Source organism: Schistocerca serialis, chromosome 5, assembly GCF_023864345.2.
Source record: "Schistocerca serialis cubense isolate TAMUIC-IGC-003099 chromosome 5, iqSchSeri2.2, whole genome shotgun sequence".
In the NCBI taxonomy this organism is placed as follows: domain Eukaryota; kingdom Metazoa; phylum Arthropoda; class Insecta; order Orthoptera; family Acrididae; genus Schistocerca; species Schistocerca serialis.
This window is the reverse complement of record NC_064642.1, coordinates 110,936,085-111,080,263: the sequence shown is the minus strand read 5'-3', so window position 1 is coordinate 111,080,263 and position 144,179 is coordinate 110,936,085.

The window sequence follows — 144,179 nt, the reverse complement described above, 5'->3', positions numbered from 1 at the left end:
GAAGCCATGGATTACTCGAGGAATAGGGGTATCTTGCAAAACAAAAAGAAAACTGTATCTGTCAATCCGAAACATTTCCAATGTTGATGCTATAGCACATTATAAGAAATACTGCAAAATATTAAAGACTGTAATACGGATGTCAAAGCAAATATATTACAAGGTAAAGATAGTCATACCAGATAACGTAATAAAGACAATATGGGATATAGTGAAGGAGGAGACCGGTAGGACCAGACATGAAGAGGAACAAATAGCATTAAGAGTAAATGATACATTGGTGACAGATGTGTATAGTGTTGCAGAACTTTTTAATAAACATTTTATAACTGTTACTGAAAAGATGGGGTTGTCAGGTTCGGTAGATGCTGCTATGGAATACCTAAGACCAGAAATTTCAAGCAACTTCCATAATATGAATTTGACCCTCACTAACCCAACAGAAATAATGTCCTTCATAAAATCTTTAAAATCAAAAACATCTAGTGGGTATGATGAAATATCAACAAAGTTAATTAAAGAATGTGATTCTGAGCTAAGTAACATATTAAGCTATCTGTGTAACCAGTCATTTATCGGTGGAATATTTCCTGAATGGCTGAAATATGCTGAAGTTAAGCCACTGTTTAAGAAGGGAGCTAAAGAAATAGCATCAAATTTCCGTCCAATTTCACTGTTGCCAGCATTCTCAAAAATTTTCGAAAAAGTAATGTACAGTCGGCTTTATGACCATCTTATCTCAAATAACATTCTGTCAAAGTCACAGTTTGGATTTCTAAAAGGTTCTGATAATGAGAAGGCTATCTACACTTACAGTGAAAATGTACTTAATTCATTAGACAAAAAATTGCAGGCAACTGGTATATTTTGTGATCTGTCAAAGGCATTTGACTGCGTAAATCACAGCCGGCCGAAGTGGCCGTGTGGTTAAAGGCGCTGCAGTCTGGAACCGCGTGACCGCTACGGTCGCAGGTTCGAATCCTGCCTCGGGTATGGATGTTTGTGATGTCCTTAGGTTAGTTAGGTTTAACTAGTTCTAAGTTCTAGGGGACTAATGACCTCAGCAGTTGAGTCCCATAGTGCTCAGAGCCATTTGAACCATTTTGCGTAAATCACAAGATCCTTTTAAGTAAATTAGAATATTATAGTGTAACAGGAAATGCTGCAAAATGGTTCAAATCTTATATCTCTGGCAGGAAACAAATGGTGTTATTAGGAAAGAGACATGTATCAAGCTATCAGGCATCATCCAGCTGGGAACTAATTCCATGTGGGGTCCCACAAGGTTCCATTTTGGGGCCCTTACTTTTTCTTGTGTATATCAATGACCGTTCATCAGTAACATTACCAGATGCCAAGTTCGTTTTGTTTGCCGATGATACAAACATTGCAATAAATAGCAAATCAAGTGTAGTCTTAGAAAGATCAGCCAATGAAATATTTGTGGACATTAATCACTGGTTTCTAGCCAATTCTTTGTCACTAAACTTTGAAAAAACACACTACATGCAGTTCAGAACTTCTAAGGGGTGTCCCACGAGTATATGTCTAACATACGATGACAAGAAGATAGAAGAAGTGGACAATGTTAAATTCTTGGGATTACAGCTAGATAATAAATTCAACTGGGAGGAGCGCACCACAGAACTTCTGAAGTGTCTTAACAAATCTCTGTTTGCAATGCCAATTTTGTCTGACATAGGGGATATAAAAATGAAAAAGTTGGCATACTATGCTTACTTTCATTCCATAATGTCATATGGGATTATTTTTTGGGGTAATTCATCAAGCCAAGCTAAAGTTTTCCAGGTACAAAAATGTGCAGTAAGAGTTATATGTGGTGTGAACTCAAGAACATCCTACAGAAGCCTGTTTAGGGAACTAGTGATACTAACTACTGCTTCCCAATATATTTATTCCTTGATGAAATTTGTCATTAAAAATAAATCACTTTTTCAAACCAACAGCTCAATTCATGGGATCAGTACTAGAAATAAGAATAATCTTCACAAGGATTTAAAGTCACTTAGTCTTGTACAAAAAGGTGTGCATTATTCAGGAACACACATTTTCAATAACTTGCCAGCAGCCATAAAAAGCTTAACAACCAATGAAATACAGTTTAAGAGAAGCCTAAAGGATTTTTTGGTGGCCAACTCCTTCTACTCCATTGATGAATTTCTCAGTAAAACCAACTGATTTGTGTATAAGTACAATATAACTTCTGCACAATTTCAGTGCAGTAATGTGTTCACTGTAAATAAGTATTATAGTAGTTGTATTACATGTTTATTACATTGTAAATAAATAAAAAACTTTTTTATTTTAAATTCAGTGCATTAGTATTTGTAAAATGACTCTTTCATATAGTGTTCATTAAAAAATGACGATCATTCCACTTGGGACCTGTGGGACGGTACATTAGCTTATTTGTTTTAGTTGTAAATATTTGTCATGTATTGTTGTTTTTCTGACATGTTCCACATCCTAGAGGACCTCCTCACTACGGATCAATTGGAATGAAAGTAAACCTAATCTAATATAATCTAATCTCCCACCCATTAGGTTGCACGATATCGCTCCTCTTTTCTGCAGCCGTGTAATGGTAGGCCGACATCTACATTAAGAACTCTGTGCATTTTATTGAAAAACTGAACGAGACTAACGTCAGCCCTTGTCAGCTATGACGTACTGTCCCACTTTTTTATGGTTTCTGGTGAACAAATCGACGGCGTAGCTATGGGTTGTCCTCTTAGTCCAGCTGTTGCCAATTTATTTATGGAGTTCTCCGAACAGTGGGCGCTGCAGACGACCAGTAATAGACTAAATGAGTGGCGCCACTTTGTGGACGATGTCTTTGTAGTATGGACTCACCGTGAAGAGAAATCGGATGTCTTCTTGCTGCATCTCAATGGTATTAACCCAAAGATACAGTTTCCGATAGAGAAAGAGAGCAATGGTCAACATGATTTTCCGGATGTAACCCTAATCAAAAGGGTAGACGTGATTCCGGGCCGTGAGCTGTACAGGAAGGACAGAGCCAATAATAATACAACCACGAAAAGAAGTGTCAACACCCGCAGAGCCGAACACAAAAGGAACTGTCGTCTGGGACATACTGAAAACTCCGCCATAGCAAAACATGCTTCTCGCCCCAATCTTTCTCCATCTCCTCCTCCCCCTCTCTCTGTCCGTCTGCTCCACCTTCCTCACCTCCTCTTTCCTTTCTCTTTCTATCTGCTTCACCCCGCCTCTCTCTGTCCATTTCCCCTCCTCTCTGTGCATCTACTCCTTCCGCCTCCCTGTGTGTCCCCCTCATCCACTTCTGCCTCTCTCGCTGCACGTTATCATGCTCACCACAATAGGAGGCTGGTGGTTCATGTTCCCATATTATTTCTTTCCCGATCGTAATTAAAACGCCTATTAAATCTGGTTGAAATCGTTCCATGGGTTTAAGGTGAGCTTTTTATCTGTGGCTTTGCCCTCGCAAGCAAATGTAAAATAGGTTTCACGTATATTTAATATATTTCACACATGTTTGTACACATTTCACTTCTAACTCTAGCGAATTTCATTTTCATTCGGCTGAATGTTTATCACGTATCTCCTGAACTGTGTACTGTACAATGATATAAATTTGTAGGTACCTCAGGTGGTATACGTGACTACCATCTGAGGCAAGTGTTGAGAATAGACTTAGTAATAACGAAGTAATAAATTGAAGTGTCAAGCATTATACTGCAGTTTTTCATATATCTCAGTGTTTATGACGTCATATCTCCTGAAATAGGGATCGTGCAAGGACATATTTTTCTAGGTACATTCAGTGGCATATCTGGATACATTCTGCGAAATGTACTGTGAACAGAGCTAGGAGTAAAGAAGCAGAACATTAAAATGTCAGGCATGATGCGCCAGTTTGTCACGCATTGACGTCATTTTTTTCTGAACTATATGTTGTACAGCATCTGCTGAACTACACGTTGTGCCATATATATATATATATATATATATATATATATATATGTTTATGGGTACATTCAGTAGCATATATGGGTACTGTCTGCGACGCTGTTGAGAACAGAGTTACTAACAACGAAGTAATAACTTTAAACGTTTTGCATGATGAGGCACTTTCACGTAACTATGTATTTATGACGTCATATGTCGTGACTTGTGAGTTGTATACTGATATAATCTCACGAGAACTTTCAGCGAAACGTGTTACAAGTATCTACATCTACATCTACATCCATACTCCGCAAGCCACCTGAGGGTGCGTGGCGGAGGGCACATTGAGTACCTCTATCGGTTCTCCCTTCTATTCCAGTCACGTATTGTTCGTGGAAAGAGAGATTGTCGGTATGCCTCCGTGTGGGCTCTAATCTCTCTGATTTTATCCTCATGGTCTCTTCACGAGATATACGTAGGAGGGAGCAATATACTGCTTGACCCCTCGGTGAAGGAATGTTCTCGAAACTTCAACAAAAGCCCGTACCGAGCTACTGAGCGTCTCTCCTGCAGAGTCTTCCACTGGAGTTTATCTATCATTTCCGTAACGCTTTCGCGATTACTAAATGATCCTATAACGAAGCGCGCTGCTCTCCGTTGGATCTTGTGTATCTCTTCTATCAACCCTATCTGGTACGGATCCCACACTGGTGAGCACTATTCAAGCAGATGGCTAACAAGCGTACTGTAACCTACTTCCTTCGTTTTCGGATTGCACTACCTTAGGATTCTTCCAATGAATCTCAGTCTGGCATCTGCTTTACCGACCATCAACTTTATATGATCATTCCATTTTAGATCACTCCTAATGCCTACTCCCAGATAACTTATGGAATTAACTACTTCCAGTTGTTGACCTGATATATTGTAGCTAAATGATAAAGGATCTTTCTTCCTATGTATTCGCAGAATATTACACTTGTCTACATTGAGATTCAACCGCCATTCCCTGCACTATGCGTCAATTCGCTGCAGATCCTCCTGCATTTCAGTACAATTTTACATTGTTACAACATCTCGATACACTACAGTATCATACGCAAAAAGCCTCAGTGAACTTCCGATGTTATCCACAAGGTCATTTATGTATATTGTGAATAGCAACGGTCCTACGACACTCCCCTGCGGCACATCTGAAATCACTCTTACTTCGGAAGACTTCTCTCCATTGAAAATGACATCCTGCGTTCTGTTATCTAGGAACTCTTCAATCCAGTCACACAATTGGTCTGATAGCCCATATACTCTTACTTTGTTCATTAAACGACTTCCTGGGAACCCGTGTCTATGGCCCTCTGAGTCTTTTGGACGAATAGTGCGAGCTGGGTTTCACACGATCGTCTTCTTCGAAACCCATGCTGATTCCTACAGAGTAGATTTCTAGTCTCCAGGCGCTACAGTCTGGAACCGCGCGACTGCTACGGTCGCAGGTTCGAATCCTGCCTCGGGCATGGATGTGTATGATGTCCTTAGGTTAGTTAGGTTTAAGCAGTTCTAAGTTCTAGGGGACTGATGACCTTAGAAGTTAAGTCCCATAGTGCTCCGAGCCATTTGAACCATTTTTTCTAGTCTCCAGAAAAGTCATTATACTCGAACATAATACGTGTTCCAAAACTCTACAACTGATCGACGTTAGAGATATAGGTCTATAGTTCTGCACATCTGTTCGACGTCCCTTCTTGAAAACGGGGATGACCTGTGCCGTTTTCCAATCCTTTGGAATTCTACGCTCTTCTAAAGACCTACGGTACACCGCTGCAAGAAGGGGGGAAAGTTCCTTCGCGTACTCTGTGTAAAATTGAACTGGTATCCCATCAGGTCCAGCGGTCTTTCCTCTTTTGAGCGATTTTAATTGTTTCTCTATCACTCTGTCGTCTATTTCGATCTATACCATTTTGTCATCTTTGCGACAATCTAAAGAAGGAACTACAGTGCAGTCTACCTCTGTGAAACAGCTTTGGAAAAAGACATTTAGTATTTCGGCCTTTAGTCTGTCAGCCTCTGTTTCAGTACTATTCTGGTCACAGAGTGTCTGGACATTTTATTTTGATCCACCTACCGCTTTGACATAAGACCAAAATTTCTTAGGATTTTCTGCCAAGTCAGTACATAGTACTTTACTTTCGAATTCATTGAACGCCTCTCGCATAGCCCTCCTCACACTACATTTCGCTTCGCGTAATTTTTGTTTGTCTGCAAGGCTTTGGCTATATGTATGTTTGCTGTGACGTTCCCTTTGCTTCCGCAGCAGTTTTCTAACTCGGTTGTTGTACCGCGGTGGCTCTTTTCCATCTCTTACGTTCTTGCTTGGCACATACTCATCTAATGCATATCGTAGATGGTTTTGAACTTTGTCCACTGATTCTCAACACTATCTGTACTTGAGACAAAACTTTTGTGTTGACCCGTCAAGTACTCTGAAATCTGCTTTTTGTCACTTTTGCTAAATAGAAAAATCTTCCTACCTTTTTTAATAGTTCTGTTTACGGCTGAAATCATCGATGCAGTAACCGTTTTATGATCGCTGATTCCCTGTTTTGCGTTAACTGTTTCAAATAGTTCGGGTCTATTTGTCACCAGAAGGTCTAATATGTTATCGCCGTGAGTCGGTTCTCCGTTTAACTGCTCAAGGTAGTTTTCAGATAATGCACTTAAAAAAATTTCACTGGATTCTTTGTCCCAGATACCCATTATAAACGTTTCCGAGTCTCCCAGTCTATATCCGGTAAATTAAAATCTCCAACCAGAACTATAACATGGTGGGGAAATCTACTCGAAATATTTTCCAAATTATCCTTCAGGTGCTCTGCCACAACAGCTGCTGAGCCACGGGGCCTATTGAGACATCCAATTACCATGTTTGATCCTGCTTTAACCATGAACTTCACCCAAATTATTTCACATTTCGGATCTCCGTCTATTTCCTTCGATACTACTGCACTTTTTACCGCCACAAACGCGCCTCCCCCTTCACTGTCCAGCCTGTCTCTGCGGTATACATTCCAATCCGAGTTTAGAATTTCATTACTGTTTACATCTGGTTAGCAGCAAAGAATTAAGAAATTAAAACGTCATGCTTCAAGCGGTGGTTTTACTGCACTAACACCGCAAACGGTGTGAGCAATACACTTTTATTCTTTCATCATTTTGTGAGAGTTATTAGCAAGAAAACATTTCGCAAAGGTTGGAAGTTATGTGTAAAGTTTGTTGTAAACCACTAAGTCTCATTCTCAAATACTGGATGACTAAATTATGGATATTTGGCGCGTCACGGGCTATGTTGTTTCTTCAACCTCACCCCCTCCCCTTATATAGGTATGTGGTTTTCAGCCAAGGTGGCTATTACCTCCACAGTGATTCTTTTTAGACAGTAGGTGATGTTTGTAGCAAATTTGGTTCAAATCGTTCAGTAGTTTAGGAGGCGATGTGGAACATACATACACTTTCTGATCAGAAGTATGCGGACACCTTACTGACAATGACTTACAAGTTCGTGGCGCCCTCCATCAGTACTGCTGGAAATCAATATTGTGTTTGCCCACCCTTAGACGTAATGACAGCTTTCAATCTCGCAGGCATATGTCCAGTCACGTGCTGGAAGGTTTCTTCGCGAATGGCAGCCCATTCTTCACGGAGTGCTGCACTGAGGAGAGGTATCTATGTCGATCGGTGAGAGGCATGGCATGAAGTTAGAGTTCCAAAACATGCCAAATGTGTTCTATAGGAATCAGGTTAGGACCCTGTGCAGGCCAGTCCATTACACGGATGTTATTTTCGTGTAACCACTCCGCCACAGGCCTTGCATTATGAACAGATGCACGATTTGTTGGAACATGCAACCGCCATCCCCGAATTGCTCTTCAACAGTGGGAAGCAAGAAGGTGCTTGAAACATCAATGTAGGCCTGTGCTGTGATAGTGCCACGCAAAACAACAAAGCGTGTAAGCCCCGTCCATGAAGAACACGACCACACCATAACACCACCGCCTCCTAATTTTACTGTTGGCACTACACACGCTGGCAGATGACGTTCACCGGGCATTCGCCTTACCCACACCCTGCCACCGGATCGCCACATTATGTACCGTGATTCGTCACTCCACACAAGGTTTTTCCAATGTACAATTCTCCAATGTTTACACTCCTTACACCAAGCGAGGCGTCGTTTGGCATTTACCGGCGTGATGTGTGGCTTATGAGCAGCCGCTCGACCATGGAATCCAAGTTTTCTCACTTCCCGCTGTAGTGCAACGACGCGTATGACTCACTGATTTTTGTTTGAAATATGACCAAGTGCAGACTTCGTCACCTATGTCGTTTACAGAACACTTCAAAAAATTATTTAAATACTTTTAAAGTTCTCTATAAAGGTTCTTGAATGAAACTGTAATTAAAACACCTTCAGTTGAGTGGTTTGTACAAAATTACGTCACTCAGTCCAACTGGTTTGCGCAATCTTTTGAAATTTAGATGTAGTTTGTTTCTTTTTGGGAATTATATTCTTGCAAGTTATCTTATATTTCCCATATTAAAACCAGACTGTATAACCTTTAAGATCCAAAAAATCGAAATCAAACTCTTCTGGAAATTAATATCTTGGAAAAATTCAGTAATAATTCTTCCTCAATATAACTCTTCATAAATAATTCTCGAACATGTATTTAAGCTTTAGAGCTTATATGCTTATATGCTACATACAGATGCGAACATCAGACTCGACAAAACAGAACTGAATAAAATACAACATGAACTAAACATTCTGTGACATCATTACAGTGGAACATTACAAATTTTTATTTATTTGAATGTTGGAGGTTCGATGCAACAACCCGGTCACAGGATCTTCTGCTGCTCTTTGGCCGCTGACCCGTGACGTCTAGTGGCCAGCAATTTTCTTCCTGGTTCCGGCAGTGAAGATGCTGTTTCCGCGAGTAGCGCTGCTCTCTCCAAACATGAAAAATACAAAACAAAAATACAAAACTTTAAATATTTTACAAACATAACAAAATATTACAAATACATAAACAAAACACTAAATTAAACTTATATTTACCTGCAAAATGAGCTGATCCTCGTGGATGGGTGATGCTTTAATTTCGCGACCCATTACACTGCCTAACTGTCATAGTACGAGTACTAGCAGTGGGTCCTGATCTCTCTCTCTTCTCAGCGATGACAGGCCCTGTAGACCACGCGCTGCGTCAACGAACTGCTTCCACGGCCTTCTATCTCTCTCTGCCTTTCTCCACCCTGTGGAAATTCCTAATGCTGCGATTTCCTTCTCCATGTCACCTTTCCACCTTGCACGGGGTTTGGCCCAATGTTCTTGTTGCCTGGAGAGTTCCTTCAAATGCTTTCTTGGAGATTCTGTTGTTTTCCATTCTAGCCACATGTCCAGTCCATTACAGTCTCCTACTTTTTAATTTCTGAATGTTAGTGGGTTGCTTCATTAACTGATAAATTTCATTGTTCTTTCGAATTCTCCATACATCATTCTACAACACAGGTCCCCAGATTTTTCTCATTACTTTTCTTTCGAAAACATTCAGCTTTTCTCTTTCATTCTTTGTAAGTGTCCAGATTTCTGAACCGTACAGTACTATGGGGCAGATGATAGTGTTATATATCTTCATCTTTGTGCTGATTGACAAAGCTTTACTTTTGAGTGGGTTGCTTAGTGAGTACAGACATCTTGACCCTGAGGCTATTCTTTTATTTATATCCATTGTTATGATATTTTTACTTTTGAATCGTGATCCGAGGTATTTAAACTGGAGAACTTTTCTGAATTTAGAATGCTGGTCAATTTCAAAGTAAGGATTTGGGTTTATGTCTCGACCTATTTCCATATATTCGGTTTTCTCTTGGTTAATCAAAAGCCCCGTTTTGCTGGCACTATGCCTGGGAGATCTGTACATGTCTTTCAGTTCTTCTTCAGTTTCACCCAGCAACACTATATCACTTGCATAAGCCAGTAGTCTTACTTCACTGTGTTCGAATCGGAGACCATTGTATAGATGTAAATTACTCTCCCGAACAGCTTTATCTGATGCAAGGTGAAGAGGACACATGAAAGAGCGTCTCCCTATCGTAAGCCTGTTTTAATTGGAAAGGTGAGGGATATGGATCCTCTGAACTTCACTGATACCTGGGAGCCATCCATGCACATTGTATCATCCTAATGATTTTACTGGGTATACTAAATTCTCGTAATTTGTTGTAGAGGCTACTTCTGTGGATGCTGTCGTAGGCTCGCTGGAAGTCAATGTGGAGACAGTGATGTTTTTGTTAAATTCCCAGTATTTCTCAAAGATGTGTCGTGTAGTAAACAAATTATCAGTTGTGCAACGGTTTGTTCGAAATCCAGCCTGGTAATCTTGAATAATGTTTTCTGTGTAACGTTTACGTTTTTCCAGAATGATCATTGAGAGGATTTTGTATGTTATGTTCAGCAGACTGATTCCTCTGTAATTTCCACATTCCATTCTGTTTCCTTTCTTGTGTTTTGGACAAATTATTGCAGTTTTCCAACCTTCCGGCAGTGTTTCAGTTTTCCAGATCGTTGTGGCAAGGTTATAAATTTCTTTGTGTAGTTTGCTTCTGCCCTCTTTTAGCATATCTGCTGATATCTGCTCCTCGCCTGCTGGCTTGTTGTTTTCGAGCTTTTGAATGGTGTGCATCACTTCCTGTTCTGTGATTCTACATTCGTCATTATTAATGCTGTCACTCTCAGACATTGCGTAATTGAAGGATATGTGCGGATCAGTGCAATGTAACACTTCTGAGAAATACTCTTTCCATCTTTCTAGGATATCTTCCAGCTGCGTTAGCATATTTTGATTTTTATCTTTAATGAATATGTTTTCACTTTGATAACCTCTCTTAGTTTCCTTTGTATACGGAAACAACTTCTTTGAGTTTCCATTCCTGCTTTCCACTTCTATAGATTCGAGTACTCCAGTTAGATATTTTCTTTTCTCTGTTCGTAAAACTCTTGCTGTTTCTCTTCTAACCGCCTTGAAGGTCTCTCTCCTGTCCTCACTCTCCTTATTATGCAGCCACAGCATCCTGGCTTCTTTCCTCCTTTCTACTGCTCTTTGACACTTTTCGTTGAACCATTTCTGTTTCTTTGTTTTCTTTTCCAATGTTTTTCCTGCTGCATTAGTTACTACAGTCTTTATTCTCTCCCAAGCCTTCTCAACACTATTTTCCTCCTCAGCTTCTTGCAATGCTGTAAATCGTTTATTTATTTCAATCGCATAGACTTCTTTAACAGACAGTTCTTTCAGTCGTTCGATGTCTAAATTAGGTTTTGGTGTGGCTTTTGGTTGCTGAATCCAAATCATCTTGTTTTTCATCTTTCCTACCACTAGGAAATGATCTGAGCCAATTTCAGCTCCTCTGTACGTTCTGAAATCTCTTCCAAGTGAAGTGAAACGTTGATCTGTGATAACATGGTCAATCTGATTTACTATTTTGCCACCTGGAGAGCACCATGTACCTTTGCGTATATCTTTGCGAGGGAACATCGTCGAGCAAATTCTCATATTCTCTGACAGTGCAAAGTTGATCATTTTTAATCCAGTTTCGTTTGTGGTCGAGTGCTTGGTATGTTTTCCTATTGTGGGGATGGACATATCCTCTTTACCTATTTTTCCACTAAAGTCCCCTAAGATAATTCTCATACTACTTGTTGGAATACTTTCAACTACTCTCTCTAATTCTTCAAAGTACTCATGTTTCTCATCCTCAGCTCAATCTTCAGTCGTTGCATGGACATTTATGAATGTTATATCTTACCACTGGTGTTTCATTGTTATTTAAGACATTCTTTTGCTAATGGAATGGAATTCCTTAACCCGCTTAACAATCCTGTTCTTAACAGCAAAACCAATACCAAATTTATCGGAACCGTGCGACTGCTACGGTCGCAGGTTCGAATCCTGCCCCGGGCGTGGATGTGTGTGATGTCCTTAGGTTAGTTCGGTTTAAGTAGTTCTAAGTTCTAGGGGACTGATGACCACAGTAGTTAAGTCCCATAGTGCTCAAAGCCATTTGAACCATTTTTGAACCAAATTTATGATGTTTTTCATCTCCCCCATAAAAAATGACACAATTATCCTCCGTGTGTATCCGTCTCCAAGCCACCTAACTTCCTGTAGAGCTACAATGTCTGTCTTGTATGTTTTTAGTTCAGATATCAAAGTCGCTGCCGGAGCTGACTCGATCTTCGTCATTCCTTTGTAAGGTGTCAGGCAAATCCAACACCTTCCATGAAAACCCTGACATGATAAGCAAATCCAGAAGTATGTCACATAGCTCCGAATAAATCGTGACATTAAATTAACCAAAGTAATACGAGTAACGAGTGAGCAAATGGAATACCACAGACTAACACAAGAATGCCTAAATGCACGTCATACCTTCCCACCGTGAGACAGACGCAGTTCCGAGGGGAGAAACGAGAACAGAAGCCGAGAGCAGAACCGTGTTAAGCTGGAAGGCCCTACGATAAGGGACGGACACCCACGTCGCCAGCTAACCGCTAGGACCACCCCCCAGCCCATGTTAAAAGCTAGAGCCCTCCAGGAGAACAGTATAGATCTTACGATAACACAAAAAGGGCCACCCCAGCCGCAAGTTTTTGCGTGAGACTTTTTCGCGTCTCTGTTACGTCAGGACCACCCCCCAGCCCATGTTAAAAGATAGAGCCCTCCAGAAGAACAGTATAGATCTTACGATAACACTAAAAGGACCACACCAGCTGCAAGTTTTAGCGTGAGACTTTTTCGCGTCTCTGTTACGTTGCAAACTTTAAAAACATTGCCCCACCACGAAAAGTATAACGTTTCTCATTGGATAGACAGAATTTTTGTAGGCAGAGCTTAAGGTTAACATTGAGACCGTGATTGGTCAGATGAAAACACAGCCAGATAGTTTTTTTAAACCAACTACAGTAAATTGTAGTAAGGAGAAGTTAGGTGAGAGTTGCTTCGGAGACGGCGAGCTGGATGGAGCTGCGCTGGCCGCCGCCCCCTGACGAACACTGACAAGGTAATGAACGCACGAGATGCCGCATTTTTGAGCGCATAAGGCTTCACTCAGAACTGCAGAAGTCTCATCTGTTACATCCCCTTTTTACGTAATACTAATGCTGATAGTCAATTGAAGCTCATGGTATTCACATTTGCTACGTAAGTTAATATCTGAAACGCGATGATTTTTCTGTTATATAATTATTGAGAAGCCACATCAGCCACTGTAATTTACGTCAGGTTAGATAAGTAATTAAAGATGATTGAGGGTCACTGTAGACCATTTTGATAGTTTTCTCTTTTGTGAAACTTAATTTAAACCTATATTATAGATGTGATATGACATAGGTCATCCTTCGATCCATTGTAGAACTTGGAAACCTATTCAGAGAATATTCGTTCACATTTTTGTTGAACGCAGTTGGTTTTTATCATCCTGTATTAAAACATTTCCTTTTATCAATAGTGCGATTTATAAACAATGTTTTGTGAGTAGAATAAAATTTCCAATGGTAAACTTAACTGCTTTTTCGACGTTATTTTACCAGCTAACTAAAAATAGGAAAGCCTTGAACCCCTTCCACTAAATTTAGTTAGTATTAAGATTCTTTTACAGGGAGTGCAGTGGAGCTGACGCTGAAATCATTAAGTATTTGGTTATATCATCGCTAGTCTCACTGAACTCTTCTGAACTCTACATGTCATATGTGGTCTGGCGTCTCCTTACCAGCAACAGGTCCCAAGTTCAAACTAGTCAATTCCCTAAAAAACACGCTCAGAGCGTCGTTGCGCGAAAGTGGTAGGGAGACACGACTTAGAACAAACAGACACCACGCAGAATGTTAGACCTTTATAGGCTGCACAGTGACAGATGGAATTTGTAACTAAATACTCGTAACTAATAAAGTAACAAATAATGTAACTGTATGAAAACATGTATATCTAATACAGCAGTTTTGCAGCATACCACTTCCAACAATATGGTCTTTCTGATAGTTTGTATGTATGTATACATTGGAAAATGGTTTCAGAGCCGAATCTGCACAGTGGTGGGAGACAAAATGTAGGGGGCTAATTTTGCTTCATTCAGTGACAGACATTGTGGGAAAATGCTTTTACTCAACCCGTTTGTGGTTTCGATCAAAATTATTTTGATACTATGAACATTTTATTAAATATAGGGATGGGGAGACGGAATGGAGATGGAGCGGGGAGGCAACAGATTCCATATTATGTGCATCGGTGTTGACTGGTCTGAAATAGCTCCCCATTTATTTCTACTCCGCACCGGTCTCCGCCTCCATTAGTAAAATACTTTTTCTCTGCGCTGTTCCTCTTAAATGTACCAGTTTCTGTCTCATTTTGATGGCGCCTCTTGTCGGTTTCCATTGTAATTTGTGTTACGCTGCACAGTGACATTTACTTGACAACTTCGAGCTGTTAAGTGCCCTTAGAAAGGATGAAAGAGTAATGTGTCGACGACGATATCATTAGAGACGGAGCTAGTATCTGCTCATGACAGATTTATTTGAAGCTAAGTGAAACGCACTAACGAAAATTATCGATTGTTGTATTCTGCAAGTACAGTCATTACTTGACATATTTATCACTCTCCTCTTTGTCATTAGGAGTGAAAAGAAACTTGCAGACAACTTTGAAATAGATTTACAGTTCGCTGGAGCACGGAGGCAGATTCGGTCTGTGAACAGGTCCACATGGAGAGGTGCACCATTTGACGTACACATTGCCCTTTGGCTAACAGGCGGGTCCCTATTCACCTTGCATCAAAGGGAACGCTCAAATACGGTGGAAGCGAGACACACTCTGATAAAAGCAACTCGCAAGCCATTTGACAACCTGTTTCGAACTGGACGATAGACAGAATATCTTTAGGGATTGTATTACGAAATTCGTATTTGTTGCACTTTCAGTTCATATTGCTCTAAGCGCTTTAGCTTTGATATTTCGTATGAATAACGTGTAGAGTTACGTGTACAAGCTTCCGTTTTTACCAGCTACTTAGAACGCTTACTATGTATTCTCAAAGACCAATGATGGAAGTATAAAACGCCACGAGAAAACGCTGAAGCAGAATAACGAAGTTAATAGTGAAATGGATGAGCGCTGAACGTCATGTCGGACACAATAGTTTTTTCTTATTTATTTGTACGTTCTGGGTTCGTACACTCTGTACTGTTTAAAAATGGGGAAATGTTTTTGTCAGTAATCTAATTTAATAATCTAAATGAGTGTAGAAAGCTTTCTTTTGACTTTGCGATTGCTGTCAACATCATTATCTTATAAACCACTGTCATGTGCTTTTTACCAGTTATTAGAACTTCTTGCCCTTCCATGTGCGTACACAGCGCCGGAAGAATTATTGCTTATGTGTTTCTGTGTTCGTCGTAATTGGTTGCATTTTTTTTCAAGTACCTGCCTTTTCGCATTCTTCAGCAATTCCTTCACGCTCTCTCACGTGTCAGACAAACCTGTTACTATTTGTGCTGCCCTCCTCTGTATACGGTGAGTGTCCCTAGCTGGAATGAATCCCACACACTTGTGAAGTACTGAAGCATGACTCATTTTTAACCTAATTCCATTATCCTAGTATTAAATGAAACGACGGTATCCACCTGCCTCACTTACGACTGAGCCAACACGATCATTCAGTTACATGTACCTTGTAGGATATTGGCGTGAGCTAATTGATTCGAAACGTAACTCTGATGTTAATACTGTAGTAAGTTTTAATCTATCATGAAGTTTAAACTTAGTCCATACTTTCAGTCTGGAATAATGATAGTGATTGTAAAAGCAATAATAGCCAAACCAGGAAAACCCAGTTTACTTTTGTTTGTGTAAAGCTGAATAATAAATGTCTTTTATAAGAAGATGGAAGTTTTATATATATTGTCCGTGTGTGTATGGGTGGGGGGATTGGGTGAGAGAGAGAGGGAGAGAGAGAGGGTGGGGCAGAGGGATGGAACGTGAGGTGGGTGTGGAATGCAGTTAATGAAAGAATGAAAATAAGAAAGATTATGCGATTGTAAAAGGAAGAAATAAGGGGAAAAGAAGTAAGTATTTGTTTGATACTCTGACAGCGAGAAATTGCCCTACATGTTAATCATTGATGGAAAATTGATTAGTTTTGCTGGAAACGACATGGCGAAATGAATGGTTGGGGGGAATTCTCTTTCTCCCAAACATAATTAAAAGTGTCAATTACCGCGTCACGTCTACGTCTACATGATACTTTTCACTTTTCGCTGTGTGGCGGAGGGTACTTGTAGTACGATCTAGCCCTTCCCCAGTTTCCTGCAGCCGGCCGGAGTCGCCGAGCGGTTAAAGCCGCTACAGTCTGGAACCGCACGACCGCTACGGTCGCAGGTTCGAATCCTGCCTCGGGCATGGATGTGTGTGATGTCCGTAGGTTGGTTAGGTTTAATTAGCTCTAAGTTCTAGGGGACTGATGACCACAGCAGTTGAGTCCCATAGTGCTCAGAGCCATTTGAACCATTTTTGAACCAGTTTCCTGCGTCATTTGCGAATGCTGTGTAGGGAGAGCAACCCTCGGTAAGTCCCTGCCACTGACTTTGGCGACCATATTTCGCTCTTGATGAGGAAACACCTGATGAAATACTACCTACTTTTTTAGATGTTCTCTGTATCTTCTACCACTAGTACTCAGGATGGGTACCAAAATGACGAGAAAATACTAAGCATGTGTGGAATGAGGATATTGTAAGCTGCTTCTCTCGTTCTTTCAGTGAATCGCAGTTGGATGACCGATTCTTCTACACATAGATTTACGTGGCCGTTAGTTAAGCTCAGTTCCTGCCTAAATCGCTGCGGATAGATACCCATACACATTTCTGGTTGCCACTGTTCCCACTGAATAACAGCGAAAAATGTAGTAGAGGAGAATAGGTCTCTATGTCTATATGAGGACTATTTATTTACGTTGTGTGTCAGCTGCAAGTCGTTAATCCAGCCTCTGATCCTCTCCACTTCTTTCATTTCCTAGAATTTATCTGGCGTTGAATCTTTCGCATCTACAACAGCATTTTTCGCGAATCGTCTTACGGAGATCCCTATTTAATCCTTCGTATAATACGTAAATAGTAATGCCCCTCTAACACTCCTTTGCAGTGTACTTTAAATTTTGACGAGCAAGACTCAAGAAGTAGTCCAACTAGGCTTTTGTAACCCAAGATAACAAGAATATACAGGGTTATTACAAATGATTGAAGCGATTTCACAGCTCTACAATAACTTTATTATTTGAGATATTTTCACGATGCTTTGCACACACATACAAAAACTCAAAAAGTGTTTTTAGGCATTCACAAATGTTCGATATGTGCCCCTTTAGTGATTCGGCAGACATCAAGCCGATAATCAAGTTCCTCCCGCACTCAGCGCAGCATGTCCCCATCAATGAGTTCGAAAGCATCGTTGATGCGAGCTCGCAGTTCTGGCACGTTTCTTGGTAGAGGAGGTTTAAACACTGAATCTTTCACATAACTCCACAGAAAGAAATCGCATGGGGTTAAGTCTGGAGAGCGTGGAGGCCATGACGTGAATTGCTGATCATGATCTCCACCACGACCGATCCGTCGGTTTTCCAATCTCCTGTTTAAGAAATGCCGAACATCATGATGGAATTGCGGTGGAGCACCATCCTGTTGAAAGATGAAGTCGGCGCTGTCGGTCTCCAGTTGTGGCATGAGCCAATTTTCCAGCATGTCCAGATACACGTGGCCTGTAACGTTTTTTTCGCAGAAGACAAAGGGGCCGTAAACTTTAAACCGTGAGATTGCACAAAACACGTTAACTTTTGGTGAATTGCGAATTTGCTGCACGAATGCGTGAGGATTCTCTACCACCCAGATTCACACATTGTGTCTGTTCACTTCACCATGAAGAAAAATGTTGCTTCATCACTGAAAACAAGTTTCGCACTGAACGCATCCTCTTCCACGAGCTGTTGCAAACGCGCCAAAAATTCAAAGCGTTTGACTTTGTCATCGGGTGACAGGGCTTGTAGCAATTGTAAACGGTAGGGCTTCTGCTTTAGCCTTTTCCGTAAGATTTTCCAAACCGTCGGCTGTGGTACGTTTAGCTCCCCGCTTGCTTTATTCGTCGACTTCTGCGGGCTACGCGTGAAACTTGCCCGCACGTGTTCAACCGTTTCTTCGCTCACTGCAGGCCGACCCGTTGATTTCCCCTTACAGAGGCATCCAGCAGCTTTAAACTGCGCATACCATCGCCGAATGGAGTTAGCAGTGGGTGGATCTTTGTTGAACTTCGTCCTGAAGTGTCGTTGCACTGTTATGACTGACTGATGTGAGTGCATTTCAAGCACGACATACGCTTTCTCGGCTCCTGTCGCCATTTTGTCTCACTGCGCTCTCGAGCGCTCTGGCGGCAGAAACCTGAAGTGCGGCTTCAGCCGAACAAAACTTTATGAGTTTTTCTACGTATCTGTAGTGTGTCGTGACCATATGTCAATGAATTTGTAATAGCCCTGTACTAATGAAGATAGTAAAGGGTGATGTGAACTATTGTGAACTATTGAAGAGTCAGCTCAGCAGCTGATGCGTCCCAGTTTCTAACAAGAATAATATGCCAATTGGAGGAAAAAATAAGTTAGGATCTGTTACATGTCGGTCAGTTTTGTTTTCGGAAAGGTAACGCGACCAAAGAGGCATTTATCATATTGCAACCGATAATAGAAACAAGACTTAAAAAACATCAAGACGGGTTCATGGGATTTACCAACCTAGACAAAGTATACGACAGTGTTCGAAATTCTGTGAAAAATAGGAGAAAGCTGGAGGGAAAGATGGGTAATATACAGTATGTACAAGAAGCAAGAGGGAACTTCGAGATTAGAAAGCGAAGAACTAAGTGCTCCGATTACAAATGGTATAAGGCAAGGATGTAATCTATCGTCTCTGTTGTTCAGTTTGTATAGTGAAGAAGCAATGACAAAAATCAAAGTTCAAGAGTGGGATTAAAATTCGGAGGAAAGGATATCGATGATAAGATTCGTTGATGACATCGATGTCCTCAGTGAAAGTGCAAAGAATTACAGGAAGTATTGAATGGAATGGTCTAACGAGTAAAAGGCGTGAATTGAGAGGAAACAGATGACGAATGTAATGAGGAAGGAAGGAAGGAAGATTGGGTTGAATGTCCCGTTGACATCGAGGTCATTAGAGAAGGAGCTCAAGCTCGCATTGGGTCAAGAATGGGGAAGGAAATCGGCTGTGACCATTCAAAGGGACCTTCCCAGCATTTGCCTACAACGATTTAATCAGGATGGCCGGATGCGGGTTTGAACCGTCGTTCTCATGCATGCGAGTCCAGTGTGCTAACCATTGCGCCACCTCGCTCGATGACTGTAAAGAAAGTAGCACAAATAATATTAGCAATAAACTTAAATTAAAGATCAAGAAAAAGATGAAGTAAAGGAATTCTGCTACCCGGGAAGCAAAATAACACGTGGCGGACGAAGCAAGGAAAACATGGAAAGCAGATTAACATAGGCAAGGACTGTATTCCTGGCCAAGAGTAATCTACTAGTATCAAACATAGGCCTTAATCTGAATAAGAAATTTTTGAGGATGTATGTTTGGAGCGTAGCACTGCATGATGGTGGAAAATGGACTGTGGGAACACCGTAAAAGAATAAAACTGAAGTAGTTGAGATGTGGTGCTACAGAAGAATGTTGAAATTAGATGGAATGATAAGATAAGGGATGGAGATGCTCTCTACAGATTCGATGAAGAAAGGAACATACGGGAAACACTGATAAGAAGAATGTAAACGATGATGAGACATGTGTTAAGACATCGAGAAGTAACTACTTCATTTCATTTTTCATAATCAATGTTTTTGGAAAAAAGAAATAACACAGCACCAGTTACGTATAGCACGACGAACTTGGAGAATTTGCTCTCATTATCAACTGCAAATATTTTTCTTGGTATTTTACGTGAAGTTCGCGTGTGTTTTCTTCTCCCTCATTGTGACTCCTTTGTAGTGCAGAAATCAACATATATCACTTACAGGGTGTGTTTCATAAACGCATGGAAAAAGGTAACTTGTGTAGTTCCTCATTTTTTCATTATCAATGAATATCTTCCATGGTATCAGAGCGCTTGGAAACAGTAGAGGAAGACAGAGAGTGCAACAAATAATTGAGGACGTATTAGAAGAGCTACTCTGAGATGAAGAGGTTGGCGCAAGAGAGGAATTCGTGGCGGGCATCATAAAATCAATCAGAAACTTATTATTCAGCTAATGTTTTGTTAATGATTCTTCCGACGAATGTAAGCCTGACAACTGCTGTTCGTGATACTTTTACTTTAGATCACTTCGGATATTGTTCTTAGATGTAGCGATAATTTACCGCTGTCATTGTTTTAAGTGGCACTCACTGTTTCCAGTGACTGATCGCCTTTAAATGTTTAGTATATAGGAAGAGTATTGACAAAGAAACGACACAAAATTGACCTCATATTTCAAGCAGAAAAAAAGAACACTTGCAAGGCTCCAGCAACCGACCCCGCACGAAAATTTGGGCCGTTATGACCTCCTGAAGGCAAGGTTTTAAACTTCCGCGTGCACTGGTTTTTTGTCGCTCGGTCCTCCATATTGATGCCGCCTAATACCCGATCGCAAACCTCTGTACAGTGGATACAGCCTACATTAGACTTGTCCGTCTGCTGGAATACTGCTGCGCGGTATGGGATGCTTACCAGGTAGGATTGACGGAGGACATCGAAAAAGAGCGTGTTATCGCGCAATAGGGGTGAGAGTGTCACTGATATGATACGCGAGTTGGGGTGGCAGTCACTGAAACAAAGGCGGTTTTCTTTGCGACGAAATCTACCTGCGAAATTTCAATCACCAACTTTGTCTTCCGAATGCGAAAATATTTTGTTGATACCCACCTACGTAGGGAGATATGATCATCATAATAAAATAAGAGAAATCAGAGCTCGAAAAGATAGATGTAAGTGTTCCTTTTTCCCAAGTGCCATTCGAGAGTGGAATGGTAGAGTAGTATGAAAATGGTTCGATGATCCCTCTGCCAGGCACTTAAGTGTGAATTGCAGAGTAACCATGTCGATGTAGAGTGACACACACAGCCCTCCTATTCACGAGATATTGAAAGCAAGGAAAGACGAGGGTGGTGGTGGTGGTGGTGGTGGGGTGGGGGTGAGTGGGGATATCTGGACATACGTAGCCAACAAGTTTTGAAATTTTGTTGGAGAACAAAGCTATTCCATGCGAAAAAGAGTGGGGAACATGAGTATGTAATACGTAAAATTCACAGACAAACACATTCAATGTTATTATAGCAATGTCTCGTATTGATATACTGCGGTTATATGTAGCGTCGAAATCAAAATGAAGTTAATGATTTTCTATTTACAGTTTAATCATATCACTTACGTTGAAGAACAGAGCATCTTCTGCAAATGTACTTCACTTCAACACTGTTAGCTTTAAAATACAGCCGACCGGAGTGGCCGTGCGGTTCTGGGCGCTACAGTCTGGAACCGCGGGACCGCTACGGTCGCAGGTTCGAATCCTGCCTCGGGCATGGATGTGTGTGATGTCCCTAGGTTAGTTAGGTTTAAGTAGTTCTAGGTTCTGGGGGACGACCTCAGAAGTTGAGTCCCTTAGTGCTCAGAGCCATTTGAACCATTTTTAAAAAACAAAGAAAAGAAAACCACACAACAGCGACGTTAATAATCAAACAGCGTTACGCTACTTACTTAATGACACATTAACGTATTTCATTCACACCACATTTGTGATCACGAAATAAAAATCTTCAAAGCAAATGAATCTCTGGCACCCGCTAAGGCAGAAATAAAACACACTGATGTTGTGTACGAGTACGTGGTTGGGCTATAGAGTGATTTGGCAACTGTCGTTTTAGGAAAGCTGGACCGGAGCAGAAATGATTAGCGAACAGATTAACATAGTAAACAGAACATTTACTAAACTTATATTTGTCCGGGCGAATGAAGAGTCAATACAAATAATGCAGCCAAAAACAGAGACCAGCCATCTCATTGTCAACCAGGATGAAGCACGAATGAATGCGTCATAGCGTAATGCCTCCAAGCATAACTGGGGCTGAGTTGCTGCCGCCGGCCATCCTATATTGCAATGGTAGAGGGCGCCCGTTTTACGGAGCTTCTGCAGGCGTGGCTGAGTGAGTGCATACCACTGGTCAGCCACATTCCGTTGCGACTACTGTAGGCGTGAGACGGAAACATGCCATTCTGTTAGCAACCTTGATACGCCGTTGGGTGGTGTCGACACGTGATATCACAACTGACAAAAAAGATCAAAGCGTGTTACCAATGTCAAACCATCAATCCGCAGACCTCTTACACACTCCACTATACAGCACTTCGAGATCGGGAGTTAGGTGGCTCTAATGGGGCAGAGCGAAGGACACACAATTGATGTACGTGAAAGTTTTAAAGCAGGCCACAACTCGAGAATGATATTTTCACTCTGCAGCGGAGTGTGCGCTGATATGAAACTTCCTGCCAGATTAAAACTGTGTGCCGGACCGAGACTCGAACTCGGGGGCTTTGCCTTTCGTGGGCAAGTGCTTTACCAACTGAGCTTCCCAACACGACTCACGCACCGTCCTCACAGCCTTACTTCTGCCAGTACCTCGTCTCCTACCTTCCAAACTTTACAGAAGCTCTCCTGCGAACCTTGCAGGACTATCACTCCTGAAAGAAAGGATATTGCGGAGACATGGCTTAGCCACAGCCTGGGGGATGTTTCCAGAATGAGAATTTCACTCTGCAGCGGAGTGTGCGCTGGTATGAAACTTCCTGGCAGATTAAAACTGTGTGCCGGACCGGGACTCGGTCCGGCACGCAGTTTTAATCTGCCAGGAAGTTTCAGGCCACAACTCCATATTCTCAGAATTACGGCCCAAATTTTCGCGAGGGATGGACTGCTGTGTCTGATATCTTTCTCTCCTTATGAGGTGAAGTTGTTGAGTATCTTCGCCGTCTCAGGAGATGTATGCAGGGTGCCCAAAAACAAGTATCGAATTCTTTGAGAAGTGGTCGTACTCATAGAAACAAGAAAAATAAGTCCAAAAAACATGGAGCCGGAAACGTATATTTTACGAGATAAACATATGTTTATACAGGGTGTTTCAAAAATGACCGGTATATTTGAAACGGCAATAAAAACTAAACGAGCAGCGATAGAAATACACCGTTTGTTGCAATATGCTTGGGACAACAGTACATTTTCAGGCAGACAAACTTTCGAAATTACAGTAGTTACAATTTTCAACAACAGATGGCGCTGCAAGTGATGTGAAAGATATAGAAGACAACGCAGTCTGTGGGTGCGCCATTCTGTACGTCGTCTTTCTGCTGTAAGCGTGTGCTGTTCACAACGTGCAAGTGTGCTGTAGACAACATGGTTTATTCCTTAGAACAGAGGATTTTTCTGGTGTTGGAATTCCACCGCCTAGAACACAGTGTTGTTGCAACAAGACGAAGTTTTCAACGGAGGTTTAATGTAACCAAAGGACCGAAAAGCGATACAATAAAGGATCTGTTTGAAAAATTTCAACGGACTGGGAATGTGACAGATGAACGTGCTGGAAAGGTAGGGCGACCGCGTACGGCAACCACAGAGGCCAACGCGCAGCTAGTGCAGCAGGTGATCCAACAGCGGCCTCGGGTTTCCGTTCGCCGTGTTGCAGCTGCGGTCCAAATGACGCCAACGTCCACGTATCGTCTCATGCGAAAAAGTTTACACCTCTAACCATACAAAATTCAAACGCGGCAACCCCTCAGCGCCGCTACCATTGCTGCACGAGAGACATTCACTAACGATATAGTGCACAGGATTGATGACGGCGGTATGCATGTGGGCAGCATTTGGTTTACTGACGAAGCTTATTTTTACCTGGACGGCTTCGTCAATAAACAGAACTGGCGCATATGGGGAACCGAAAAGCCCCATGTTGCAGTCCCATCGTCCCTGCATTCTCAAAAAGTACTGGTCTGGGCCGCCATTTCTTCCAAAGGAATCATTGGCCCATTTTTCAGATCCGAAACGATTACTGCATCACGCTATCTGGACATTCTTCGTAAATTTGTGGCGGTACAAACTGCCTTAGACGACACTGCGAACACCTCGTGGTTTATGCAAGATGGTGCCCGGCCACATCGTACGGCCGACGTCTTTAATTTCCTGAATGAATATTTCGATGATCGTGTGATTGCTTTGGGCTATCCGAAACATACAGGAGGCGGCGTGGATTGGCCTCCCTATTCGCCAGACATGAACCCCTGTGACTTCTTTCTATGGGGACACTTGAAAGACCAGGTGTACCGCCAGAATCCAGAAACAATTGAACAGCTGAAGCAGTACATCTCATCTGCATGTGAAGCCATTCCGCCAGACACGTTGTCAAAGGTTTCGGGTAATTTCATTCAGAGACTACGCCATATTATTGCTACGCATGGTGGATATGTGGAAAATATCGTACTATAGAGTTTCCCAGACCGCAGCGCCATCTGTTGTTGAAAATTGTAACTACTGTAATTTCGAAAGTTTGTCTGCCTGAAAATGCACTGTTGTCCCAAGCATATTGCAACAAACGGTGTATTTCTATCGCTGCTCGTTTAGTTTTTATTGCCGTTTCAAATATACTGGTCATTTTTGAAACACCCTGTAGGAAGGGTTGCGTGACGGTTGGTTGCAGATATTAGCACAGTCGTTGCACTGAAGTTCCGTAAAATGTGTCGACAGGGTATTATATGATGTCTTACTCACAGTACTCTACCTACTATTAGGTGGTCTGCAGTCAGTTGTGTGTGTGAGTCATGACGTAAGCTACGTTAGTTTCGTCGTGTTTGTCTGCCTTACTGTATTGTACTGCAATCCTGGGTACGTATCGTGCTGTTTTACCTTCTTCCAAACGCGGACTCGCCTATGTGTTTACTGTCACTGCGCCTTTTTTACGTACAGATGGCGTAGTACATTTAAATTTTTTCTGTTCCACCTATTTTTAGCAATAGAAGCCTACTACTCGACAAGTGAAATGGCGGATATGATATTCTGCTACGGTTTAGCAAATGGACTTACCTGCGATTTCAAGTCCTGTATACCTAAAAATTTCCACAGCGCAGAGTGTCCTCTGATAAGCTGTGCGGGAGGCTTTTGCAGCATCTGCGGGACATGGGTACCCTTGCACTTTAGAAGACTGACAATGGAAGGCCCCACACAGTCCGCACGCGTGACATGAAGGAGCGTGAGCTACGCTTGGTGCAAGAAACCTCTGGGACCCGTGTGCGACGATTAGCAGCAGTAGAAGGCATGTCTCACTCTCTTATCCGGGGAGCACTTCATCGCTACGGTCGCAGGTTCTAATCCTGCCTCGGGCATGGAGTTGTTAGGTTTAATTAGTTCTAAGTTTTAGGCGACTGATGACCCCAGAAGTTAAGTCGCATAGTGCTCAGAGCCATTTGAACCATTTTTGAGCACTTCATCAACAAGTGCTGTACACATATCGCCTACAGCACGTTCAGGTCCTAAGGCCACAGTGTCAGCGTCGCAGACGGCGGTTCTGTCAATGGCTGTTCCAGAAGTGTGTTCCAGCTCCACTGTTAACATTTACCAATGAGGTAGGGTTCACAACAGATGGTGTCGTGAATTTCCATAACCAGGCATGTATAGGCGCATGTAGATCCCCAAGCAATTCAGGAAACAGGGTACCAACACCGATTCTCCGTCATCGTTTGGACAGGCGTACTTGGCGACAGATTAATAGGCCCATACGTGCTACACAAAGGTTAAACGGGGTGCATTATCTGGACTCTCTCATTAATGTGTTGCCTACCTTTCTGGAGGGTGTGCCGTTGCAGCAACGAATACAAATGTGGTTCATACATGATGGTGCTCCAGCAAACTTTCGTCACAATTTGCGCGAACATCTGACGCAGACATTTCAGGACCGCTAGATTGGTCAGGAGGGGGGGGAGGGGGGGGGAGGGGTGCGCATATCTTGGCCTGCTCATTCCCCACACCTCAATTCCTTAGACTTTCGGTTATGGGGACACTTGAAGAAATTGGTCTACGCCACGCTAATCAACGATGTGTGGACAGTACAGGGTCGCGTCTTCAGTATGTGCCAGCAGGTACAACATCAACCGGGTGTACTTCAAAGGGTGCGCCATTCCTTACGCGTGAGGGCAGAGCGGTGCAGTGTTATGAATGGACGCCATGTTGAACACCTCCTGTAAACATGTGTTTATAGCAGAAAGTATACATTTCCGGACCCATGCTTATTTGAATTATCTCAGAAAGTATTCATTTTAAAGACCAATGTTTACTGGACTTATTTTTCTGGATTCGTTGAGTCCTATCACCTCTCAAAGTATTCGAAACTTTTTTTGATTCGCCTTGTATGTTATTTCCATCTGCATACGGCTGTAACATACAGCAAAAAATAAATACGTTTCCAGTACATTAAACATTATCATTTAAATAGCCTGCTACTTGCGTCTGAAAACAATTAAAGTTCACAAGAAAGTCAACGAAGCAGCAGGAAGTCACAAATTCACAAAAGTTCTACATCCATTGTAGGACGGAATGACACTTGAAAATAAAGTGAGCAAGTTTTCAGTGCTTCACACGACATAGGTCACATGAGCACAGATATCCACAGGAAGTATTTCGAGTCTATTACCTGTAGTCGAGGACTGCTGACGAAGTGCCATGGCAGTACTGCAATCTACGGAACATAGTAACGTAATCAGCGGCGGCGTGTGGCGGGACCTCTGTACCTATGACGATCATGGCCTGTCACCGAGGCGCCCTCGTCTATCAGTGGTAAGGCACGAGACATTTATATTCCACAAGTTACTGTACATCACGTGGTGGAGGGTACATTGTACCACTATCACCAATTTTCTGTCCTTTCAGTTCGATTCTAGTGCCAGGAAAAATGACTGTCCATATCTCTCTACGTGCCCTAATCTGCCACTTCTTATTATCCTGACCACTGCGTGAGAATGACAATGGCAGATCTTCTTCGAACACATACTGTCAAGATTTATCTGTCAGGGTTGCAAGAGTCGTAGGTTATATTATATTTATTCAAGGGATTCCGATTTAAGTACCTTGAGCATTTCTGTTTCATTTTCGTGAGGGCTGTACTGAACAGTTGTGTTTAACGCCTCTCTAAATTAATTTGGTTGATTTATTTGGGGGAGGGAAACAAACAGCGATGTCATCGGTCCCATCAGATTAGGGAAGGATGGGGAAGGAAGTAGGCCGTGCCATTTCAAAGGAATCATCCCGGATTTTGCCTGAAGCGATTTAGGAATATCACGGAAAACCTAAATCAGGATGACCGGCCGCGGGTTTGAACCGTCGTCCTCCCGATTACGAGAGCAGTGTGTCACCCACTACGCCACCTCGCTTGGTACTAAATTAGTTTGCGTTTTGTCACAACATACTGATACCTGGACAACATGGTTGTGGAGATAAAGCAGCGATTAGTATGATTAATCAATTATTCAAAAACAGTCTTAATCGCATTTATTATTATCATAACGCCAACCGGTTTCAACCCGACGTAGGAATCATCTTCTGGGCGTTTACACCATTGGTCGACTGCTGGTGGTGTCACTCCTGTCTACATAACAGCAGGAAACTATAGTTTCCTGCTGTTATGTAGCTATTCTTGTCAGTGGAACAACAGAGCGAACCGCATTAGCATCTCGTATGCAATTTCCCTCAAATGTACATCGCATTTCCCATTACCCTGTGTAATGGATCTGGGAGATGTGTTATTTTCTACCGGATTTGTCGATACTAAATTGTAAATGTTTTCTTATATTTTTTGTCAGATTTTTTTTATTATAATTTGCCTTATTATATGTTAATTTACTTATATTTTTGAGAGTGAAAGCGTATTGATTACTATTAGTAAATGTGTCGAAGAATAGCAAAGAGACTGATTACAAGTGGAAGCTTGTGTGTTGTGTAAAATGTCTTTGACGCTGGAGTCGTCTTTGACTATAGTCAGTCGGCAGTTAGCTCTTGGTGTGTGTTGATGGTAGAACAGTGTGCAGGTCGCCATCATAAATAATTTTGAATTATGTTACTATTTTTTTATTTAAACTTTAAGAAGAAACTACATTCGAAGAAATGGTATTTGAAGCACCAAAAATGAGGGAAACACATTGAACCAGGTCGTTTCTGCAGCTGACAAAGATGCATTGTGGAATCATACTTCCACTAGACAAATGAAGCCAAGACCAATATCGCCTTGTAAACATCTAACGGAAAAGGTACTGTCACGAAATATGCCAAATTTAAGTAAATAAAAAATAGTGAGCATATTTCAACTTTGTGTCTCAGCCAGGGGACCATATTGCAACTTTGTGTCTCAGCTGGGATACCATATTTCAACTGGGGACTGTAGCCAGGATATTGTGTTCACAAGATCTTCAACAGTGCTACGAGGAAGAAAATTGTTGTGTGTTAATACCAGTTTTTTCAGAATGTTTGTTACAGTATTTGTGTTCATTGGAAAGTAAAAGTTTTGGAGAAGAAATGTTTCGGCAAAAAAATATAATTTTCGACAGAAGAAAATACTTCAAGAATTTTGGTCAACAATCACGTGGATGGAAAACGTGGATTTGCAACAGTAGAAGAGTGTTCCAGATAAGTCACGAAACCCTCGTATTTTGTTAAAACAATCTTTTTATCTTGTTTTGTATTGTTGTGTATACATGTTTTTTCTTCACAATGACTTATGAGATTCTCGAGAGTATTGTGCCTAAAGTAGAAAGTAGTAATTTAATAGACTTCGAAAATCAGGACAGGTCAAATGAAACAGAAAGAACCGATCAATTTGATTTAAAAAGTTTTCTTGTAAATTTCATGAAAGAAATTAAACAATCTGTTGACGACAATAAGACTTACTGGGATGAAAAAATTGATAACATTTTGTTGCAAGTCCAAGCAGTCAATACCCAAGTGGGTGATCTTTCGAACAGAGTTGGCAGTGTTGAGAAAATAATTGAATCTGTGGAAGCAAAAGTAAATGAAATTGATGCTAAATTGAGTGATGAAATTAATACTGTAAAAAATGAGTTACTGGCAGGTAGGGAAAGAAATTTAATTGATTTTAATGAGATAAAAGGGGAAATTAAAAATTTGGATGAGAACACAAAAGTTTCAGTAAAAAATGTACAACAAGAAACTGACAATCGTTTGGTTACTCTAGAAAAAAAAGTAGAGTGCAATGATTTAGAAAACAAAAAATCTGTCAAAGAACTTAGCAAAAAAATTGAAAGTTTTGACATTGAATTTCAAAGTAAAAATCACAATGTCCACACATGCAATCTTGTATCTAATATTCCAGTGAAGCACTTTTCGGTAGATGGACCCCTACATCCTGTTGATTTTATACAGTATTGTAAGGATTGTTTTTTGCCTCACTCACCAGATGATATGAAAATTAAATTTGTGAAAAAATTCTTGGGAGGTGAAGCTTTCACTTGGGCAAACCAGATTGTAACTTTGGGGATGACCTTTTCAGAATTTGAATCAAAATTTCTGGAAAGTTTTTGGGATGATCTTAAACAAACTAGAGTCAAAAGTGAATTTTTGAATGGGAGAAGCTATAGAGAATCAAATGGGAACATGAAACAATTTTGCAAAAGTTAACTTCAAAAACTTATTCATTTAACAAAACCTTTGGATGACTTGATCAATATTGATACCTTAAGGAGAAGATTGCCATCAGCAATGCAGTTGAGTTTAGTTCATTGTCCTGATAGTAATGTAGAGCAGTTTCTCAATTATATTGAAAAGTTGGATAGGGTAACAACAAGAGCACACAGTGGGTTTACTCAGAAAGGTAATGGTCAAAATTGGGGAAATGACAACTTTCAAAAAAGGGAACAAAACAATTATCATGGTGTCAGTCAAAATTCACGGGGATATAACAATTTTCAAAAGAAGGACCATAATTTTTATCCAAAACAAGAACAACATTTTCGCGGAAATAATCAACAAAATAGAGAACACTTTAGGGATCAAAATCACAGAAATTTTGATAGAGGTCAGTACAACAGAAACCACCAACAATCAGGTAATGTTTGGCATAGGAATGGGAACAGAAATGTTGATCAGAGACATTGGCAGAACCACAATCAACAGTTCAAGCAGGAACAGGTTGTAACTCAGGAAATAAAAAACGAGTAGATGCCCCATTGAAGGTCTGCAAGGTTGAGGCAGAAGGTGAGCATGATGAAAGGACCAATGGATGTGACTATCATAAACCCAAGTATAACAGTTCCAAACCTAAACCATCACATGAGGTCATTAGTTGTTACTTATTGAAGAAATTTCAAGAGGAAAATAATGATGATATTGATAAAGATAAAATTTTCAGTACACAAGAACATACAGTAGATATAAGTAATTGTGATTCATTTAATTTAACAGAGTTTTACACTTGGGCTGAAAAGAGCAACACTTTGTCAGATGATGTAATTTGTAGTAGTTCAGAGACATGTGTGAATGAAAGAGAGAATGCATGCTGTGTGAATGAAAATATTGGTGAAAGGGATCTGGTAACTTTAGAAAGGGGAAATTATATTTTGGGGAATAATTTGAATGTGTATGACCTGAATATGTATAATGATAATAATGTTGATGATAAAGTTGATTATGATAGTAATGGTATTGGTGATGATGTTGAGGAAAGGTATTTCATTAGTTTAAATAGGGAGTTGGGTATACACATGGTTGAAAATTGATTAAATAGTGAAAATGTTATAGAAATTCCCAGGGATGTTACCAGGATGAATAAGGCTCACAAGCTGGGTGTATGTAAAAGTGTGAATTTTGATGTTGTTGGTAAAGAATCTGACTACACAATTAATGATGACACATGTATAGCTTCTAGCCTAAGTGAAACTTTTACAGATACTAATGACACACACACATTTCTTATGAATCTATGGCTGAAAGTGAAACTATTTCTTTTGACAAGAACTTTAGAAAGATGCTTATTAATGTATGTGAAACTGTATGCCCTGAGTGGTGGAAAAAGATGAGATATTTTATTTTTGAAAAGCTGAAGGATAAGTACTTCAATAGTATACAATGTAATTTGGATGAAAATTCTTGCCTATTTGAGATAATAGATGGTACTAATGACAATTTTGTATCTTGGGCAAATTTTATATCTGTGACAAATAATACATATAATGATATACCATATGATTCTGATAAGTATAGGTTTGGGGAAATTGAAAGTGATTTACTACATGAGGATACAGGTTCTGAGAAAAGTGATCAATTTTAAAGTCCTTATATAAAAGTTCAAATTGGGTCATGGATTGGTAAATGTTTAATTGATACAGGAAGTGAGATCTCAGGAATATCTGAAAGGTTAAGCAAGAAATTGAAAGTAGGGAAAGATTTTGTTGAAATGCCAGTTGTTGGGGTAAAGATAAAAGGTGCTACTGGGAAGAGCAGTAAATTGGTAAAAAGCCAGGCTTTAGTGACGTTTTTATTTGAAGGCAAGTTGTTCACACATAGATGTTTTGTAATTCAGGAATTTAATGAGGATTTTCTTTTAGGTATGAATTGGATAGTAAAAGTAAATACAGCATTTGATTGGGTTGGAAGAAAACTTTTGATAGATACTAGTGAAAGGGAATACATTCAGACAAATTTTGTGAACACACTTGGTGATCAGAGTAATGGAAATTTTGGCAGTATCAATGTACTAAAAGAAAATATATTGAAGAATATTGAAACTCATAGATTTGATACTGATGAAGTTGAATTTGAGAATTTTGTAAATTTGAAAATTTCAGAAACACAAAATTTATCTGGGGAGCAAAAACAACAGTTAGAAAATCTGCTGTGGAAATACAGTGATGTTTTCAGTGACATACATGGTAGAGTAAAGGGTTATCAGTGTGAGCTTCAGGTAAAACCTCATGAACCATTTTTCATAAAACCATGCAGTATTGCCATATCAAAAAGACCTGCTGTTGAGAAAGAGCTGAAAAAGATGGAAGGATGTAATATAATAGAAAGGAGTATCAGTGCATATAATAGTCCTCTAGTAGTAGTCTCGAAAAAAGATGGTGGAGTAAGATTGGTTTTGGACTCTAGACACTTAAACAAAATTTTGTTCAGACAGACAGACCATCCTGAAAATATTGATGAGTTACTCTATAAATTTACAGATATAAAATATATTTCAAGTTTGGATCTAACTTCGGGTTTTCATCAGCTACCACTTTCGGTTAATTCTAGGAAATATACTGCTTTCTTGTACAATGGTAAGAGTCACCAATAATGTTTTGTGCAATTTGGGTTAAATTCTTCTGTTTCTGAATTTATAAGAGCTTTAGATCATGTACTGGGGCAAGTACTTGCGTCTAAAGTGATAATGTATCTAGATGACATTTTGGTTACAGGGCAAAATTGGGAGGAACATTTTTCGATTTTGAAGTCAGTTTGTGAAAAATTTAGAAAAGGGGGGGATGACATTGAAATTAGAGAAATGTAAATTTGCAGTTTCTGAATTAAAATTTTTGGGTCATCTTGTCACAGACAAGGGAATTTTGGCAGATCCAGAAAAATTAAAGCAATTTCAGAAATTCCTATTCCTAAGACTAAAAAACAATTAAAGTCGTTATTTGGGTTATGCAGTTATTATCGTAAACATAAGTGATCAGGGTCTGAATGCACAATGTTTAAGTCAGTTACTTAAGAAAAACACTGTTTGGGTTTGGGATAAAAGTTGTCAGGAAGAGTTTGATAAAATTAAGCAAGAGTTGAGGAAGCAACACTTATTACACAGACCTGATTTTAATTTACCATTTTGTTTGAACACTGATAGCAGTAATTATGGGCTTGGAGCAGAGTTATTTCAAGAAAGAGTAGAGAATGGAGTTAAGATACATTGTACCATAGCATTTGCAAGCAGAATGTTGCTGAAGCGTGAAAAAAATTATACAGTCACAGAGAAGGAACTTTTGGCAATTCATTGGGCTTCTACAAAATTTGGAATTTACCTTATTGGACATAAAACCATAGTATTTTCGGTTCACAAAGCTTTGAGTTACTCACAAGAGAGCAAATTATACCACAGTAGATTGACCAGATGGGCAATATTTCTGCAACAGTTTGACTTTGAAATCAAACACATAAAAGGTTATGAGAATGTAGCTGATTCACTTTCAAGGTTACCAATTGGGGGAGAAAAGGAGATTTTTGAACAAGAGGAGGAAAAGCAATTTAAAATTAGATACTTGAAAGGGGTGGAAAATGAGAAACAATTAGAGCTATGTGTAACAAAATTAGAAAAAATCAAAATTTGCATCAGAGTTGGAAATTAATCAAAGAATATTTAGGCAAGAAGGGGTATGAGAAACTTGATAAATTTTACAAATTACATAAGGGGATTTTATTTCAGAGAACAGATGTAGATTCTGATAATTGGAAACTGTGTTGGGCAGAGGCAGATGCTGATAAGCTGATCATTTGCATACATGAAAGTTTTGGTCATTGTGGGATACAGAAGTGCATTCAAAAGATACAAGAAAATGTTTATTTTTACAATATTGGAAAGAAGGTAAGAAAAGAATTGGCAACCTGTGACAAATATCAGAGAGTTAAAGTGAGCAATCAAAGATGTGGTGGAGAGATGCAAAACATTATTCTGGAAAAGCCTTTAGATCTAATTGCAGTGTACTTATATGGAATGTTACCAAAGAGTAAAGGTAGTCACTGTTACATATTTGTTATGGTAGATGTATTTTCAAAATTAATTAAACTATATCCAGTGAAAAAAGCTACTAGCCATGAAATTATACGAAACATTGAAAGAGATTATTTCACACAGGTGGGTAAACCAAAAGCTATATTATCAGATAATGGTTCACAGTTCACCTCTAAAATTTGGAAAAAGTTTATTGAAAGATCAAAATTGAAGCATGTACTTATATCTGTTTATTCTCCATCCACCAATCCTGCAGGAAGATATATGAGAGAAATTGGGAGACTTTGTAGAACCTATTGTAGCTATAAACATCCAACCTGGTTTGAGCACATTCGAAATTTTGAAGATATTACGAATAGCCTACAACATAATTCCACAGGATTTTCACCGTATGAGATTATGTTTAATATTAGGCATCCAAATCTTATATCAGAACTTATTGAATTTCCTAAATGTGCACCTTTAACTATGCAAGAGGAGAAGATATTGTCAGGGAAACTATGAGGAAACAAGTGGAAAAGAGGAATAAAAGACATAAAAATAGGGTAAAATTAACCAATTTCAAAATTGTGGATCTTGTTCTGGTCAAATCTCATGTAAAATCAAAAATGTTAACTTCAGAAATTAAAAAATTCTTTGATATCTATATTGGGCCTTTTGAAGTCATAGAAAATCCAAACCCTAATGCTTATCGTTTGGTGTATCCTAAGTCAAAGAAATTATTTGGTCTCAGGAATGTTGTCTCTTTGAAACTATATAAACAGAAATCATAATTTCAAAATTTAAATAACCTATTATCATCTAAAACAAAAGTCCTCCACTGGAATATGCTTGTTAGAACAATACAACCAAGTACGTATATTTGCATGTATAAATCAATAATTTGAAGTCACATGTTAATTGAAACTGATGAAAAAACACTATTGTAACAAAGAATGAGAGAAAGATTTATTTTTACTTTTTTACAAAAAAAAAATCTCCCTAGTGAGCATTTCTGAATTTTCCTAATTTTTGGAAGCTAAGTCTTCCCTGTGGGTGAAGGCATGCATGTGAGGACATGCATGCAAAGGTATAAGTTTCAAAAACAATTTTAGATAAAGCCTCATGATATATGAGCAATTTAGTGTTGTTAATACTGATATTGTGGGGAGCGAAAGTACTCTTCACAAGAATGTGACTTGTAGTAATACTGTAGTAGAGAGGCAAGTGTTCATAAATAATTGCAAAAAATTTAGATAATACTGATGTATCTTTAGCTGTACTAAAAGAAGAAAATCATAAGCAAAAAAAAAAAATGAGTAAAAAATAAAATAAATTTAAGAAAGAAAATCATAAGTAAAAAAATACAAAACAAAAAACATGAGTAAAAAAAAATAAAAAATTTTAAAAAGATAATCATAAGGAAAAAAATTATACAAAAAACATGAGCAAAAAAAATTAAAAAAAGAAAATCAGAAGTAAAAATATATAAATGGCAAATATATAGAAAAAACACTACACTATATATGTCCAGTATCATTTTTACTGTACAATATGTAAGCATAATGAAATTAACATTAATATAAAAAAATTTTATATCTTATTCTAGGAAATGAGTTTTACCTTTCTATTGTTTTCAATCTGTATGCTGTATGTTAGAATATTTCTCATGTATGTTTTATACCATGTATATTTGTCATTTCTTTACTTGAATTTTTTGTGTATGAGATTGATGGGGAAGAATCATTGCAACAACATCCAGTAACAAATCCACAGATTCAAAGAGCCAAAATTTGGAAGAGGTTATCAGACTGCATCATTAATATACTAATTGTGTAATACAGATCCATTACTGAGAGTGGTCAGGATTTTGTTGTATATGTCCATAACAACAAAAGCCCTGGGGAGCAGTTGTAATGGATCTGGGAGATGTGTTATTTTCTACCAGATTTGTAGACACCAAATTGTAAAAGTTTTCTTATATTTTTTGTCAGAATTTTTTTTATTATAATTTGCCTTATTATATGTTAATTTACTAATATTTTTGAGAGCGAAAGCATATCGATTACTATTAGTAAATGTGTCGAAGAATAGCAAAGAGACTGATTACAAATGGAAGCTTGTGTGTTGTGTAAAATGTCTTTGACGCTGGAGTCGTTTTTGGCTATAGTCAGTCGGCAGTTAACTCTTGGTGTGTGTTGACGGTAGAACAGTGTGCAGGTCGCCGTCATAAATAATTTTGAATTATGTTACTATTTCTTTATTTAAACTTTAAGAAGAAACTACATTCGAAGAAATGGTATTTGAAGCACCAAAAATGAGGCAAACACATTGAACCAGGTCATTTCTGCAGCCAACAAAGATGCATTGTGGAATCATACTTCCACTAGACAACTGAGGCCAAGACCAATATCGCCTTGTAAACATCTAACAGAAAAGGTACCGTCACGAAATATGCCAAATTTAAGTAAATAAAAAATAGTGAGCATATTTCAACTTTGTGTCTCAGACGGGAGACCATATTTCACCTGGCAACAAACGTGTCTTCCAGTCGCCGAGGTGTTGAGATGTTCACTACCAGCCTTGTAACCGGCTACTAAGGGGTTTCAGGCACTACCTTGCGTTTATCCTCATTTAAGAAGTGTTACTATCCACTTGTTGTATACATGGAAGAATCCTGGAGATACTAGAAGGTATCAGATAGATTATATAATGGTAAGACAAAGATTTAGGAACCACATTTTAAATCGTAAGACATTTCCAGGGGCAGATGTGGACTCTGACCACAATCTATTGGTTATGAACTGTAGGTTAAAACTGAAGAAACTGCAAAAAGGTGGGATTTAAGGAGATGGAACCTGGATAAACTGAAAGAACCAGAGGTTGTACAGAGTTTCAGGGAGAGCATAAGGGAACAGTTGACAGGAATGGGGGAACGAAGTACAGTAGAAGAAGAATGGGTGGCTCTGAGGGATGAAGTAGTGAAGGCATCATAGGATCAAGTAGGTACAAAGACGAGGGCTAGTAGAAATCCTTGGGTAACAGAAGAAATATTGAATTTAATTGTTGAAAAGAGAAAATATAAAAATGCAATAAAAGAAGCAGTCAAAAATGAGATCGACAGGAAGTGCAAAATGGCTAAGCAGGGATGGCTAGAAGACAAATGTAAGGATGTAGAGGCTTATCTCACTAGGGGTAAGATAGATACTGCCTACAGGAAAATTAAAGAGACCTTTGGAGAAAAGAGAGTAACGTGTATGAATATCAAGAGCTCAGATGGAAACCCAGTTCTAAGCAAAGAAGGGAAAGCAGCAAGGTGGAAGGAGTATATAGAGGGTCTATACAAGGGCGATGTACTTGAGGACAATATTATGGAAATGGAAGAAGATGTATGTGAAGATGAAATGGGAGATACGACACTGCGTGAAGACTTTGACAGAGCACTGAAAGACCTGAGTCGAAACAAGGTCCCAGGAGTAGACAACATTCCATTAGAACTACTGACGGCCTTGGGAGAGCCAGTCCTGACAAAACTCTACCATCTGGTGAGCAAGATATATGAGACAGGCGAAATACCCTCAGACTTCAAGAAGAATGTAATAATTCCAATCCCAAGAGAAAGCAGGTATTGACAGATGTGAAAATTACCGAACTATCAGTTTAATAAGTCACAGCTGCAATACACTAACGCGAATTCTTTACAAACGTATGGAAAAACTAGTTGAAGCCGACCTCAGGGAAGATCAGTTTGGATTCCGTAGAAATGTTGGAACACGTGAAGCAATACTGACCTTGCGACTTATCTTAGAAGAAAGATTAAGGAAAGGCAAACCTACGTTTCTAGCATTTGTAGACTTAGAGAAAGCTTTTGACAATGTTGACTGGAATACCCTTTTTCAAATTCTAAAGGTAACAGAGTTAAAATACAGGGAGCGAAAGGCTATTTACAATTTGTACAGAAACCAGATGGCAGTTATAAGAGTCGAGGGGAATGAAAGGGAAGCAGTGGTTAGGAAGGGAGTGAGACGGGGTTGTAGCCTCTCCCCGGTGTTATTCAATCTGTATATTGAGCAAGCAGTAAAGGAAACAAAAGAAAAATTCGGAGTAGGTATTAAAATCCATGGAGAAGAAATACAAAGTTTGAGGTTCGCCGATGACATTGTAATTCTGTCAGAGGTAGCAAAGGACTTGGAAGAGCAGTTGAACGGAATGGACAGTGTCTTGAAAGGAGGATATAAGATGAACATCAACAAAAGCAAAACGAGGATAATGGAATGTAGTCAAATTAAGTCTGGTGATACTGAGGGAATTAGATTAGGAAATGAGACACTTAAAGTAGTAAAGGAGTTTTGCTATTTGTGGAGCAAAATAACTGATGATGGTCGAAGTAGAAAGGATATAAAATGTAGACTGGCAATGGCAAGGAAAGCGTTTCTGAAGAAGAGCAATTTGTTAACATCGAGTATAGATTTAAGTGTCAGGAAATCGGTTCTGAAAGTATTTATATGCAGTGTAGCCATGGATGGAAGTGAAACATGGACGATAACTAGTTTGGACAAGAAGAGAATAGAAGCTTTCGAAATGTGGTGTTACAGAAGAATGCTGAAGATTAGATGGGTAGATCACATAACTAATGAGGAGGTATTGAATAGAATTTGGGAGGAGTTTGTGGCACAACTTGACAAGAAGAAGTGATCGGTTGGTAGGACATGTTCTGAGGCATCAAGGGATGACAAATTTAGCATTGGAGGGCAGCGTGGAGGGTAAAAATCGTAGAGGGAGACCAAGAGATGAGTACAATAAGCAGATTCAGAAGGATGTAGGTTGCAGTAAGTACTGGGAGATGAAGAAGCTTGCACAGGATAGAGTAGCATGGAGAGCTGCATCAAACCAGTTTCAGGACTGAAGACCACAACAACAACAATACTACCCACAACACTAAGTGGAAATTTTGTGAAAGTCTCTATTTCGAGACGATCATCCTACGACGATACTTTTATGTATGCAACAGTACCGTTTGAAAACAAATTTATGGTTCTGTTAATCCAGGCGTGGCAAAACAGCGCTCCGTGTGTGCAAGCGCTCGGGATGCGCCCCTGCCAAGTACTCCGAGCGCAGCGGCGAGTAGGGTTCAGGGGTGAAGAGGAGGGGGAAAATGGAGGCTGCAACCGGACGCCTTGTCAGACGCCAAACAGTTTGATGACAATACTACTTGTGTAAAATTAGATTTACGTTCTGCATTAGGAACAGACGGAGTCTACGCACTTACCCAGAAAATATAAAGTGAAGCAGCCATTCACGGCCGAACGGTAATTGCCTTTCTTTTCTTATCTTTTAAAGGCCATGCACTATTATCACGCGGAAAAACACTTAATGGTACGTCATTACAACATCAACCAGAAAAACGGGAAGATGCACTTGTTTTCTGACAAAAGGCAGTGAACGAAGGATGAAATTAAGGTGGTTATTAGAGAAGTAACTTAGTTAAGGGTAAGTATAGTGGGGACAAGTCTCTTTTGGTTGACATCACCAATTGTTTTGAATGCATTAAGCGTCTTAAGGCGAGGGGTAACAGATATGGTAGACAAGACTGGCGCTATCAAACAAAAAGTAATTCTATAGAAAAATCAGCTTCTATTTCTGGACCAGACATAACTACCTTTCAGTAACTGAAGTTGCACGGCTGAAGCCGGATTTCGATTTATTTGTCAGTCCGTTCTCGCTTTTCGTTACTGACGTACCTCATTACTTCCAACTTGGGCAGATAGGCGCACAGTGTAGCACCAAGCTCAACGAGCTGTTTGTCCAGTCCATTAATTTACAAGACTTTTACAAAATGCTACCCCAAGGGCAAAATCTTCGATTGCACAGACAAGCTGCTAAAATTGTTTGAATGTTGGTTCAATGCACGTGTGCGAACATTTTTTTTCTGTTATAAAATGACAGAGTCCTGCCGACGTTCAAGTTTCATAGATTTTAATTTGAGTAGCTCCATGTGTTTGTATCACGAACCATAGTTCCAGATCATATCACATAGTCTAAAGCCGAAATGCATATAAATATATGAACAGCACAGTTTAATGTTAAATGCTTGTATGTAAAGGGTTTTGTAGTTCTGCTCACCATATTGTCATTACCTAATGTACTTATTTAATCAAGTGAAAACGTCTTCCTATGTTTCCTACGTGTGCAGTCTGCGAGATACAGGCGTGACACACACACACATGCTCGGAATATCGCCGTGGTGGAGGGGGGGGGGGGGGGGGGGGGAGCTGGAGCACTGAGCAGAATCGGCTGCGTTCACGTACGGATTCTCAGCAGGCCTAAAGTAAAAGTGATTTTTGGTCCTCCAGCCAAGACAGCTGCACTCGTGGGCTCCGTCAAAGATGATTTGCTGCTCCGAAAATCTGGAGTTTACAAAATTCGATGTGAATGTGGTCTTTCTTACATTGGACAAACAACTCGTACTGTCCAAGAAAGATGTACAGAAGACCGGAGGTACACACGACTTTTACAACCTAACAAGTCGGCAGTGGCAGAGCACTGTATTGACACTGGTCACAGTATGTTGTATGATAACGTAGAAATTTTGGCAGCTACATCTTTTTGGGACTCGATAGTCAAGGAGGCAACTGAAATTCGCTTTACATCGAATTTAATTAGTAGAGATAGTGGTTTCAACCTTGATAAATCATGAAATCCGGCACTTGCTGTAATAAACTCACAAAGACGCCGTCACAGTGCTGGTCACAATGATATATCGACATGCCAACACAGATCGACTGCGGAGTCATAGATGTAACTCGCGCACTGTGCACGTCTCTGCCGCCGACCAACGTCTCTGGCGCATTTGCATCTGTGGCCGCTTGCGCAGTCGCGCGGTACACGAGTGTAAAGGGACGAAGCGAGCACTGGAGCGGCAGTCTTGCGGCTCACTCTGAAGATGGCTGAACGTTATACGGCCGAAATATTAGAAGAAGAAGGAGAAGTTTTGCGGCTGCACACCTGATATGAAATGGAACGTGCTGTCTTCTGTTATTGAGGCAACGTGTTTCGAAGATATTGTGTATGATCGTATCTCGCTTAGTAGCCGGGAAAAACGTTCCGTTTGGTCGTTTCTTGATTAGTAGTTATGGTGTGCGTACTGTAAGACCTTCTACATCTACATCTACATCTACATTTATACTCCGCAAGCCACCCAACGGTGTGTGGCGGAGGGCACTTCACGTACCACTGTCATTACCTCCCTTTCCTGTTCCAGTCGCGTATGGTTCGCGGGAAAAACGACTGTCTGAAAGCCTCCGTGCGCGCTCTAATCTCTCTAATTTTACATTCGTGATCTCCTCGGGAGGTATAAGTAGGGGGAAGCAATATATTCGATACCTCATCCAGAAACGCACCCTCTCGAAACCTGGCGAGCAAGCTACACCGCGATGCAGAGCGCCTCTCTTGCAGAGTCTGCCACTTGAGTTTATTAAACATCTCCGTAACGCTATCACGGTTACCAAATAACCCTGTGACGAAACGCGCCGCTCTTCTTTGGATCTTCTCTATCTCCTCCGTCAAACCGATCTGGTACGGATCCCACACTGATGAGCAATACTCAAGTATAGGTCGAACGAGTGTTCCGTAAGCCACCTCCTTTGTTGATGGACTACATTTTCTAAGCACCCTCCCAATGAATCTCAACCTGGTACCCGCCTTACCAACAATTAATTTTATATGATCATTCCACTTCAAATCGTTCCGCACGCATACTCCCAGATATTTTACAGAAGTAACTGCTACCAGCGTTTGTTCCGCTATCATATAATCATACAATAAAGGATCCTTCTTTCTATGTATTCGTAATACATTACATTTGTCTGTGTTAAGGGACAGTTGCCACTCCCTGCACCAAGTGCCTATCCGCTGCAGATCTTCCTGCATTTCGCTACAGTTTTCTAATGCTGCAACTTCTCTGTATACAACAGCATCATCCGCGAAAAGCCGCATGGAACTTCCGACACTATCTACTAGGTCATTTATATATATTGTGAAAAGCAATGGTCCCATAACACTCCCCTGTGGCACGCCAGAGGTTACTTTAACGTCTGTAGACGTCTCTGCCTTCGGTACACACACCGTCAGATTATTTGACTTGTCGCTCTAACGAAGTAGGCGAGTGTCAGCAATATGTCTCGTGGTCTTATCGTGGCATGTTTATCTTCTGCCGTTAGGTCAGACGATAGAAATTCCACTTGCACGCTTAGAGTAGCAGATTGATGGTGACCAACTTTAAACAGAAGTTGATTAATTTTCACACACATTTATGAAAATAATAACTATCATAAATCTTACTTAACTTGATTCTGGATGCTATTTACAATTGACAATCTGAAGTTCCTTTGGTCTTGGTACGTTAATCTTATTCTCCCATATCTCAGATACTTGACAAAGTGTCTATACATTTGTCTTCATGGCTATGTACAAGAATATGATAATCTTATTAGGCGCCGACTGAAAATTGACTACAGACTGGTACAGACGAATGCAGACTCGTACAGACCACCGAGCGAGTTGGCGCAGTGGTTAGACACTGGACTCGCATTCGGGAGGACGACGGTTCAATCCCGCGTCCGGTCATCCTGATTTAGGTTTTCCGTGATTTCCCTAAATCGCTCCAGGCAAATGCCGGGATGGTTCCTTTCAAAGGGCACGGCCGACTTCCCTCCCCGTCCTTCCCTAATCCGATGAGACCGATGACGACGCTGTCTGGTCTCCTTCCCCAAAACAACCCAATCCAACTCGTACAGACTGACTAATCGGAGGTCTGTACACTCGTTATAATACCTTGAGCGTTCATGTATCACTATGCGAGTGTGATCCCCGAGGAGAAAAGGTTCTACGTTAGCAGCAATCTCATTGGCTGAGTTACATATTAATACGAGGATCGGCGGAAGCAGAATTTGGTCCGTCTTTATGGCAGCGCCATCTCGTAGTGCGGAGACGGACAAGCGCTGCGCCTGCGCTGTTGTGCTTAGCAGGGCGCGCTCTATTGGGAAAGTTGTGTACGCCCTGACTACGTGGAACTATGTACACAACAGTAGTAAAAAAGTGGTGCAATGTAGGACGCCATTCAGTGATTAATTCCGCGACAGAGCCAGCAGCGTGCAATGTCTGTGAAGAAGCCTGTTCCAACACGGAATGAATCGCCGGCCGTGGTAGCCAAGCGGTTCTAAACGCTTCAGTCCGGAACCGCGCGACTGCTACGGTCGCAGGTTCGAATCCTGCCTCGGGCATGGATGTGTGTGATGTCCTCAGGCTAGTTAGGTTTAAGTAGTTCTAAGTTCTAGGGGACTGATGACGTCAGATGTCCCATAGTGCTCAGAGTCATTTGAACCCTGACAAAAGTATTGTGTAGCACAAAATTGCGGTAGTACTCAAAAAGCTAACTTTTGTTGACGCAGATAGAATTTGGAGACCAATGAGAAAAAGGTCAGGAGGGACCTTAGCGAATTTTGCAAGACATTCGGCGTCGTCGGCCCTCTGTTGCGTGCGCTCTCCTCGGTAGAGACATCTGTTTCAGCTGGACAACCGGTGCGCTGTTTTCCAGCGGGACGATTTGTTCGCGGCGAACATCTGTTCCCACAACGAGCGTCGGCGCGCGCCCGCCGCCAGCTCAGAGAAAAAACACGCGAGCCGTAAGCTGTCTGTGTCTGGCCTGCTCCCTGCCCCGGCCCCCTCCGCCCCCGCAGTTAATCTTGGCTTATTTCTTCCGCCGGCGGCCGCATTACTTTCTCGTTATTAACCCCGTATCTCGCGGCGGCGCCCGCGCAGCGCGCGATGTAATAAGCGGTGCGGCTCAGCGGAACGCGCCGCTGCTGTAGTAGCTCTAACCAGCAGCCGGGTCTTCCCGCCAGCTCGCGCTGCCCGCGGTCTCAGTAGATATCACGTCACACGGCTCACCTCTCGGTATGATCCACAGCGGCGTTCTAGTCTTGGGGTAGGAGAGCATAACAAATGCAGGGAGCTTTACAACTTTCGAATGGTATAGCAACTTATTGAGATAACTTACATAATCGGTAGATGTGTCGTTTTGTAGCAAACAATCTCAAGTTTCACACAAAATTGTAAAGTGTCATTTTGATTCGATGTGAGTACCATTTGTAATGCGGCAAACATCCCACCGGTAATCAGTTTTTTCCCACACTCGTTGCAGAAAATCGGGCTTAACGTTTGCAACCGCAACGTAGATTCTATTTTTCAGGTCGGCTAAATTTTTGTTAACTCTACCATCTGGTGAGCAAAATGTATGAGACAGGCGAAATACCCTCAGACTTCAAGAAGAATATAATAATTCCATTCCTAAAGAAAGCAGGTGTTGAGAGATGTGATAATTACCGAACTATCACTTTAATAAGTCACTGCTGCAAAATACTAACGCGAATTCTTTACAGACGAATGGAAAAACTGGTAGAAGCCGACCTCGGGGAAGAGCAGTTTGGATTCCGTGGAAATATTCGAACACGTGAGGCAATACTGACCCTACGACTTATCTTAGAAGCTACATTAAAAATAAGGCAAACCTACGTTTCTAGCATTTGTAGACTTAGATAAAGCTTTTGACAATGTTGACTGGAATACTCTCTTTCAAATTTTAAAGGCGGCAGGGATAAAATACAGGGAGCGAAAGGCTATTTACAATTTGTACAGAAACCAGATGGCAGTTATAAGAGTCGAGAGACATGAAAGCGAAGCAGTGGTTGGGAAGGGAGTGAGACAGGGTTGTAGCCTCTCCCCGATGTTATTCAATCTGTATATTGAGCAAGCAGTAAAGGAAACAAAAGAAAAAATTCGGAGTAGGTATTAAAATCCATGGAGAAGAAATTAAAACTTTGAGGTTCGCCGATGACATTGTAATTCTGTCAGTGCTAGTAAAGGACTTGGAAGAGCAGTTGAACGGAATGGATAGTGTCTTGAAAGGAGGATATAAGATGAAAATCAACAAAAGCAAAACAAGGATAATGGAATGTAGTCGAATTAAGTCGGGTCATGCTGAGGGAATTAGATTAAGAAATGAGGCACTTACAGTAATCAAGGAGTTTCGCTATTTGGGGAGCAAAGTAACTGATGATGGTCGAAGTAGAGAGGATATAAAATGTAGACTGGCAATGGCAAGGAAAGCGTATCTGAAGACGAGAAATTTGTTAACATCGAGTATGGAATTAAGTGTCAGGAAATAGTTTCTGAAGTATTTGTATGGAGTGTAGCCATGTATGGAAGTGAAACATGGACGATAAATAGTTTGGACAAGAAGAGAATAGAAGCTTTCTTTATGTGGTGCTACAGAACAATGCTGAACATTAGATGGGTAGATCACATAACTAATGAGGAGGTATTGAAAAGAATTGGGGAGAAGAGGAGTTTGTGGCACAACTTGACTAGAAGAAGTGATCGGTTGGTAGGACATGTTCTGAGGCATCAGGGGTCACCAATTTAGTATTGGAGAGCAGCGTGGAGGGTAAAAATCGTAGAGGGAGACCAAGAGATGAATACACTAAGCAGTTTCAGAAGGATGTAGGCTGCAGTTCGTACTGGGAGATAGCTGCAGCAAACCAGTCTCAGGACTGAAGACTACAACAACAACAAAATTTTTGGTAGAGGAGGAACAAACGCACCGTCTTTAATGATACTTCAGCGAAAGAAATCCAGTGGTGTCAAGTCTGGGGTCGAGGTGGCCATGCTATTGGCTCTTCACCTTCAATCCACCGCCGACCTGGGAAGCGATTATCGAGGAAATCTCAAGCTTTCGTAAGGAAATAAGTTGGTGCGCCATTTTACTGGGAGTAAACCGTCCTATTTCGGTCATCTTCATCGATCTGTGAAAAATAAAAATTTTTGAAGCTTATGCAGACACACAATACCAGTGAAAGTTTTCTCCATGAAGAAGAAATGACCATACATCTACATCTACATCTACATCAACGTGATTACTCTGCTATTCACAATAAAGTGCCTGGAAGAGGGTTCAACGAACCACCTTCAAGTTCTCTCTCTACCGTTCCACTCTCGAACGGCACACGGGAAAAGCGAGCACTTAAATTTTCCTGTGCGAGCCCTTATTTCTCTTATTTTATCGTGATGATCATTTCTCCCTATGTAGGTGGGCGCCATCGGAGGAGAAAACTGGTGATTCAAATTTCATTAGAAGATCCCGTCGCAACGAAAACGCTTTTGTTTTAATAATTGCCACTCCAATGCACGTATCATGTCTGTGGCACTATCTCCCCTATTTCGCGATAATACAAAACGAGCTGCCTTTCTTTGTAGTTTTTCGATGTCATCCGTAAGTCCCACCTGTTGCGGATCCCACACCGCACAGCAGTACTCCAGAATAGGGCGGACAAGCGTGGTGTAAGCAATCTCTTTAGTAGACCTGTTGCATCTTCTAAGTGTTCTGCCAATGAATCGCAGTCTTTGGTTTGCTCTACCCACAATATTATCTATGTGATCGTTCCAATTTAGGTTATCTGTAATTGTAATCACTGAGTATTTAGTTGAATTTACAGCCTTCAGATTTGTGTGACTTATCTCATAATCGAAATTTAGCTGATTTCTTTTAGTACTCATGTGAATAACTTCACACCTCATTCAGGGTCAACTGCCACTTTTCGCACCAAAGAGATATCTTACGTAAATCATTTTGCAAGTAGTTTTGATCATCTGATGACTTTACAAGACGGCATATGACAGCATCATCTGCAAACAATCTAAGACGACTACTCAGATTGTCTCCTATGTCGTTAATATAGATCAGGGACAATAGAGGGCCTATAACACTTCCTTGGGAAACGCCGGATATTATTTCTGTTTTACTCTATAACTTTCTGTCTATTACTACGAACTGTGACCTTTCTGACAGGACATCACAAATCCAATCGCACAACTGAGGCAATACTCCGTAGGCACGCAGTTTGGTTAGAAGACGCTTTTGAGGGACTGTGTCGAAAGCCTTCTGGAAATCTAAAAATATGGAATCAATTTGACATCCCCTCTCTATGGCACTTATTGCTTCATGAGTATAAATAGCTTGTTGTGTTTCACAAGAACGATATTTTCTGAAACCGTGATGACTATGTGTCAATAAATCGTTTTCTTCGAGATACTTCATAATGTTCGAATACAGTACATGTTCCAAAACTCTATTGCAAATCGACGTTAGTGATACAGTCCTGTAATTTAGCGGATTACTCCTACTTCCCTTTTTGGGTATTGGTGTGACATGAGTAATTTTACAGTCATTAGGTACGGATCTTTCTGTGAGCGAGTGGTTGTATATAATTGCAAAATATGGAGCTATTTTATCAGCATACTCTGAGAGGAACCTGACTGGTACACAATCTGGATCGGAGACCTTGCCTTTATTAAGTGATTTAGGCTGCTTCGTTACTCCGAGGATACGTACTCCTATGTTTCTCATCTTGGCAGTTGTTCTTGATTGGAATTGAGGAATATTTACTTCGTCTTCTTTGGTGAAGGAGTTTCGGAAAACCGTTTCAATTTGCGAAGAGCATAAAAGACATTAACTTTGGGGCTGCCACGAACGCGTTTCATGGTTGCATGTGGATTTTCACTGCCCGATATTCTGCAGTTGTGGATGTTCACCATGCCCCTGATGTTGATTCATCGCTGAAGGCTGTTGCGTTCAGGGATGCCTCGTCGTCCTCTATCCGATGCAACATATCCGCACAGAATTCCACACAAGCAACTTTATCTGCATCACTAATATACTGTGACAATGTGAATCGGTATGGTTTCAAGGGTAAACGTGTACGCAGTACTCGCCAAACAGTCTTTTACGGAATACCAGCCTCGCGAGACGCTGGACGCACTGATTTTTGTGAATTACGGACGAAGCTCTCCCAAGCCTATTCGAATATAATCATTAACACGCGCTCGAACTGGTGACTTATCATGTTGCAGTGAATAATCAAAAATGGCTGTGAGCACTATGGGACTTAACACCTGAGGTCATCAGTCCCCTAGAACTTAGAACTACTTAAACCTAACCAACCTAAGGACATCACACAAATCCATGCCCGAGGCAGGATTCGAACCTACGACCGTAGCAGCCACGCGGTTCCGGACTGAAACGCCTAGAACCGCTCGGCCACCGCGGCCGGCAGTGAATAATCCATTTCGACAAAGTTCTTGGGCCAAGAATAGATTGAAGGCTTGCTTGGAGGTTCTTTAGTGCTGACCAGTTGCTGCAGAGTTCGTTTCATGAAACCAAACCTACAGCGAGCACGCTCCGCACCAGTGCAAGTAGCCATTTTAAATGTGTATTTACGCTGGCGCTCCTAGTGGCGGAGTGGGGCTTTCATTGCACTGTGTAATCAAACTTGACGTTGTTTGCTACAGAATGACAAATGGTTCAAATGGCTCTGAGCACTATGGGACTTAACATCTATGGTCATCAGTCCCCTAGAACTTAGAACTACTTGTTGTTGTTGTGGTCTTGAGTCCTGAGACTGGTTTGATGCAGCTCTCCATGCTACTCTATCCTGTGCAAGCTTCTTCATCTCCCAGTACCTACTGCAACCTACATCCTTCTGAATCTGCTTAGTGCATTCATCTCTTGGTCTCCCTCTACGATTTTTACCCTCCACGCTGCCCTCCAATGCTAAATTTGTGATCCCTTGATGCCTCAAAACATGTCCTACCAACCGATCCCTTCTTCTGGTCAAGTTGTGCCACAAACTTCTCTTCTCCCCAATCCTATTCAATACCTCCTCATTAGTTACGTGATCTACCCACCTTATCTTCAGCATTCTTCTGTAGCACCACATTTCGAAAGCTTCTATTCTCTTCTTGTCCAAACTGGTTATCGTCCATGTTTCACTTCCATACATGGTTACACTCCATACAAATACTTTCAGAAACGACTTCCTGACACTTAAATCTATACTCGATGTTAACAAATTTCTCTTCTTCAGAAACGATTTCCTTGCCATTGCCAGTCTACATTTTATATCCTTAGAACTACTTAAACCTAACTAACCTAAGGACATCACACAACACCTAGTCATCACGAGGCAGAGAAAATCCCTGACCCCGCCGGGAATCGAACCCGGGAACCCGGGCGCGGGAAGCGACAACGCTACCGCACGACCTCGAGCTGCGGACTACAGAATGACACCTCTACCGATTCTGTAAGTTCTCTGAATAAGTTTCTATTCCATTTAAACTTTTTAAAGTCCTTTTTGACGCACCCTGAATTTCAGTTGGCTGATCACAGAATCGTTTCGTTATGACAATATTAGTATACACGGTGTGGGAAAGCTAAGATATAATATATATCCGAAACGAGTAACTATACTGATACAATACATCATGACCAGCTATCACTACAAGATTGGATGCCGCTTGGTAGAGCTGCGGGAAGGTGGCCCAGTGGGGGTAGTTCGTAAGCGCAGCGGAGGCGGATGGGCAATTACTCCCTTTTCCCTACTATACATAGACGCACAAATAACGCTGTCCTACCTCAGTTATAAGAGTCGAGGGGCATGAAAGGGAAGCAGTGGTTGGGAAGGGAGTGAGACAGGGTTGTAGCCTATCCCCGATGTTATTCAAACTGTATATTGAGCAAGCAGTAAAGGAAACAAAAGAAAAATTCGGAGTAGGTATTAAAATTCATGGAGAAGAAATAAAACTTTGAGGTTCGCCGATGACATTGTAATTCTGTACGCTCCTAACTTTCTAAAGAGAAATGCCTGAAAAACTTTCAGCAACAAATATCTTCTGGAGTCATCCGCTGTAAGGAAATGACACAAAAATTCACAAAATTTCTTACGTAACTAGTGGGATACTTGGGTACTGGAGTAGTGCTAGTAGTGTAAGAAAAACATGAAACTAACGAAAATTATTATTTATTTTTGCAAAAATTCTGAGAAATCACAGTGGCACTTTTAGTTATGAACTGAACATATTATTTCCGGGTTCTTTCCGGAATGTGAAGTTGCCCCTTAAGGATAGGATTAGCTAATGAAATTTCTATACAAAGTTTAAGATTGTTATTGACTTGGCAGAATGGCTGGGAGCCGCGCCTACTCAACTTGAATAATTATCCGTTAGAATGTTGCTAGGTATGGTCGAGGCTGTCACGTGTGAAATGCAGTGAAGTGTACTGTTGTGGAGGAAATATGGGGCTCGCAAGAGCTGTAGCGCACAATACCGTAAGCTGCGATGACTGCTGTCTGCGCCGCTCGCTGCTGACAAATAAGGTAACTCTAGTTCTATCTGGATTGACCTTCGCCAATCAAACTCTCCCTACGCATTGATGAAGTTAAGGACTCCTATTCGACCGTAGTCTAATTATTGGCGTGGTACACCAGTCAAATAACCAGTCCACCATGATGCCACTCAAAAATTCGCTCGCAGGCGTTTAACTATAACTCCGTCTGTTCACACTGCACAATAAGTGTGGGGGCCAACACAGTGAACAAAGCTTAATCGCAAGGACGCAATATAGAGTCGCACTCCGATTCACTCTCGACAGAGGTGCTCTCCCCAGTGACGTACTGAGGAGAGACTTGTTCCTCACTCTTTGAGTGCACGGGCGAGCGCACACGGCCTCGTTACGTGTTCTTGCTCCAAGAGCGACAACGGAACAGCCCCTCTCCACGCCAGATGTGAAGGGGTATATCTTTCGGTCTCTTCCATTACTCCTTCAGCTCAAAGCATCAGTAATATCGTCTGCCAATCAGCATTGCTCTTCTAAAACGGGAGAATGACGTTTCGTTTAAGGCAACCAATCCGGAACTCTGTAGCATCGGCGTTTGGCGTTCGCTGTCTCCCTGTGAAAACCTCTGAAACTGCATGCTATGTTTGTAAAGAATGCGTAGGCTGGGCGCTCCCACACAATGTAGCAGAATTTGCTTTTAAGCTGAAAACGGGGTTGCTCTTCCTTTCACTCGGGCAAAGGCTGTCTGCTCCACGATCGGTCGCCATCCGACATAGGTTGGCTCGTCCTCTGAAGGGACCGGCCTCCTGGTGTGTGGTTTGCTCTCCTGAATTAAAAGCCCCTGCGACCATCGTGTCTTGAATGTGTGTGTGTACGCCAGCCTCGAGTATTTCAATCTCGGTGTGCACTTGCGATTTACTAGTTTCTTCGAAGCTGGTTACATATGTAAAGGGAAGAGCGCCTGGTCAGCCACATAAATGTGATGAAAATGTCGAGCTTATCTGAGATGCGTTCACACAACATTGACTTTATCTTATCGAGTTTGGGTTCGAATGAAGCGTCTTGATGTGTGGAATATGATTGTGAGGGTGGAATATGTAAGCAATGAAGGTCAGGAAAAAACAACGTCTTACAACGCCACGTCGTTTGAGGAAGTTGAAGTTCCTGGCATACCCTCCTTGTGGACGTCCGAGGACTCTGTGTGAACGCATCTCAGTTAAGCTCGACATTTTCATCATATGTATGTGGCTGATCAGTGCTCTTCCCTTTACATATGTAACCAGCTTCGAAGAACGTTTTATGCCAGTCGTAGATCTGCTTGTTCAGAGGCGGCTATTTGCCGAATCAACAGTGGAATGCTCGTTGCACTTGAACACTACATTGATTTCACGCAAATTACAACACACAAAATGATTTGTCTTGTGAAGTACTCGCCCTATTGCTACAAATAAACAACAGCATAGCTGTGTCAAAACACTGAACCTTCCTCTGTTCACAGACATGCGGAGTATGTCTCTATGTTTTATAGTTTATCTGTAATTCTTTTGAGTCGTGATGCGGCCTGCCACGAATTCGTGCCGACCTGTTCATCTCAGAGTAACACTTGCAACCTAAGTCCTCAGTTATTTGCTGAAATGTATTCCAGTCTCTGTCTTCCTCTACAGTATTCACCATTACTCCCTCTAGTAACAAGGAAGTTATTCCATGATGTCTTACAGATATCATAACATCTAATCCCTTCTTCTTGTCTCTGTTTTATGTATGTTTTTTTTCCTCGTCGATTCTGCACAGAATTTCCTCATTCCTTACTTTATCAGTCAACCTAATTTTCAACATTCTTGTGTAGCATCACGTTTCGAGTGCTTGGATTTTCTTCTGTTCCTGTTTTCCCACCGTCCATGTGTCACCCCCAAACAATGCAGTGCTCCAAATGTACATTCTCAGAAATTTTTTCGTCAAATTAAGGCCTGTGTTTGGTACTAGTAGACATCTCTTGGCCGGGAATCCACTTTTTGTGTGTGCTAGTCTGCTTTTTATGTTCTGGCATGGGTTATTATGCTGCATTTTTTTTTGAGTCACCAGTCTTCTATCTGGTTTGATGCGACCCGCCACGATTTTCTCCCCCATGGAAGCCTCTTCATCTCAGAGCAGCACTTGCAACCGAAGCCCTCAATTATTTCGTGGATGTATTCAAATTGTCGTCCTCTACAGGTTTTGCCCTCTACTGCTCCCTCTACTACCATGGAAGTTATTTCCTGATGTCTTAACAGATGTCCTATCATCCTGTCCCTTATCCTTGTCAGTGTTTTCCACATATTCCTTTTTTCTCGGATTCTGCTCAGAGCGTCCACATTCCTTACCTTATCACTCCAGCTAATTTATCAATTTTCTTCTGTAGCACCACGTCCCAAATGCATCGATTCTCTTCTTTTCCGTCTCCCTGACGATCCATGTTTCACTAGCATACAACGCTGTGCTCTGAATGCATATTGTCAGAAATTTCTTAATCAAATTGAGGCCTATGTTAGATACTAGTAGACTTCTCCTGGCTAGAAATGCCCTTTATGCCAGTGCTAGTCTGCTTTTGATGTCCTCCTTACTCTGTCCGTCATTGGATATTTTGCTGCCTAGGTAGTACTATTCCTTAACTTCATCTACTTCGTGACCATCAATCCAGATGTTAAGTTTCTCGCTGTTTTCATTTCTGCTGTTTCTCATTACTATAGCCTTTCTTCGATTTATTCTGAACCCGTATTCTGTGCTAATTAAACTGTTCATTCCATTCAGCAGACCATGCAATTCTTCTTCTCTTTCATTCAGGACCGCATTGTCGTCAACGAATCGTATCATTGACATCGTTTCACCTCCAATCTTAATTCCACTCCTGAAGCTTTCTTTTATTTCCATCATTGCTTCTTCGATGTACTACATATTAAACGGTAGGGGAGAAAGACTACATCCTTGTCTTACACCCTTTCTAATCCGAGCACTTCGTTGTTGGTCGTCCAATCTTATTATTCCCCCTTGGCTCTTCTAGACTTCCAGAAGGCGTTCGATAGGGTTCCGCACTGTCGCCTGATAAACAAAGTAAGAGCCTCCGGAATATCTGACCAGCTGCGTGGCTGCATTGAAGAGTTTTTAGCAAACAGAACACAGAATGATGTTCTCAATGAAGAGACTGCTGCGGGGAAGTGTTACGGGCCATTGCTTTTCAAAGTATATATAAATGACCTAGCAGATAGTGTCAGAAGTTCCATGCGGCTTTCCGCAATTGATGCTGTAGTATACAGAGAAGTTGCAGCATTAGAAAATTGCAGCGAAAGGAAGGAAGATCTGCAGCGGATAGGCACTTGGTGCAGGGAGTGGCAACTGACCCTTAACATAGACAAATGTAATGTATTGCGAATTCATAGAACGAAAAATCCTTTATTTTATGATTATATGATAGCAGAACAAACACTGGTAGCAGTTACTTCTGTAAAATATCTGGGAGTATGCGTACAGAACGATTTGAAGTGGAATGATAATATAAAATTAATTGTTGATAAGGCGGGTGCCAGGTTGAGATTCAATGGGAGAGTCCTTAGAAAATGTAGTACCTCAACAAAGGAGGTGGCTTACAAAACACTCGTTCGACCTATACTTGCGCATTACTCATCAGTTTGGGATCCGTACCAGGTCGGGTTGACAGAGGAGATAGAGAAGATACAAAGAAGAGCGGCGCGTTTCGTCACAGGGTTATATGGTAAGCATGATAGCGTTATGGAGATGTTTAATAAACTCAAGTGGCAGACTCTGCAAGAGAGGCGCAGTATAGCTTGCTGTCCAGGTTTCGAGATGGTGCGTTTCTGGATGAGGTATCGAATATATTGCTTCCCTACTTATACCTTCCGAGCAGATCACGAATTTAAAATTTGAGAAATTCGCGCACACGGAGGCTTTCCGGCAGTCGTTCTTCCCGCGAACCATACACGACTCGAACAGGCAAGGGAGGTAATGCAGTGTCACATAAAGTGCTCTCCATCACACACCGTTGTTTCAGTTAGAGCCATAAATGATATAAATTTACAAGGTGTACCTTGAGAGTCAAAGTGTGTAAATATGTGGTTGGTGTGATTACTTCAGCCAAATAATAGGTGTTTGAATTCACAATGTTAAGTTAATTTTCATTTATTCCTGAAAATATTGATCTATGACTATCTTAATCAGAATAATGAAGGAATTAGCAAATGTCCTAGGACTGTTCTATTTCAAACTAATTATAAACTGAAGATGGTAGTTAAATGGTCAAATGTTGAAAGTAGATTTATTGTCATTTGCAGGTTAAATTCTTTCTTTTAGTTACTCATTTCTCTGCTCTTGTGATAGAATTTGATTTAGATGAGAATAAGTTCATTTCTTTAAATAAAATTAATACAAAACAAAATATAATAAACAGCAAAATTAATATGAGTTTTGGCGCTTGAAGTATTTGAAATACTGAGGCCCCGCAAAATTTACTTTTCTTTGGTTGGAGTTTATTATTTACTTTCAGTCAGTTGATGCTACAGGTATCCTAAATTTATCATTAATTAAGACTGACACTCTAATGTTGCTATTTCTTAAATATCTCCCTGTATTATCTCACATAATCATTTAATGAATATATTTACTGCAGTTCTTTCAATTACAATTGCTATAAGTTCGTGATACACGCCAAAAATTTCTACACATCGACCAAAGTATAATCCAAGTGCAAATATTATAAAACTTCCTTGACTTAATCCAGGTACACCATCAATTATATCTCTTAGTGCAGGTACTGCTTGTGAATGTGGAACATCTGATGCTTTAGTTAGTTCTGCGTTTATAGGTAAAATTGTTCGCTTATGTAAATCTAGTAGTTGAAATCCATCAATTTCTACAGCTCTTTCTGATGGTATATGAGTAACAAATTCAACATCAACAAAATTTGAATATTCATAACTTCTGTGTCGTTGTATCCACCTATTTTAATTTTAATTACTGCAGCTACTGAATCGTAAAGGAGATGAAGTACTTCCAGTGTTGGTAATAGAACAAAAGGTAAAGTAACAACAGGAAATGCTGTTCAAACTGTTTCAATTAGGTGTTCATGAAATATATTTAGGTTCATATAAGCAATTACTATTGATAACAAAGGGCATAATCTACACTTGCTGTAAATGATATGAGGTCATGCTAAAAAGTAGTGAATTCGAATTTTGTATGAGAAAATCTTAAAGCTTTTTAAATAAAACAAACATTATTAACATTCTACACTTCTATTTGTCATGTATACATACCTGCAGCTCTCTGTCACTAGACACCTCCAAATTGTAGCATGTAACATGGTAGCGTTTAACTTAACTATGGTCCTGTCTTGGCCCATTCCGATTTTATATGTTCCCAGAACTTAAAGAACACCTTCAAAGATTTCACTTTGAGAGCAAGTAATGATGCTGGCAGAGGTAAGGTTGTGGCTCCATCAACAAAGTCAAATATTCTACTGTCAAGCTATTAACAAATTGAACTCTTGTTGGGAGAAATGTATTCGTCTCCAGGGTGATTATGCTGAGAAACAAATGTGTTGACTTGAAGAATAAAGATGTACAATGTTAATAACATCTGTTTTATTCAAAATCTGTAAGAGTTTCAGTGTATAAAGTTCACAGGCACTAATGGTGAAACTCAATACTGTAATGACTGGATTGATCATATTACCATTAACCTTACTAATAAAAGGTCAAATTTCATTTTTAGAGGTTAACTCTGCTGCATTAATCTGCCATATTAGAATCCAGAAATTAATGATAATTCTCAATAACTGCTTTCTGCAGATGGATTACTTTGTAATAATTCTGTTGATCTCTTCATGTTAGCTCTACATATTATTTCTCAGTTTGTAACTATTCTTTCTTATATAATAATAAGGAATATAATAATTCCTTCAATTGAGATTGTAGATATAATACTTGATAGTCAACTTCATAATATATGTGCATCTGGATAGTGAGGGTATCATTGTGGTATACCTGTTAATCCTAGGAAGTGTTGAGGGAAGAGCCTTAGATATACTCGAATAAATAAATTGTGAACTGATAGTTTAATTGTATGTTACTTACATTTAATCCTGTGAATGAAGTGTATCATTGAATAACAAGACGCTACATGGAGAACAATAGCAAGTGAGGAATTTGCTAATAGTAATCCTGTTAATCCTTCAATTGTAAATAAGATAATAATTCTAAGAGCTCATAATAATTGGGCCATAAGCTAGAACTTGTTCCACATTATTTTGCTAATCATCCAAATTCCTTAATTTCTATTGGTACAGCAATAATTATTGTTGCAGATGTGAAATATACTTGTGCAACTACATCTGTTCTTATTGCAAGAGGTGTGCTCAAACAATGAATCCTATTAAATCTAGCTGATAATATAGTGTAGATTACAACTTTTTAGTAGGGACTAAAAAATTATTCTTTTAATTATAATTTTGGAAGTGATTAGCTTATTTAATTTAATTTCTGATAGTTGATGTAGAAATTATGCCTACTGTCGAGATTATAACAATAACAGGTAAGATAAAACTTGATTTTTTCGATTTAGTTTTTCTAGAATTTTATGGGAAAGATATCTTAAAGAAATTTAATTCTTACTTAATATCTAATATAATGGATATTAACACTACTATAATTGTTATTAACACTGTTATGTTATTTTCTGTAAGTCATCAGGCAACAACTCATTTTGGTAAAATCCACAGCAAACATGATAATCCACTTACTGATAGAAGCAATAACAATATTATGAGGTAAGTTGATCTGCTAAAGCTCCAATAATAATTCTATAATAGTTACAGTGAAAATAAATGCTCTTCAATGAAGACAGTGTGATAGAAATATACAGCAGCAATTTTTGACGTATTACAGACATCATATAATTAATTCAAATTATTGCTCCTCTAACTTCTGGAAATCAAAAGTGAAATCTACTTTATAATAATGACTTAGATCAGATTATTAGAGATAGAATAAGTTCACTTTCTCATCCCTCTGGGTACTTCTTTTGTATCAATAAAATTTAAAATAACAATATTGTTGATATGCAAAGCTTTTTTTTAAATTACCGCTACCAGTCAGTAACCTTGTCAACTATTGTATTACTTCTTTATTTAGCAATATGTTTCGCGGTAAATCTGATCTTCAGGTTAAATGGCATTACAAAAACAACTTTAAAATAAGGCCATACTGATGTTACATAGTCTTTTCGTAAATGCTGGAGAAAAAAGAACCACCTATATAAATATCAAGATCTCAGACATAAAACCAATACTAAGCAAAGAAAGGAAAGCAGAGAGGTGGAACTTGAGGGTAATATTATAGAAATGGAAGAGAAAGTAGATGAAGATGAATTGGGAGATATGATATTGCGTGAAGAATTTGACAGAGCACTGAAAGACATGAATCGAAACAAGGCCCCAGGAGTAGACAACATTACATTAGAACTACTGATAGCTTTGAGAGAGCCAGCCATGACAAAACTCTTCCCTCTGGAGAGAAAGCTGTATGAGACAGGCGAAATACCCTCAGACTTCAAGAAGAATATAATAATTCCAATCCCAAAGAAACTAGGTGCTAACAGGTGTGAAAATTAACGAAGTATCAGTTTAATGAGTCACAGTTGCAAGATACTAGCACGAATTCTTTACAGACGATTGGAAAATCTGGTGGAAGTCGACCTCGGGGCAGATCAGGTTGGATTCAGAAGAAACACATGCGGCAGTACTGACACTAAGACTTATCTTAGAAGATAGGTTAAGGAAAGGCAGACCCACGTTTCTAGCAATTGTAGATTTTTGACAATGTTAACCGGAATACTCTCTTTCAAATTCTGAAGGGGGCATGTGTCAAATACAGGGAGTGAAAGGCTATTTACAATTTGTACAGAAACCAGATGCCAGTTATAAGAGTCGAGAGCCACGAAAGAGAAGCAGTGGTTGGGAAGGGAGTGAGACAGGTTTGTAGCCCACTCCGATGTTGTTCAATCAGTATATTAAGCAAGCAGTAAAGGAAACAAAAGAAAAATTTGGAGTAGTGATTAAAATCCATGGACAAGAAATAAAAACTTTGAGGCTTGCCGACGACATTGTAATTCTGTACGAGACAGCAAAGGAGCTGGAAGAGTGGCTGAACGGAATGGACACTGTCTTGAAAGGAGGATCTAAGATGAACATCAACAAAAGCAAAACGACGATAATGGAATGTAGTAGAATAAAATCAAATGATGCTGAGGGAACTAGATTAGGAAATGATGCACTTAAAGCAGTAAATGGGTTTTGTTATTTGGAGAGCAAAATAACTGATGGTTGAAATAGAGAGGATATAAAATGTAGACTGGCTATGGAAAGGGAAACGTTACTGAAGAAGAGAAATTTGTTAACATCGTGTATAGATGTAAGTGTCAGGAAGTCTTTTCTGAAAGTATTTGTATGTAGTGTAGCCATTTATGGAAGTGAAACATGGACGATAACTAGTTTAGACAAGTTGAGACTAGAAGTTTTCGAAATGTAATGCTACAAAAGAATGCTGAAGATTAGATGGGTAGGTCATGTAAGTAATGAGGGGGCACTGAATAGAATTAGAGAGAAGAGGACATTGTGGCACAACTTGAGTAGAAGATGGGATCGGATGGTAGGACACGTTCTGAGGCATCAAGGGATCACCAATTTAGTATTGGTGGAAAGTGTGGTGGGTAAAAAACGTAGAGGGAGACCAAGCGATGAATACACTAAGCAGATTCAGAAGGATGTAGGTTGCAGTAGTTATTCGGAGATGAAGAGCCTTGCACAGGACAGAGAAGCAAAACAGTCTCTGGACTGAAGGCCGTAACAACAACAACGGTGTTGCCGATCCTGTCAGATAGATCATTCACGGATGTTGAAAACCTTGGAAGTTCTTTGCGCCTGTCACGATGTTACTTTCGTTACAGTTTTATTTATACACTCCTGGAAATGGAAAAAAGAACACATTGACACCGGTGTGTCAGACCCACCATACTTGCTCCGAACACTGCGAGAGGGCTGTACAAGCAATGATCACACGCACGGCACAGCGGACACACCAGGAACCGCGGTGTTGGCCGTCGAATGGCGCTAGCTGCGCAACATTTGTGCACCGCCGCCGTCAGTGTCAGCCAGTTTGCCGTGGCATACGGAGCTCCATCGCAGTCTTTAACACTGGTAGCATGCCGCGACAGCGTGGACGTGAACCGTATGTGCAGTTGACGGACTTTGAGCGAGGGCGTATAGTGGGCATGCGGGAGGCCGGGTGGACGTACCGCCGAATTGCTCAACACGTGGGGCGTGAGGTCTCCACAGTACATCGATGTTGTCGCCAGTGGTCGGCGGAAGGTGCACGTGCCCGTCGACCTGGGACCGGACCGCAGCGACGCACGGATGCACGCCAAGACCGTAGGATCCTACGCAGTGCCGTAGGGGACCGCACCGCCACTTCCCAGCAAATTAGGGACACTGTTGCTCCTGGGGTATCGGCGAGGACCATTCGCAACCGTCTCCATGAAGCTGGGCTACGGTCCCGCACACCGTTAGGCAGTCTTCCGCTCACGCCCCAACATCGTGCAGCCCGCCTCCAGTGGTGTCGCGACAGGCGTGAATGGAGGGACGAATGGAGACGTGTCGTCTTCAGCGATGAGAGTCGCTTCTGCCTTGGTGCCAATGATGGTCGTATGCGTGTTTGGCGCCGTGCAGGTGAGCGCCACAATCAGGACTGCATACGACCGAGGCACACAGGGCCAACACCCGGCATCATGGTGTGGGGAGCGATCACCTACACTGGCCGTACACCACTGGTGATCGTCGAGGGGACACTGAATAGTGCACGGTACATCCAAACCGTCATCGAACCCATCGTTCTACCATTCCTAGACCGGCAAGGGAACTTGCTGTTCCAACAGGACAATGCACGTCCGCATGTATCCCGTGCCACCCAACGTGCTCTAGAAGGTGTAAGTCAACTACCCTGGCCAGCAAGATCTCCGGATCTGTCCCCCATTGAGCATGTTTGGGACTGGATGAAGCGTCGTCTCACGCGGCCTGCACGTCCAGCACGAACGCTGGTCCAACTGAGGCGCCAGGTGGAAATGGCATGGCAAGCCGTTCCACAGGACTACATCCAGCATCTCTACGATCGTCTCCATGGGAGAATAGCAGCCTGCATTGCTGCGAAAGGTGGATATACACTGTACTAGTGCCGACATTGTGCATGCTCTGTTGCCTGTGTCTATGTGCCTGTGGTTCTGTCAATGTGATCATGTGATGTATCTGACCCCAGGAATGTGTCAATAAAGTTTCCCCTTCCTGGGACAATGAATTTTTCAGTTATTTTCTTCAGTATAACGCAGAACTTCACATGATTTAAATCTCCCCGGTGTTAACCATTTTGGAGACCCAGTACTAAAATACAGATGAAAAACTGAAACATGAAAGGAAGGATTCTTCTGGCACATGCTGAGCACTGTGATAAGAATCAGCTTATAAACTAATAATGCTGAATGTTTTATTTCGGATCACAGGTAATAATTACAAGCTCTGTTTTAAAGTGGTTTCTCAAAAAAGGTTCCATTTCAAAGATTGCAATAAAGTTGATATTCCAGTTTCGGAACGGCAGTGATCACCGAGACCAATTCTACACCAGCGGAAAGTTCCATGAATTGGAAATGTTGCTTACATTGGAAGTGATGGAATATTTCCGACTGGCGTTTCATAACGAGATACGTTGCAGCCTTTTGGCTGTTTAATTTTTCAAAACTGAGGGGAGAGAGGAAGAGAATTTGTCAGAGCGAGCTCCGTGATTGGCTTAACATGATGCCGCTGTAACAGTAAAAGGGTCTGCGCGCCTGAGTCATACGTACGTAATCCCGGTCCCTTGTCCGTAGCGGCTCATTTGTGCGTCCAGCTCCTGTTGATGAATACTGTGACTGTATTTTGGAAGCGGGTCCTTGTCTTTGCCGTGCAGCAATGTAACTTTCATGTCATTTGGAAATATTAACAGTAATACGGTGTATGATGTCCACTTAAAAAAAAAAAGGAAGTAGGGGCGGTGTAGTAGTGAAAATTAGAATGATTAGGAAACTACCCAAAAACAGTCTACGCGCGAAGCACTATAGCAACCATGTTGTTATTTAATAATTTTGTCATAATGCGAGGCCACAGTCAGAATATATTTATTTAAAGTCAGTACCGCCATTGGACTGTTGTTTTATTTACAGTATTACATTTACACTTACACACTCATGATGTCGGCTTCAAAGTGCCATTATAACGTATTTTAGGTGTTATAAAGTGCCTAAGATGGCATACTGTCGTCTTAAAATACACTATTAATAATTTTTTCATAATGCGGGGCCACAAGCATATATTTATTTAAAGTCAGTACCGCCATTAGACTGTTGTTTATATACAGTGTTACATTTACACTTACACACTAATAGTGTATTTTAATACGACAGTATGCCATCTTAGGCACTTAATAACACTTAAAACACTTGATAATGGCACTTTGAAGCCGAAATCACGAGTGTGTGAGTGTAAATGTAACACTGTAAAGAAAACAACAGTCTATTGGCGGTACTGACTCTAAATAAACATGTTGTCATCATATTTGTATTTGTGTCAATCTGTTACAGCCGTGGTTTTAGTAGCCACATTGTTTCTGTATCTCTTCTGGACAAGGAGGAAGGGAAATACGCAGCAGAAAATCAAGTCTGTTCCGTAACCTAGTGATGTCAATTACCATACGTCTCACTATGCACAAAGCGAACAAGATCTGTACCCGTTTGAACATTCTTATATTATTTTGCGACTCAACAATCACGAATTTAATCAGCCCCGAATCGCTTCGAGGCGATGAATCTGGGAAAGTTCGTTTTTGCAGGGTAACGAGACAAGGAACAAATGGTAATAAACATAAAAGTATTGCGATGTAACGCCAGATTGGATCAGTAAGAATTCTAGATTCATCTGCAACTTTTGTCGAAGTGTTCGCTGTGTTGAACATTCATAACGAAAAATTTAATGACTCGTCGACAGCTAGGTAATGACAGGGCATCAATTATACTGGTGAACACAGGTAGCAGAAATGGATATTCTCCGTATCAAAGGGCCTAGCACGTTCTACCCCACCACCTATATCTTTAGGTAATTTACCTGTATCGCTGTGTAGATGCCCAGTGAAGACTGTAGGAAACTAACAGGTGTTACGCAGGTTTTTTTTTTTATTAATGCTAAATTATGGAGCTACAGACTTCAAAGGGGAGGTGAAATAGTGAAACCGTGATTTAATTTTGTGACCACGTGAGATACGTATGTAATGAAAGTCAAAGTCACCCTAAGTTCTACTGTTTATTGTAAATGGTTCAAATGGCTCTGAGCACTATGGGACTTAACGTCTGTGGTCATCAGTCCTCTAGAACTTAGAACTACTTAAACCTAACCAACCTAAGGACATCACACACATCCATGCCCGAGGAAGGATTCGAACCTGCGACCGTAGCGGTCACGCGGTTCCAGACTGTAGCGCCTAGAACCGCTTGGCCACCCTGTCCGGCTATTGTAAATCCTCACACAAAACGAGTGCTGTAGTTGCACTGAAGCATAACAGGAATATATTTAATAACATCCTGTTCACCGACACAGCATCACAAGAGCATGAAACAGCCATAAATGACTAAGGCTGGCCGAGATTCAAGACAAGGAACCGATAGGTAGGTTACTATATTATTAGCACATTAATCCGTTTCCGCCTTCTGACGACAGTGATTGCCAAAATTTGAGTACGTAAAATTGTGCACCTGAGAAGGGCGTCTTCCTCCTACTCATTAACACTCTAACGTTTACTGAGTACATTGCGCTCTATACACACCGAAGCCGGTTGCAGATCTTACCATTCTTTGTAACAGATCCCGGTGTCCTTTGTAAACGATGGCTGTGAATCTCGAAAAGCTACCTAACGCAAACTTCACATCATTCTCCAGTTGGAGCTGCAAAGTGAAATGACTACTTTTCACACCGAATTCTGAGAGCAGAATTCCAAGTGATGCTCTCACAAGTAGGGGACGAAGTGCCATCCTAGTTCCTCCTGTCTACCCTCGCAACATTCGCCCCTTCTTGAAGAGCCAATCCTAACCTATCAGTAGCAGTCATCCATTCACAACAGTCAATTCTCGTGCAGCGTCCTCCAACTTCTCAATATTTTTCCAGGACTGCTAGGTCAGACCAGGCTGACTGATGATATTTCCTCATTTTAGCGCCCAGAGGCCTAAAGCTAAAGAAGGGAATGTGTTTTGGCTCTGTCCTGCCGTTGCCTCACTGGAGCATTTTAGCATGTTGTTTTCCACAAGCCTCCAAAGATTCCTATCTTCTTTGTACGCTGAACCGCCAAAGAAACTGGTATAGGCATGTTTATTCAAATATAGAGATACGTAAACAGGCAGAATATGGCGCTGCGGTCGGCAACGCCTATATAAGACAACAAGTGTAGGCTGCAGTTAGTAGATCAGTTACTGCTGCTGCAAGGTTATCAAGATTTAAGTGAGTTTCAATGAGCTGTTATAGTCGGCGCACGAGCCATGGGACACAGCATATCCGAGGCAGCGATGAAGAGGGAATTTTCCAGTACGACCATTTCACGAGTGTACCGTGAATACCAGGAATCACGTAAAACTTCAAATATCCGAAGCCGGAAAAAGATCCTGTAAGAGCGGAATCAACGACGACTGTAGAGAATCGCTCAACGTGACAGAAGTGCAATCCTTTCGCAAATTGCTGCAAATATCAATGCTGGGCTATCGACAAGTGTCAGCGTGCGAACTACTCAACGAAACATAATAGTATGGGCTTTCGGAGTCGAAGGCCCATTCGTGTACCCTTGATGACTGCACTACACAATGCTTTACACCTCGCCTGGACCCGTCAACATCGACATTGAACTGTTGATGTCTGGAAACATGTTGCCTTGCCGGACGAGTCTCGTTTCAAATTGTATCGAGCGGTTGGACGTGTACGGGTTTGGAGACAACCTCATGAATCCATGGACCCTGCATGTCAGCAGGGAACTGTTCACGCTGGTGAGGGTTCTGCAGTGGTGTGGGGCGTGTGCAGCAGGTGCGATATGGGACCCCTGATACGTCTACATACAACTCTGAGAGCTGGCACGTACGTAAAGATCCTGTCTGATTACCTGCATCCAGTCGTGTCCATTGTGCATTCCGACGCCTTTTGACACTTCCAGCAGGACATTCCGGACGTCCAGTATTGAGAGAGAGTGGCTCCAGGAACACTCCTCTGAGTTTAAACACTTCCGCTGGCCACCAAAACTCCCCAGACATGAATCTTATTATGGATTGCCTTGCAACGTGCTATTCAGAAGGGATCTCCACCCCCCTCCCCTCCCCCCTGTACTCTTGCGGATTTATGTACAGCCCTCAGGATTCATGGTGTCAATTCTCTCCAGCACTACTTGTTAGTCGAGTCCATCCATGCCACGTCGTGTTGCGGGACTTCTGCGTGCTCTGGAGGTGGGGGGGCTATACTATATTAGGCAGGTGTACCAGTTTCTTTGGCTCTTTAATTTATATATGAGGGTCCAGTTACAGGTATTTTTGGTACGAGAAAGTTGCAATCTCACACATAGGATTCTCACACTTCGCCTGCTTTGTTCTGTTGAAAGCATAGAGCCATAAATACCTGTAGCTTTCACAGAGCCTGCATAGTGTCCTTCGGTATATTGCTTTCCTATCGGCAGACTGGGGCCGTCGTCTCTGCATTAACCACCCAAGGTTCATCGTTGCCCACCTTCCGGGACTTTACTGTACTTTGCAACGCCCCTCAGCAGGAACAATGCTTTAGGAACGTGAGAGCGGCAGTCATCTCATGCAGAATTCCAACGACAGCGTTACCTGCTGTCACCATTGTGTCGGCTAACGACGGGCGTCCACTCACCCTGTCCAGTGCAATCAACGGCCTCCGCCAAATGCTGTCCCACCTGTTGTCGTCATCACCTTTACAATCTGCGTGAAGTTATGGTGCCCATCTGCTCTCTTTGATCTGCTGTCTATCAGTGAAACTGCCAACACAGCCAAACGTAATCTCAAGAAATAAAACGCCTATAAGTACAGGTACTTCATGTATTGGCAGTCACTGTCCAATAATCTTTAATAAAAATAAAGGAATACACTATTTTTAAACCAAATTAATTCTGATGTGATTCTTGAGTTTCTCCCGGCGTATTTGATAATCAAAATATCCACGGGTGTGCTGCCGGTCTATAGTGTCCAACGGGCACAATATTTCGGCGATCATACATGTCGCCATCATCAGGTGAACTGACGGACTGATCTCCTGTGAAAGTGCCGGCACGGAGATCCGTACGCTATGGCTGCTCAGAGGGAACTGGGTTCGGTCGCGGCGGCGGCCGATTTAAATACCCTCCACCCGCGGCGCGCTCCCTCCGCCGTCCGCGCCCCGCGCCACGGTCGCGCGGTGGAGCAGATTGCGACGGCGTCTGAGATGACGTCGGTGTGATGGCTCTGTCCGCCGTGGTCGTCACAACTATACGTTTGCTCGATACTGGGAGATACGTCGAGATACTGGGACAGCGTTGTTAGAGAGGCCATCGAAATTCGCACCAATGACGACCTCATAAACCGTGACTGTGGCTATAATCTTAGCAAGGCTTGGGAACCAGCGATTGGGTTAATCAAGGGTAAGTCGAGCAAACATATAGTTGTGACGACCACGGCGGACACGACCGTGGCGCGGGGCGCGGACGGCGGAGGGAGCGCGCCGCGGGTGGAGGGTATTTAAATCGGCCGCCGCCGCGACCGAACCCAGTTCCCTCTGAGCAGCCATAGCGTACGGATCTCCGTGCCGGCACGTTCACAGGAGCTCAGTCCGTCAGTTCACCTGATGATGGCGACATGTATGATAGCCGAAATATTGTGCCCGTTGGACACTATAGACCGGCAGCACACCCGTGGATATTTTGATTATCAAATTAATTCTGTCTACATATCACTCTATATAACTTTCATCTCAAATATCGATACTTGAAAGTCGACGAAATTGTCAGTTTCGTCATCTTTCAAACTGATTATCCATCATAAGAGATTTTGGGAGCTGGTCTGGTGAAGCTAAATTAAAGTTTGATTTCCGAAAAGCATTTGACTCAGAATCATACTAACGCTTACTACTGAAAAACGGTAATATATGGACTGGACTGAGGGTTTCTTGGTAGGGAAGATGAAGCGTTTTATCTTGGATGGAGAGTCATCGACAAATGTAGATAAATTGAGACATGATATAAAAAAGTGTTTTGGGACTTTTGCTGTTCATATAGAGTATTAATGACCGGGAAGACAGCAATAATATTCATCTTGGAGTTTTTCAGTAAGGAAGTACTGTTTGAAAAAATCTGTGCACGTATTCACTCAGATCTTTATAGTATTTCAAACTGGTACAAAGATTGGCAGCTAGCTTTAAATGCTTATAAATGTAAAACTGTGGACTTCACAAATCGAAAAATAACACAGTATCCTATGTGTACAATACGAATGAGTCACAAATGGAACCAGTCAGCTCATTAAAATACCTGGGTTTAGCAATTAGTAAAGATATGAAACAGACTGATAACCTGAGTTGTCTGTGAAGCAGAGTCCATACTTCGATTCATTGCGGGAATATTGGGAAAATGACGTACACAAAGAATGTTTCTTATTAAAAACTTGTCTGACCAGTCGTAGAATGCCGATCAAGTGTGCTGCTAGACGCCAACCATTACGGGAACACATTTATCTAGCTTCGACAAACAGTCTTAAGAGAGGAATCTAGGAATATGCTACACTCCTCTCACGTATCTCTTCGTTAGGTACCGAGAAGACAAGATTCGACTAATTACAACATGCACAGATACACTGTAATCATGGGCAGTATAGTAGTATCAGTACCACTGAATGCAGAAACGCCAACGAAATATTTAACTTTATAAGATGCATGATGACAACTCCTTATTGCTCCGTTGTGAGCGGTAGACGTGTCATCCTCAAGCTGTGTTGTAGTGGCAGTCCGCTTTTTACGTTAGACTCTTCGCTATTTATCGGATAGCTATTCACGATCTATTTTCTGTTGATATATCACATGACGTTTGTCCCCATGTCCCTTTAGTCGAAAAAAACCCGTGTCTCACATTGAATCTGCTGGGTGATAAATTGCTGATTGTGTGGTTTTCGGACTTACCACGACTTTAGTTGCAGTAGTATGTACGACTATACCACTACGTACAGGAGCATGCCTAGTATCACATTATGGTGTTCAAACCATCCATCGGCTTGTTAACATCATTTTACCTTTATTTCAGGTGTCAAAACTGTTTGACGAGTTCACTGCTATGGACAATCTGGTTCGCATTCAAGCAGCGAACACATTTGTTACCATTGCTCCGAGCAACTGTTGAAGACACTAGGTCAATCGTCTAACTACTCTTCATAGAAGAATCGTTAGCATCTCTAGACCACGGAAAATCCATCTTTTTTCAGAGTTATCATTCTGCGGTTACAATGTCGGGGGTGCACATGATAACGATATGATCGTATTGCTTCTTGGTGCCAGATGCTGTCATTGGGGCCGGCCGGGGTGGCCGAGCGGTTCTAGGCGCTACAGTCTGGAGCCGCGCGACCGCTACGGTCGCAGGTTCGAATCCTGCCTCGGGCATGGATGTGTGTAATGTCCTTAGTTAGGTTTAAATAGTTCTAAGTTCTAGGGGACTGATGACCTCAGAAGTTAAGTCCCATAGTGCTCAGAGCTATTTCAACCATTTTTTTTTTGCTGTCATTGGATCATAGTCATGTTGGCTGCCTAACTTATAGGAAACGAACTATTCGCTTTCCACCTAAAAATATGATTTATGCATCAGTGATATCAATGGGGTTTACAACGATGTTTTCTTTACTTTTTTACATGCTGTTTGTTAGTACGTTATGAGAAATTACTTCACGTCGGGGAGAACAAAGTACTATGTAATTTTGTGGGTATGTACTAGTGTTTAATGCAAATGTTGTGTGTGGCGCTCACTTATTAACGTCTGCATGTTCCACCATCTCTTTTTTTCCACACATCTTCTGACTGTATGGTGCTACGACGACTCCTCCATCGCTAACCCAGTTCAGCCTAACGCTTGTACAGGCAGTTGAGAGGCATTTATTCGTAATATATATGCCTTTCCCTATGTGCCAAATGAAACCATCATGGATTCGGTAAAATTTTCAAATATTTGCTTTGACATAGTCCAATATTACTCTTTGATGTTAAATTTATTGATAATAAAATTCCTGATTTCTGCTAAGCTTCTTTTCTTTCCTCTTTCTCTGGTGTACTCTCAGTCGACATAATGTGTACAATAGTCGGTTCGTTCCATTCAACTGGTTTTGTGATTATTATTCAAATGGCTCTGAGCACTATGGGACTCAACTGCTGAGGTCATTAGTCCCCTAGAACTTAGAACTAGTTAAACCTAACTAACCTAAGGACATCACAAACATCCATGCCCGAGGCAGGATTCGAACCTGCGACCGTAGCGGTCTTGCGGTTCCAGACTGCAGCGCCTTAACCGCACGGCCACTTCGGCCGGCTTAATTATTATTCACTTTCACTGAGTACATAACGTCATCAGCGCATCTAATCATTGACGAGCTTTCACCCTAAATTTTAACACCGTCCTTAATGTCCCCCTTATTTCCATTACTTCTTCTTTGTTGTATAACAGTGGGGAACAAAGAACTGCATCCTTACCTTATTCCCTTTTTAATGAGAGCAGTTGTCTTGCCTCATTATTGAGACTCACTTGAGAACTATCTTCCTGGTGACTTTATCTTTCCTAAAGCCATACAGGTCAGTACCAAACGAATCCTCATTGCTCCCTCCCACTCTTCTGTATTTTCAGCAACCTGGGTTTAGGGGCCGTTCAGCTGATTTCCAATTCAGCGCTGAGTAACTCATTTGTAATTGTTGCCTTTCAAGGCCCTTAGTTTCTCAGTAAAATCTTTGGACCGCATTTAGTATATACGTTTTCCTATTTATTTGCCCCAAAAAATTTCTTAGCTTATAAGCATATAATAATGAAACATCTTATGTGTGGATATGTAATTCCGTTTTTGCCTATGTTATTTTTTTTTTAATTAACGAGCATCAACTAGGTGCACTGTCCGACATTCGCAGGAGGAGACCACTCAGGAATGATGAGTTACTAAAGCATAGAGACCAAACGGTAGTAACAGCTGCTTTGGGAATGAAGGCCTTTTGCGTTCGAGAAAGGCTCTCACTCCCTCGCCGAGGGTGCTGCGAGGTCAGAGGCTGTGAGATGGCGCGATCGACCCACGTGGGGCGGCCGCGCCAGCCAGCCAGTGTCCGTCACCAGCTGTCTCCGGGGAAATTCGTCAGCCTCCTCTGCGCGCAGGCGGGTCTCTCGGCTGGCCGTGTCCGCGGGATCACCTCCTGTCAGGCATCGCGCAGTGAGCGGCGTCAGGCATGTAGTCGGGCATCCAGTAACCTTCAGGTCTCGTCAGCGCCGCCTGTATTTCTAAGCCTCGACTTTATTTCCCCCAAGAAATACATTACACGATTTAAACATAAAGTACACTATTGGCCATTAAAATTGCTACACCACGAAGATGACGTGCTACAGACGCGAAATTTAACCGACAGGAAGAAGATGCTGTGATATGCAAATTATTAGCTTCTCAGAGCATTCACACAAGGTTGGCACCGGTGGCGACACCTACAACGTACTGACAGGAGGAACGTTTCCAACCGATTTCTCAAACACAAACAGCAGTTGACCGGCGTTGCCTGGTGAAACGTAGTTGTGACGCCACGTGTAAGGAGGAGAAATACGTACCATCACGTTTCCGACTTTGATAAAGGTCGGATTGTAGCCTATCGCGATTGCGGTTTATCGAATCGCGACATTGCTGTTCGCGTTGGTCGAGATCCAACGACTGTTAGCAGAATATGGAATCGGTGGGTTCATGAGGGTAATACAGAACGCCGTGCTGGATCCCAACGGCCTCGTATCACTAGCAGTCGAGATGACAGGCGTCTTATCCCGCATGGTTGTAACGGATCGTGCAGCCACGTCTCGATCCCTGAGCCAACAGATGGGGATGTTGCAAGACAACAACCATCTGCACGAACAGTTCGACGACGTTTGCAGCAACATGGACTATCAGCTTGGAGACCATGGCTGCGGTTACCCTTGACGCTGCGTCACAGACAGGAGCGCCTGCGATGGTGTACTCAAAGACGAACCTGGGTGCAAGAATGGCAAAACGTCATTTTTTCGGATGAATCCAGGTTCTGTTTACAGCATCACGATGGTCGCATCCGTGTTTGGCGACATCGCGGTGAACGCACATTGGAAGCGTGTATTCGTCACCGCCGTACTGGCGTATCACCCGGCGTGATGGTTTGGGGTGCGATTGGTTGCACGTCTCGGTCACACCTTGTTCGCATTGACGGCACTTTGAACAGTGGACGTTACAATTCAGATGTATTACGACCCTTAGCTCTACCCTTCATTCGATCCCTACGAAACACCACATTTCAGCAGGATAAGGCACGACCGAATGTTGCTGGGCCTGTACGGCCTTTCTGGATACAGAAAATGTGCGACTGCTGCCCTGGCCGGCACATTCTCCAGATCCCTCACCAATTGAAAACGTCTGGTCAATGGAGGCCGAGCAACTGGTTCGTTACAATACGCCAGTCACTAACATAGATGAACTGTGGTATCGTGTTGAAGCTGCATGGGCAGCTGTACCTGTACACGCCATCCAAGCTCTGTTTGACTCAATGCCTAGGGGTATCAAGGCCGTTATTACGGCCACAGGTGGTTGTTCTGGGTACTGATTTCTCAGGATCTATGTACCCATATTGCGTTTAAATGTAATCACATGTCAGTTCTAGTATAACATACTTGTCCGATGACTACCCGTTTATCATCTGCATTTCTTGTTGGCCAGTAGTGTATTTCCCCGCACAATGATTTTCTCAACTGAGATGACAAAAGTCGTGGGAGAGCGATAGGCACATGTACAAATGACGGTAGTATCGCGTGCACAAGGCACAAAAGGCCAGTGCATTAGCGGACAAAGCTGTCATTTGCACCTCAGGCGATTCATGTGAAAAGGTTCCCGACGTTATTACGGCCACACGTTGGGAATTAACAGACTCTGAATGCGGAATGGTAGCTGGAGTTTTTGACGCATGCAAAATTCCATTCCTGAAATCGTTAGGGAATTCAGCATTGCGAGAGCGACAGTGCCAAGAGCGTGGCGAGAATACGACATTTCAGCCATTACCTCTCACCACGGGCAACGCAATAGCTAATGGCCTGCACATAACAACCGAGAGCAGCGGCATTTGCGTAGAGTTGTCAGTGCTAACAGACAAGCAACACTACGTGAAATAACCACAGAAATCAGTGTGGAACGTACGACAAACGTATCCGTTAGGAGATTGGGGCGAAATCTGGCGTTAACGGGCTATGGCAGCAGACGACTGACGCGGGTGCCGCTGCTAATAGAACGGCATAACCTGCAGTGCCTCTGCTGGGCTCGTGACCACATCGGTTGGACCCTAGACGACTGGAAAACAGCGATGTTGTCGGATGAGTCCCCAATTCAGTTGGTAAGGGCTGATGGTAGGATTCGACTGTGGCACAGACTCACCGAAACCATGGATCCAGGTTGTCACCAAGGCACTGTGCAAGGTGATATTGGTTCCATAATGGTGTGGGCTGAGTTTAGATGGAATGAACTAGGTCCTCTAGTCCAACCGAAACGATCACTGACTGGAAATGGTTATTTTCGGCTACTTGAAGACTATTTGCAGCCACTCATGTTTCCAAACAACGATGGAATTTTTATGGATGACAATGAGCCATGTCACTGGCTCACAATTGGCCACGATTTGTTTGAAGAAAATTCTGGATGGCTCGAGCTAATGATTTGGCCACCCAGATGGTCCGACATGGTGCATAATCGAGAATTAAGTTCGTGAACAAAATTCTGCACCGGCAACATCTTCGAAATTATGGACGGGTAAAGAGGAAGTTTGACTTAGTAATTCTTCAGGGGTCTTCCAACCAATTGTGGAGTCCATGCCACGTCAACTGCTGCACTATGCAGGACAAAAGGAGATCCGACACGATATAAGCAGGAATCCCATGACAGCTGTAACCTCAATGCATACACCTGTTTTTTTTCGAAAATTGGTTTCTGTTGATTTATATCTTTACGTTTGTGAGGCATAATGGCCTACATCCTTTCGAACGACATTACGATGGAAGGAATGTGAGATGTCCCGTCGGGTTACAAGCAAAGATTATGTTCTCCACCCAATACATAATCTCTTACTTGGCGTAATATCGATAATTATAAGCTATCGGATGTTCAATATGTTTCGCACCCGTGGTCTAGGGTCTTTGCCTCCTAAACAAAATACCTCCTAGGTCCCGGGTTTGAAACCCGCCACTGCTTAAATTTTGATTACTAATCAGCATTGGCGGCCTAAGAATTCCTGAATAAGAAGTCACCCTCATTCTGGCAATGGCCTTATAAAAGAGGTTGGAGGAGCGGACAGACGTTCGGGGAACTTTCTTGTCCTTGGGGTGGCCAACTGCCTCCAAACACTGAAGAATCAGCAATGATCAACGGAAGGGGGATGCAGAAGGCAATGGAAACCACTGTATTAAAGCCACATGACGTGTATCCACAGGACATGTGGCCTGTAATTGAAGAAGTGTCATGATGATCTCTCCATTGGAAAAAGATTCCCGAATAGTCCCACATTCGGATCTCTGGGAGGGGACTGCCAAGGGGGAGGTTACCATGAGAAAAAGATTGAATACTCAACGAAAGGATAACGTTCTACGAGTCGGGGCGTGGAATGTCAGAAGCTTGAACGTGGTAGGGAAACTAGAAAATCTGAAAAGGGAAATGCAAAGGCTCAATCTAGATATAGTAGGGGTCAGTGAAGTGAAGTGGAAGGAAGACAAGGATTTCTGGTCAGATGAGTATCGGGTAATATCAACAGCAGCAGAAAATGGTATAACAGGTGTAGGATTCGTTATGAATAGGAAGGTAGGGCAGAGGGTGTGTTACTGTGAACAGTTCAGTGACCGGGTTGTTCTAATCAGAATCAACAGCAGACCAACACCGACAACGATAGTTCAGGTATACATACCGACGTCGCAAGTTAAAGATAGAGAGACAGAGAAAGTATATGAGGATACTGAAAGGGTAATGCAGAACGTTAAGGGAGACGAAAATCTAATAATCACGGGGGACTTGAATGCAATTGTAGGGAAAGGATTAGGAGAAATGGGTACAGGAGAATATGGGCTTGGGACGAGGAATTCGAGAGGAGAAAGACTAATTGTGTTATTTAATAAATTTCAGCTAATAATAACGAATACCTTGTACAAGAATCACGAGAGGAGGAGGTATACTTGGAAAAGACCGGATAAAACGGGGAGATTTCAGTTAAATTACATTAGGCCATTAGGGTGAGATAATGATTCACAAATCAGACACTGAATTGTAAGGCACTTTGGTAGTGGCAATCATATTGCTGTATCGACGTTTCTCCTACGGCGTTCAGTAGATTTGGATTTTATCCATGGTGTGCGGACCTGGGCGCTTGCAGTTTTGTCCTCGTCGTTTCCGCTAATGCAGGGACAATTAGTGCAAAATTTTGCGGCCAAAGTCAAATTTCAACTCCAGGAACTAATTGAAGCTATTCCAAAGGACTATTGAAAATTATTCACTTGGTTTCACTCTTTCTGTTTTTCCAGAATTACTCAAAAAGCAGTCAAAGTGAAAAATCTCTTCCTTGTTTGTTGGTAACACGAATGGTTCAAATGGCTCTGAGCACTGTGGGACTTAACACCTGAGGTCATCAGTCCCCTAGAACTTAGAACTACTTAAACCTAACTAACCTAAGGACATCACACACATCCATGCCCGAGGCAGGATTCCAACCTGCGACCGTAGCGGTCGCGCGGTTCCAGACTGCAGCGCCTAGAACCGCTCGGCCACACCGGCCGGCGTTGGTAACACGAAAATAGGTTACTGTTACAGTGTAAATGATCAAGGAGGTATGGTTGAATCTGATGAGACAAGTTTGAAGTAAACGGAATAATAAGACTGAAATGGAAAGAGTTTGGTAAACGGAACAGTGTTTTCATTACTTTGTTTCTAATGAATCAGAAATTGGAACATGACATCTATATTCTCATACATGCTCCGCATACACATGATGATATATGGCGCTGCAACGATCATTTTCCTATTGCTTGGTTCCTGTTGGCTGACGATTAGGCAGCCAATCAGAACAGCTTCAGCCCTCAGATAGCCCCGGTAATCCCTAACTCATCCAACTGAATTACAGAATGCAATTTATAACAGAAACTTTGAATTTACTTAACCAACTTTTATTTAAATAAAACAAAATACGAATTATCCACGGATACGAAATACTAATTTAACACACACACACACACACACACACACACACACACACACACACACACAGACACACAGCCGACTCATGAGCAAATGCAAGTCAAAACGCGTCGTCCGGTAGGGCAACCGACCGACGATCCACCAAGACCGTGGGCCGGGTCAAGTGATGCGTGGCGGCAATGGTCGGGCGAGCCAAGTCGACGCAGACCTCACTGCTGCCCCAAAGCGACTGCACAAGTGCCGCATTACAACTCCCCGACTGGCAGGTCCGGATTGCGCTCCAGACGCATTCCAAGTGACTGGCAGCCTGAGCTCGCTCTCCGAACTCCTTACGACAGACAATGACCGGGAAGTAATAGCACTCCAGCAAAGATACTATGAGAGGCGATATGTCGATACACGTTGCTAACGCCGCTCACGGTCAGGCAAAGCAGCAACTCAGTGGCAGTAGTAACTAAAATTAACGTAGTGAGGTGGAAGTACGTTAAAAACAGCGTGTAAAATACATGATAGCGGGAGCACGAGCCTCGCACGGCTCACATACAGTCTACACACCAACGTATATAGTCGTTTTGTCGCCACTTCCTCCAATGATTTAAGAATTTCTCATTGACTGTTATCTATCCCTTCTGCGTTATTTGATCTTAAGTCTTCCGAAGATCTCCTAAATTCCGATTCTAACACTGGATCCCCTGTCTCTTCTAAATGGACTCCTGTTTCTTCTTCTACGACATTAGAGAAATCTTACCACTCGTAGAGGCCTCCAAAGTACCCTTTCCACCTATCCACTCTCCTCTGCATTAAGAGTGGAATTCCCATTGAGCTCCTAATGTTACCACCCTTGCTTTTAATTTCAGCGAAGGTTGTTTTGACTTTCCTACATGCTAACACAGTCCTTCTCAAAATCATTTCTTTTTCGATTTCTTCACTGTTTTCATGCAGTTTCCCTGCACTTTCTATTTATTTCATTCCTCAGAGATTTTTATTTCTGTATTACTGAATTTCCCTGAACATTTTTGTACTTCTTTCATCAATCAGCTGTTGTTGTTGTTGTTGTTGTTGTTGTTGTGGTCTTCAGTCCTGAGACTGGTTTGATGCAGCTCTCCATGCTACTCTATCCTGTGAAAGCTTTTTCATCTCCCAGTACCTACTGCAACCTACATCCTTCTGAATCTGCTTTGTGTATTCATCTCTTGGTCTCCCTCTACGATTTTTGCCCTCCACGCTGCCCTCCAATTCTAAATTGGTGATCCCTTGATGCCTGAGAACATGTCCTACCAACCCATCCCATCTTCTAGTCAAGTTGTGCCACAAGCTTCTCTTCTCCCCAATCCTATTCAACACCTCCTCATTAGTTATGTGATCTACCCATCTAATCTTCAGCATTCTTCTGTAGCACCACATTTCGAAAGCTTCTATTCTCTTCTTGTCTAAGCTATTTATCGTCCATGTTTCACTTCCACACATGGCTACACTCCATACAAATACTTTCAGAAACGACTTCCTGACACTTAACTCTATACTCGATGTTAACAAATTTCTCTTCTTCAGAAAAGCTCTCCTTGCCATTGCCAGTCTACATTTTATATCCTCCTTACTTCGACCATCATCAGTTATTTTGCTTCCCAAATAGCAAAACTCCTTTACTACTTTAAGTGTCTCATTTCCTAATCTAATACCCTCAATATCACCCGAATTAATTCGACTACATTCCATTATCCTCGTTTTGCTTTTGTTGATGTTCATCTTATATCCTCCTTTCAAGACACTATCCATTCCGTTCAACTGCTCTTGCGAGTCATTTGCTGTCTCTGACAGAATTACAATGTCATCGGCGAACCTCAAAGTTTTTATTTCTTCTCCATGGATTTTAGTACCTACTCCGAATATTTCTTTTGTTTCCTTCACTGCTTGCTCAATATACAGATTGAATAACATCGGGGACAGGCTACAACCCTGTCTCACTCCATTCCCAACCACTGCTTCCCTTTCATGCCCCTCAACTCTTATAACTGCCATTTGGTTTCTTTACAAATTGTAAATGGCCTTTCGCTCCCTATATTTTACCCCTGCCACCTTCAGAATTTGATAGAGAGTATTCCAGTCAACATTGTCAAAAACTTTCTCTAAGTCTACAAATGCTAGAAACGTAGGTTTGCCTTTCCTTAATCTAGCTTCTAAGATAAACCGTAGGGTCAGTATTTCCTCACGTGTGCCAATATTTCTAGGGAATCCAAACTGACCTTCCCCGAGGTCGGCTTCTATCAGTTTTTCCATTCGTCTGCAAAGAATTGGTGTTAGTAATTTGCAGCCGTGACTTATTAAACTGATAGTTCGCGTAATTTTCACATCTGTCAACACCTGCTTTCTTTGGGATTGGAATTATTACATTCTTCTTGAAGTCTGAGGGTATTTCGCCTGTCTCATACATCTTGCTTACCAGATGGTAGAGTTTTGTCAGGACTGGCTCTCCCAAGGCCGCCAGTAGTTCTAATGGAATGTTGTCTACTCCCGGGGCTTTGTTTTGACTCAGGTCTTTCAGTGCTCTGTCAAACTCTTCACGCAGTATCATATCTCCCATTTCATCTTCATCTACATCCTCTTTCATTTCCATAATATTGTCCTCAAGTACATCGCCCTTGTATAGACGCTCTATATACTCCTTCCACCTTGCTGCTTTCCCTTGTTTGCTTAGAACTGGGTTTCCATCTGAGCTCTTGATATTAGTAGATAGTATAGGGGGTTTCTGGAACACATTGAGGACGTATACGTACCGTCCTTAGCACCGTACCGCTCCGTGACGTCACTACTGCTCGCTGCTTGCTCTGGCAGCTCTCCAGTACAGATGTTACGCACGTGCGCGCGCACACACACACGCACACACACACATACACACACACACAGTTTACAATTACAGTTTTCTCTGTAATCAAATATACTTAGATTTGTTTCTTTGTGAAGGATATGAGAAATAAAAGAGGAAACCACAAAAGAAAAAGAAAAATAGTTTGAAGTGAAAATGTTTATTTATTCAGTTGATATGAATATACGAAGTTTTAAGCACTGCTAGATTAGTTTTTTATTCTTTTATGTTAAGCAATAATTGCAGCTTCTCGGAGTTCTTCCTCTATTGAAATAATTTCATTGTCGTGTGAGTTGTTGCCGGCTGTTTTTGATGCAAGGAGAAAAACTAGACGTTCAACAAGTTCGTTTGGGTTATTCCAGTGAATGTAGTCAACATGTGATTTGTTTGAATAGTCTTTCCAGTCAATTTTTACTTCTTGTTGTTCATCTTCTCTGTTTACTCCAGGTACAGAGGGAATTCCCTTTCCTGTAAGTATTTTACTTTTTATTTTCGCTGCTTTACCAATTTTGTATTCCCCAACAATGTCATCATCACTATCGTCATCCTCGCTTCTATTATTATCCTCTTCACGGTCTTTTTCTGTAGATGTTAGGGAAACCGTTGCAGTTGCTGCTGCTGCTGCAGTACGACGTTTTGGACCCTCAAGTATTCCAATTAATGGCTTTATGATACGTGTATACTTATATACTTTGTTTGCATTTACAGGCTTGAAGGCGAGGTATTGTTGTCTAAAGGCATTGGTTGCCTTCAGAATTTTTGCATAATTTTGAAGATCACGGCTCGTGTAATTCTTAGGCTTGATTTTGAACAATAAACTGTATAGCCCTCTAGTTCCAGGATATCTTACGTTGTGTATTATTAAGTCATTTTCATCAACTTCCACTGGTGAGTTTCCAATCATCCATTCACTTCATAATGGATCAAATCTTACGCCGTACACGGTGTCGCGCGTTTTGTCTATAGGTTTATTAAAATACGAAGCCGACAGTCGACCAGCTGCATTTTCTGCTATACGCAACTCTTGTATTTTTCTGCTACTTTTCGTTTTTTTTCTCTCTCCACATCATCATCGTCATCATATTTTTCTTTAATGTCACAGCCGTTGATATTGTCTTGACATCTAGCTGCAGAATTGCTATTGTTTTCTCTCGCCGGAAATCGGTAAATCAGTTCCTTTAGTGGTTGTGAAATGGGCTTAAATGTCTTTTCCAGCACAGATTTTGTTTCAGTTTCTCTTTTATGTAGAGATAGCATCTTTCTTCGGATATTCTGCCTAGCTTTAGCGATCTGTTTTTTAATATTAATGTTTCGTTTAATCGAATCGTGCAGCATGTTTTTAGCTCAAAACTGCCCACTCGCTATCTGAACTAAATTTACGTAGACATCTCAATTTATAACAGTAATTTCTTCACTTAGAGGTTTCAAAGTATGTGTTTATCACACGCTGCCTATGCGCATCGTCGAGGATTGGTGAGATAATTTTACACATTTGTTCTATACGTTGCTTGAATCGAAGACTGTCAATGGCGGCACGTTGCCAGCAAAGCCCTATGCGAGCCTCTCTGTATACCGAAAAACCCCAATCATTTAAAATGTGCACTGAGGAACGTACTTCATTTGGAAAGTGCACTTTCTTTTTTTTTTCTCACCTTCTCCATTTCCTATATAGGTCTTTAATGCTTGCGTGTAAGATGTGCACTCATTGACGTCTGTTAGGAATCTGAGGAACATGATGATAATTGCGAGTGCTTTGTAGTACGCAACTGCTCAGATAAATTACACTTTAATTTACAACCCGATATTCAAATTCAGCGTGAAGTGGACGATTTACAAGTGTTAAATGCGAGGCTTTATGGAACTTGAATCTGTCTCCTTTACGTACGTCAATCTCCGTATTCATCAAAAGTTGTTAACTGTTTTCATTCACTTCAAAGGTAATTGTTTCAATATCAGGGGTAATAGAGTGTAAAATAACTTTACCAGTGTAAGGTAATACATACTCATACTGACCATTGTGTAAAAGGTAAGCTGATTCATTGGGATCTCCTGAAGGGATGCTGTCAATTCTAAAAATGATGGAACACATTCGATTTTTTTCAACGTAACCTTTTGTTGCAACATCCGAGTCTAAAATTGGCTCGCGCACATTCGTGATGCGTTTATTCTGCACGTCTAAAACTCGTTCTGTTACACTAATTAAGTCTAAAAAGTTTTGAACTCCAGCATTCATAGATGTACGTATAGAGTTTTTTAGCTCTCTGAAGTCGTTAAGCTGATTTTGCAGCTTTTGGAACAACAGATCGACATACGATTTACTTACTACATCACTTGCCCTCGGCTTTGCCTTCTCAGCAGAATCAACTTTGTCTTTCACACGTTTCACAGAATTTTCGATTCTTCTACGGATGTCGTCTACGTATTTTTTCGTTGCTGCATCATCATCAGTTCGAGGATCAGCTAAGTTAGTGATGGTTTTGCGGTGCTTGACCGTAAGTGAGCTCTCACTTACATCGAATGCGTTCAGTTTTTCCACGGCATTATCCACATAAACTTTCGTACATGCATCATGATCTTCAGCAGGATCATGTAATCCACTTAAACGCTTATTATTAAAATATATTGCTGCACTTGTAGTGTATATGGAGGAAAAGAAAGCTGTTATCTGCGGCAAAAATTTCGTTATTAAAGAGCTCGAGGAGGCAGCATCAGTATTAGAGTTTGTTGCATCATTTCCTCTTTTTCTCGGTGTCGAGTCTCCGGCAGAAGAAGAAGAAGAAGAAGAAGAAGAAGAGGTGATACTCACTTGTTTCTCAAATAGCTGATTTACTTTATCGATAAGATTTGTAATAATGTTCGAGTATCGCTGGAATTTCGAATCCACATATCTTTTATTAGCAACATCGTTATTGTATTGAGGATCTAGTACGAGCAATAGAGTATTGCTACTGCTGCTATTCGAAGATGTTACCTGTGCAGAAGCCATGATGGTAATAATCTTTAATGTTCAAGCTGTTGCTGTAAATACAGATATAATTATCAAAGTTTATACGATAACGACCATTATTTAATTCATCATCTTTGCTAATAACAAGAAAATCGTAGGCATTCCCATTCCATGCTCGTTTACACATTTCGAGAAATTCATTGAATGTCATGTCAGGATTAACATGATCACTGAAGACATGTTTTAAATTACGCTCATCTTGTTTAAAGAGAACAATAACGTTAGCATTGTCTCTGATTAACTGTTTAGGAATTTTGCTATATGTCTGACACAAATAGAAACTGTCTACACCGTAATGCCGACCCATCGAAAAGTAAGCTTTCATGTGATCTTGTTTGTCGCAGGAAATGTCGTCGAAAATAAAAACTGAAAGCGGTCGGGATTGATCTGGTGGTATTACATCTTCTTTACTGGAAAATGTAAAGTAGCCAATCTTATGCAGGTTTTTAAAAATTTGTTCCAAATATTTATATTTGTATTGTTGCAGCGATTTGGAAAATATGTAGACATTCTTAAATTTGAGACCGTTTTCATGAATTAGAAGATTAACAATCACATTTGTTTTTCCACAATTGGAAGGACCTGCAATAATACACTTAATCGTATCAGGAAATAGATCACCATGCCTACGATCTTGCCTTTGCAGTTCATTTCTGTGTTCAGCAATAGGTCTAATAGGAAGTTGAAGTGCATGTTTCCTGAATTGCATCTTTAAGTACACTAAGGACTCTACGTCTCTTACAATTACTATTATAATAGAGCACTGTAGGTGGCAAAGTTAGCACTCGGGCAATGATCATGATTATGAAAAAAAAAAAATTGTCAGATGTGGGATTCGAACCCACACTCCCCACACGATATTAAATCTAGCGCCTTAACCACTCAGCCAATCTGACAGATTTGTAACAAGCGCCACCATTTTCTTTCTTTTTTTTTTTTTGGAGAAAACAATTCCTATCTTACAAATACTGTTATAATAGAGCATTCTGGGTGTCAAAAAGACCAGTCGTTAGTTAACACTCAAGCTATGAAGAAGCATCGCGACAACAACAACAACAACAACAAGCAAAATAAGTTGAGAAAGGGGAAGAATAAGAGAGGGACAAAAAAACGTGGTGGTTCCCTACTTAACCGCATGATTAATAAACTACCTGTTGAACTTCACATACCTGGCTACTCCTACTGTGGTCCTGGCACAAAGTTAGAGGAAAGACTCAAAAGAGGTGATGTCGGTATCAATCCACTAGATGAGGCATGTAAAGAACATGACATAGCTTATGCAACACATTCAGACAGTTTGCCTGACAGACATCAAGCAGACAGAATTCTGGCTAGAAAAGCGTGGAGTAGAGTAAAAGCAAAAGACGCTAATTTGAAGGAAAAGTTAGCTGCGCTGGCAGTGACTGGAGCAATGAAAGCTAAAGTTAAAATGGGTATGGGTTTGAATAAGAAGAAGAAGAAGAAGAAGAAAAGTTCTGGACGAAAGGAAGGTGGTTATATACTGAGCAAAGTAATTAAAAAAGTTCGAAGTGGACTTAAGTACTTGAAGCCTGGTGCTAATCTGATGACAGTTGTGAAAGTGGCTCGTAAAATCGCATCACAGGTTGCTCCGACGAAAGCTGTGGGGAAATTATTAGACAGAGAACGTGTAATACCTGTGCCCAAAACAGGTGGAATAATACCTCTAATTCCAATATTTGCTGCTTTGTCAGCACTTGGAGGATTAGCCGGAGGTGCTGCTGGAATTGCTAAGGCTGTTTAATGATGCGAAAAGTGCTCGAAAGGAGTTAGCTGAAATGCAGAGGCATCATCGTGTACTTGAAGCAATTGCTTTGCGTGATGGAAAAGGCCTGTACTTGGGTCCATACAGGAAAAATGGATTCGGTCTGTATCTGGCCGGTATAAACGGAACAAGGAATAATAAAAAAAAAAGTTCTCCATAAACAGTCTCCCTACAAGAGCACTTACCAACATTGACTTAGAACACTATGCTAAAAAGCTGCAGATAGCACACTTTCGAGCTGTCTTTATGAGAGATACCTTACCTTCAAGACCTAAAACTTGTGAGTGTGCAATTATTAATCTCAATACTGAAGAGGAACCAGGTTCACTCTGGGTAGCTTACAGAAAGGAAGGCAAAATTGTCTACTATTTCGACAGCTTTGGAAATTTACCACCTCCTCCAGGAATAGTAAGGGGGGAAGAGATAACTGTGCGATTACATTTGAGGAAAATACGGCAAAAAAAAAAAAAAAAGAAATGGGTATCGTACACAAACAGAATGCCTGCATAAGCAAGGACACAAGATACCTTGACAATGTGAGCAATAATAACAAGAAGAAGAAGAAAAGAAAAGCAAAGAAGAGAAAAGTCAAAAATGTTTTAATTCCACACAACAGAGAAATTCTGTCGTCACTGGGATACAGAGTGCTATAAATACTGATACCTTGACCTGAAAACTCTCATTCGAGTCGTCCGACTTTCAGTGATCAAACAGGAGGAGGAGGAGGAAGAGGAGGAAGCTAAGGAAAAAACAAAAAAAAATGTTGAATGTTAGAGAAAAAATTCGTCGACGACTCGGTTACTCGCCTTCAGTATCATAAGTATAAACCTTTCGGTCAACCGGCTTTTGCTCAGAACGAGTCCATATCAATTGTTATACAAAATGAAAACACTTACCTGCTTCCTTCCGAGAGTCTGCTGTATATAGAAGGACGACTTGTCAATGCAGAGGGAAAGGGAAAAGCTACTGATATTGAGTTAACAAAAAACTGTGCACTTCATCTGTTTTCGGATATTCAGTACCGTCTCAATAACCAAATTATCGATCATGTACGTAATCCAGGAATTGCAACATTAATGAAAGGATATGCTTCTTTTACACCAGGTGACGCAAATGCATTACAAACTGCCGGATGGGGGGCAAGAAGCGAATTGAAAGAGTTAGTCGACGATGATGATGGTCGTTTTAATTTTTGCATTCCGCTTAAAATGATCTTAGGCTTTGCAGAGGATTACAAAAAGATTATTTTAAATGCTCGCCATGAACTGGTACTGATTCGTAGCAGGCAAGATATTAACTGTACTGTCTCAGATAAAGCAGATATAAATCAAAAATTGTGTTGGAAAAAGTTCACTGGGAAATGCCGCATGTTCAGGTGTCTGAAAAGCAACAAATATCACTGTGGAATATCTTAAAAAATGATATCAGTTTGACTCTACCTTTTCGTCACTGGGATTTGGTTGAAAGCATTGCACCGGAAATTAACTCATGGACATGGCAAATTAAATTTAATACAGCTCTTGAAACAGCAAGGTATGTAATATTGGCTTTTCAGTCAAACAGAAATTTGATTACTGCTGACTCTAGTGTATTCGACAAAATAAACATATCAAACTTGAAGGTGTATTTAAATTCTTCTAAATTCCCAGAGGAGAATTTTGCTGTTGATTTTGACACGAAGAATACTGCACAGGCGTTTGAAATGTATGCCAATTTTCAATCGCTGTATTGTGGAGATAGCAGTGTAAGAAGAGGGAACCCGCTCATGAACTGTACTGAATTTCAGAACTGTCCTATATTTTTCATCGATTGTTCTTATCAAGACGAAACACTGAAATCTTTGGTCGTTGACATGAAGATTGAAATAGAAACAAAAGAAGCATTTGCTAAAAATACAATAGCTCACTGCCTGGTCATTCATGATTCAGTGATTGAAATGACTCCATCAACCAATCTAGTCACAAAGCGTACTCGGATATAGAAGGGAAAAGACATGGAAGCTGGAAAGAAAAAAAAAAGGGTTCACTTTCCTGATGAGCCCCCTGTACATCAATTCACGTATTGGATGGCTAGGGGGCGGAATTTTATCATATACCAGAGAGGCTCGCAAAGTTACATGGATGCAAGCAGCTGTTGACCGTAGCCGCTTTTTTTTAGATGTCGTGTAAGGAGGATTTGTTCCCCATCCAGCCAATCAGGTCACATAAGGCATACTCAGAGATATATAAAAGAGGAAAAAAAAAATGTGCAAGCATTTCATCATTGTCGACCTGTTTGCTCCCCCTCACACCAGTAGCTTGAGAAGCAAATATGAACAAAGTTATAATAATTACCGCTAAGTCCGAGAATCATCCAGTGATAGTGTTAGTGACTAATTTAAGTGATGGTTGTGAATGTGTACTGCAAGTTCATAACATGGAGGCCTCTTTCAGTGCACTGAATTGTTCACTCGATTCATTGCTAAAAGAGAACAGTGACTGCAAAACATTAGTGTATTCAAAAAATCTGCTGTGTCCACTCGTCCTAAATATCCTAGAACAAATTATTATTATTCATAAAGATGTTGAAATGCTACGATTGGAAGATTATGGATTGGACTGTGCTAATAAGAAAGAGAAAGGTGCAGCTGCTGCTGCTGCTGATGATGATGATGATGCTTACTTCTTGTTCGAGTGGATTAAATCGAAAAATGTTTGTAAACTGCTCTCTCGAATTTATAGGAAACTTACTGTGCAACAGTGTCAAAATCTAAATGCAATTGATTATTACTTATTTCCTAAACAGTTGTTACCCTCTTTATGTGATCTTTCTCATATATTTCACAGTTTACCACAAGTGTTTCAAAATGATGCTCTCATTTCTAAGTATCAACATTGTTACAAGCATTATAATGTGAATGCACATTGTCAAATTGATGGACCACCTCCTATTAAAAAGAATTGTAAAGAGTGCAGAAAGGAAATTTCAGATGAAATAAAATAACAATTATTGTATGTGTTTTTTTTTTAATTTCACTCAGTAAATAAAGAAAAAAGTTACAATGAATGTATAATGTTTTGTTATTTTCTGTATACAAATCCGTTACAAACTCACATGTACACAATTAGTTACAGATATATTATACAAATCAGTTACAAATTCACATGGAAGTTGTCTGAATGACAGTACTCTGTGAATCTTTCCTCAATATCAAATTATGTTTTTTTTGCAAACTCACATGTACGCAACTTCACACACACACACACACACACACACACACACACAATAAAATTAGTCAGACGTTGTCAAGTTTTCTTTGTTTTTCAGTTGGTAGTGACCCCACGCTAAAGTATTTACCTTATCTGGCAGTATAAAACGTTTATCATCATATGCAGACAAACCAAGCTTTTGTTGTTTAACAGTGGATACCACATGGCACTTTGATTGAATAATATACTGTACAAAAGTTTTAGCATCTACATTCAACATACATTCTCGATAATCATCGATGCTCAATGCTTTAATTGAAGACTGTTTTATACCTTTCGCTCTCTGCATTACACGTAGTGATTCGGTCTCTAGTGCATACATTTTAGCTCTCAGACCTATGAACTCAGTAATAAGTTCACCGTTTAATTCATCTTTCAATAGTCCAACCTCCTTTTTATTCACAAGTGGAATGTTATATCTATTATTAACGGGAAAACCTGAAGTATCAAACCATTTTTGCACATCACTTTTGATATCCTTATAAATATTTTGAGTTTTGATATGGTAAATTAAACTATCGGTATCAGTGTAACACAGTTTTACATCTTTTACAGGGAACTTGTTCAGTATATACCCATAATGAAAGTCAACAAGACGCGTCTTTGAAATGTCTAAAATCGCCATACCTACAGATATAGGCTTGTCAAACACTACATTGAGTTTGTCTAATTCAATACCAACTAAATGTTCCTGAAATATAACGCTCCTTTTGAAATTTGGTTTTGCAATCATTGCAGATGCTCCATATTTACCATCCCATGAAGTTACTAGTTTTATGTCCCTCATCTTTCGTACATTTTGCATTGTCTTACCAAAGACGCTGTTATTCATTAGCTTAAAAAAATGCTTTTCAAAATCGTTATTTGCTGCCATACGTTTCTGTGCGTTAATGTCGATGTATGGTTTCATCCATGGAAGTTGTCTGAATGACAGTACTCTGTGAATCTTTCTCAATTTCAAATTATGTTGCAAACACTGTTTGAGATTTCTATAATGAATTACATAATTTTTCTTATCATACAAAGTAGAAATTAATTTTTTGGGAGCACTAGCCTTGCCTACCACACAGCTAGATGGTGGTATCATTTTCTCAGGACATAGTGGTAGATCAGAATGCATATCGTGGATGTTTTCAGGATATTCAAGGTCTACTTCCAGAATGTAGCCTATATCAGAGTCATCCGGTATGTTGTTTACGTCAAAAGTCTTAACAATTTCAGGGTTGAGCCAAGAAAAATGTGAAACTGGGAGCTACTGCATCATTGCCCAACTGTAAAGACTATTAACATCAAGGTAAATAATGTAGGATTCATCAGTATTTTCATCATAGTTAGACATGAACCTGTTGTTTGCCACAGCATGTCTACACGAGCAGTGAACAATGCCGCCTCTAATACCTCGTTCGATGAATTGAAGTTGCTCAATGTCTGTGATGAGTTCTAATTCTGCTTTGGTGGTTTTCAATAATGCATCCCAAGCCAATCCAGGTGAAGTAACATAATGCGCGGGATCTAACTCATAGGTTTTAATGCAGAGATTTCGAAAATTTTCAAAAACATCGCTTAACAATAACACATAAATTTTTAAATAAAGATCTGAGTATTCCCCCAGTGTCTTGCACTTGAACAAATGCCATGCATTACACGCCCTTTGATAATCACACTCTGAGACAGTTCTTCCACCAGTCAGCAAACTTTTAAATTCCTGAATCGGAGGTAAGTGTTCTTCTGATAAAACACTCTCATCACTCACATACTCATATGGAAATATACCCTTCTGATTGACTAAATAAAATTCACGATCATCAGGAAAGTATTTCCTCATTATCCTGCATTCCTCTGGCTTTAGGTAAGATGCACACTTTTCTAGCGAGCATGATAAAAAATTAAATGAATCTATAAATCGGAAATTTATGTAGCAGTGCCGGTCTTTACGTGTTACTTGAATGCTCTTCGTGAAAGATTTGTATTTCTCCATATTCGATGGTAATATAGAAACGCGGCCTGGATTTAATTTAGTTTTCCTCCTCCCCCCGGTCGCATTCACTAGTTGCTCGCAAATATTTGTAATTACGAAATGACTATCATAATTGGACAGATTGTGGAATACGACAGGCACTGTAAACAGAGGTCTGTAGTTTACATTGCAGCTAGCATGCGCTGCACCGCGGTACTCACCTGTAAAATGGCAATGGTCACGATGCTTCACATCGCCTGCCTCAAAGGCTTCCTTACAAATATGACAGATCTGTGCATAGTGAAAGGCTGATTCTTCCTCTGGGCTTAATATCATTTCTTTATTTTGTAATAAGAAACCATTCACATACTCAGCAATTGCATACAGCTGTTTCATGAACCACTGCATGCAATCACGACCGCGATACAACTGAAATTCCGAATAGTCATCATTATAAGTACAATGTATGTAATATGCAATACTAAATGGTGTATGTAAATGTATTTGATCAGAGTTACTACTTCTACTGCAGCCAGCGACTGGTTGCAGCATGCACTCAGTGTCCGCATATATTATAAAAGGCAGCTTTAACTTATTTCTGAAATTGGAAAATTTTATGTATTTATTGTGCTCATTTGGCATGATAGTGTTGACTGGCTTAAACTGCGCACAGTCACGCAAGTGTGCTTCTAACTTCTGTTTTGCATGAAAATAAGACAAACAACGGGGGCATATCACGACAGACTTATGATGAGCAGTAATGCTATTATGTACTAGCTTCGACAAACTTTTTATATAATAAAAATGATTTATATTTGTATTTTCTAGCTGCAACATTAATAAATTTACATGTTTTTCTCTTTGGTACTTTGTAATATGCAGTGGTATAACTCGGATATCTTTCGACCTTTACCTCGTCCTCCTTGCCCCCTCTCTCTCCTCATCCGCTTCTCCCTCTTCAACAACCATCCACTCATAATCCGAGTACTGTATACCGTAAACATTGACAGACACACTTTCATTCTGCTTTTCGAATATATGGACATGCTTTAGCTCTGTAGGAAACGGTATATTAGAAAAGTTTAATTTGTTTGCATGTGCAAAATAGGCAGACACACGGTGCACATTCTTTCTTACAGGATACAAAGCAGCTAGAATTGCCCATTTAAAACAAGCATTACCTTTCGAGAGAACATTAATTACTGCATGTTTATTTGCAATCACTTTTGGCAGTTTCGTGTGACGTCCTGCATAAAACCCTTTGTTTTCGTTAACATTAATACATAGTTTTACTATATTACGCAACGCCCAACCTGAATCTCTCAATTGAAATTTCTCCAGTTTCTTTAACAGTACATCCCTAATTTTAGTTGAATACCACTCTTCGCTAATGTCAGAGGAGAATAGATTTAAATTCTTTGTATTTAAGTACTTGTCTTCTACGTCACCCGATTTGGGCAGCACAAAGTTGCAAATGAGTGAAAAATTAATTTTAAGAGGCTTGTTAATTTTACGCACTATGTTCTCAAATACAGAGAAACATGCATCCAAGAAATATTTTGGGTCCTTAAACCCTCCTCGGTTAGATATCTCACCTGTACATATTCTATTTTTGAACGCACTTTCAACCGAAACCCATTCCAGAGCATTACTTTCCTGATGATCATGATTCAGCTTAATGCGCTTTGGCGATGGTTCGGTCATTATTCACTTTCAGCGCTTCTCAGAATATCGTATATGCCAGACAACAGGACATTACAATTTGAATATATAAATGAAACATCCCCACTCTCTAGCCATGTTTTGAGGCAAGCAGCTCCATTTACAAAATCAAATTGACAACTAAATGCATTATGAGAACAAATTGCATACAATACAAACAAAATGTCTTTGATGTAAGCATCTACAAGATTATTAAACTTGGTAACATATAACTCTGTGTAATAAGTACACTCGTATTTGTCATAGACTTGAAAAGCAGCAAAATGTTCACCTTGTTTAAAGCACTCTGTTTGAATTAGCTGCACTATTTTTCCATTCAATTCGGAATATGCATTTACATCCTCACCACACCCTATTCGTTTTACTGCAAATACTAATGTGTCATGTGTATCAAAATGTGTGCCACAGGTATCGTCTTTTAAGGATTGCAAATCTGTCCCTCCATATCCTGAGAGAGAGGTTTTTTTCTTCTTTTCCCACCCTGCAGCATCACGCATTCACTTTATGCGTTCACTGTTGCACGAGGACAATGACAGCCAGCCCGAAAGCAAGGGCGATGATGATGTAACTGCTTACGCCAGATGGTTGAGAACAAGAAAAAACGGTACGTCCCGCCAGCCACGATCACATGCGCAGATGTTCACTATGCCCTTCCGCAAGGATTTTTTTTTTTTTTTTTTTTTTTTTTTTTTTTTTTTTTTTGCCAGCCGACTTCGTCTTCTTGTCTTCCTTTTACACAGCTGGGGTTTAAAGCCCCCCTCCTGGAACAGCTGCGAACCTTCTGCTGTTTGCTAACATTGCTATTATTGACATACAGCATCCTCTACATCCATATATATATATTTTTTTGCTTTGAAAAATAGCAGATAAAATGAGATGCTTTTAGAGAGCTGCTATCAGTCTACGCTTCACCGAGGTGGCTGCTCCTCTTATCATCGCCATTATCGTCTATAGAGAGAGAGAGAGAGACATTATCTGTTTGTCAGGTAAGAGAAGTCGGTGATGGATTGGGATTGACAATGATACTAGCAACATTAAACGAAATTAGACGATACCTTCATCAATTTTTTTTTCTTTTTTCCTTCTCACATCATGACAGAATGAAGATAGCTTTCGTAGACCTGCAAGGATTCAAAGACGATGCAAATAATTTTGTGCCTAAACAAGCTGCTGCTATCCTCGTGGACGGCAATCAAGTTATTGCAGAGCAGTCTGTCACTATCGCACAAGTTTTAGCATTCAGCACCTTATCAGAGAAAACTCAGAGGATAAACTCGTGGGTGACACGCAATCACCTTCATCAGCAGTGGGGAATGGATGGAGTGTCACTACTTACTGCGAGAAATACGCTGTGGGAGTTGTGCAAATCTTGTGACTACATTATGGTAATGGGTCTGGAAAAAGCAGATTGGACGAGGACTTTATTGGGCACAGATCATGGCAGAGTAGTTAACATGCAATCTCTGGACTGTCCATCATTGAAATTGCTGAAAAAATCTTTCAATATTGCTGATGAGGAAAATGATCGATGTTTAGCAAAGACTAATGTACGATTAATTATGCGATGGTATTTTGAAAATAAAACGTCTTCCTAAAATACGTGTTATCTTTCTTTTTCTCCCTTGCTCCTCTTTCTCCTCCTTGTGTCGCCGCCCCCTTCCAGCTCCATATAAGCAAACATTTCTATCACAACTGTGTCATTTCGAAAAGCATATTGCCTTCAGTAAGTAGCAAGTTAGAAGAAAAAAAAAAAAAGAAGAAGAAGATGCAAGCTGCCATTGCTGATGAGCTTCATCGTCCTGCTCGCCGAACATACCCCAGGCGGTCAGTTATCACGAAAGGACTTGATGATCTCCATCAAGCAGACTTAGTCGATATGATTGCATATTCTAAATGGAATTCTGGGTATAAGTATTTGATAACAGTAATTGACGTTTATTCAAAATATGCATGGGTCGCTGCTCTGAAGACTATAACTGGAATTGCAGTTGCAAACGCACTTAAAAAAATATATATAAAAAGTAAGCGGGCCCCAGTGAATTTACAAACTGATCAGGGAAAAGAATTCTACAATACTAGTTTTAAAAAGTTAATGCAGAAACTCAGAATTAATCACTACTCCACTTTTTCTAATATGAAAGCTTCCGTAGTTGAACGCTTTAACAGAACTCTCAAGAGTCTTATGTTCCGAAAATTTACTGCTCAGGGCTCCTACAAATGGATTAACACTGTACAAGATCTGGTCCATCAGTACAATCACATGACACACAGAACGATTAAAATGCGACCAGTGGATGTAAAGGATAATAGTCTTCTATCTACTGTGTATAACAAAATTAAAATGATTGATCCACGCCGGTCAAAACTCAAAGTTGGTGATTACGTCAGAATTAGTAAACAGAAAACAGTCTTTGACAAAGGGTACACCGCCAACTGGTCCACGGAAATTTTCAAAATACGTAAAGTGCAAGAAACCAATCCGAGAACGTATCTCCTTGAAGATTACAAATCACAGCCCATAGCTGGAGCTTTCTATGTTGAAGAGTTACAAAAAACTAAATATCCATCATCATATATTGTGGAGAAAATAATACGGAAGAAAGGAAGAAAAGCTTTGGTAAAGTGGCTTGGATTCAGCAATGCACACAACAGCTGGATAAATTTGTAAAAAGGAAAAAAAAATGCATAGTACATGCTGAATGTGTGTGTGTGTGTGTGTGTGTGTATGTGTGTGTGTGTGTGTGTGTGTGTGTGTGTGCGTGTGTGTGTGCGCGCGCACGTGCGTAACATCTGCACTGGAGAGCTGCCAGAGCAAGCAGCGAGCAGTAGTGACGTCACGGAGCGGTACGGTGCTAAGGACGGTACGTATACGTCCTCAATGTGTTCCAGAAACCCCCTATACTATCTACTGATATTCATACAAGCGGTTCTCTTTTCTCCAAAGGTCTCTTTAATTTTCCTGTAGGCAGTATCTATCTTACCCCTAGTGAGATAAGCCTCTACATCCTTACATTTATCCTCTAGCCATCCCTGCTTAGCCATTTTGCACTGTCGATAACATTTTTGAGACGTTTGTATCCCTTTTTTCCTGCTTCATTTACTGCATTTTTATATTTTCTCCTTTCATCGATAAAAATTCAATATTTCTTCTGTTATCCAAGGATTTCTACTAGCCCTCGTCTTTTTACCTACTTGATCCTCTGCTGCCTTCACTACTTCATCCCTCAGAGCTACCCATTCTTCTTCTACTGTACTTCGTTCCCCCATTCCTGTCAATTGTTCTCTTATGCTCTCCCTGAAACTCTGTACAACCTCTGGTTCTTTCAGTTTATCCAGGTCTCATCTCCTTAAATTATCACCTTTTTGCAGTTTCTTCAGTTTTAACCTACAGTTCATAACCAATAGATTGTGGTCAGAGTCCACATCTGCCCCTGCAAATGTCTTACAGTTTAAAACCTGGTTCCTAAATCTCTGTCTTACCATTATATAATCTATCTGAAATCTGCCAGTGTCTCCAGGATTCTTCCATGTATACAACCTTCTTTTATGATTCTTGAACCAAGTGTTAGCAATGATTAAGTTGTGCTCTGTGCAAAATTCTACCAGGTGGCTTCCTCTTTCATTTCTTACCCCCTATCCGTATTCACCTACTACGTTTCCTTCTCTCCCTTTTCCTACTACCGAATTCCAGTCTCCCATGACTATTAAATTTTCGTCTCCCTTCACTACCTGAGTAATTTCTTTTATTTCATCATACATTTCTTCAATTTCTTCGTCATCTGCAGAACTAGTTGGGATATATACTTGTACTACTGTAGTAGGCGTGGGCTTCGTGTCTATCTTGGCCACAATAATGCGTTCATTATGCTGTTTGTAGTAGCTTACCCGCATTCCTATTTTTTTATTCATTATTAAACCTATTCCTGCATTACCCCTATTTGACTTTGTATTTATAACCCTGTATTCGCCTGACCAAATGTCTTGTTCCTCCCGCCACCGAACTTCACTAATTCCCACTACATCTAACTTTAACCTATCCATTTCCCTTTTTAAATTTTCTAACCTACCAGCCCGATTAAGGGATCTGACATTCCACGCTCCAATCCGTAGAACGCCAGTTTTCGTTCTCCTGATAACGACGTCCTCCTGAGTAGTCCCCGCCCGGAGATCCGAGTGGGGGACTATTTTACCTCCGGAATATTTTACCCAAGAGGACGCCATCATCATTAACCATACAGTAAAGCTGCATGCCCTCGGGAAAAATTATGGCTGTAGTTTCCCCTTGCTTTCAACCGTTCGCAGTACCAGCACAGCATGGCCGTTTTGGTTAGTGTTACAAGGTCAGATCAGTCAATCATCCAGACTGTTGCCCTTGCAACTACTGAAAAGGCTGCTGCCCCTCTTCAGGAACCACGCGTTTGTCTGGCCTCTCAACAGATACCCCTCCGTTGTGGTTGCGCCTACTGTACGGCTATCTGTATCGCTCTGAGGCACGCAAGCCTCCCCACCAACGGCAAGGTCCATGGTTCATGGGGGGGGAGGGGGGGAGCTGATGTATTTCTTCTATTACCCATGGTTTCTTCGCGGCTACGATGTTTGTACCTATGTTTTTCTTTCCAACTTCCGTGATTGGACTTTTATGAGATATCCATTCCTCTTCAACTGTACTGCCTACTGAGCTATTCCCTATTTCTGTATTTATAATCTCAGAGAACATCAAGCTTATCTCGTCATTCCTTAGTACTTCCGTATCCCACTTCTTTGCACATTGATTCTTCCTGACTAATCTCTTAAACTTTAGTCTACTCTTCATCACCACTACATTGAGATGTGAGTTTGTGTCTGCTCCCGGGTATGCCCTACAAATCAGTATCTGATTTCGGAATCTCTGACCAGGATGTAATCTAATTGAAATGTCCCCGTATCATCCGGTCTTTTCCAAGTATACCTACTGCTCTTGTGATTCTTGAACGGGGTACCTGTTATTACTAGCTGAAATTTATTGCAGAACTCAACTAGTCTTTCTCCTCTCTCATTTCTTGCCCCAAGCCCACATTCTCCTCTAGCTTGTTCTTCCACTCCTTCCCGTACAACTATATTCCAGTCCCCCATGACTATTAGATTTTCATCTCCCTTTACATATTATATCACCCTTTTAGTATCTCACACACTTTCTGTATCTCTTCGTCTTCGGCTTGCGACGTCGGCATGCATACCTGAACTATCGTTGTCGGCGTTGCTTTGCTGTCGGTTCTGAAAAAGGATCAATGGAGTACTCACAGCAACACACCCTCTGCATTACCTTCATATTCATAACGAATCATACTCTTGTTAAGCCATTTTCTGCTGCTGTTGATATTACCCTACGCTCGTCTGAGCAGAAATCCTTGTCTTCTTTCCATTTCAATTTACTGACCCCTACTATATCTAGATTGAGCCTTTGTATTTCCCTTTCCAGATTTTCTAGCTTCCCTACTATGTTCAAGCTTCTGCCATTCCACGCCCTGACTCGTAGCCCTGACTCGTAGAATGTTATCCTTTCGTTGATTATTTAATGTTTTTCCCATGGTCTCCTCCCGTTCGACAGTCCCCTCCCGGAGATCCAAATGGGGCACTATTCCGGAATCTTTCGCAATGGAGAGATCATCATGATACTTTTTCAATTACAGTCCACATGTCCTGTGGATACACGTTAGGTGTCTTTAGCGCAGTGGTTTCCATTGCCTTCTGCCTCCTCATGCCTTTGATCATTGCTGATTGTTCTGTCTTTAGGGGCAGTTTCCCATTCCTAGGGCAAGAGAGTGCCGTGAACCTCTGTCTGCTTCTCCGCCCTCTTTTACAAGGCCGTTGGTGGAATGAGGGTGACGCCGAAAGTCTTCAGCCACCAATCTTAATAATAAATCATGTAAATGGTGACTTTGTGGTTGAGAATTCTATAATTCGCCATCGGACGACAGCTGCCAGCTTACCCCTTCGTTACCAGAAAGATGGGCGACGCATAGGACGAGGTTGAAGACCGCACACGCCCTCGCTAAACATGTTATCAATCAGCTGTCTAAATGTTCAATTTACGTGGCTACAACACATATGGAGGAAGGCGAACCGAAATATTATCCGTCGCCTTAGTGTTATACTGGATTCTGTTAGTTACTCTCAGTTTATTGGTCAGTACATCAGGAAAGCGCCCAAGTACTGCCAACAGCTTAGCAATCCCCAAAATGACTGACCTGGAACTATTAACCCCGTGGACAGTTTGGCAAGTACCCAGCTTAAAATTCTTGCCAGGAAAAAATGTAAAGGAAAAGCTCTTGTCAGCATAATTAATTCCGCTCACTGCATGAAGTTACAGCCTATTAGCAGATTAACTGATACTCCTCTGACGAGTGTTAATTCCACTGGCCACGGAAATGGCTACAGAGCCAGGCTTCTCCGCAGACAACCTACCACATCTCAGTCAGTGAGACATCTCTGCTGAATTTCCTGCCAGGGAGCGTACTTACAAAAGCCGCGCCTCTCCAAATACCAGTGATCAATAAGAGAAACAATACCTCCTGAATCTATAAGGGTACAGACGGGTTCATGACTGACATAAGCAGAAACAAAAGGTCAGAACTACCCTGATACGGTTACACCGTTTGGGTCGTAAAGGCCCCTTAGGCCGCCCACATTTCTAGCGTCAGCTGTTCGGACGCTCCCTATGCTGCAGAGGACACTGGCGCACAAAACGATTGTTTTCACCACAACGAAAACAACCTGTAGGCTTTGATAGAACCGTTTCCCTACCCCTCTCCCTCTGAACTCTTTCCACATGTTCTCATTTCACTTGTCTTTCAGAGCTCCATTTCTCATGAATGAAGCGTATTATCTTCATTTTACACACTAATTAATCTAACTCGGGAAAGGTGGTGGGTCTCCGCAAAAACACCAATGGTGACCTGTTTACCGGTCGTCCAAAATATTTTCAACGACTTCCTCCTCAGTTACTGACAATTCCAATGCCGTGATTGCGGTGCGAATTTCCTCAGTATATTGCTGGAGTGTCTCAGGATTTGTAGAAATAGACACAGATGGCTATAACAAATGTTGATGTAATCGATCGTCGTATTCGGCTGGTCAGCATCGTCGCATTTGGTGCGGCAGGTTCTGGGTTCGACTATCGGTACCATCTCAGATTTTGCTTGAAGTAGAGGGGTCTGGAATGGGGTTCAGTCAGCTTCATGAGGCCAAATGAGGTGCTGCTTGAGTAAAGTGGCACCATGAACTTTCATCTACTGGCAATAACGGCAGGAGAAATTCAGGAGATGCTGATCTCATGTCTCACGAACAAAGATCGTTCCTCTGACTGCCTTATAGGCATCAGTCGGACAGTTCGAAAGGCGCTTAAGGCCTAATCTGTGAGCGATGTTTACGTTTAAGTGGATGTAATCGCCAGTTACACACTTACAATATTCTCTGGCCAGTGTAGCAACCAAGCGATATCTGTGACCTAAGAGGGGCAAAAGCTTTACAGGAATGTCAAAAATCCGACATGCAGGACGCTGAACTCTGACGCCTAAATCAGCATATTGTTAACTGATAGTACACAATGAGTAACTTCACAGAAACACAACAACTAATGACGGCCGCGGTGGCCGAGCGGCTCTAGGCGTTTCGATCTGGAACCGCGCGACTGCTGCGGTCGCAGGTTCGAATTCTGCCTCGGGCATGGATGTATGTGATGTCCTTAGGTTAGTTAGGTTTAAGTAGTTTTAAGTTCTAGGGGACTGATGACCGCAGATGTTAAGTCCCATAGTGCTCAGAGCCATTTTTTGAACAACAACTGATTCATGTAAAAAGGCACTTTATGAGGAAAACATGTAGATGGTTTAAATGGCTCTGAGCACTATGGGACTTAACATCTGATGTCATCAGTCCACTAGACTTAGAACTACGTAAACCTAACTAACCTAAAGACAGCACACAGATCCGTGCCCGAGGCAGGATTCGAACCTGCGACTGCAGCAGCAGCGCGGCTCCGGACTGAAGCGCCTAGAACCGCTCGACCACAGTGGCCGGCAAAACATGTAGATGTCCAAAAAGAATGAATGCTACTTCTCAGGGTTCCAGAATTATTGTCGTAATGCAATAGGACGTCTTTTCATAAAGAGATACACACGTAATAATTGGACCGGTAATACGGACGATTTAAAGAAAAGGTAATGCACAGTGTTTCATTGTGGAAGATAAAATGATTTCAAAACGGAGATTGACATCAGCGCATGAACAAGGGAAAGTTTAAATTAAGTGAGTGAGTATTACCGGTTTTGTCTTATGACAGTGAGATTTAACGCAGAAACCAATCGAAACCAAAACTTTGCTCAGCGAACTATATAGAGCTCATTGTTGGGGTTTATGGGGAGACGCAAAACGGAGAAATAGATAGGCAAACAAACTGAAGTTGCAAATATTACAATTACGGTAATACTTTCGACTGAATGAAGTGCAGGTGGTTTCGGCATGTAAGCTAGCAAATGGTTTTGTAGGTGGACAAAGGAGAATTCTGCTACACTTAGAACAGACTGACAGGATGACGTTGCGAAAGGTAGAAAGAAAGAACGCAATATATGACAAGTCTAGAGAATACCTTTGTATAGCAGTGAATGTCACTATGACGATAAAGATGACAGGGAAAATGACAACGGTGATACGTATGTGTGCACGTTTGTACGCAAGCGGGCAGGTATGGGGCTACATACACAGTCCATTCAAATTAACGTGACCACCTCTCAAAAGCATGTGTAGCCACGTTTAGTTGCACGTACCGCTACGAGACGGGCAGGAAGGGAGTCAGTGAAGTTGTGGAAGGTACTGACAGGGATGTGGAGCCACGCCAACTCAAGTGCCGCGATCAGCTGCGCTAGGTTTCTCAGTTGATGATCGATGGCGCTTACAGACCGATCGATTTGGCCCCACAGGAGCTGTGGCGCTCGATTCGATATATCGCTAGCCTTGCACGCAGAATTGGCTGGTTAGTGGTATGAGGAACGTCTGGGAGACGACGCGAGCAGTACGCCGGCAACAATTGAGGCCACGGGATATAGATGGGACGCCGCGCTGTGAAAAAAGAGGCAGTGACGAACTTGGATGCTGCGAGTGGCGTGTGCGCAGCCGAGGAGTGAGACCGTGCCCTGGTCGGTGTGGACGCCGATATCACTGCTGGGAAGAGCGACAACCTTCAGGTGCTGATTTCCATCCAGGACTTCTCGGCAATCTGTGTGGTGAACACCTGTTTCTAAATCTGATGATACATTTTGTCTAATAAGAGCTTCTTTACATGTAAAGGACAACGTCCTGCGCTGCTCTGAAGTTCTAGTGGAGCAAATGGACAAGAAATCTGGCATTTGTTGAGGCGTGATAAGCCATCACTTAAGATGGCCAATGTTAGGAAGCAGTGTAAGGTGTGACAGTCAAACTATCATATAGTCGTGACTGGGCTCTTGTAAGCCTAATATTCTACCTAGAGTTTGGTGGCCGTTATTGATGTTCTTGTGGTTGCGTTCCCAGTTTGTTGTAGCTTAAATTCAAAGCCACTGTTTGTGCCGATCAATGTAGGAACATCAGTCCCACTTCCCTTAAACGGAATTAGTTTGTTCCCCATTTGTAATTGTTCATCCTCATGTTCAACAATTTGTTGATTTAGAATTTTAGTCCTTTGTAGTTCAGTCCATCCGTAGGCCTGTGTCATCATCCCAGATAGCGGGCCAGAGTTTAGGGCAGGTTTCCGCTGCCCTGGTCGGCCACGGGTCTGGCATCGCTCTCTTAGTGACCGACCGACCAACCGACCGACCGACGTTCCAGTGTTAGAACAGGCCGAGCTATCTCATGTCCGTCTGCTCACGGTTCGAAGGCGCAGCTGTAAAACTTTCTTAAACAAATCTGGCTATATTATAATGGCTGTTAACGTTTGAGTTTAGAGCCTACTTCACTCTGCAATGACCTGTTGATATTTAATTAACAATTTGTTGAGGGCTGTGACGGATTTTGATCTTGAATATCTTGTAAACTGAACTGCTATGAATTAAAGACTTAGTGAGCGCGAGGGCACATGTTTGTTAATTATGGTTGTTAATTGGAAGGTTATTAACTGAGTTTGGTAAGCGGAGGGTGCGTATTTTTCTAAAATTGAAAATATTATTCAAATTATTTCGAAAGAGTAAATTGTTATTGACAGCCGGTTTAGTAAGTGCTAGGCGCATATTTTCTTAAATCTAAAATTTATTGAAATTCTTACGGACATCTGCTTTACTAAGTGTTGTGACATATTTTTCTTACGTGATGACTGGGTGTTGTGTGATGTCTTTAGGTTAGTTAGGTTTAAGTAGTTCTAAGTTCTAGGGGACTAATGACCATAGATGTTAAGTCCCATAGTGCTCAGAGCCATATTTTTCTTAACTACAAATTGTTTACTGTGTAACCAGCATTTCATTTGACTATTTTATACAGGATGAAAATTGATTAATTGTATCCATGCACTCAATAGTTAAACTTCTAAATTGTCATCATGTAAATTGTGAATGATGTTGCTGTTGCTGCGTTAACCCCAGCCTTGCGTGCTGACCCCTGTGGCCTGTCCCTATGACCGTCATTTCACCACAGATTCTCGATTTGGTTTAAACCTGGGTAGTCTGGTGACCAGGAGAGTACGGTAAACTAATTCCGGTGCTCTTCAAATCACGCATGTACTCTGAGAGCTGTGTGGTAGGTTCTATTGGCCTGCTAGTCGATGCCATCGTGCCGAGGAAAAAACAGAATGCATGTAGGGTGGACGTGAGCCCCAATGACAGATGCATTACATGTATTGATCCTCTGTGCCAACCAGAATGACGAGATAACCCAGGGAATGGCACGAAAACATTCTCCAGAGAACGACGATCCCTCCTCCTTCCTGAACCCTCCCTTCGATTGTTCCATGGTCTGATGGAACATACATGTGATTCATCTGAAAAACCACCTGTCGTCACTTAAGACGCCAAGTTGCAGTACTGGCGCGCAGATTCCAGCCTTCGTCGCCGATGAACTGCAGTCAGAATGGGTGCTTGAGCCAGGCTCGTGCTACAGAGGTCCGTATGTAGCAACGTTCGCTGAACGGCCGTTGAGGAGACGGTTTTGGTTACTGCCATTTTGCCTTGCAACGACGGCGCCACGCGAAGATTTTAGAAACATAGCAGTTTCGGAAATTCTTCCACACTTGCTATCAGGCCCTTTTGGAGTTTAGATAAATCGCTCCGTTTCAGAATTACGACATTGAAGAGCTGTTTTCTGTGTCCCCTCCCCCTCCCCCAACACTCTTCATATACCCTCCACTGCTGGTGCTGCCATTGCTGTGTGACAGTCGTTATTGCACGTTGACATCGAATACAGGTGGTGGTCATATTAATACGATTCAAGCGTGTGTAATACCGCTTGACAGAAAGTGGACTACCCGAAACCGTGATCAGATGTAAATGTAACTTTGTACACTTATACACCATCAGCTCGTAAATAATTACAGATGTAGTCTCAGTGACAGGTAGAACGATTGCCACAGTAGACTAGTGCTGATCGTGTGCGGTTTTTTACCAGGACTTGGAGAGTGGTCCATCGTGACCGGGCCAAATATCTCACGAAATAAGCGTCAAACGAAAAAACTGCAAAGAACGAAACTTCTCTAGCTTGAAGGGGGAAACCAGAAGGCGTTATGGTTGGCCCGCTAGATGGCACTGCCATAGGTTAAACGGGTATCAAATGCGTTTTTTAAAATAGGAACCCCCATTTTTATTACATATTCGTGTAGTACGTAAAGAAATATGAATGTTTTAGTTGGACCACTTTTTTCGCATTTTAATAGATGGCGCTGTAATAGTCGCAAACTTATGGCTCACAATTTTAGACGAACAGCTGGTAACAGGTAGGTTTTTTAAATTAAAATACAGAACGTAGGTACCTTTGAACATTTTATTTCGGCTGTTCCAATGTGATACCACATTAAGGCAATAAATGCTCAAAACGATGTCCGTCAACCTCAATGCATTTGGCAATACGTGCAACGACATTCCTCTCAACAGCGAGTAGATCGCCTTCCGTAATGTTCGCACGTGCATTGACAATGCGCTGACGCATGTTGTCAGGCGTTGTCGGTGGATCACGATAGTAAATATCCTTCAACTTTCTTCACAGAAAGAAATCCGGGAACGTCAAATCCGGTGAACGTGCGGGCCATGGTATGGTGCTTCGACGACCAATCTACCTGTGATGAAATATGCTATTCAATACCGCTTCAACCGCACTTGAGCTATGTGCCGGACATCCATCATGTCGGAAGTACATCGCCATTCTGTCATGCAGTGAAATATCTTGTAGCAACATCGGTAGAACATTACGTAGGAAATCAGCATACATTGCACCATTTAGAATGCCATCGATAAATTGGGGCCAATTATCTTTCCTCCCATAATGCCGCACCATTCATTAACCCACCAAGGTCGCTGATGTTCGACTTGTTGCAACCATCGTGGATTTTCCGTTGCCCAATAGTGCACATTTTGCCGGTTTACGTTACCGCTGTTGGTGAATGACGCTTGGTCGACGTTTTTGAGATTCCCGATTCTCGGGCAATTTGTCTGCTACTGATGTGCGGATTAGCCGTGACAGCAGCTAAAACTTCTACTTGGGCATCATTATTTGTTGCAGGTCGTGGTTGACTTTTCACATGTGGCTGAACACTTCCTGTTTCCTTCAATAACGTAACTACCCGGCGAACGGTCCGGACACTTGGATGATCTCATCCAGGATACCGAGCAGCATACATAGCACACGCCCGTTGGGCATTTTGATCACAATAGCCTTACATCAACACGATATCGACCTTTCCCGCAATTGGTAAACGGTCCATTTTAACACGGGTAATGTATCACGAAGCAAATACCGACCGCACTGGCGGAATGTTACGTGATACCACGTACTTATACGTTTGTAACTATTACAGCGCCATCTATCACAAAGTGAAAAAAGTGGTCCAACTAAAACATTCATATTTTTTTACGTACTACACGACTATGTAATAAAAAATGGGGGTTCCTGTTTTTAAAAAAACGCAGTTGATATCCATTTGAGCTACGGCAGCGCCATCTAGCGGGCCAACCATAGCGCCATCTGGTTTCCCCTTCAAGCTAGACAAGTTTCGTTCTTTGTAGTTTTTTCGTTTGACGCTTATTTCGTGAGATATTTGGCCCGGCCACGATCAATGGACCACCCAGTATAAGGGACGTCAATACGTCAGATACTAAGTGATCAATCTGAAGGACACGGTGATGCTGCGTACTCATTAGACTGCGTTATCATCACATTACGGAGTTAAAAGGATGTCATTATAGGTATCCATCTGGTCGGCTGGTCAAATACTGAAATATCCAGAATTGTGGGGCATTCAGATGTGACAATAACCCGATGGGAACGGTGATGGAAGGTATACACTCATCATAATTTCGATCGATGATGTCTGACACAACTAATGAGAATTGCCATATTGTCCCCGCAACCTGACAATACTCTTGCAGATTATCTGCCCTCCGAGAACAAGTAATCGGCTCCCTGCTACGTTCTGTGTCAGTCCACGCCATTGGTCTGAGGCTAGCAGCAGCCGGAATAGTGAATTACCGTTCCATGCCAGGCTACCGTTAACGCCACAATAATAACGACGGCGTTTGGAGTAGTACATCACTGGGAGGCATGGAATACTGCTAAACTGCATCGCTTTAAGTTCATCGATCAGTCACGGTTCTACACTACACAAGATGACCGTATTCAGCGAGCATGTCAGTGACGTAGTGAGAGATCCTGTTGTTCCAATTTTTCAAACAGGCACAGCAGTGTTACTTCTGGCGTCGTGGAGTGGAGCGCCATCTGTTGTGACTTCATGTCACAGCTGGTAGTTACTGAGGGAGCCCTGATGGCACAACGGTACATCACGGATATCCCGCTTCCTCATGTGTTACCTCTAATGTTACCATTTTTCAAGAAGACAACGCTCATCCACACATCGTTCTCTATGAAGCGTCTACATCAGCGCTTCAGAGTCGAAGTACTCTGCGAATAGAGAGCGAGCGATATCCTGCCAGGAACTGGCACTGTACACTCTCCACTCCATTGTTACAGCACCTGATATGGAGGGGAGAGCCATGTAGATACTTGAGAGAAGGTGCTGTGTGTTTCTCATGGTAATTAATTTTGCATCCAAACTTGTGGAACTCACTGTAAATGAAAAATAATCGCTGTAAATTCAACAGATAAACTAAACACGTAATGCCACAACATCATTCCCATATGAAGTAGCTTCCTATTTCTCATATTTCTTAATAAGACATCCCACATGTAATGATTCATAACCCTTAACTGACACGCAGCGGTCTCGTGCACTGGCACCATTTTCTTATCGTTTCCCTTGGATGAAGTATTCAAACCACTACCTTTACCTCTACGTAACGTTCAGTTTGAGGGTGAAGGTCGTGCAGTGACGCGCTTGTGCTTCTACCATTGTTAGTTTTCTCACTGTTGTGTGGAACTGTCTGTGGCGACCGCGCCATAGCAAAATGGTTAAAATGCCTCTGAGCATTACGGGGCTTAACTTCTGAGGTCATCAGTCCCCTGAAACTTAGAACTACTTAAACCTAACTAACCTAAGGACATCACACACAACCATGCCCGAGGCAGGATTCGAACCTGCGACCGTAGCGGTCGCGCGATTCCAGACTGTAGCGCCTAGAACCGCTCGGCCACCCCGGCCGGCGCGCCATAGCAGTTACGTAACTTTTCTGAGGTAATTTGTTTCTTGCATGTTCCTGTTTCTTTAGCTTCAAATATGATGAAATAAAGGAACTCAGCTTCGGTTTTATTCATTACATAAACGGCAGCAGCAAGAACATATACCCTTGAGTATTTTAAAGGGAAATGATCCGGCTTTTGAGGTCCATCTTCAAGCTTGGCTTGCCGAGTGTCTGAACGGTAATAGTGACGTGTAAGACCTTTATGAAACTGAAAGCAGTGATAGCTCAGACTGTGAGTAAGAGTTAGATAACGTGGCAGTAATGGGGTACAGGCTTATTTATGGTAGCGGTAGTGGCAGCAATGATGAAAATACTGTCAATAATACACATATTTTTGCGGAAAAAGTAAGTATTTTAAGTGGAGGAAGGAACAGCTTCCACTGAATGTAAAGACAAGGCGTCATAACGTAATGATTCAAGTCCCTGGACTTCGAACACTGAGAGAAAATCCAGAAACAGGATCGGTATGTGAATTTCTACCTTTGTTCCTCAAAAGGGAAGACTGGAGAAGGCTGCCGTTTACCGCTCTACGGAAGAGATGCCACTGCTGTATTATGTTCTGAAGAAGGGGAGAGCTGTAATCCGGATCTCCAGTACGCTTCATTCTGAGAGCCTCGAGTCAGAGAGTGGCAAACAAAAGATGACCTCTTTCTGTAACGTAACAAAAGGCGATATGGATTCCATGGATCGAAAATGTTCATTCTATACCGCAAGCCAAAGGACGAGAAGATGGCTTGTAGCGATTTTTTTTTCGCAATAGTAGATACTGCCTGCGGAGTAGACACTTATCGCCTATACGAGTCCTTCAGAAAGACTCCGGACATAACACGTCTTGACTTCATGAAATCGTTAGTAAAGGCGCTAATGTATCGCCCTTATTGTAGATACAAAGTCTTGCAAGAGAAGTTACTGTTTCCATCGGATGCATACGGCAGACACCACAGCTTCAGGCACCTGAGGAGATTTTTGAAAAGAGAAAAGCCTGTAACTTCTCCCCTCCGAAAATGAAAAAGAAGATTAAATATCCTTGTCAACAGTGTGGACGTGCAATATGCAGCTAACAAGCACAACTCTTCCGAACCTAAAGTTCACTGTTTAGGCGTCTGATAAAAATGGCTACCTGCGCGCGTAACAAACTCTTTATAAAGATTCACAAGTTAAATGCAAACATCGTCTGCGGTATCATGTAGACGACGCAAGATTGTCATGTTTGATAACGCACCTTGCGAAACCGAAGGAGGATATTGCTGATGTTACACAACGCCGACTAGCCATTGCTTCGTTGACCAAGCTTCATTCAACAGTTGGGGGTTCCTCATGTGTTGTCTTAGCAGTATGCGCGCACAGTTTCTCCTCACTCTCCAATACGCCGCCACTGCTCAACTTCCGAGCAGAAGCCTGAGCGACAGTGATCGCTCACGCTCAAAATCTGCGAGTTGTTGTGCGAAACGATAAAATACCTGACGGCTTACCAGAGAGGACATTATCATCGTTGATAAAGAACGTCCGTCCTCAGAGACCAAAAACAGGAAAAGTTAACGTAATATTGGTAAACTGCAGGAGTATCCAGGGCAAGGTTCCTGAATTAGTATCTCTTATTGAAGGAAATAGTGCGCATATAGTGTTAGGAACGGAAAGTTGGTTAAAACCGGAAGTGAACAGTAACGAAATCCTAGACACAGAATGGAATATAAACCGCAAGGATAGGATAAACGCCAATGGTGGAGGAGTATTTATAGCAGTAAAGAATTCAATAATATCCAGTGAAGTTATTAGCGAATGCGAATGTGAAATAATCTGGGTTAAGTTAAGTATCAAAGGTGGGTCAGATATGATAGTCGGATGCTTCTATAGACCACCTGCATCAGCAACCGTAGTAGTTGAGCGCCTCAGAGAGAACCTGCAGAACGTCGTGAAGAAGTTTCGTGATCATACTATTGTAATAGGGGGAGACTTCAATCTACCAGGTATAGAATGGGATAGTCACACAATCAGAACTGGAGCCAGGGACAGAGACTCTTGTGACATTATCCTGACTGCCTTGTCCGAGAATTACTTCGAGCAGATAGTTAGAGAACCAACTCGTGAAGCTAACGTTTTAGACCTCATAGCAACAAATAGACCGGAACTTTTCGACTCCGTGAATGTAGAAGAGGGTATCAGTGATCATAAGTCAGTGGTTGCATCAATGACTACAAGTGTAATAAGAAATGCCAAGAAAGGAAGGAAAATATATTTGCTTAACAAGAGTGATAGGGCACAAATCGCAGAATATCTGAGTGACCACCATCAAACGTTCATTTCTGAGGAAGAGGATGTGGAACAAAAATGGAAAAAATTCAGAAACATCGTCCAGTACGCCTTAGATAAGTTCGTACCGACTAAGGTCCAAAGCGAGGGGAAAGATCCACCGTGGTATAACAATCATGTACGAAAGGTACTACGGAAACAAAGAAAGCTTCATCATAGGTTTAAGAGTAGTCGAATCATAGCTGATAAGGAAAAGCTGAACGAAGCGAAAAAGAGCGTAAAGAGAGCAATGAGAGAAGCATTCAACGAATTCGAACATAAAACATTGGCAAACAATCTAAACAAGAACCCTAAAAAGTTTTGGTCATATGTAAAATCGGAAGCGGATCTAAATCCCCTATTCAGTCACTCGTTGACCACGATGGCACCGAAACAGAGGACGACCGAAGAAAGGCAGAAATACTGAATTCAGTGTTCCGAAACTGTTTCACTGCGGAAAATCGTAACACGGTCCCTGACTTCAGCCGTCGCACGGACGCCAAAATGGAAAATATTGAAATAAACGATATCGGAATTGAAAAACAACTGCTATCACTTAGTAGCGGAAAAGCATCCGGACCAGACGAGATACCCTTAAGATTCTACAGTGATTATGCTAAAGAACTTGCCCCCTTTCTATCAGCAATTTATCGTAGATCGCTGGAAGAACGTAAAGTACCTAGCGACTGGAAGAAAGCGCAGGTCGTTCCCATTTTCAAGAAGGGTCATAAATCAGATGCGAATAATTATAGGCCTATTTTGCTTACGTCAATCTGCTGTAGAATAATGGCACATGTTTTGTGTTCTCGTATTATGACGTTCTTAGATAATACAAATCTCCTTCATCATAACCAACATGGATTCCGCAAACAGAGATCATGTGAAACTCAGCTCGCCCTATTTGCCCAAGAAATTCACAGTGCCGTAGACACTGGCGAGCAGATTGATGCCGTATTCCTGGACTTCAGGAAGGCATTTGATACGGTTCCGCACTTACGTTTAGTGAAAAAAATACGAGCTTACGGAATATCGGACCAGGTTTGTGATTGGATTCAGGATTTCCTAGAAGAAAGAACACAACATGTCATTCTTAACGGTTCAAAATCTGCAGATGTAGAGGTAATTTCGGGAGTACCGCACGGAAGCGTGATAGGACCTTTATTGTTTACAATATACATAAATGACTTAGTTGACAACATCGGTAGCTCCGTGAGGCTATTTGCAGATGACACGGTTGTCTACAAGAAAGTAGCAACATCAGAAGACTCGTACGTACTCCAGGAGGACCTGCAGAGGATTAATGCATGGTGCGACAGCTGGCAGCTTTCCCTAAACGTAGATAAATGTAATATAATGCGCATACATAGGGGCAGAAATCCATTCCAGTACGATTATGCCATAGGTGGTAAATCATTGGAAGCGGTAACGACCGTAAAATACTTAGGAGTTACTATCCGGAGCGATCTGAAGTGGAATGATCACATAAAACAAATAGTGGGAAAAGCAGGCGCCAGGTTGAGATTCATAGGAAGAATTCTAAGAAAATGTGACTCATCGATGAAAGAAGTAGCTTACAAAACGCTTGTTCGTCCGATTCTTGAGTATTGCTCATCAGTATGGGACCCTTACCAGGTTGGATTAATAGAAGAGATAGACATGATCCAGCGAAAAGCAGCGCGATTCGTCATGGGGACATTTAGTCAGCGCGAGAGCGTTACGGAGATGCTGAACAAGCTCCAGTGGCGGACACTTCAAGAAAGGCGTTACGCAATACGGAGAGGTTTATTATCGAAATTACGAGAGAGCACATTCCGGGAAGAGATGGGCAACATATTACTACCGCCCACATATATCTCGCGTAATGATCACAACGAAAAGATCCGAGAAATTAGAGCAAATACGGAGACTTACAAGCAGTCGTTCTTCCCACGCACAATTCGTGAATGGAACAGGGAAGGGGGGATCAGATAGTGGTACAATAAGTACCCTCCGCCACACACCGTAAGGTGGCTCGCGGAGTATAGATGTAGATGTAGATGTTGTGCCCTGCTCTACGTAATGTTTAGGTCCTTTCATGCCTGGAAGGATACCCAGATCGTATGTGGGACCAGCTCAGACATCAATTCAGTCTCAGTGCAAGTGTCCAGAATTCTAGGACTAATTACAACAGTTGGGAAGCGTACTGCTTCAGAAGGGCATAAAATGCCTTTATGACATCCTTACCAACAGAGTCAATTGTAAAGGGTGGGTTCCGACCTCTATGGCTGCCGGCTACAGAGGTGCAGTGTGGTGAGCGGTGGTCTGTTAGAAGACTACTGAGATTTCAGAGAAAGAGTATTGTCAACATAAACATTTATTAATGAGAGTACAACAGTAGTTGGGCTGTTGCTCCTGGCAGCAAAGCTCATAGGTAGAATGCATCATCTGTCCAGCCAGCAGGAGCTGTTGTGAGCAGGGCTGTGGCGGCTGTTGATGTGAGAGGCTGTGCACGGCCACTGAGATGGCAGGGCATTCCCTTCGCATTTCTGCTTATCAGCTTATGCCGACAACCAACAGCAGTGTCTATTCACAGGAGCAGAAGTGGGCAGCAGAGAATCTACTCGCCCCTTCTGATGGTGGAAGAGTGGCTCATACTGCATGCTTCTAGAAGGCCTGCTGGACGGAAAGTGCTAACTACACCAGCTCAGAGTTGGCTTGAACAGCAGCACTGCGGCTAACAGTGGCCATGTCACCAGGGTGAGACAGCAGCTCCGTAAAAGCCTGTGGACTGTTAGATGGATATATGCCAGGCCTTAATCTGTACCCTCTTACTGAGTGGGCCAACCAAATCTGAAAACATTTCTGAATAAACATCTAATTTGGGAAATATAAAATATAGAAGTAAAAACTCAACAGTCAAGATCACTAATGATAATTTATTTTTGATAACCAGTTTCAGCAAATCTAAGTTGCCATCATCAGATCTGTAAACCATATAGACCGCAAATTACAAGTATAAGCATAGTCAGGTTAGATATAATAAAGTGGGTGCGTACACTGACAGAAAAAAATCGCAATGCCATAAAATAATTAGTGTTGACTTTTGAAATTTCTGGAATACATTTGTCTAGATAACATATGTATGTGATTAACTTTGTAAGAACACAAGTTAATGAAGTGTGAGGTAAGCAACTGCAAATGTGAAATTTTTGGTGCATTAACGGCCAGTGTAACTGCCAGAATGTTGAATCCAAGTATGCAAACGGTCATGAAGTGTGTAGTGCAGTTTCTAGGTGTCAGTTTGTGGGATAGAGTTCCAAGCCTGTTGCACTCGGTTGGTCAGTACAGAGACGGTTAGTGGTGGTTATAGATGACACTGGAGTTGTCATATGATGATGTCCCATATGTGCTTGATTGCAGATAGATCATCTTATCTAGCAGGCCAAGGTAAAACGTTGAAACTTTATAGAGCATGTTGAGTTGCAACAGCAGTATGTGGGTTAGCTTTACAGTGGAAATAATTTGTATGTTAAGACTCATTCTATTCTAAAAAGAATAACTGTGAACCTACAAGTTATTCCTGCCATCCTACATACTTTTAACTCATTCAGCTCAATCTAAGAATTATAATAAAGTAAATGAATGGAGAAATTATATATATATATATATACATATATATATATATATACGTATATAAATTTTTATTTTAAATATATTATTGTGGCTTACTTATATATCAGTAGTAAGTGGGCACATGGAGCACATTTGAGAGAGAAAAAAAGCGACGCCAATGCAGCAGTAAGAGTAATGATAAGGAAAAATTCCACTTTAAGGAAAAATTCTGAGCCATAAAATTCATAATTATTATTATTATATTCATTTTTTCAATTCATTGTACCTCCATTTAACCAATCCATCTTCAAAAAACTGAAATTTCCATTTACTTATTAATTTCAAATACCTGTCTGGTAAAAGAATCTTAACCTCATTACTAAGCTCCATACAATTTTTTTCTTCACATCTGATATTAAAACATTCACATCCAGTAATGTTATACAAAACATTTACTTGTAGGTCAATAATTTTTTAAAAGAAATTAGAATTGTTTCCATTATTGAGAGGGGCTCCATATATATATATATATATATATATATATATATATATATATATATATATATATATATATATATATATAAAGAAATATCAGTAGAATTTAAATTTTAGTCGAAAATTTACTATCAAGAACACTTTTTTTCTCCAAAACTTCCATCTTGTGTGGAGAAACTGTGGACTACACTATCCAGGATCTTTTTTTAAATTTCCCAGTATTTGAGCAGGATGTGAATTACGAAAACTCCCTAGGAAACATTTAATGTTTGGAATCACACCCACCTTAAATGCTGAGCTAATCACGTGAGGTATTGTAAGCCACATTAAGTGCATACCTTCAGCAGCACAAGCAGCACAGATGGAAGGATATATAAATATAATACATCTAGTGCGGTGTGGGACACTATCAGTCAGCTGTGAGCATTAGTAGTAGCCTGCCAGCTTCCAAATACTTCAATTTTTATAAATTTCTAAGCCGAAAATTAACCGATTTTAAAAATGCAAGACGCTAGCATGATCTACATGGATATAGGTATCCATATAAATATTAATAGATATCATTCCGTAGTTGACATACTAAATTTTTTATGTATCTTTCTTTGGAAAGAAAATGTAATTAAAAATTTTCTGGTAATGTCCTATGCTGTGCATCATATTTCATATTTTTATTTACATACATAACTACATAAGCAAGGTTACCTGCTGGAATTTTATCATTAAAGATGGCATGAAGTTTTGTTGTTGTTTTTTAAGCGGCAACTACATTCCTTCTACAAGTCATATTTATGGCATAAATTAGATAATTCGTTATGAAATTGTATGGGTTTATATCAACATGACATCTGAGTTGTGTGATTCATTTAAAATCTAGAAAAGAATCAGAAGCCTTCAAATAATTATTTGGTGTATCTAAATTTCACATTTATTGTGGAAAAACTTTGTATCTTCCATTCATACGATAAAGTGTGTGTCACTTAACATGATCAAATAATGATGAATCAAACAAATCATCATTTTTTCTATTTGTCTTGAATGCAACAACTGTGAAGTATTGCATATAAAATTCAGTTGAGTTACAGGAATTTGTAATATCTGCATCAATTTTTTTTACCACTTCATGTAGAGACTTCCACAGTTTGTAAGCCGGCTGGGCTGGCCGAGCGGTTCTAGGCGCTACAGTCTGGAACTGCGTGACTGCTACATCACAGGTTCGAATCCTGCCTCGGGCATGGATGTGTGTGATGTCCTTAGGTTAGTTACGTTTAAGTAGTTCTAAGTTCTAGGGGACTGATGACCTCTGCAGTTAAGTCCCATAGTGCTAAGAGCCATTTGAACCATTTGAACCACAGTTTGTAGTTCATAAAAATATATCAGAATTTTTTGATTTTTCAAAATGTTTTCTCATTGTTTGAAATCATAATCAGGTTTATATTTAGTTATAGGTATATGAATTTCCATAAATCCCACAACAGTTCTACTTCTTTATAGTCCTCAGAAAATCAAACAAGCATTCCAAGAGGATAAAGCAACTCTTTCGTTGCTCTTTATTTTCCCACTGTTAAGTATAAGACCTTCAATGCTTCTTTTCTCAGCAAGAGATGAAGTCAAATGCAACAAAATTGATGGTGAAAGTATATTCAATTCTAGACAAAACATTATGTCCTTGCTACATTTACGAAGTCAAGTAGCTTTGACACAGAATTATCGATTGGGTAGCCTTCTTTTAGCTTTAGCAATCCTACAGATCATGTGGAATTTAGGAGGATTAAGTTGAAGCCATCCATCTCCTAGATGAATGTTAATTTCTCTATCCTTGTATTCACAGGGAATGAGTGAAACAGATTTCACTATCCTTGTATTCACAGGCAATGAATGAAACAGATAAGTTTCAATCCTGTTCATTTAATAAGGATAAAACTCATTAGGCCATTTCTAAAATAACTGTCACACAAGCACCAATGAAGTCAATTAAATTTTCATTTTCATCAGTTACAATTATCTATAAATCCTGAATAGTATCAACAACTCATGTATATACTGGATACAGTGGTTTGTGAGTTAGTGGTCCACCAGATTCACCACTCAGCTTAAACATTCCATAGCCAAACATTCCATAGCCAAATTAAAATCTGTGGTGATTATTGCTAATGGAATAATTTTTGGAAAGTCATTAGTAACAGTCTTTAGTCTTCAGTTTAGCCACTAAATCCAGGCACTCATCCAATACTATTTTATATATATATATATATATATATATATATATATATATATATATATATAGCCATATACCTTTTAACATCACTTTCAGTACTAACTCTGTTTAAAATTTAGAATGTGAATATTTGGCTGTTTGAATGAATAAATAAAGCTTCTCAAATTGTATTGAGCAACAGGAATTTCTATTGTCCCTCTATCACAACACAATTTATTAGTTTTTGACATAAAATTTGGAATTAAAAATATATAAAAACTAGGCAGTGCAACATTATTGTAGGTGTCTCATGAAAGTACAATCAATCTTTTTTGAGTAGAGATAACTTACTATTCAACAGAACTAGGCAACTCATTTACTGGTAATAAACTATTATTATTAAAAGACAAATGTTTGAGAATCAAAGATAAGAATTCCACAGAAGAAATCAAAAAATTAGCATGAATATCTCTTGCCTAGTTCTATTAAAGGTACAATAGCCAAGCAGGTAGGGAAAAACCAACATTAATGACTGACAGTTATATTCTAGGTCTAGGATGGCCGAACTGGAATAAAATCAATTATTTGTATGTTTACTCTTAAACTTTATATTATCCTAAATATCAAGATTTTATAAAAATGTGCCAAACAGTGGAAGACAAGCAACAGCTAAAGCAGTCTTCATACTGCTTCCAAACCTATGATAAGATTTCTACTTTTATTGAAATTAATGATGAAATCATACCACCTGATCAATGTATTAAGACCTGTTGGTTATTTTATATTTTGGGGTTCTTTCTGGTTGAATTCAATGGAGATAAACTACAAATTTGTGAAAAGAATATGAAGGTAGAGATAGCCTGATGAATGTTTAACTAAAAGAGATTACTACGGATGATTCAAAACACAAAATTCTTATCAAATTACGCATATACATACTTCCACTTTGAAGCATTATTTGCTGATAATAATTCAAATAAATAAAATCAAGTAAAGTAAAAAGTATAAAATTTGGACCAAACATACTGTTCATGTCTATTTTCCAAACTTAAAAGCAGGTTTAGAAGGATTACTAAGAAAATATATGGAGACATTGGTGGAATATATTTGGATTAATGATGTACAGGAATTTATCGATAGATTACCAGTAATTCATGGAGAAGAATCAGCTGACAATAAATACTATCATGACGAAAAATTTGTTATAACATAAATATTACAAAGTCAATTTAGTGATTTCATTATCAATCGTTCCAAAGCTATACCATACATAATTCGAATTTTGAATAACTTGCCACATACACTTTGGAAATCTGAGGAACGTGTAAATGGATTCGTTAACTGGATTTTAAGTAATTTGCCAAATGTTTGTGCTGTGGAACATTTACTAAACTAAATGAAGGACAATCACATGGTGATAAGGGTATAAAACCTTCTGCTGAAGCATGTGAAAAACATAAAATTAGCTATAGAGATCATAAAGATTTAGAATCTAGACATCAAGCTGGCAAAAGAATTAAGTTAGCTGAGAAAGCGAGAATGCATGCTGACGATGAATCACTTGGTGAGAAATTAGCTGTGACAATTCTTAGAGCATAGTGTATGGGATGAGAAATTTGGGCATGAGTATAGACGTTGATGATAATGGATGAGGATTTAAAATTATTATTTTGTTTTAAACACATGTTGCATTTAAATGCATGTAATAATGGAACAATAAGCAGGAAATTAAAACCCATTTCCGCTCATATGAGAAATTTAGGAATTGAATATTTTAGAATAGAAGTTATAAGATCTGTTATGTGTCATCAAGAAAATGATAAACACAATGAAATTGAGAAATATGATAAGCCAACTTTATTGAATGTCCTTTTAATATAGCCTTGCAATTTGAAAAGACAATAGACCAAGACATAAAGTGCAACATTAGCAACAATTATTATGTCAGGCATATGCAAGTCCCAGACTGGTATGAAATTATTTTTTTTTAAAGAAAGAAATAATCTCAGAATGAGAATGTAGAATAGAAAGGATAAGTTATTCAATGAAGCCTCAGGGAGCCATATAAAGTACAGATATAAAAATTTCAATAGTACCATTTCACTGCTGTCTAAGAATATTCATACTCATAAAAAACTTTTATCTATATAAATGAATAACTTCAGTATTGATTACAAATTGTTACATAGTGGCAGAAAGAAACGAAAAGCAATAAAAACTAAACTCAGCAATGACAGTTACATAGTATTGATAGTTTTTAGCTGATGCTCAAAAAAGAAAGAGAGATAAAAAACTGAGGAAAATTTGATAACAACATCACACATACCTGATGTGAAAAAATTACTGAATATCTAACAAAAAAAAAAGAAAGAAGGCTCTGGATTGACACAATACAAAAGAGGACCTCTTCCTTTATTATTAGCAGCATTACTTTATTTACCTACTTGCTGACGGCTGGTGGAGTAACTGCTGTTGTAATTGCAGCTGCAAATGAATAGATAGGCGATAGGAAATTGGAGCAACAAAAAAAGGCACTGGAAAAAAGGGTTCATGGTAAAAAAAGGAAATTAAAAAAATGATTGGTATGTATCCAAATGCATTAAATAATTTCGATATAGAAAAACTTGCTAAACAATTAAAAATTAAACACTGTCATGGCGTCTTCATGACTAATGAATTACCAGACAAACCGAAAAATATCAATTTGGAATAGTAAATTTAGAAACATCTGATCATACTGGCACAAACTGGATTCATTACTATAAAACAAATAACACAAAAATTGTTTTTGATTCATTTGGTGTCAACATTCCAAAACAACTACTTAAATATTTTGGGAAGAATGGCTTACTACACTTTCAATGGAATACAATATTTTGACAGAATCGTTTGTGGTCATTTGTGTGTATTTGTATTAAAGCCATTGTCTGATAATTATAGATTCAATAATATTTTAAATCTAATAAATGAAAATTTATGGATATAAGATAAATAAACAAAGTATAACAAAGAACCTGGAAAATCAGAAAAAATGAATGTTAAAAATTGAAGACATTCAACCACATATAATCAATTTCAGAGAGAATTACATAAAATATTTAAAGTAACTAAGGATATATTGATGTTGAAGATAGACAATATAAATATCCTGCAGATGATTATGATGCACTTGTTAATCAGTACTTACAAAATGACTTAAATAATAATATTATCAAATCTGAACATATAACTATTGTAACACAACTCAATAACTGTCACCAAAGCACATCTCAATGAATAATTAATCAGAGATATGAAGATAACCTAAACAATACTTTGCAAAAAGGGGCAGAGGAAGCTTTTGCACATTTTAATTCAATCAGATACGAGCTCTTCGTGAAACATGGCAAATTAACTAAACAAACGCTGTTTTAGCTTTGTTTCACAATTTATAATTAATGTTATTGCACAATCTAGGTTTATGTTATAACTGCTTTTCCAACTACATGACTGTATATGGAAATGGGCTCAGATGCCGAAATCTATGTTGTGCAGTAACATTAATAATAAATTGTGAAACAAGGCAAGAAAGATTTAACTCCATACATACATGAATTAACCTAATTTCAAAATAGAGTGTGCAACAAACATGAAATGAAATTTCATTTTGCTACTGCTGACAAAGTTTTAAAGTATACATTTCAGTAAGTTATAAGAACTGAAACAATTTTGGTTTTTGGAGCCAATGTAAATGGAAACCTGGCACCTATTGTTTTTAAAACAGAGATAAAAAATATAATCTGAATGAGCTGCAAATTTCATATCGCACAGAACTAAATAAGCCATCATCTAAAACGAAACTGAAAGAAAAAAATTTGTAACTCTGTATGAATCTGTTATAACTGACCTGTTTCAAGTGAATTACTCACATTTGACAATAGTACAATGGAACAACAAGTAATAGACCTGAAACACATACTCCTCAGTGAGTAACATCCAAGAAAGGAAGTCAGAGATTTGAACAACTTTGCACAATATACAAGACTAAAATGATTGGATCTGTTAAAAAAATTTCTTAGGTGATGGAATGAACAAATCATTTACCCCTTAAAATATGCAATCCAATATTGCTACTGTTTGTGAGGAAATTATTAATCAATTACACAAACCAATTAGAAAAATTTATAAAGAGGGTATTGTCACATTTGGAATAGATGATTTATGGCAAGCTGATCTGGCAGATATAAACTCAGGCAACTTGAGAGTTAGTTGAAAAATAAAAATAGGCTATAAATATTTATTAACTATTATTGATACTGTCAAGGACAAATTGGTTAAAAATTTAGCCAATGCTTTTGAAAATGTATTTAGAGAGAGAAATCCATGAAGTCTTCAGTCAGATAATGGTAAAGCATTCTGCAATAAAGAATTGCAACAACTTTCGAAAAATATCATGTTAATCATTTTTCTCCTATTCCTCAATTACAAACATCTGTGGCTGAAAGATTTAATAGAACAATAACAGAAAAAATATGACACAACATTTGTTCTACAAGGAAATTAGAAGTGGTCAAAAATGGCTCTGAGCACCATGGGACTGAACATCTGAGGTCATCAGTTCCATAGATTTAGAACTACTTAAACCTAACTAATCTAAGGACATCCCACCCATCCATGATGGAGGCAGGCTTCACACCTGAGACCATAGCAGCAGTGCAGTTCTGGACCGAAGTTCTTAGAACCACTCAGCCACAGTGGCCGACATGAAATTAGACATGTTTGTCTTAGTTATAAACCTAGTTGATGAACAAAAAAATACATGATATTCAAAAATAAAAATGAAACCAGTAGAAGTTAACGACAAAAACTGTAAGCCCACTGCCATTGTATCTAATGGTAATGCAACATTTAAAATATGAGATAAAGTTAGAATTAACAAAATTAAAGGAATTTTAAAAAAAAGTTATACCGCTAATTGAGCAACAAAAACTGATGATAACAAAAATCAATTTTTTTTGCAACCACATCACATGCAAACTAAAGGGATTTGGTGGAGAATTTAAAGAAAATTTTTATGAACAAGAGCTACAGAAAACTAATTATCCAGATGTATATTTTGTTGAGACAGTTTTGAGAAAAAAAGGAGATAAAGTATGTGTTAAATGCCTGAGTTCTTATGATTTACAAAATAATTTGTTGCATAAAGGAAAAATATTTTACTCAAAACTTTTCAATTATATATATATATATATATATATATATATATATATATATATATATATATATATACTCTGCAAATGAGGAAACCTACACTGTCATATCCAGTATCCATATGTTATTCTTATGTGAAGATATATCTAGACATGGTCTAAAGATTGCTTCAGCAGTTGATATATTGATGGACCAGTTAACTGACGAGATTCTGAATTATTTATTGAATCTAAATGGAGAAGAAATATGATGGCAGTCCACAATGCTGCTTCAGCTGCTGCTCCATTGTTTATGAATACTTTTAAAAAATGGCCTACTGGTGCTTTAAGTTTATATTTGAGTTAACTGCTCTTAAAGTATTGTTTGGTTCACTCCATATCTTACTCCTTCCATTAATTTTAAATCTTTTAGTTTCATGAAGTCATTCTAAGTTTCTCAAACTACATTAACTTAATCAGAATATAGATTTCCTAGATCATTTGAACTAGTTCTTCTTGAGGCAAATCATCTAAAGCAATTGGTTTTATTTTATGTGTTTTGTTTCCTATCTTGAACTGCACCATAACTCCTTGTTCAATAACAACTGGATCAAACTTTGTAGAGTATCCAATTTTTATATTAAAAAGTACTGTGCTTCTGTGAGAATTTGTCAAATCAAGGTATTTGTTCATACTTGCACAGAAAAATTTGATATAGCTAAACAAACAGTTAAAGTGCATTTGGTACATTTCTTTATTTTTGTCCACTCTATGCACATCTGTGTATTTTAGAACTATTCTTTTGACAACCTTGTAATTATAACCTTCTTGAATAGACACTAAAAACTATATATCGACATCTGGCCTGCACTGTTGTATTTAGAGAATCTACCTTGTAAATATAACTTAGATTGATCAGAACCAACACAAAAATAATTTTTCTTGCTACACTGTTTAGGTGGCTATGTAAATAATCTGTTATTTGTTCACCTCCAAAATGTCTACACAAAATCTTTTAGTTGTAGACATTATTTATATTTCCCTTTTAATTTTTGTTGTTGTTGTTGTTTTTGTTCTTCCTCTATATTTAGATTCTTGTTATTCAATAAATTTTTGCGATTGAATGACTTTATATTCTTTTTCATAGTCAGTAAGGGACAGAAAGACTTTTTCTAGTTTAAGTTAATATTTTTAACTTCCTTAGACTTGGAGTTCCTAAAAACTTAACTATACATTTAAAAATATCTTTAGCCATAAGTAAGCAACTTTTTTAGTTACATTATTTGGATACATCTATTTTATATCTTATTGTATATAGTGATAGAAGGTCACTTTTTCGTTTTGATTATCTATTCAGTCATAATGCATATTATTTTACTTTAAGAACTCTGTGATATGTTTTTCGTGTTTGATAATCTGATGGTTGGTCTATCCGCTGACTGATCTTAAGAAATCACATAAAAATAACTACATTATGTGTAATTAATATCACTTTCGTATCTTGCAAGGCTAGTCATAATTTTAATGGTATTTTGTCATCATTTGGCATTAAATTATTTTGTTTGATACAATGAAATAAATTCATCATAGAAAGCAACATCAAATGTGCTTTCAGTTCATGTCATTTACAAAGAAGCAAAATTAATGAGAAAAATGTTTTGGACGTATTCAATTTCTATTGCAAATAGATCATTTATATTTGATTTCAATATTATCAAGATTATAATTATTTTAAGATTGGTTTAAATGTCTTAAATATTTGTTGTCTACACTCATAGAACCTGAAATACCATAATGCATAAAAAATATAAAATTTGCATCATCCAAATATTTGGACTCACGAATTCTATATAAAAAAGGTAAAATATTGTCAGTGATAATACATTTGCTATAGAAAAGTCATATAATATCTTTTATGACTATTAAAATCTATATCATTACAAGAGCATAGTTGTCTACCCCCTTGGAAAGCTCCATAAATGAAACATAAAATATCTTCCATACAGTTTTTGGTTCAAATATCTTTAGACCTCAGTTAGAAATTTATTTCATATTTGTTCATCTGAATGAATTCATAATCACCATCTGGAAATGGACAAATTTTTATTTCCTTATTAAAAAAATAATCTTATGAATGGTGAATCTACACATCCTAAATTTTAGTGAATTAAAAGCCAGAGCCATAGTTTTATGACACAGAGAATATTCTAAAATGAGAAAAAAAACAATGTATTGATTTCATAATCACCACCACGACCATTGCCATCATCATCATCAACAACAACAACTACAACAACAGTAAACAGATGAATAACACTGCAAAAGATCTAAAAGCTATGCAAGATAACTAGGAAGTAAAGGATATTTTAGACTAAAAAACAAACAGCTTATTCTGTGGATGCTGGAAATATGAGTTTGTAAGAATTATATAAATCTTATTTAAAAACTGAACAGTATAGATATAAAGTTGTTACTTATATTGATATGCATTACCTATTTAATGAAAGTCGATGGTGATTTATATCCTAAAATTTTGAAATATCTGAAGACATATGCCAGAAGTCCATGATAAAATTAATTGGGATATTATTTGAACTACACAAAAATTAATTCTAGATTTTATAGCAGAATCATGGTAGACTTAAGTGGAACGCAATATCAAATCAAAATGTAGCCAATATTTCATAAGGGAATTTGAAGATAGAGTTAACTGGTTATATACATCAAAGAATCAAAAGTTTGTACCATATGATTAATAATTTACTGAAAATTTAATGAGAGAATTTCAAGACGAATTAAATTGGGAGGTTGAATCAAGGGATCAAGTATTGTCTGATGCTTTTATAATAGAATTCAACGATAAGTCTGATTGGGATACTATCTTGAAATGTCGGAATTTATCAGAATCTCTCTAACAAAACATAATATCGCCAGATTGTGAAAACGAAATAAAATCATATGTTTCACAATAAATGCTTTGACAAATGGTTAACAGAACATTACTCAATTCGAATACGTAGAAATGTTTTTAAAAGAATATATTTAAGATCTGCAGGAGCCAAGCTTTGGTTCCTGGAAGTGGGTCACTGAATCAGGAACACGTTAAACATTAGCAAATACATTAAGTGTTTTGATAATCAATGATTCTTGTGTGTAATCAGTCAAAACATGTAAATAAATATGTTAAAAACAATATAAATTTACCTTTATTATCTGCTATAAATTTATTTTGTTGTGATCATGGTTACATCTCTATTCACATAATAATTATATTCAAAGTCATCATCAAATAACTTAAAAGTATGAAGGTTTATTTTAAATTTTTATTACGTGGAACCATTTCCTGGTTATATGACTTTTTTGTGTTAGCAGTTCTACAACTAACTCTAACCTTACATCTTGAATTTCGTTCTTTTTTCTATATCATCTGTTGGGCCTTCATATTTCTTTACATCATCCTTTAATTTCTAATCTCAATGTTTACTAATTGAAGGGAAAACTGTACTAGTGACACATTTTCTAAATAATTTAGCTTCAATTTTTTGTGATTTAAAACTTAAAGAGCAGATACTAGATTCATTGATAAATATTACGTGGGTTGTGAATTTTGAGTGGTCACAGAATTGGGAACCCCTTCATCATCTACATGATTTTTTATAGTATTTAGAGGTTCTTTTCCATTCCAAAATTTCTGCAGTATCTTAAGCTTTAATCCAACGATTATTTTGTTGATCAATTATCACAAATGCATGCTTGCCACTGTATACAGGCTTGTTGTTGATGAGATCTATGGCTGACTCCATTTAACAGAAAACTTTTTTATTTGAAATATTCTTTAGATTTATCGCATCTTACAACATTTACAAAGAAAGTGCTTCTACAATTTTTCTGTGTCAAAATAAGGGCATGCTTAGCCCTGCAGCCAGATGAGAAAATCAAAGGACCAAATTTAGAGCAAATTTCGTTGTTTGGATATTTCAGCAACAGCTGAACGAATATAAGTGAGTGACACTGTATTCAGAGAAAAGTTAATATTAGTAAGACGTAATCTCGAGTTAAATGGTGAGTTAAATGACAATACTCTAAATATTATGGGTATGGCTTGATGTGCTGTTAAAGATATAGCTGGTAGCTATAGAACCAGTATTTATAAATGAAAAATAAAATATAAAATGGAATTATAAAAGTGCAAATAAAAAATTGTCAGAAGTAACAGTGGCAGCATTTGTTCACGACACAAATAATCCTTTTATTCAATTTAAAGTAAAAGACAGATGTATATAAACTAGGCGATAACCGACGTTTGAAAGATATAGATGGAAAATTTGCATTTGTTACAGTTAATTCCAGATAATCTAAAGCAAATATCCAGTTCAATATCACACAATTATTTTGTATTAAGTGGTAAGCACACAGTCAGATAGAACATACATACTCTTAAACTATTGTTTTCCATGCAAAGATGGATGAATGTATATAGTTTCCAAAATAAAATGTAAGTAAACTGACGATTTCCTGGATTTCCTACAGGAATAAATGCTGCATTCAGATTTGTTAATGGAATGTTGTATTTTTTCAAGGCTACTACATTATATGAATATAATTAATTCATAGAAATAAATAGTTAGAGAAGATATATCTGATTTATCTTTATTTGCTATTGATTGCAAACAACTATCAGTATTACTTCTGGAGGCAATACATATGCTAAGACTTTACTAGTACATGAACTTTACTAATACATGAAATGTATAGATTTGTATAACTTTTTCCGTAAGTGGAATGTATTAAGCAACACCTGAAGCGGTATTTGTACTATGTTCTATTCAAAATGAGTAAATATTGTGAAACTGAGAAATCAGTAGATACTTTTACTTCATAGATATTCACAAAAGATAATACGAGAATATTTAGCCAATGTAGAAATGAATATCATACAATAAGATGTAGTAGCAAATGAATAGCTTGTGTATATGAAAAAAGTATCTGCACATTATTATGTTAATCTCTTGAAACAAATTTGGAGTGAAGAACATTTGAAGATATTGTTATGGATGAAAAATGTGAACAAAATACTGAATGTGATAATTCAATAAAAAAACGTACAGGTTTTCAAGAAATTGCCAATTTAGATTTTTTCCATTAGAGCTATTGTGTAAAGAAAAATATTGAAAAACGTGTATGAACTACACTCTGAAAAATAAAAAAACTGGAAATTTGGGCATGGCCTACAGTCTGATGATCATATCCTGTTAATCCTATTTCAGTCTATTAAATTTTTATTTGTATTAAATAAGATACTAAAATGGAGCAGTTCAACATTATTCAACTTCATGATTATTGCAGAAGAAAGAATGTGATTGCATGTAGTTACATGAATAAAATATAATTACACTTATTAATAGACATCTTCCAAAACAATTTTATTATTCTAAAATGGAAACTAAACCATTGAAAGAAATACTCCCCCTTTCTACTATTGTGTTTGAGAAATTAAGAGGCAGAAGGACACTTAGAGATCATTTAGTTGGTGAGATGATTCCTGACAGACTATTGTCTATAAATCACCAAAATAATCGATAGTTAAATGAGTCTAATTTTTTGTTGAATTCATAAAAACCAGAAATTATGAAAATAATGAAATATTATCCACATATTCATCATGAAATGAAAGTTAACTTTAACCTTTTTTGAGTACACAATGTAGACAAGGAGAAGTATTATCGAACTCACATTTCAAACACAAAATTTTATAAACACCAAAGACAGAGAAATAATGAAAAATTTAGGATAGGTAAAGAAAAAATTTTATCAAAAATGTAGAATTTTCAAGGACAAGGACAATGTTAGTTATAAATAGAATTACTGGCTGAGAATTAGGAATTAATAGATATTTTCCATTAACAAGCTCATCTTATATTGTCTTCCCAGAAACAGTGAAATAGAAGAGAGCTTGTATTCTGTAAGAAATAATCATGATAAATGTATTATTATTGCATATAAAATGTGCTTTGTTTCCTATAGATGAAAATACAGATAGAGTCACAAAATATGAAATGTTGGTCTTGATAAAGATAAAAAACTAGAAAATTTAGAATTTTCTGTAGTGGTTGATAATATTCCAAAAATTGAGACTGAAAGTTGTTAATCTATCAATGTTTATTTGTTTGATGGAAAACTTCAAGTGTATCCATTAAAAGTTACGAAATGTAAGAAGGGGCAACATATAAATTTGCTTCATTACGAAAATGGAAAATTGACACTATTGTTACACAAGGATTTATCTACGTGCTTTTAGAGAAAAATTTCAAAACTTGAAGTAGTAAAATTTACTGGTAACATGTTTCCTCTTCTTCAACACTAGGGATACATTAGATACTCACATATGAAATTACTCAGTTAACAAATCATTATAAATAGAATTAATGGAAAGAGGTTACAATGTAAGTTTAAAAAATTATGAATGTACACAAATTTTTCCATTAGTTATTTATGAAGATTTTGAAAGTTTGGTATGAAAAATGCCTAATTATCAACTAAATTAGAATTGAAAAAGTTTATATTAATTAAAAAATATCATGATGACTTACAGAAGGAAATAATGAAAGATAGATATAAACTTGGCAACAAAAGATAAATGGAATTAAAATTAAATATTGACTCTTATACTATGAAATATGAAAAACGTGAACCAAGTGGTTTTCTTACTGTATCAAGTACATCAATGGTAACTATAATGGTCCAGCAATTTATTGAGGACCAAACTGTGATAAAAAGTTTATTGCATATATGAAAAAAGATATTGAAGAAATTGGAATAATTTATTCTGAAACTGCAGAAATGAGAACATCAACATCTGAAAGACAATTGCGACATGCAAGATCTAAAATATGTTCATCATGTGGACATCATTACATAAAGAAAATAAAAACATTGGTCACCATAAGCATTTAACAGGAAAATATACAAGTTCATTACTTAATAGATGTAATGTGCAAATGGAGTATCTTAACTTTGTGCAAGTTTATTTATGTAATCCCTGAGGATATGATCCTCCTTTGTTTATAAAAAAAACTTAATTTTAATAAAAAAGAAATACATTTGATAGACAGCAATGAAGAAAGACATGTTAGTTTTGGCAGGAATATAGAGAATTTGAAGATGAGTGTTACTGATACATTTAGTTTCATGTCTTCAAGCCTTGAGAAACTTTCATTAGATTTGAAAAAGGACCAAATGATCAGTATGAAAAAGTTCTTTCCAGAAAGTTTAGTCAATCTAGTAACTGAAAAAGATGTCTGTCCCTATGATTATATTTATAACTGGTAGAAATCTGAAGAGACAGAGTTTCCATTGAGAGACGAATTTTAAAAATTATTTAATGACTGTAATGTACGTGATGAAGATTATAACCCTGCAAAATTAGTTTGAGAAAAATTTGATATCAGAAATCTTGCTGAGTCACAATCTGTACTTAAAAGCTGATGTTTTGTTATTAGCTGATACTTTTGAAAAGTTTATAAAACTTGCATAAAAGCATACAATTTGGATACATTTTGGTACTTTATTGAATCTGGTTTATCTTTGGATGGAATGCTAAAAATGGTTTGACAAACGCTGGAATTGTTACACATTACACATTCTAATATTGGAAGAAGAATAAGTGATGGTTTATCCCAATGTCACAAAAGATATGTGAAGGCAAATAACATACATTACTGATTATGTTTAAAAAGATATCATATTATTTGGAGTATTTAGGTGCAAAGAGTCTGTATGGTTATTCCGTGGTTAATGTTTACCATATATGGAATTTGAGTTTGGTAACCGAGAAATATTTGATACAAAAAAAAAGAGTGAGATGTCAGACACTTTTAAAACTGGGTCCTGGAAATAAAATTGTGGCCAGAACTAAAGAGAGTAACTTGTTTACTACTCTAGAGGATAAAAAATATTATGTAGTACACTATAGAAATCCGAAACAGTGGTTGTATCTGTGACTGATTCTAACAGAAATACAGAGTTTTAAAATTTATATAAATCATCTGTTGACAAAAAATTTATAGATTTGGATACAGAATTGTGAATGAAAGCAAAGATTGCTTTTGAAAAAGATTTCTACAAATTTGTGAATAATTAAGTATTTGAAAAACCGATAGTACATATTAGCAAAAGTGTGGATACAAAATTCCTTCCAGATGGAGATAAATGTAAGAGACTTGTGGCAGAACCAACTTCAAAGAAAGAACAACATTTAATGAAAACCTTGCTGCAATTCATGTGAATAAAACTAAAATTATGTTCACTACACCAATTCACACTGGCAAAAGCATACTTGCTTTATCTAAAGAACTGATATAAGCCTTTCTCTATAGAGTTATAAAACCAAAATATAATGAAAATATTGAGCTTTCCTATGGAACACAGACAGATACATCTACAACATACAGTTTGAAGATTTCTATGGAGACATGAAGTCAGTGACTGATAAATTTGATATTAGTGACTATCCAGCAGATAATATATACAACATTCCGCAGATAAACAAGAAAACTTTAGAGAAAATGAAAGAGTAATATAATGAAAAAAATAATAAAATAATTTTATGCTTTCAGAGCAAAAGTGCCATAATAATGTTGGTAAAAAGGAAGAGAAAAAGTTTAAAGGTGTCAAGAAGAGTGTTTAAAAATAAAATGAGCTTAAAAGGCTATGAAGATTGTTTGTTTAAAAACATTGAACAATACAGAACTATGAATTTAATATGAAGCGTTAAATAAGAAGTCAAGGTAAATAAAAAAGCATTGAGTCCTCAATATCAAAAAATTTATGTTCTGGAAAATAAAATAGATCATTGCTGTACAAACATTACACAGTCTGAAGAGTGCTATAGCTGCTGCTTTGTTAATTGCAACTGTCATCTTCTTCATCATAATCGAAATCGGAATCTTTTTCTTTTTCTTCTTCTTCTTCTTCTTCATCTTTAAAAGTGAATAATATACTTCAGGGTAATTAAATATCTTTTCCGATGTCTCTTCAAGAGTATAAATCCTTCCAGGACTTTCGTTGTTGTTTCGTCAGTTGTCAACTTATATAGAAAAATTTAATACTAAAACAATAAAAAATAAAAAACCTACATTCAAATATTATTAATAAAAACTTTATCTACATAAAAGAGGCACCTATTGAAGAAGCTCAATTGTGCAAGCAGTTCTAATTTGTTTAAAAAATTAGTGAGCAGGAAGTAAACATTTTATATAACATCACTGGATGTTAATATTTTAATAATACCTATGGAGAAATAAGGTATAGATCTTAATAACAAATTGAAGATTCGTTTATCACACTGATATTTGAAATTAATAACTAATTGGGATTTAGAATATTCTGAAGAAGGAGAGTTTGGACTGACATAAAATGGAATGAAAGAATTAAAGGTAATAATAATGAATCACATAATTTGGAATTTATGCCAGAAAGTTTCATATCAGCGCACACTCCACTGCAGAGTGAAAATCCCATTCTGGAAACATCCCCCAGGCTGTGGCTAAGACATGTCTCCGCAATATCCTTTCTTCCAGGAGGGCTAGTTCTGCAAGGTTCACAGAATAGCTTCTATGAAGTTTGGAAGGTAGGAAACGAGGTACTGCAGCATTAAAGCTGTGGGGGCAGGTCGTGAGTCATGCTTGGGTAGCTCAGTTGGTAGAGCACTTGCCTGCAAAAGGCAAAAGCACCGAATCTGAGTCTCGGTCCGGCACACAGCTTTAATCTGCCAGGAAATTTCATATCAACGCACTCTCTGCTGCAGAGTGAAAATCTCATTCTGGACTTCTGGTTTAGTTTGGTTTAATTGTTAAATTCATTGTCATTATTATTATTATTTATTACTGTTACTCTTACTTGCTGCTGAACTGGTGCCATTTATTCTCTCCCAGGTGCACTAAGTGCGCCCAATTACTATTGATATATAAAATACGTAATTACTAAAATTTGTAATTTCTCTGCTCATTTTATTATTCTTAGGCTGAGGCGAATTAGTTGAAAGAGAGTAGGATATTAGAAATAATTCCTTTTTTTACAGGAAAAATGGCATAAATTAAAATTCTGAAGGGATTTTGTGATTTATGTCATTTTATATATATGAATCTGAGTCGAGGAATTTCTACTCGTTATCCACTAGGAAAACGCCATCTGGAATATTGATCCTGAATGGCAGCACAAAAGGTCGAATCACCAAACTGTCAAGGTGCGTGGGATAACCGTGAGAGCGCTAATGTTTCAGGCAAATTCGCACCCCACACTCCAGGTGTAGGTCCAATGTGTCTAGCACACAGACAGCTTGGTTGCAGGCCCCTCAAGTGGCCTCCTCCTAAGCAAACCACGAAGAATCAGATTTCATCAGAAAACATAACAGACCTCCACTCTGCCCTTCAGTGAGTTACCAGCTAAGTTGCAAATGACAGTGGTTTGGGGTCAGTGGAATGCACAGTACAGGGCATCTTGCTCATAGTTGGCCTTGAAGTAACCGATTTGTAACAGCTCGTTGTGTCACTGAGGTACTAACTGCAGCTCAAATTGCTGATGCAGAATGACCCGAACACCCTGACAAAAAAAAAAAAAAAAAAAAAGAAAAGAACTTCAGTCAGCCAACTGCATGCTACTTCTCAGGAAAATACAGCTTTTAGTTCACCTAGGAGAGCATTTTCATTCATACTGCATGACATTACACTGTTATTAGTACCATTAACAACAATCTCTAACAGAAATTTTGAAATATGTTACCTAACATAAAACTATAATTCGCAAAGCACATATTTATGAGTTCAACTTCTCTCGAAAGAGAGGTATAGATAATGGGGTTCGATTTTCAGGGCTGGTACGCCACACAAGTTGTTACCTGGCCCATCTGGATTTGGTCTTATTCGCACTCTTGTAGCAAACAGCTTGCCGCCTCATAGCCTTAGCTTGCAAGAGATGCAGTGAAAGAAAGCTATATCTATGAAGACTGTTTGGGTTTACAGCTATGAAGGAGCAATTTCAGTACTTCATTTAAGTTTATATTTCATTAAATGTGCCAGAAATAAATTTATGTTAATGGCTTTTGTGGCAACAATTTTTACTTGGACACAAATGCAGGCAGATTGTAATCTTATTATGTGGCTTAATGGCTGCCATCCTTCATTTGAATAACTGTGTAAAGCTTATATTCTGATATAGAAAACTTAAAGGTAAGAAACCTCATGAAATTGAGATTCTATAATGACATATCAAAGCGACCACACTTTTTGTCCCTTCAAATTGAAAGTAAACAATTATTCCCAGAAGTTATTTTTATATGACACTGCAGGATTGTTGTAACACCAATATTCTTTACCTATGACAAGTTTACCACACAGAATAACCCAAAAATACAGTTAACAAATTCGGCAGGGAACTTTGGATCGGTGTCTGACTTTGAGATAATTATTCTAACAAATACTTTTAACAAAACTGTATTAAAACTTTGGCAACCTACGGGGTTGGCTGTCACATTCTAATATACTGCTGAATTCGGTTGTTACGAAAATTTATTGCCTTGTTGGTTGTAGCTGTATTGGTGTTGAAGTTGTTGCTTGCTGTATGAAAAATTGGATAGGCTCTCCATGTCTCCAGTGAACGAATTAATTTATAGCTACCACACACTTGCAATGGTGATATTAACTTGCTACATCATCAGTTCCATATTCCATCATATAAAACCAGTGTGATATTCTTGATTTCTGACAGAAAACAAACTAGAGCGACCTCAGAAATTATAAATCACTGCCGCACCAAATATTAAGAACCTTCACCGCGAATTTTACTGTTTAAGACGTATGTCACCTGACACGGCACATCAGGGTACGTTCACTGCCTAGTCTCCACTGCAGATGCTTCTGGTTTTCCGTTCTTTCCTCCCTTGTGGTGCTCATGAAAGGTCATCCAAAAGACTGACGGTCGAAAACCTATAGTGGATCTCCTACCCTTATGATTTCAATTTGTTTAAATGAATTACATGTTCGGATACCCCTAGAATGTTACAGTCAGTACCTTTTTAACTTACATACATTTCCATACTTTATTTTTCATAAAATTCTTAATGTTTTCACAAAATACTCTCCCCTTCCAATAAACATTTATCACAGAAAACACACAATTTTGACACAGTTATATAAGTTTCCATAATGCTGACCTTTAGTTTCAAATCGATCATTTTACTCAGTTGATTTTCACTCGGTACTCCAGTGTACCACACATTACTGATATCCTTCCTTATGTTAAGGGTTCTATATATGTATTACTCCTAGACTTTGAGCTACTTTGTTCTTATACACTTGTTTTTTAATAGTTGCATATAATTTAAACATAATTACCTACATAGTATATGAGATCTACATTGTATCATGTTTCTGTATTCTTATCGCTAGACTTTGAGTGACCTGGAAGCATGTTCAATGGTGATACACACTGACAGCAAAGAATCACAACACCACAAAACAATTAATGTAGAGTAATGGAGTCTCAGGAATACATTTGCCTAGATAACATATTTTTGGGATCAGCAATGCAAGATCACAGATTAATATAATGTCATTGGAAATGTGCAATACTGGTACTTTACTAATCAGTGTAACTGCCAGAATGTCGAATGCAAACATGTAAATGTACACGCATTGTGTTGTACAGGTTCTGGATGTCAGTTTGTGGGATGGAGCTCCATGTTTGTTGCACTTGGTCAGCCAATAAAGGGACAGTTAATGCTGGTATTGGATGTCGCTACAGTTGTCGTCTGATGATGTGTCATATTTGTTCGATTAGTGACAGATCTGCCCAAGACAACGGTCAACACTCTGTACAGCACGTTGGGTTACAATAGCGATATGTGGGTGAGCATTATCATGATAGAAAACTCCCCATGGACTGTTGTTAACGAATGGCAACGCAACAGGTCCCATCACAGGACTGTCATACACATTCGCAGTCAGGGCGCCTGGGATAACCAAGAGTTCTCCTACTGTCTCACGAAACTGCAACCCAGACCATAACTCGAGGTGTAGGTCCAGTGTATCCACCACACAGAAAAGCTGGTTGCAGGCATGTACCCTGTCTCCTCCAAACCAACACAGGACCATCACTAGCAGAACCAGCTATCATTACAAAACACAACAGACCTCCCTCCACCCTGCCCTCCAATGAGCTCTCGCCTGATATCACGTAAGTCACAAATGGTGGCGGTTTGGGATCAGTGGAATGCACGCTACTGGGCATCTGGCCCAGTGCTTTCCTTGAAGCAATAGATTTGTGACAGTTCGTTGTGTCACGGTGGTGGCAAATGCTGCTGGAATTGCTGCTGCTGATGCAGTACAATGCACCAGAACCAGATGCTGAACATATTGGTCTTCCCTCTTGGTAGTTCCACATAGCAGTCTAGAGACCAGTCTTCTTGCGCCTGTACAGTCTCGTTACCACCACTGCCAGCAATCATGTACAGTGACTACATTCCTCCCAAGTCTTTCTGCAGCATCACAGAAGGAACATCCAATTTCTCGTAGCTCTCTTACATGACCTCCTTCAAACTGAATGAGACATTGATAATGATGTCTTCATCGCCTCAAAGGCATTCTTGAATAACATCTACTCACCACGTCCAAAGTTAACTGCTGTTCACGACTGTAATATGTATTTAAAGCAAACCTGATTAGCATCCTCATAGTGAGACTACAAGCGCCACTCTTATGCGACTAGCGCGAAATGTAAATAGAAATCATCTTTCATACGTAGAAACAAGCCTCTCAACATTCGTTTATGTCGCACACCTCCTGCTATGTGTTGCAATTTTTTTCTGTCAGTGTATCTTCAACATTGTACCTCTCTTATAACTATTTTGACGATATAGGCCGTAGGTGTTCAACTGATATACAATATGCTCGTTTATAATTTTATAAGAACTTTAAAACGTTGAAGCAATTTTTTTATAAAAATTTTTTGAGAGAGAAGTCTTTGTTGTTATTTCAGTAGCCTCTGATCTGGATTACTTGTGTTATATAGCTGCATATTAAAATGTGTATATTGGATTGTTTTGCCAACTCCTTGGATGTAAATTTTTCCTTCTGGTTTATATGTTATTGTCGTATTTATATATATTTATACTATAGTTTTACCTGCTAGTATTTCTTATTTTCTTTGATTTGACTTGTCCTCCTCAGTCTCACTTGCAATTTGTGATATATGTGCTTTACAGGATCAATGATGGCAACATGGAATTACTGGAACCGGCATTCGAAAATAAATTGTAATTACTGATTTTGGCTTTCGAAGTTTTTACCGCTATATTTGATATTACTCTAGACCGCCCCATACTTGAATGATGACAAGCATTACTATGATTTGAAGAGTTATTTATGAGCCTTCTTCTTATAAATCTATAAAAATTCACCAGTAACACAAAAACAAAATAGAAACTGATTATTCTTGTGTATCTGTGTATAAAATTTTTGCTTAAATTGTTGTATATACATTCAGGTAATATACACTTATGTACTACTGTCATTGTAGTGACACAGAAATTGCATAGTGATAGAGCAAAGAAAATGATATTGTAACGATTGATTTATAATCCCATGACGAACATTGCTAACTGTAATGTGTCTCTGACATGGAGAAGTACTGATGACAGTGAAGGCACGCAAAACTAGTGCACATGCTAGAGAGAGCATCTAGAGAAAAAGAAACATGTTTAGCATGCTGTCATTGAAGCAACACCTATGGGCGTGACTGTAATGTGAAGTCAAAACTGTGAAGAATTAATAGTCTTACCACATATGTTGTGAGTTGTATTATTTCAGAGAAAGATTGAGCGGTGGTCTGTGATTTTATTTCGCTTCTGAAGTTAACTTAGCCTGGTAAAAAGTACTGTGGCTTGTGCCGTTGTAGAAGTGTGGCTAATCTACAACCTGAAGCAAGAAGAATGTTAAAGCGATGCACTCTGGGGGTTTCCTGCTCTGTATACAAATTACCAGCCTCCAGTAAACTGACTAAATCACACACAGCAATAGGTGCTTGAATGAACGTAATAGTTCTAGAATACAATTTACTGATCATATATCATTTCTATTACGTGAAGCCTCTGTTAAGAGTGAACAGCACATTTGAGTATTTATTTTGTCGACCAAGGCTACAACATGTTAACACTGAAATATAAAGTGTAAGCATAATAGTTTGTGAGAGAGGGAAGAAAATCATTTTGCAAGTTTTAACAATATAAATCATACAGAAACTCTGTTTTTGTCCTAACAATCGCCCAAATAAATCTTTTAATTTTCTTATGTGCACATGTGTCCAAAGAATCTGAAAGAGATTGAAATTCATAGGGACCTGTCACAACACATTTTAAATGAACAGACTGACTTGAAAAATAAGAAATTCCCAGAATGATTCAGCAACGTGTTGTAGTCTGGTGTGTGTTTGATATGAATCACTGTAGTCGTGTTAATTCTAGACAATACTGCGCTTGTTAGAAATTAGCACCTGTTTCTTACATCTGTGTATTGCTTCTGCTTATTTTGCGTGTGTGGACCGTTACTTTCATGACTATATCTGAGATTTTAGACCCTCTGCTGTGCATATAGTTTGTAGGCGTTGTTTTATTGTGTCTTGATTGTCACTTCACCTTTTTACCTACTTTTAATCTACATTCCCAGAGTCATATGTGGATTCCCTTTTTATTTAACACACATTTCTGCCACTTGTCTCCTTTCTGCACACACAAACGTCTGAAACCACGTGATGTCGCCTGTAGATATTAACATCTTTGCACTCTACAGTTGATATTCTTTTGTGATACATTTATAACACCTGCAACACGAGTTTTAAACTTAATATCAATATCTCACCAGGTTTCTAACGCGTACCTGCACAGTATATGGAACAGCACATTCACACCATCATGTGCATCTGCCTTTATACAGCCCATCACAGCTTTATGTTATTGAGTGAGTTACAGCAGCCCACATAAGTAGCTTGGATATTTTCATTTTCAACATTTGTCAATTTTGTAAGTACATGTATTACATTTGATGACTAACTGCTTTCGCAATGCTTGAAAATGACCATGTTTCGAAATTACAGTCGCAATAAATAATGTCTTAACATCCTAAAGCTTAATGATTTTACTTAAAAAAGAAGTGACTGTTAACACCACTTGACATTTAATGGAAAAGTAAGCATTTTCGAAGTTCTTTGTGCGAAACTGATACAAATGTCAAAGGTCTTCAGTCAAGCAGCAGGTCAATGTTCTGAACTAGTTAAGTAAGGCGTAATTATTCATATGTAACCACTTATTACGGTAGCAAGTACAGCAGGTAATGTTTTAGTGAAACTATGCCATAGGAACAGTGGTTTTTTGCATTAGATTGTTTTCTGTTCAGTACGAGTTGTTATTGAAGCTTATAGAAGCAGTAATATATGCACACATTATTAAGTAACAAGGACTATGATCGTTGATAAATTCAGGGTCCGAACTTGGACACCACTAAGTAATAATTAAATGATCATAGTAACGAAGTGGAAATAAGTAAAACATTGTTGTTACAGCAACAGAGTTAGTAAAACTACACTTTTCAAAGTAGTTAAATGCGTGTTGCCTTTTTTACACATGAATAGTGGTAACAATCTATAGTGGGCAGGTGAAGTTTAACAGATTGAATAATCACATGTTCGCTTTGCACATAGATGCTGTGCTTATAAAGGCTGTTACATACAGAGTATTGATTTTCCTTCAAAACGTAGCAATTATTAGTTGATTTAAGAAAATATAATGGTTTTCCATAATGGTCAGAGATTACACTTGTTTTCACGAATCTTATATTACTTTTAAAAATTGAAATACTACAATCAGGGTGGCACAGTGAGGCATCTGAATCACTGAATTTTGCGGTAGTATTAACATCATTAACCTTTCCTTCTGCTTTACCTGTGCACACTGTATTTCAGGAAGAAGAAGAAAAAGCAGGTAGGAAATATGTTATTAACTAACAGTCAGTTGCACTTGTCTTTTTATGTCTTCAGATACTGTTTGCCTAAGTGCACACAACAAAAAAAGTTTTGCATCACCTCAGTTCCGAGAGTTCCGGAACCTGTACAGAAAATTGTAATAGAGATTAACATATACATCATTTCCGTCTTTTTTCCTGTCCATGAAAACCACACATTGCATGTTGTACCACCATACAGCGAGACCTTGAGAGATGGTGGTCAAGACTGCTGTACACACCGGTACCTTTAATACCCAGTGGCACGTCCTCTTGCATTGTTGCACGCCTCTATTCGTCGTGGCATATTATCCTCAAGTTCATCATGGCACTGTTGGTTCAGATTGTCGCACTCCTCAACGGCGATTCGGCGTAGATCCCTCAGAATGGTTGGTGGCTCACGTCGTCCATAAACAGTTCTGTTCAATCTATCCCGGGCATATTCGGTAGTGTTTATGCCTGGATAACATGCTAGCCACTCTAGTCGAGAGATGTAGTTATCCTGAAGGAAGATGTGCACGGTGGGGGCGCGAATTGTCGTCCATGAAGACGAATGCCTCGCCAGTATGCTGCCGATATGGTTTCACTATCGGTCGGAGGATGGCAGTCACGTGTCGTACAGCCATTACGGCGCCTTCCATGACCACCAGCGGCGTACGTAGGCCCTACATAATGCCACCCCAAAACAGCAGGGAAACTCCACCTTGCTGCATTCGCTGGACGGTGTGTCTAAGGCGTTCAGCCAGACCGAGTTGCCTCCAAACAAGTCTCCGACGATTATCTGGTTGAAGGCATATGCTACACTCATTGCTGAAGGGAACGTGATGCCAATCCTGAGCGGTCCATTCGGCATGTTGTTGGGCCCATCTGTACCGCGATGCATGGTGTTGTGGTTGCAAAGATGGACCACGCCATGGACGTTAGGAGTGAAGTTGCGCATCATGCAGCCTACTGCGCCCACTTTGAGTCGTAACACGACGTCCTGTGGCTGCACTAAACCATGATTCAACATGGTGGCGTTGCTGTCAGGGTTCCTCTGAGCCATTATCTGTAGGTAGCGGTCATCCACTGCAGTAGTAGCCCTTGGGCGGCCTGGGCGAGGCATGTCATCTACAGTTTCTGTCTCTCTGTATCTCCTCCATGTCAGAAATGCATCGCTTTAGTTCACTCCGGGACGCCTGGGCACTTCCTTTGTTGAGAGGCCCTCCTGGCACAAAGAAACAATGCGGACGCGATCGAACGGCGGTATTGACCGTCTAGGCATGGTTGAACTACAGACAACACGAGTCGCACACCTCCTTCCTTGTGGAATGACTGGAACTGATCGGCTGTCGGACCCCCTCCTTCTAATAGGCACTGTTCATGCATGGTTGTTTACATCTGTGGGCGGGTTTAGTAACATCTCTGAACAGTCAAAGGGACAGTGTCTGTGATACAATGTCCACAGTCAACGTCTCTCTTCAGGAGTTCTAGGAACAGGGACGACGCAAAACTTTTTTTGATGTGTGTGTGTATTAGCTGGTCATGGTCTAGGCGCACTGTAACCATTTAGGAATGACTGATTAGGTGCTGTTTATAGTAGATAGCTCTCATTTGGAAATTCTTTCAAAATTTAAAATGATCCAACACAATTGATATCTATCTTTAAACAAGATGGAGCCTTCAAAACTACTTTGTAAAGGCGACCTGTATTCAAATTAATAAGACTTATTAGTCAGTTAATTTAACAGTACTAATTAATTAAATGAAAACAGACAACTCTAAATTAAGTTACAAAGTTAATACCAGTGAGAAAGGGAGAGCTGTTAGGCTCGTTTTTCAAGTGTCAAGTCTTGGGAATTTGGAAATTTGTGGTTAGGTCTTATGGGACCAAACTGCTGAGGTCATCGGTCCCTAAGCTCACGCACTACTTAATCTAACTTAAATTAACTTACACTAAAGACAACACACACAACCAAGCCCGAGGGAGGACTCGAACCTCCGACGGGAGGAGTCGCACGGACCGTGGCTAGGCGTCTTAGACCGCTCGGCTATCCCACACGGCGACAAGACTTATTACACTACTCGTAAATCGTATTACGGCTTTTACCGTACTGATGAGATGAATTATTTTAAATTTGTGTTGTTTAATTGGAAGATTTTGGCGAAAAGGTCGTCCTGCATGGCGTATCGATTTTTTAATATATGGGCGTCCCCCATACTGTCGACAAGAGTGTTCAGAAGCTTCGCCTTGGCTAAGCGTGTATCTAACAGGTCTATTGGGGCCTCCAGTGTAGCTGAATCTCCGTTCTTTGTATCCTCAGCTGGCCAGTTCCGCCGTTAATCGTCGCAATGATCTAGTGTTATTCAATACCTCCTTTCCCAGTCTGTCAGCCGGGTAGTAAGAGATTCCATCAGAATCGTGGTTCTTTCAGCTTCTGCAGGCACATGAACTGACTCATATGGTCGGCGTCAGCTATTCCGAAAAACGTTTTAACAACATACCTGCTGAATGAGATTTTCACTCTGCAGCGGAGTGTGCGCTGATATGAAACTTCCTGACAGATTAAAACTGTGTGCCGGACCGAGACTCGAAATCGGGACCTTTGCCTTTCGCGGGCAAGTGCTCTACCAACTGAGCTACCCAAGCACGACTCACGCCCCGTCCCCAAGACGAAGTACTGGCAGAAGTAAAACTGTGAGGACGGGGCGTGAGTCGTGCTTGGGTAGCTCAGTTGGTAGAGCACTTGCCCGCGAAAGGCAAGGTCTCGAGTTCGAGTCTCGGTCCGGCACACAGTTTTAATCTGTCAGGAAGTTACACCTGCCTGCTGAGTCTATTCATTCTCGGTTACATCTTCTCAGAGTGTACGAAATTGAATGTCCTGCAGCAACTGCTGTGGAAGGTGATCATAAGACACTCGCCGTAAATGGTGAACCCTGCATATTGTTTGGCACCCCTTTCTCTCTGGTTTCCTGATGAATTTCCATGAAGGCTTCTTTCAGGCTCTCAATGTCCAGGCGACGTATATCAATTTCAGTGTCCATGGATGATCTTACTGGGTGAACAGCACCCCATCACCTATCGGTAATAGCTGCGGAGCGCCTATTCCTCCGCAGCCAGCTGTAGATGCAGATCCAAAAACGCTTCGCTGCCATGTCGGTTGGCGATGTTACCTAAATCAGGGAACCTTCAGTCACTGTCAATTGCATATTGCTTCCACCGAATACTTCTCACGAAACGACACGATAAGAAAATCAGTTTTCTGAGCTTAGACCGGTTACAGACAACCATTGCTCCCACAAATCATTTTTGAATGGAGCAGGGAAAAGAGAAAGGGTAGTACTGTGAAATACACACCTTACCATGGCGTACCGAGTATTGATGCAGGTGTAGGTAGACAGATGTCTTAATTTGGTTTACTTGTGTCCTAAGATATGTATCCAGATATTTAAAGGCTAATTTTGGGGTTGTACTGGGTGGTTATAATCAAAGTGCTACTCGCTGGGGTCCATTGTGGACTGTAATTATCGTATAACAGCGAAACTCGGTGGATATTCTAACGCGTTAATGCCGAAACGATTTATGCTGGAAACAAATTAGTCCCAATTTTGGCCACCAGGTGAAAATCTGGCGCTTTGAATGCAAGAAGGCCGTGTAGAAAAGTTCGCATATGCAGTGGACTAGGAAGGGGGTATGGGCAGAAAAGATCGAACGAATGAGGAAGGCGTAACGTTAATTTCATTATTTACCGCCGATTACGCAATTTGTTCAGTATGAGCACCAAAGACATTGACGAGGTCTAGTGCAGCGCCAGATTTGCACATGGAGGCCACAATTAGAACTACTTTTTTCCAGCGTAAATCGATTCCGGTTGACGCATTAGCGTATCAATCAAATTCCGCTGTCATACGATAATTACACCCCACACTACACTTACACAAGTAGCTGTACTTTAATTATAACCAGCCGTTATAAATGCCTATTAGTGCGACTGAACTGAAACATCCTGTGTTAGTAGCAAGAATCACTGCGTGTGCCTTAGATGCCGATGCCTAACAGAGAGGCGGTGCAAATCGCATTTGGTCTGTCTGAGTGTCTGCACACAATGCCTCTTCACACAAAAGGAGACGAGGAGGAAAATGGTACAGCGTCTCCCTTACCGTTCATAATTACTCGCTTCTCAGAGATCGCACTGATGCAATTATAGAGTTGAAAAAGGAAACGCTTCCACCCCGAACAACTGAACGCGCTCGCCCACTGCCCCGTAATAAGGAGTCAGAAATGACTTCTTCCTCGTTATTTTCTCCGTACTCCGCTCTAATGGCGCAAAAGGGACAATGGCGGTACGTCGGGCCGCAGTGATAAGGGGGCGAATGCCAACAAAAACGGAGCAAGGCATATCTGCTGTGTAGTTGAAGGCTTACAAAGTTCCGGCGCTGAATGGTGGAGCTGTTAAGATGGAATCACTGCGGGAGCGAGCTATTTGTGTACACGGCACGGCAGAGCACCCTATTAGAGGGACAAGGCGCTAGTCGCTTCAGCACGCCCATTGCCTCGGATGGGACAGCATCAATTTTAATAAATGTTACCGCCGCTCCCAAAACTCTCATCTGGCAGCGGCGGGTCGCACTGCTGAATACACACGCGGCGCTGAGCGTACCGAATTGTCTGTTTAATTAAGAGAGATTATAAAAGCGTAACGCAGTGCCTCCGTGCGGAGTAAGGCGACGTGGCGCCGCAACCTTGTCTTAATGAGCTTCCTGGCGTAATTGCGCCTCCGAGAGAAAGTAGATTCGGCCGTAAATTTGGCACGCCGTTATGCAAATCTCTAAGCGGCGCCCGCGTCACGAGGCCCGCTTCCTTCCGCTTAATCCGCCCAGCCGTTTTCTGCACAGCCCGGCGCAGCGAAAGGTGTTTCGCATTACCCGAGACGTCGTCAGGTGCAGCGCCTCGCTGGATGGCGACTTTTTAAAAATGCAAGACGGAAGGAAAGTTTACTACAAGGACGCGGCAGTGGTGATTTGGCGCTGTCACTACCGTACATAGATGTACCTATTGAAACATCCCCTTAGAAAAATTTATGAATTACTGTGCTTCGATACCCCTTACGTTATTTGATTTTCAAACACCTGAGCAGAACCGAACGTACTCGGACATTTCACTCTTCACTTATCCTGATCAACACTAAACTGACACACAATATTTTTAGCGCAACGCAATCTGACATTCAATAATCCCTACAAAAGAATGGCCCTGACTAACAATAACCTATATCTTTCATGAATCACTTACCTCACAAAAATCTTCGTTACTCGAGCTACTGCAATACAATGAGCGCCAATACTGCCAGCTAAATACACTCCTGGAAATTGAAATAAGAACACCGTGAATTCATTGTCCCAAGAAGGGGAAACTTTATTGACACATTCCTGGGGTCAGATACATCACATGATCACACTGACAGAACCACAGGCACATAGACACAGGCAACAGAGCATGCACAATGTCGGCACTAGTACAGTGTATATCCACCTTTCGCAGCAATGCAGGCTGCTATTCTCCCATGGAGACGATCGTAGAGATGCTGGATGTAGTCCTGTGGAACGGCTTGCCATGCCATTTCCACCTGGCGCCTCAGTTGGACCAGCGTTCGTGCTGGACGTGCAGACCGCGTGAGACGACGCTTCATCCAGTCCCAAACATGCTCAATGGGGGACAGATCCGGAGATCTTGCTGGCCAGGGTAGTTGACGTACACCTTCTAGAGCACGTTGGGTGGCACGGGATACATGCGGACGTGCATTGTCCTGTTGGAACAGCAAGTTCCCTTGCCGGTCTAGGAATGGTAGAACGATGGGTTCGATGACGGTTTGGATGTACCGTGCACTATTCAGTGTCCCCTCGACGATCACCAGTGGTGTACGGCCAGTGTAGGAGATCGCTCCCCACACCATGATGCCGGGTGTTGGCCCTGTGTGCCTCGGTCGTATGCAGTCCTGATTGTGGCGCTCACCTGCACGGCGCCAAACACGCATACGACCATCATTGGCACCAAGGCAGAAGCGACTCTCATCGCTGAAGACGACACGTCTCCATTCGTCCCTCCATTCACGCCTGTCGCGACACCACTGGAGGCGGGCTGCACGATGTTGGGGCGTGAGCGGAAGACGGCCTAACGGTGTGCGGGACCGTAGCCCAGCTTCATGGTGACGGTTGCGAAAGGTCCTCGCCGATACCCCAGGAGCAACAGTGTCCCTAATTTGCTGGGAAGTGGCGGTGCGGTCCCCTACGGCACTGCGTAGGATCCTACGGTCTTGGCGTGCATCCGTGCGACGCTGCGGTCCGGTCCCAGGTCGACGGGCACGTGCACCTTCCGCCGACCACTGGCGACAACATCGATGTGCTGTGGAGACCTCACGCCCCACGTGTTGAGCAATTCGGCGGTACGTCCACCCGGCCTCCCGCATGCCCACTATACGCCCTCGCTCAAAGTCCGTCAACTGCACATACGGTTCACGTCCACGCTGTCGCGGCATGCTACCAGTGTTAAAGACTGCGATGGAGCTTCGTATGCCACGGCAAACTGGCTGACACTGACGGTGGCGGTGCACAAATGTTGCGCAGCTAGCCCCATTCGACGGCCAACACCGCGGTTCCTGGTGTGTCCGCTGTGCCGTGCGTGTGATCATTGCTTGTACAGCCCTCTCGCAGTGTCCGGAGCAAGTATGGTGGGTCTGACACACCGGTGTCAATGTGTTCTTTTTTCCATTTCCAGGAGTGTAGAAGAATCTAACTACTGAAGGAACTAACTACTGATAGGCATACTTAGCAAATGAAAGATTTTGGCGGGCCGGAGTAGCCGAGCGGTTCTAGGCGCTACAGTGTGGAACCGCGCTGCTGCTGCCGTCACAGGTTCGAATCCTGCCTCGGGCATGGATGTGTGTGATGTCCTTAGGTTAGGTAGGTTTAAGTAGTTCTAAGTTCTAGGGGACTGATGACCTCAGAAGTTAAGTCCCATAGTGCTCAGAGCCATTTGAACCATTTTTTGAAAGATTTTGATAGAGAACAAATAATGTATTTACCTCAATAGTGTTCAAAAGTCATAATACATATATCAGTTCATGACATCCAGTCTTACAAATTTATTCTATTTGACGGACACACGTCCAGTTCATCCGCTCTCAAAACTCCGCCATCTCACTCCCCACATCCGCCACTGCTGGCGGCTCACCTCCAACTGCGCAACGCTACGCGCTGTTCTCATCCAACTGCCCAACACTGCAATAGCGAATATTCCAAAAATGCTAACCAGCCACAGACTGCACACAGCACAGCCAGTGATTTTCATACAGAGCGCTACGTGGCGTTACCAATATAAAGACCTAAACAGCCTACTTACACTGTCAGTCTGAATACTCCCCGAGAGAAACGCTACATATGTTTCTTTCCTCCGTTCATGTACCATAGACCATACTTACGAAAACAAAGAGTGCAGAAGATTTTAAAAATACCGGCTGGTTATAATTAAAGTGCAGCTACACACGGAGGTCCAATGTGGGCTGTAATTACCGTAGGATATCGAAACTTGGTAGATACGCTAATGCGTCATTGCGGAACGGATTTACGCTGAAAAAAAGTTAGTACTAGTTTTGGCCGCCAGATCAAGTCTGGCGCTGTGCACCATATCGTCGATGTCTCCAATGCCCATATTGACCAATTTTTTTAAGTGACAATAATAAAATCAAAATTATGCATTTCTCATTTCTTTGACCTTTTTTGCCAACCTTTAGGTCTGCACTTGGAAACATTTCTATAATTCTTCCTTGCCTTCACAATGCCAAATTTGCCTCTGGTACCCAAAAATGAAACTATTCGGTTCCGCGTTAACACATTAGAATATCTACTAAGTTTTGCAGCGATACGAAAACTACAGTCTACACTGGACCTCTATGAGTAGCTGAACACTAACTACTCCATATGATTGGAGAAGGCAGAGTGTTCCTCCAAATCAGTCCTTTGGAGTAACAAGATTACAAGCAAAACCATAAAGATTATTTGAGAAACAACAGTGGAGAGCACATGTATATGTATGAGTCACAGGTTTGGAAAATAAGGAAGAGGCAAAAAGATCAACTACTAGCCATGGAGATGAATTTCTGTGTCTCCAGGTTAGGTCACATAAGAAATAAACCAGAGAAATAATGGAAAGGATCATAATGGAAGTAACTGTTAGTGAGACATTACAATTCCATGGTCATTTAGATGGAATTCATGGTAACAAATGGCCAAAGACTATAGGGAGGTGGATCCTGATGGGAAGCGAAACCGAAGTCGACTGACTAGGAGAGAGGGACGGATATAAAGGAGCCATGAACTCCAGGATTTTCCAAAAGTGGTATTGAGAAGACCGTAAACCGTGATGTTTAGAAGTGAGAAAGCATTATCTCACAACATATACAGGTTGTAATGGATATAAGTGCTGGTATCTTATTAGTGAATGAGAACAGTGTACTGCACAACGTCACATCAATCTTTACTTCAATCGCAGACTAATAATTATAACTATGAGGAGTAGTATGTTTTTAAGTTGGTTGGTACCTCCCAGTACATGTGGCAAGAGCAAGCCATTAATGTTTATTTTCTTCTGGGCAGCAGGTCGGATGTTGAAGTGTGGACACCTGGATGCATAAGAATTAGCTTATATTGACAGGTGCAGTCCACTAGGTGGTGTAGTTACGACTGTGCAAAAAACGTCAGGTTGTAAGTTATGTGAAGGGTTTGTGGGAATACTGTTAGACAAAGAGAAGAAAACAAGCAACACACTGATGTGTGTGCATACTAAGGTATCGCATATGAAAATGTCTGCAGTTTTAGCAGTTACAACCTTTACATGCAGGGTGTTCAGAAGCGGCGTGAAAAGCTTGTAATGCTGTTGTAGTGAAGATTGTGCTGGGAAATAACTGTTAAAAAGAATTCAGAACTTTGCGACGTTTCCGAATTAATTGGCACTGAAGTTAGCCAATCAGGCCGCTTCGCGCAAATTCAAGTGATCCTCCGCAGACAGTATAGGTAGACGTATGCTTCGATTAGTTTCATGAATCCAAACAGTAGAGCAAAATAAAAAATGGATATGGGATTGTAGTAAGGACCAAAGCCGACCCAAAGACTGAGCAGTTACGTTCAGCGTCACCTACGGTGTGAGAACAACTGACACGGGTTGTATCTGGTGCGTCGCTTGAATTCACGCCCACAATGGCCTTTTTTTTCAGCTTCAGTGATAATCAACTAGGAAACGGCGCAAAGTACCGAAG